This window comes from Arvicanthis niloticus, chromosome 29 (genome assembly GCF_011762505.2).
Source record: "Arvicanthis niloticus isolate mArvNil1 chromosome 29, mArvNil1.pat.X, whole genome shotgun sequence".
NCBI classification, from domain to species: Eukaryota; Metazoa; Chordata; class Mammalia; order Rodentia; family Muridae; genus Arvicanthis; species Arvicanthis niloticus.
The window spans coordinates 24,185,012-24,295,223 of record NC_133437.1 but is presented as its reverse complement, the minus strand read 5'-3'; the positions used below and the strand labels follow the sequence as shown (position 1 = coordinate 24,295,223).

The 110,212-nt window shown below is 39.4% G+C and overlaps 2 protein-coding genes across 5 annotated transcripts; one reads left to right on the top strand and one right to left on the bottom strand.

Moving 5' to 3' along the window:
- Positions 1 to 3,055: 3,055 nt before the first annotated feature.
- LOC143440250 (uncharacterized) lies at positions 3,056 to 10,333 on the bottom strand. The gene is made up of 5 exons (XM_076926952.1): positions 10,326 to 10,333; positions 9,966 to 10,021; positions 9,433 to 9,771; positions 8,533 to 8,641; positions 3,056 to 3,330 (listed from the first exon to the last, which is right to left on the bottom strand). The coding sequence occupies exons 1-5, from the start codon at positions 10,331 to 10,333 to the stop codon at positions 3,258 to 3,260; spliced, it is 585 nt and encodes a 194-aa protein (XP_076783067.1). The 3' UTR covers positions 3,056 to 3,257.
- A 4,258-nt stretch (positions 10,334 to 14,591) lies between these two features.
- Positions 14,592 to 107,408, top strand: Bdp1 (BDP1 general transcription factor IIIB subunit). 4 transcript variants are annotated; one of them, XM_076927281.1, is made up of 39 exons: positions 14,592 to 15,046; positions 18,839 to 19,112; positions 20,692 to 20,801; positions 21,720 to 21,779; positions 24,881 to 25,009; positions 26,935 to 27,068; positions 30,206 to 30,300; positions 34,895 to 34,949; positions 40,561 to 40,698; positions 41,290 to 41,571; positions 45,055 to 45,193; positions 46,335 to 46,493; positions 49,212 to 49,371; positions 51,898 to 51,989; positions 53,383 to 53,569; positions 55,061 to 55,191; positions 59,767 to 60,970; positions 61,625 to 61,806; positions 62,362 to 62,584; positions 64,583 to 64,761; positions 65,654 to 65,861; positions 67,717 to 67,862; positions 69,560 to 69,767; positions 69,986 to 70,173; positions 70,999 to 71,386; positions 74,417 to 74,518; positions 76,690 to 76,726; positions 77,144 to 77,236; positions 78,548 to 78,773; positions 79,271 to 79,419; positions 81,635 to 81,785; positions 81,966 to 82,137; positions 84,810 to 84,867; positions 85,344 to 85,530; positions 89,720 to 89,924; positions 98,423 to 98,459; positions 99,414 to 99,678; positions 101,238 to 101,493; positions 104,579 to 107,408. In XM_076927281.1, exons 1-39 carry the CDS (start codon positions 14,835 to 14,837, stop codon positions 104,708 to 104,710), a joined length of 7,353 nt encoding a protein of 2,450 aa, XP_076783396.1. In that variant the 5' UTR covers positions 14,592 to 14,834; the 3' UTR covers positions 104,711 to 107,408. The 4 variants fall into 4 exon arrangements, with proteins under 4 accessions (XP_076783396.1, XP_076783394.1, XP_076783395.1 ...); XM_076927279.1 differs by having other exon boundaries at positions 49,212 to 49,386; XM_076927280.1 differs by having other exon boundaries at positions 24,878 to 25,009.
- The last annotated feature ends 2,804 nt before the right edge of the window (positions 107,409 to 110,212 follow it).

Below are 110,212 nucleotides of genomic sequence, written 5' to 3'. Positions count from 1 at the left end.
TGAGAGGGTCTCTGGTGGGGACCAGAGGAGTTAGATGGAGAGTCACCATGAGGATACTGATGGAGAAGGTGCAGCCAGGGCGAGACTAAGATGGCAAGTAATGGGGCATGGCTGGGTAGTAGGCAGCCATAGACAGGTTAGAATAGAGTTAGAATAAGTGTCTGCCCAGCTATAGTGCTAGAAGCTTTTCAATAAATATAAGGTTTTCGTGTCCTTATTTGGAAGCTAGAAGAGATGTAGAAAAAGCCAGACTTACTTCTATATGAATGCAAGTGCCCACAGAGGCCAGAAGTGTCAGATTACCCTGGAGTTGGGAGTTACTGGTAGTTTGAGCTGCCTGACATGGGTGCTGGGAACTGAACTCCAGGTGCAGGAAACTGAGCTCAAATCCCGTGCAAGTGCAATACATGCTTTTAACTGCTGAGCCATCTGTCCTACCCCAGTTTGTTTGAAACAGTGTCCCACTCTCTGTCCCCAAACTGTCCGTCATCCAGTGGAGGCCTCCTGAGTCTGAGATTACAGGTATAAGACACTATACCTGGCTTTTTTTTTAAAAAAATATGTCATTATCATCTAAGGAAATCATGTATTTAATTAAACAAGTTAACATCTTCCATATTTAGGACACCTCTAGAAAACCCTGACAGAAATGGTATGTACAAATTTGATAATCTGGTGAAGTCTACATTAGGGGTATATTGCTCAGGAATATGTTTGTTTTCATTTTATTTGTAAGTATGCAAGTGTGTCTGTCTGTGTGCTCCACCATTGGGCGGGTGTCCATGGAGGTCAGAAGAGTGTTACAGTCCCTGAAGCTGGCGATACAGTTCTGTGGGAGCCACCTGATGTGGCTGTAGGACATGAGGAACCTGGAAGGGAAGGAAGCACTCCTAACCACTGACCCATCTCCACCTTCCCATGTTTCAAACCCTTGACTGCTCCAAGTTTATGTAGTTTCTAATGTACTTATTTTTCTGAGACAACCCTGGCATTAACAGTGGAAGGCACTCATTACTCTTTACATAGCTGTAGCAGTGCATCCCATGGGCTTGCATCTGTGTCATCTAGTCTTTTGAGTTCAACCCACACAACTGTCAGGAACTAAACAGCTACCTAAGGGTGAGTTTAATTTTCATTTTTTATTGGATATTTTATTTATTTACATTTCAGATGTTATCCCCTTTCCCCACTGCCCCCCAACTCTCCCTTTCTGCTGCTCCCATGAGGGTGTGACCCCACCCATCCACTCACTCCCCCCTCCCCACCCACAAATTCCCCCACACTGGGGCATCCAGCCTTCATGGGACCAAGGACCTCCTCTCCCACCAACGCCCAACAAGGCCATCCTCCACTACATATACAGCTAGAGCCATGGGTCCCTCCTTACCTGTTCTCAGTGCAGCGGTTTGGACTCTGGGAGCTCCAGTTGGTTGGTATTGTAGCTCTCCCCATGGGACCGAAAGCCCCTTCAGTTTCTTCAGTCAGTTTCTAATTTATAACAACCATTGAATCATGCTAAACTTTTATTTAAACATTATATTTATGTATTTGCTTATGTGAGTAGGTGTCAATCAGTAGAGGTCACAGGACAGCTTGAGGAAGTCAGTCCTCTCCTTCTCCCATGTGGCTTCCAGGTATCTGACTCAGGTCATCAGGCTTGGGGAGCAGGTCTTTTGCCTGCTGAGCCATCCCTCCTGCCCCAAATCATGTTTTGGGTGTGTGGTTTTTTGGTGTGTGTGTGTGTGTGTGTGTGTGTGTGCATGTGTAAAGGTCAAGAGGTCCATCTGAGGAGTCAGTTCTTACCTTCTGCCTCCCTCATGGCAGAGCCTCTTTCTGCTGCTGCTGCACCACTGTCCTCCCTGCAGCTCTAATGTCCACCTCCCAGTGCAGCACGAGTGCTCAGAGAACAGATGCGTGAGTCCAGCTTCTTCACATGGGCTCTGGATGATGAACTCAGGTTGTCACACTTGTGTTTTCATCTTTACCAGGGAGCCCTTATCTTTAGTCTTCTCTGATAAGGCTGGGGCACAGAAACATTAGATTGCCCGATCTAGTTCAATTTCCAACACCACAGCAAACCGAAGTTCCGTTTATATAATTGTTGCTTTGTAACCAGCTGCTTTACAAGAACTAAATGAGAGGACTCAGCAAGAGTAGAATTGAGTGGAGTAAACAATTTCTTAAGTAGACTTAAGACTATGAAGTTTTTTAAGTGAATGTTATATTCTGAGTGTCTTGATATGAGTCTCGCTCAATTGTTAAGGGTGGGCAGTGAGACGGCCTAGTTGATAGAGGCACTTGGCACCAGGCTCTGCTGGAGTTCAATTCCCAGAAGCCACATGGGAAAAGGTGAGCAATGACGCCCCTAAGTATAAGAAAATTTATAACAGAAACCTAAAGATCTTTAAGGCTAGCACTGACCCTGTCTCGAAAAACAAACAAACAAAAATAAGGCTAGCACTGTGGTCTTATGATCTTAGAACTCACAAGTCCAAGGCAGGAGGATTGTTGGTGTTTTAAGACTAGTCTGGGCTACAGAATGAGATTGTTTCAGAAAACAACAAAAACAAAATCAATTACTTAAGGAAGTATATGGACCAAAATTCCTGATTTATAAAAGAGATCCTATTTCTGAATCACATTTCCTCATTGTCACTTGCATCTCTAGTATCTCACAGAGTTCATAGTTTGAATGCTTGTTCCTCAGCTGGCGGTCTTGTTTTGGGAGGCTGTAGTACCTTTAGGAGATGGGCCCTACTGGAAGAAGTAGTTCATTAGGGATAGGACTTTGAATGTTAACCGGGTTCCTGTCCAAGTGTGAATTCCTGATGCGATGTGAACAGGAGGATGTGCTCCTACTACCATGAACCAAGCTGCTCTGCTCCTCTCCTTTCTATGAAGGAGTGAAATCCTCTAAAACCATGAGACTATTTACTCCTCCCTCAACTTATCCTTGTTAAGAACTGTGGTCCTAGCAATGCAAATGTAAGTACTATATTACCTATTTAATAAATTACATACATGTTCTCTTTGATAAAAATAATATTCACCAATGTTACATGCATGGTCAGTTCTTTATTCTTTGATGAATGGTCTTAAAACATCACATTAAGCAAGGCTGAAAAGTAAAGTTTAAAATAGTTTTATAAGGACAACTTATAACACATGTAATGATTAGTCACTCTGTGAAATTTTGTTCTTAGAGTGTATGATGCACCCATTGGCAATAGCACCCAGGTTTTCCATAGAGCCAGTCATCATTTTTCTCTTGTCTGCATAGACTTCTTCTCATTGGCTACCTTCTGCTTTTGTTGCATGATCTCTGAATCCCTGAAATAAAGAAAGGGTATCAAGTTTTTACAGGAAAACTGACTTAATGCTCTTGCTGTTTCCTATATATAACCCTTTGGTACATTCAAAGAAGACAAACATTCATGCCTTTCCATTTTTATGGATGTAGACAAATAGAAAAACAAAGACTGAAAAAGCATTCCAATCAGACCTTTGAACATCATGCTATTGTTATGATGGCCTTGGGCACATAATCTCAAAGCTCTTTCATTTGGTGAAATGAAAGGGAGTCTGTGTAGCCGTGGCTGCCCTTGCATTCACTATGTAGACCAGACTAGCCTTCAACTCACGGAAATCCACCTGCCAGTGCCTCTGTGCATACAGGAAGTTTCCTATACACCTAGGACTACGATATCAGTATTATAAGTCATGTAGCCAGGGATGGTCTTTAAGCTGACACACAGCCCAGACTTTGAGCTCTTGATCCTCTTGCCTCCATTTCCTGAGTACTGGAACTTCAACAATCCAGGTTTTTAAAAGCCCCAAATCAAATAATCAAAGCTTAAAATATGCAGTATTTGAAGAACTTTCTTTACCCTAGTTGAATCTTCATGTGTCATGTAATTATGAACTACAGCCAAACTACCCAAGCTAGGTGATCCATGACTAAGTTAGTACAACCCATACTTACACATACACTTTTAAATGCTTTTTAAATATTTAGTGGTTGCTGAGTGTGGTGGTGCACTCCCATAACCCAAGCACTTAGGAGGCAGAAGCAGGATGATCAGAAGTTTAAGGTCTGACTACTACACAGGAAGTTCCGGGCTAACGTGGGACACATGAGTACTTATACATCCTCTTCCTTTAAAAGACCCACAAAACAGAAAAAATAATAGTTAATGACACTAGACATCAAATCCAGGGCTTCATTCATAGATGGACTCCTTATTTTTAAAATATACTGCATAGGTATGTACTCAGCATCCTCAGTTGAGTGTGGTTGTTCCCCCAGGAGTACTACCAATTCTAGGTAGCGACTATTTTGAACTGTTCAGAATATTGTTACTTCAAGTCAAAAGTCTTTATTGTTTTTATCATCTTTATATGTCTATTTCTCTCCAAAATATCAACTTCCAACCCCATTATCTGATTTGGGGTTTTCTGTGCCTTTGTCTTCCTCTGTTGTTCCTTTCAGGACATTGCAGTAGTTTCTGATCCTTTTATTCATATGAGGACTGTGGAAAACAAAACAAAACAAAACAAAACAAAAACCCCAGTGGCTTTTGTGTTCGCAAGCTGGGTGTTGTTCTTTGTCTCCTATTGTGACCTTTTTTCTTTTCTTTTCTTTTTTTTTTTTTTTTTTTTTTTTTGGTTTTTCGAGACAGGGTTTCTCTGTGTAGCCATGGCTGTCCTGGAACTCACTCTGTAGACCAGGCTGGCCTCGAACTCAGAAATCCACCTGCCTCTGCCTCCCAAGTGCTGGGATTAAAGGCATGCGCCACCACCGCCTGGCGACCTTTTTTCTATTGGAAAAAATTGCATGAGTCCAGCTCCAAGCCCCTGGTGTGGCTGGCTCAGGTCATGGGCCGGAACTGCAACCAGCAGCCTGTGTACCAATTCTAAGCTTCAACCGCTGCAGTGTAGGTAACTAGGAGAGTGGAGCTTGGCTGCTCAGTGTCCTGCCTAGATAGGTGGGGTCAAACCAGGCTCTATGTTTAGAGCTGTGTCCCAGCATGCAACTGTGCCTTGTGCCTTGAGCTGGGAAGCAGCTTCCTGGAAGCTCTCAGTAGAGTGGGCTTTGATGTACTGGATTATGTAGCCTTAGGGAGTACCACACCTTTCCCGGTGCTGTACTGGGCTGGTCCCAAGTAGTGTCTGGTTTTGGCTCTGCTGGAGCTTCAAAGCTGTGTTTTGGGGGAGACCTCTGCCTCTCTATCTGGTAATTTATCTCAGATAGCTTGGTTCTATGTCCCATGTTAGGCACCATAATATAGTTTAACCAATTTAAACTTATTCCCGACTAGCTTACAAATAAGTGAGACTCAGACTATGTTATTTTACTTGGCTTTGACAATTACTGGGGATGTCACCCCTAATCACTTTTCTTTTTCTTATTTTGGTTTTTCGAGGCAGGGTTTCTCTGTATAGCCCTGGCTGTCCTGGAACTCACTGTGTAGACCAGGCTGGCCTCGAACTCAGAAATCCGCCTGCCTCTGCCTCTCAAGTGCTGGGATTAAAGGCGTGCACCACCACTGCACTTTTTCTACTTTTCTAACTGCTGTCCTGGCTACCTCCTCAGCAGTGTACCCTAGGTACTCGCTCTTTCTCCTGGCCATGTGCTAATGGTACATCTCCTCTCTCCTCATTCTTCCTCTTGTCCAACTTCTGACAACCTTAACCATCGAGCTGAAAACCCACTTACCTCTACTCCTTCCAACAATTGGCTGTAGCTATTTTATTTAACAAATAGTTTTAAATCAATGAGCAAAATTTGCATAACAAAAGCTGGTAAACATGAGAATTCACTCATAGGCCCAGACCTTCTGGTCTACATACTGAGTTCCAGTCAAGCTTGAGATACAGTGAGAGGCCTTGTCTCAAAAATCAAAGAGAAATCAAACCAAACCAAAGCTACCCTCTATGTGCAAAGCCCTGCTGGTTTTGTTTTTTGTTTTTGCTTAAATTCTTCAGCTATTATTATTGTGTTTCATATTAAAAAACAAAAAGAAACAAAAAGGGACAAGATGGCTCAGCAGTTAAGAGCACTTCTTGTTCTTGCAGCAGATCTGAGTTCAATTCCCAGAAACCACATAGTGGTTCACAACTGTCTGTAACTTGAGTTCCAGTGGACCTAATAACACATAAAATAAAAACAATTTTAAAATTTTTACATAAAAACAGATACAAAAGTAAATAATTTGCCTTAAGTCTCACAAATACCAAGGTAGGTCTGGCCATTTCAAAATCAGGGGTCTTTCCTATGCTAACACCTAAATTTATAATTAGATTTTAGTTCAGTATTGGCCACTTCCATAATAAGATAGTTCTATAAACACAATAGAAAAAAATGAAGAAAAAATCTACAGAGGAAAATCAAGTTCTGCAGTATTTGCTGTATGACATCAGTAATAGTACCCAAGTTCAGAGCTACAAGACAGATGTGGTGACTAATGGCTAAGTGGCCTCTATATTCACTCACACATGTGTGTGCACTCATAATTACTTGAAGCACACACACACACACACACACACACACACACACACACACACACAGTAACTATCATCAGGGAAAAGAAAGTGAGACTTAAGGTGTGGAGGTTTCTGTGACCACCAAAGTGAGCAAAGTAACAACTCTGTGAGATAAAGAAGCCAGTGTTGGTTCCAACTGAGAATCTACAGCTGGGTAGTTCATTTTAGGCATATTTAAGTAAGCGCAATCTGGAAAAAAGTTTCCTGGTGATAATTAACTCAGTCCTGTGTACACAACAAAGCTTAAGAGCTGAGTACATTAAAACTCTTAGGAAAGTGCAAATGACATTTCCCATAAAGATAGGTTAATATAGATTAACCTAGGAAACTGGCTCAAGACAAACAAGCTCGTGATAAGGGTCTGAGGGAGGCACTGTGTCCTGGCCACACAGATAGCATAAAGGTCACCAGTCCAATCTCAGCCTTGTGAGTGCAAAATTATTTATGCATCTCTTCCTTTGACAAGACAACCCTGTGTGTTTAACATTCCCAGTTTCCCCGTTGCTCATCTGTGAGCACAAGGACCTGCATGCCTCCTATATTCAGGATTTGATCTCATTGATGAAGATGTCTCAACTATGGTTTAACATACACAGATAGTTATAATTTATTTAGTATGCTTTGTAGGAGAGAGAGAGAGAGACAGAAGGGACCAAGTTCAGAGCCTATGTATGTTAGACGAAGGCTGTACCAAATGATGTGTTTCACCTTCACCCCTAGCATGCTCCTATAAGCACAGAAGTTATCCCGAGGTCGGTTGTCCTTAAACTTGAACTTGATATGGACTGAGCATGACTTCTGATTCTTCTGCTTCCATCTCTCAAGTTCCGAGATTACAAGCTTGTGTTGCTCCCGATCTTTTTGCAGTGCTGGGATTGAAACCAGGTCAATGTGTTTGTATTTTCAATGCCAAGTCTCATCTCAAAACAATTAAATTACAACAGGATTTAGAGTACTGGCTTTAGTAGTCATCAGAGATTCTAAGGTGATGCCCATGTAAAGGATTGAGAGCAGTAACAAGCCACACTGAAGCACACCAAACCTCCAAGTCCTGTATGAACAATGAAATCTCACTTTAGGATATGGAGTATGTGTAGGTCAGTGGTTGATAGGGTTAAAAGTCCTGTGTAGATCCGTGATAGGGTTAAAAGGTCCTTGGTTAAAACCCCAGAATGTGAGGTATAGATACACAGATACACACACTGAATGTAAAAAAAAAATGTTAAAGCATTTATCTTTCTTTGAGACAGTATCTTGTCATGTAGTCCAGGCTGGCCTCAAACTCCTGATTCTCTTGCACCTGCCCTGAGTCCCATGATGACAACAGATTAACACTGCCCAGGGCATTAAGGTATGTCTGTGGCAGTTACTTGCCATACAAAGTCTTCTGAAGTGCTAGGAATAAACCTCAAGGCCCTACAGACGTTAGGGAAGTGTTCTCTACTGCTGAGCTACATCCTCAGGGCGCATCTCCCCGCTTTTTAAAGACAAGCTGTGTCTGTAGTTCTCTTTAGCCTATGCTGGCCTCTGAGTAGCATAAAGTCTTATATGAATCCAGTGTCCAAACATTTTCTCCATCCCCAATAGACTACAGAAGCCCACACTTTATTTTTGACACTGATCTCTTTAATTAAGACGTTGGGGGCAAGCTGTCAGTTTTGGAAACATTGTATCCCATTCACAAAACAGTGTTAACATAATGGTGGTTGCTTGTTATTTTCTACAAAGACGATCTCATGGTTTATAGTTGCTGTAAGAGATTCTCTGCAAACATGATAACTCCAGGGCTTGACATTCTTCATCCACAGGTTGGGACAATAACTACAGTGCATGGTTTCAGTGTACTTAGAGCTACACAGACACACAGTGTTAACCCTTAACTGTAGGCGAGGCTCAGTTCTAGGAAGGGTTTAAACATGTTCTTCATTCATTCTGAAAATAAGGCAGTCACTCTGCCACTCACTTGAACATTCTATTAGCACTACTCACCTCTGCTTTCTCTGAGAGGCAGTCAAGCTATCCTCTTTTCTTTTTCCTTTGCTAATTTCCTGGGTCTTTTTCATATTTTTCTGTCGGGCAATTTCTCTTTGATTTCCACCTACAATGATAAACAGGCATGCTCTTTTCCCATCCTCAAAATTATGAGTAATTAATATTAGAGAGTCCTTATTTATATGAGCCTTAAAGTTTTATTTTTATCAGTAAGAAAGCAGAGTATCTTTTAGTTATTCCCAGATTGACAAGGGGGAAGCTTAGGCAGAAACACTCAAGAACTTAAGTATATTATCACATCAGCATGGGTGTTAACTAGCCGCCTTTAAGCCTAGCACTAGGGAGGCAGAGGCAGGCAGATCTCGAAATTTGAGGCCAGCCTGGTCTACAGACTGAGTTCCAGGACAGCCAGGGGTACACAACAAAATCTTTCTCGAAAACCAAAATTAAAATTAGATTTTATACATATACATCATCTCCATCCCAGTGGTTATGTACACAGGCCCCACTCAAAAATAAGTTCTGGCTTTCCTAGGTGTGTGAAGATCCAGCCCCCATCAGTTTGCCTGTTAAAGCCAGTGGAGGCTGAGCTCAGTCACCTTCGAGGACAAAAGAGCTGGAGGGCACCCTGGGCTTTCAGACCTCAGGCGCCCGCTACCACTAGGCGGACTGGTCCCGCTGGGCAGCCGCACACGCTCCCGGTGGGTGCGGTCCTCACGCACACCCGCACCAGGGAGGCGGGCACGGGTCCCACCCGGAGTCGGCGTCCCGCCCTCTGCACCGCCGAGTGGCGTGTGTGTCCCTCCGTCCTCCCCAGCCAGCTCCCGATCCTCCCCGGCCGCTCCGCGCCGTCCCTCCCTAAGACCCCCGCGTCTTTCCAACGGCCCGCACACTCACGGGCCATGCTGACCACCGGCCAGAGACTGGAAGACAGCGACCTGGAGAAGCAACGGCGGCTTGCACGCTCGGCAGCCGTCGCCGCCCGGCGCTGAGGAAGGCTGAGCCCCGCGAGGGCCCTCGGTGTGCCGACGCCTCGCTCTGTCAACCAGCCGCCCCGCCCACCGACCCACAACAGCCGCGGCGTGGCCGGTGAGCCTCTGCGCGTGCGCGCCCCTGACCGCTCAAGGAGGAGCGACCGCGCCCTGCCGCCCCGAGGCTCCGAGCGCCGTTGGCTGCGGCGGAAAAGCGCGTCCGGTGTCAGCGAGGCGTCCGCGCGTGCGCGCGCGCTCCTGGACGCTGAGCCACGCGGTTTTAGTAACAAGCAGGGAACACTATGCTTAACTTTCACAGACACACAGACATACGCACGCACAGACAAACACACACACACACACCCCACCCCTGCCCCACAGCATCTCTGTTACTCCCTCCTCCCAAGAAAAAGTATCCCAGAGACGGACAGGATAGGAAGGTGACTGAACCCTCCTTACCTAGCAACCAACCACCCTGAAGGTGGGCTTTACATTCCTTATCTGGCAGAAATGACCTAACAAGGAAGGAAGAGTGGGTTTTACGCGGGCTCCAAGCCTGTTCATTGCACTTTTCTCCCGGTGCCCTCTGGATGGGCAGAACTTTAGTTTTAAACTCAGGCTCTGTGGTTGGATAGGATCCACAATAGCCCAGAATGGCTTTATAACCTACACAAGAGCTGAAACAATTGAAAATGCTTGCATAAGGCTGAGGGGTGTGGCTCATGGGGTAGGGGGACTCTTGCCTATCATGAGAGGTGACACCCTGAGTTCCATCCCCTCCCTGGATTCCATTTCTTGAGCTGAGACTTACTTTCTTACCTGTCCATTATTACAAACTGAGATAGTCTGTGTTAGACGTACAGTCTGGACACCGAATTTGCCTGGGTATTTTTTTCAAGTTTTATTGTGGACTATTTTTAAAACATGCAAAAGTATAGATGATGCTATGATGTACCCCAACTGTACGTGTTAACGTGACCTTTACAATTCTTAATGTATAGAGTCAACTAGTTTAGAGAAAAAGCATCAAGAGACGGAATGACTGGATTGAAAGTGCAGTCCTACAAGAAGAGGAAAGGGAGATTGGAAAGAAGGAAAAAAAGAAAAAAGCCTAGTTTTACCACTTAGTCTTGTTAACTAGAATACATTATTTCATCATATAAATTCTGTTTGCCTTTAAAATGAAGAGGCCATTTTTTTTTTCTTCGCAACGAATTAATGTGAGTCTGGTGACAGTGAGAGGAATGAGCTTGACGCAGAGCCCACGTTAAAAGATGAATATGGTAGCTGCCAGCACTGGGGAGGCGGAGTCAGGTGGATCCCTGGGGCTCTGGACCCAGCCATCCTAGCCTGCTAGGTGTGGTCTGGGCCAGTGAGAGCCCTTATCTAATAAAATGTGGACAGCTCCTAAGAGTGACACCTAAGGTGGTTCTCATACCTCCAAATGCTCTCTTGCACACATGAAGTTACACACAAGCGTGTATATGTGCACACAAGAGAGAAATGCTTGGTCAAGTGCAGTACACAGTAGCACTCAGTATGTTATTATTTATTGCTCTTTATTCCTCAGAGAGCCTTGCACACTTACCCTCCTCACCTCATACCCTACCCTGCTCAGAACTGTGGCTATTCCGTGAGCCCTTTCTTGAGTACCCAAGGAGGAAGAAAGATTCTCTGGCCCAGTTGTACATAGAGGTGAATGATCAGGTATGGATCAGGAATACAGCCCAGTGGTAATACTTGTTTAGAGTATGCAAAGCCCGGGATTTGAATCTCAACACCTAAAAAAAATATTCAGAAGAAAGAGGAACCCAGTGTGGTGGAGAATGACTGCAATCCTAGCACTTGGGACACTGAGGCAACAGGACTGCACATTTGAAGCTAACTTGTGCTGCACAGTGAGACTCTCTTTCCCGTGCTTAAAGAAAGCAACAACATACATATTAAATTTTATATGTATAAAAGCTATGTTTACATGTATAGGTGTTCTGACTGAATGTAGGTCTGAAATTATATATTTTTTGAGTTATCAAGTTACAAGGACGTACACCATGCACACAGAATACATTGAGAGTTTCTGCCAGAGGACCAGGAGTGCGCCTTTCATTTTAGAGGAAGAGGCAGATAGATCCTGGTGAATTCCTAGTCTACACATCAAGCAGAGTTCCAGGACAGCCAAGACTACGTAACGAGATCCTGACTCTGTTTTCAGAGACCCTGAAGGACATGGCAAACACTAGAGAAAACTAGACTATTGTTTGCTTGTTTATCGTGTGTGTATGTGTGTGTGTGTGTGTGTGTGTGTGTGTGTGTGTGTCTCCCCTGGAGCTGGACTTAGAGGCATTTGTGAACTACCTGGCATGGATACTGGGATGCAAACTCTGGTCCTCATGGTGGAGTAGCAAGTGCTTAACTGCTGAACCATCTCTCCAGCCTCCAAATTGTAGAATTTTAAAATTACCGATGACACTAACAACTTACTCCACAAACTTGTGTAACACCTGTCTTGTGATATCTTTAAGTAAAAGTAAAAGTAAAAGTTACTTTGTTGGAAGAGCTGGAGAAACAACTCTGCAGTAAAGAGCAATTGCTATCATTCAGCACCTACAGAGTGGCCCACAACCACCCATAACTTCAGTACCAGGGAATCTGATGCTGCCTTCTCACCATCCTAAGGCCTCCACCCCCAGGCACGTACATGATTGGCACACATGCATACATGGAAGCAAACTTACTCATACATATAAAACTAAACACATCTATAAAACATAATAAAATGTTTATAAAATCAACTTTTGCTTTATGCCTTTACTAATAGGGAACTAAATCTAAATCATTTCGATTTTCTTATCTACAAAGTTGTGACATTTTGGATTCTTAGGTGGAACACAGGATTATGAAAAGGCCTTGCATAAGAACTTGCTGTAGAAAGCTATATGTCCCAGCAGTGACTACAAGATTCTTCAGGTATCTTTAGCATGGTATTATTTCTCAAGTACTTATTTATTAATGAAGTCTTGATCTGTAAGTTTAGCTGGCTTGGAACAGGCTATTTAACAGGCTGTTTTCAAACTCATGTAATTCCCCTGCCTCGGCCTTGGCCTCGGGCTCTGGAATGATGAGATTACAAGCATCTGCTGTTACTCCTGGTATTTTTAGATTTCTTGAGCATCTTCATCTATTTTATGCTCAGTACTGAACTGCACTCCCACCCCCTCAGATTTCCTGCCCTTGTGTGTTCTCTCTCTCTCTCTCTCCTTACCTCCTGTCGTCCTCCCTCTTTCATCTGTGTGTGTGTGTGTGTGTGTGTGTGTGTGTGTGTGTGTGTGTGTGTTTGAGACAGGGTCTCATATAGGCCAATCTGCCTTTAACTTTCTATTTTCAAAAGGATTTATGAAGCCTTTATGATAACTCATTCTCTTAATCCCAGCACTAAGAAGGAAAAGACAGGTGGATTTCTTTATGGCAGAGACAATCTGTCTCTGTGTCTGTCTGTCTGTCTCTGTGTCTGTCTGTGTCTGTCTGTGTCTGTCTGTCTGTCTGTCTGTCTGTCTGTCTGTCTCTCTCTCTCTCTCTCTCTCTCTCTCTCTCTGTGTGTGTGTGTGTGTGTGTGTGTGTGTGTGTGTGAGCCTCTCTGAAAAGATTTCATGTAGCGCAGGCTGGTTTGGAATTTGATACCTATTTTTCTTTTCAAGTTGCCAGTACCACAAGACTCTTACATCACCCTTGAAATCTCATCATATTTAATATCTTCTTAATGATCTTGTTCATTTATTTTATATTTCTCCTCTGTAACATACAACGTCTTATTTATTGCTCCATTGCTATCTCTGGAAGCAGATTAAGAATACTCACATTAGTGTGCGAAATTTAGAGTAGAATCATTTTTGACAAAGCAATATGGTTTTTATTTTAAAGTGTACAAAAGCCCATATCGTGGTGGATATCTTTTTCCTATAAAGACGCTTTCATAGATTTCAGAAGGTTTCACAGCTTCTCTTTGTAATTTCTTCATACAGAATTTCAACTTTTCTCTTTTTACTCAATTTAAAATTTATTGGCGGAGGTTGGGGTTGGACAGATGGCTCAATAGATACATTTCCTGCTCTTCCAGTGGGCCCTAGTTTGATTTCCAGCACCTACATCAGCAGTCTGACAATTACCTGTAACTTTTCGGCCTCCTTGACACCCGCACAAACTCAATCCCTTCATACTCATAGTTAAAACTTTTTTTTCCTAGTAGGGTATTGTAGCCCATAAATGACTGTAATCTCAACAGTGAGCCTGTGGAGGCAGGAGGATCAAGAGTTGAAGGCCAGCCTTAGCTATAAGAGACCCTGTCTCAAAAACCTAAAACAAACAGGCTGTATGCTCTGGGGATGCACTGGTGCTAAGGTACTACTCTCATACCATTTTATCTTATTGTATTTTTTGAGGTAAGTCTTGCTAGATAGTTCAGGACAGCCTGGAACTTGTGACCTCTGTATTTCAGTCTCTCCCAGTGCTGGGATTGCAGGCACGCACCACCATGCTCTGTATTCTTTCTTTTCTTTTCTTTTTTTTTTTTTTTGTTTTTCGAGACAGGGTTTCTCTGTGTAGCCCTGGCTGTCCTGGAACTCAGTCTGTAGACCAGGCTGGCCTCGAACTCAGAAATCCACCTGCCTCTGCCTCCCAAGTGCTGGGATTAAAGGCGTGCGCCACCACTGCCCGGCCATGTTCTGTATTCTTGCACACTTTGACTCTTCTAGAGAACTCCTTAATGGTTCATAGAAGATTCAGTTAAGTAGGTTGGGGATGACAGTTCAGTGGCAGCATGCATGCTGGGTATGCAGGGTATGCCAGGGGTCCTGAGTTCAAACCCTAGCACCACGGGGAAAAATTAAAAGTTTGAGTCGGAGGATTCAGCTGCTTCTGCTCTCTCTTTTCAACAACTCCGAGGTCTTACAGAAGAAAGAATTATCTGTCTTCCAGTCAAGTATCTGCTTCACAGGTAACCGAAGCTACAGAGCGTTGCAGTTGCTATGGCTCCCGGCGCCCGGAGTCTGACGTCAGTCACCGGCGCCGAGTGATTACGCAATGGCTTCCGGCGCCTTTCGCGAGCCGGGACGCGGGGAGGAGAAACTTAGCTTTTAGTGTGGCAGGGTCATGAAGAGGAGGCGGTGGCGGGAGAGCGGAGGCGGCGGAGGGGGCCCGAAACTGCGGTAGCCAGCGCTGGGCTGGTGGTTGTGGCCGTGTGGGAAGGACGAGAGTGCCAGCCCTCGGGCAGCGGCCGGGGCTCTGGGCTGAGCGCGGCCGTGGAGCCGCCGCTCTCGGCCCCCTGGCTCCGCCATGTTCCGCAGGGCACGCCTTAGCGTGAAGCCGAATGTCAGGCCTGGTGTAGGCACCAGGGGCTCCGCCGCTCCCAATCCCCAGCGTGTACCGGAGGCTCCCAGGCCTCCCGAGCCTGCCACCGAGTCTGCTCCGAAGCCAGCGGAGCACACAGATGTGCCTGCGGTGGATTCCGGGAGAGCGGAACCCGAGAAACAGACTCCCGGGAGCAGGTAAGGTCTTGGATGAAGCCGAGCTGTTGGGTTTTACCACGGAGTACCTCTCCTGCAACAAACCACTTCCAGCTGTAGTTTTATTCCGTGACCAGAGATTGCGACTGCTATGACTCTGTCACGATCTTAAGATTCTCGAGGAGACAGTGTCTTACAGGGATGGAAACCCAGGCTTAACAATTTTGAAGTCAAGAATATAGACGCACCATCACTTGGAGATTTAATTAATTGCCCCGGAGTACTTTGCACTGAAAGCACTTTGGGATTTTCATTTTGTGAATATTATTAAAAGGAGAGCACCAATGTTGACTGAATTTTTCCTCCATCCACGCGGTGATGCGGTTGAACCCAGGGCCTCACGAGTGCTAGGCAAGCGCCCCGCCACCGAGCCACACCTGCAGCATTTGTCAAACGGAAGAAGCTTAGGTTACTTATTTTGGTTTTTGTGTGTACTTCTTTATTGTTACTATGCTTCCCGAATCAAGACGCCTGGCATTAGCGATAAATATCACATTTGAATTTAGAACTCTCCTACTTAAGTAGGTTGTCCTCAGGGAAAATTTATTCCTCTGTTAGATGAAGTTAGTACCTCCTTTGGGACAATATTGTGAGATCAGATATGATTATATAAACTGCCTTGCACATGACATGGCAGAATAGTTACCTCAAAGTTACTAGTTTTAAAAAAGCGATGGCAGGTGTAGTGTCACAACTTTAGTCCTAGCAGTAGGGAGGCAGAGCACAGCCTGGTCTACATACTGAATTCTAGGACAGCCAGAGCTTCATAGTGAGACCTTGTCTCGGATCCCATTACAGATGGTTGTGAGCCGCCATGTGGTTGCTGGGAATTGAACTCAGGACCTCTGGAAGAGCAGTCAGTGCTCTTAACCACTAAGCCATCTCTCCTGCCGAGACCCTGTCTTAAAAACAAAACAATGGAGAAAAGGTGATGGTGCACATTAAAGATGTGATGGGTTAATATGATGATTGTAGTGTTTTATTATATACAGAGGAAGAAGCCAGTAAATCCAGTAAGTAATTACATTAAGTGACAGGGAGGTGGTACAAATTATGTTTGCATTGTAACAACGTTTCTTCTGTTAAGAGTTGGTGCTGTGTGTTACTTTGACATTCCAACAATGCACCATGATCTCAACATTTTTTAATTTGGATCTGTTTGAAAATTTCTGATTAGAATAAGAATATTAACATTGGTGACTGCTCCAAAGAGTTTGGAAATTTTTATTAACTACGTAGGAATGCATAATGATTGGTATTTTATAAACTGCCATAGGCCATAGACCTGAGACATGCTCTAGAATATTTTAGTTGACAATTAGAGTACATCATATGTGTGAGTACGTACATACATACATACATACATATAATTTGTTTGTCTGTTGGGATGTGGGGAGACAAGATTTAACTATGTAGCTCTGTCTTGCCTGGAAGTCTCTACCAGCACTTAATGAGTGCTGGCATTAAAAGTTGAGCCACCAGGCCCAGCAAGTTTTTTTTTTTTGTTTGTTTGTTTGTTTTGTTTTGTTTAAATTAGAGTTTCATCTAGTTCAGGTTGGCTTAGAACTCACTATGCATGAAAAGACACCTTTAAGTTTCTAATCCTCCTGCTTTACCTTCTGAATGCTGAGATCACAGGTGTGTGCCATTATGCCTGGATTATGGAGTGCTGGGGATGAATGTCAGGGCTCTGCATGCTGTCCAGGCTCTACCAGCTTGACTGGATCCCTGGTCCTTCTTCCTTATTTGATGAAAGCATTTGTTTCCCTAGTTGTGGAAACAGAGTATACATTTAACATAAAATGCCAGTGATTAATGTGTTATAGTCTAAGAGCTACAATGGAGTGAGTGCTAGGGTCTGAACCTCAAGGCCTCGAGCATGGTAGACTGAGTTTTATCTATCTTTAGCTTTAGGGAAAGAATTTAGAAGAGATCATTTTATATGTTAAAGCAGCTTCTATTTTTTTATATGGAACTAATGATAAAATATGATAAAAGTAGACTTAAATTATTGATTTATTTTCCTTTTAAAATAATCTATTATTATTATCATTATTTTTACTACTTTATGGGCATTGGTGTTTTGCCTATATTTATGTCTGTGTGAGCGAATTGGGTCCCTGGAAGTGAAATTATAAACAGTTGTGAGCTGCTATGTTGGTGCTGGGAATTGAACCTGGGCCCTCAGGAAGAGCAGCCAGCACTCTTAACCACTGAATCATCTCTCTAGCCCCTTGTACTTCCTTTTAACATTAAATTTTCAACTGATACAAAGTAATTGTACATATTTATGGAGTAAAATGTGTTATTTCAATATGTATTTACTATGTGTCACAGTAATGGTGTATCACTTTAAAAGTTTATTATTTCTTTGTGTAAAGAGCATTCTAGATCTTTTTTATAATTATCTTGTGATTAAAAAAATGTTGTCAACCAAGTTATCCTACCACGGTATAGTGCATTATTAGAATTAGATGTTAATATATTCAGCTACATTCCTGTTCTTTCTCTTTTCTTGTCTGTTTGTTTTCTTTCCTTTTTTTAGACAGGGTTTCTCTGTTTAACTCTGGCTGTTCTGGAACTCTCTTTGTAGTCCACGCTGGGCTCAGAGTCCTGCCTCTTCGTCCCTCGTGCTGTGACTAGAGGAGTGCATCACTACCCTGGGCTTGTTCTTAACACTTTTTAACTAGAAGACTTTGGATCCCCTGGAACTAGAGTTATAGACAGTTGTGAGCTGTTATCTGGGTGCTGGGAATTGAACCCAAGTTTTCTGATAGATCAGCCAGTGCTCCTAACCTTGAGTCATGGCTCCAGCTCCATTTCTGAGCAATTTATATCTAATCTGTACCATAGCCAATGTTTGATTCAAAGGGACTGGGTGGTTTGTTTGTTTGTTTGTTTGTACTAGGGTCTCATGTAGCCTAAGCTAGCTTCAAACTCACTGTGTTGCTGAGGATGGTCTTGAACTTCTGATCCTTCTGCCTCCACTTCCTGAGTATTGAGTGTACAGACACTTAGCAAAACAACAACAAAAAATATCTAATCCTCTCAGCTATCTAGTTATTAAAACTTGGCTTATTAAGCTTTGTCCTGTGACTTAGTTTTGTTTTTTTTTGGGGTTTTTGGGTTTTTTTGGTACTTCAGAGAATTCAGCATATTTTGCTTAGGAACTAAAGTTTGAAAAAGAGTAACTTTTTGAAAAAGAAAAACAGTCTTCCTTAGAATTTACATATACTAAATTGATATTTTGTTTAGCTTTTTTAAAAAAAGGTGGTGTGTGTGTGACTGTGAATGCCACATGTGTGCAGGTGTCCATGGAAGCCAAAAGTGTCAGAGTGCCAGGTGTTTGGGAGCCACCTGATGCCAGTGCTGGGAAGTGACTGGTCATCTGGAAGAGTGGAAGCGCACTTAAGCCCTGAGCCATTTCTCTAGTCTCCTTTTGTTTGTTTTGAGACAGTCTTACCTGGTAGTAGGGTAGTAGCTTAAGCTGGTTAGAGTTCATTATGTAACCCAGACTGGCTTCAAACTCATGGCAATCTGTCTACCTCAGCCTCCAGAGTGCTAGGAATGGAAGTATGAGCTACCACTTAAAGCTGAGAAAGTTTTAAAGCAGTGTTTATTGCAGCTTTGTTATAATAAACCTAAATCTGAAAAGTTACTGGTTTTTTTTTTGTTTGTTTGTTTTTCTTTTTGTTCCATGAGACCTTACTGTCTTAACACAAGTATATAAGAAAGATGAGTCATGATGTCTCTTTTTCTTTTTAATTCCAATAGCGATGAAAAGACTGGTGATGAGAATAATGTTGCCGAGTCTAGCACATTGTCCTCTGCTTCACAGAGAAGAAAGCGAGTGTCAAGCACGTCTAGTCCTGTTCAGCCTCCTGGCAGCGCCCCCTCACAGAATCGCCCCTTATCTACAGTTAATCAAGATGTGCCACAGTCAGACCCTACTCCAGCTAAAGAGAAACAGCCATGTTCAGACAGGTACCGAATATATAAAGCCCGCAAACTGAGAGAGATGCTGAAAGAGGAGCTGAAAAAGGAGAAGGTGAGTGAGTAAACTCTAGTCCAGGCCATCCTCCTGACCCAGTCTTCCTATAGTCCAGGCTATCCTCCTGACCCAGCCTTCCTATAGTCCAGGCTATCCTCCTGACCCAGCCTTCCTATAGTCCAGGCTATCCTCCTGACCCAGCCTTCCTATAGTCCAGACCATCCTCCTGACCCAGCCTTCCTGTTTTTCAGGCTATCCTCCTGACCCAGCCTTCCTATAGTCCAGGCATTCTCCTGACCCAGCCTTCCTATAGTCCTGGCTATCCTCCTGACCCAGCCTTCCTATAGTCCAGGCATTCTCCTGACCCAGCCTTCCAAATCTTGTGCCACATTTGTTTTGATAGTCATTTAAAAATATTTTATTCAGCCGGGCAGTGGTGGCACACACTTTTAATCCCAGCACTTGGGAGGCAGAGGCAGGCGGATTTCTGAGTTCAAGGCCAGCATGTTCTACAGAGTTGGTAATGTTTTAAATTGAACTGTGACAAAAATCTTACAGAATACATGTAGTGGAGTGTGTGTTCTTTTTAATTAATGACAGTGTACAGTGGAACAGTAGTAAGGCTGGCTTTAGAGTTAGAGACTTAAGCTTCATTCCTTATTAACAGTGTGATGGGCAGCTCAGTCCTTTTGTATCTCTGTCTTTCCTTACTTGTAAAATATTACCAGTAATATCAGTACCTCACTGGAGGGCTTTGAAGATTATTCATACATTTGAACTAACGTGTCTTACTATTTAGAAAACAGTGTACAACAAATGCGAGCTATTTAAGCCAATTGTAGAATGCATTGTCTTGGTAGTGTTGGGGATGGGCCTGAGGACCTCATACATGTGAGGCGTGTGCTCTGGTCCTGAGCTACATTCCTAGCGCCAGTAAACAGAATTGGAATATAGTGAGATTTTTGTCTAGTATTAGTTTCCTGGGTTTTAAAAAACCACTAGGAGTGACTCATTTTTCTGAAAAACATACCTGTGCTCTCTTAGGTATGTCTTACCATCTTCAGAGTGTCTCCTCCTCTCTTAGCTCTTGTTGTGAAGCCCATATTATATTTCTTTCATTAAAGTAAGGGACTGGAGAGGTGCTTCAGTGGTTGAAGTGCTTGCTTGGCATCTGGAGTACTGGAGTTGGTATCTTAGCACCTGTGTGACAAGTGCTTTCTTTCCATTGATGGCCAGAAGCTCAGCTCTAGAGAGGGCCTGGGTCACAGAGATTCCTGGCTTTCACTCGAGCCAATGCAAGCCTCTGCCTCAAAGGAGGAAGTAGAGAATTAGAAGATGACACTCGGTGACCTTTTCTGGCCTCCATGGGGCAGTACACAGGCACACGTATCGATGCCCACACATGTTTTCATACACACAAATAAAAATACATTACATGAAAATATCTTTAATAAAGTCTCTAGTTCTCCTTTATTAAAAAAAGCTACTAAGATCATTGCATAATACAATATTAAAGTTATAAAAGGTTTCTTAAAATTAGCCATAATGATAATGTTAAAGCACTTGAGGACATTGGGTTGTATGTTTGAGTTTAGTGTGTCTGAAAGTATTCTGTTTATAAAATCTCTGTATATAGAAACAATGGAAAAACAAATTTGCTGCAAATGAAAGCCAGAGACCACCAGATCGTTCAAAAATGACTATGAGAGACTTCATATATTACCTTCCAGATAACAATCCCATGACGTAAGTAACATTCATTTATGCTTTGTTTCATTGGGTATGTAATGGTATGTCACTTTTAGAGTACAGTTTCATGTTGTTCAGAAGCTTGTTGAATTAAGTCATAGCATTTGTATTATCCTTTAAAGATAAAGTTTCTAACAAAATGAGTGTGAGTGCATTTGGGTCTAAGCCTGCGCCCTTCTTGTTTGCGGTTCTCACAGCCATGCTATGTCAAGTAACTGCTCTCTGGGATGATAATGATGTCCTTTATCTGCAAGAGTTAAAGGGGCTTCTTTTTGTTGTAGTTATTGGGCTGTAGTGTAATTTCTATTTCTTATGTTCTATAATGTATATAAAGGAATATAGTTTTTATGCCCTATTTCATTGGTAATAGTGTAGTTTGAATATCAAGTTCTTCATGAACAGAGCTTTAATTCTTTAATTAAAGTCACCCTGAGGTGGAAGGTAGAAATCTTACAAATCTGTTTTTGGTGGCGCAGTGGGGGCCTTAGCATATTCTTCAGGATGGGCCTCTTTTGCATTCATCAGGTCTTTGGCCACGTTGAAGGCCTGGAGATGAGCCACCTGACTTGCTTCATGTCCCAGGGCCGACAGTCTCTTCACTAAGGAGTTGGGGGTGGGGGATATTTCTTACTTAGGGCCCAGCAGGTTATTGGTACTTGATGAGTTTTTGACTGAAAAATTCTCCCTATTGTTTTTGGCTGGTCTGTGCTGGGAATTGATCTCATTCATGGCCTTCACTGAGCTGATTTTCACTGGCTGGGCATGAATGAAAAAAATGATTATTGAACATTATTAATGAAATGCCATAGTATATTGTATTAAAAATGGAAGCTAAGAGAATTTTTTTTCTAGCTATGAAAAGAATTACTAAAATACTAATTTATTAAAAAGGATTCTTTTATTTGTACTTAACAGTTCTTCAGTGGAACAAGAAAAGAAAACTGAAAAATCCTTGACTCCCACCCCAACAAGAGAGTGAGCATCTTGTCATTCTCTTACCAGTGTGTGCTTTCCTGTTGTTGCTGGGCACCAAATCGGGCCCACAAAGGTGCCCACTACTGACTGACACCCAGCCCTGGACACACGTACAAAATGAAGTCTAATGGTTCTTTCCTTTACCCTTTCTTTCTGTTCTGTTCTCTGTGCATGTTTGTGTATTTGGTGTGCATGTGTGTGTTGTAAGGATATATGTTTGTCTTCCTCAGTTGTGTTCCACTTTATGTAATAATGCAAGGTCTCCTGTTGATTTTGTCTTGTGTGTCTAGTCAGCTTGCCTCTGAAATCCCTTGTCTATGCTTTTCAAGTGCTGGCTGCTAGGCCTGTCCATCTTTTACATGAGTTTTGAGGATTCACACTCCATTCCTCACACTTGGTGGGTGAGCAGTATCCACTGAACACCCTCCTACACCCAACCCTCAAATGGAGCTTTCTGTACATTTGATTGCTTCTTAAAAATAGAATAGAAAGCCAGGCAGTGGTGGCGCACCAGCACTTGGGAGGCAGAGGCAGGTGGATTTCTGAGTTCAAGGCCAGCCTGGTCTACCGAGTGAGTTCCAGGACAGCCAAGGCTATACAGAAAAACCCTGTTTCAAAAAGAAAAGAAAAGAAAAGAAAAGAAAAGAAAAGAATAGAAATCCTTGGGACGGCCAGGGCTACATAAGAAAACCTGTCTTTTAAAATGAAGAGAAGCGTTAGCTGGGCATAGTAACTCATGTGTTTAATCTCAGCGCTCAGAAGCTGAAGCAAGAGGATCCCAAGTTCAAGGTCAATCTTGACTACTGAGGTGTAACATGATTCTTAGAGAGATGTGAATAAATGTCTCCTTCCCCCAGATAGAGGACTGGTGACAAACCACCAGTAATGATACCACCAAAGTCCAACTCGCACTTTTTAATTTTTAAGAGAGGGTTTTTTTTCTGTGTAGCCCTGGTTGTCCTGTATCTTGCTAGGTCCAGGCTAGCATTAAACTCATAGGACTGACCTGCCTCTGCTCCTGAGTGCTGGGATTAAAGGTGTGCACCATCACTATCTGGTGAAGCAATGAGTTTTGTGGGTGTTAATTATCAAGAATATGAGTGAGGTGTTTCTTATAAGATAACTTGTCTAAAAGACAGCTGAATCACCAAAGCCACTCCAGCATGGACGATGGCTCAGGAAAGCTGGGAAGCTAACACTCTTTAGAACGTGGAGGCAGTTCATCAGGCTGGAGATTGCCTTTCAGTAGTAGTCTTTACTGCTTGGGGTGGAAAGATTTAATTTATCTGGTCAGTTTCAGGGACTTCATGAAGTCTTTGAGTTGTTGGTTCCTGAGCTTTACAGACTTCTCTGTAGGAATATTCAATAAGCTTCTCACTCAGAAAAGTTATATTTTGAGGAAACTGTCACACGAAAGCGATATAAGGACAATTTGTCTCAGAAACACATACATAGGTCTATAATATTTGTGTTAATATATATATATGTAATATATATATATATAATTGACTAATACTAAGACTTAGATTTACATATATACATGTCTCATGCCTGGGTGTACATGGGAGTATCATAGCTTTTGGGGGGTCATAAAACAGACAGCCTGAAAGTCAGTTCTCTTCCAATATGTGGGTTTCATGTATTGAACACAGATGTCAGGCTTGACAACAAATGCCTTTCTTTACCAGTTGATCCGTCTCACTAATGAGTTTTAAATTAAAGATATCAAATTGAGGTTTTCTTTTATTTTGAGACATGTGGCTGACTGACTACCCGAGAGCATCTGGGTGTGCATCTGTGTAATCCCAATAATTGAGAAGCTGAGTTATGAGTACCAGGCTGTTTTGAGCTTCATAGCAAGAGCCTGCCTCATAGATCAAAGAAAATAAGACAAAACTAAAAAAAGATATGCTAGTATACATATTTCAGAAAGCTAGAAAAGTAGATATTGTATGTTTTTATCATAAAGCATTGAGAAAAGACTGACAAGATAGAAATGTTTACCTAAGTTAAACATCATACTATGTTTTCATCAATTGAAATATCATACAGTATTATTGCACTCTACAGTTTTCATGTGTTCCTATATGAGTTAAGAGATGGTTCAGCGGTTAAGAGGACCTGGGTTGGATTGCTAGTACTATGTGGTAACTCACAGCCATCTGAAACTTCAGTTTTTCTAGACATTCATACTGTGCACAGTTACACATACAGGCAAAAAGCCATACACATAAAATAATAAAAATAAAATAGCTTCCAAAAAGATAGACAAAAATTTTGCTTGGCTGTTCTTTCTGTTCCGCAGTCCAGGGGGAAGGTTCTCTTGTTTCAGGTAAGCAAAACACTATTAACCCATAGGACTGTTCTGAAATAAGGTTGGGAAGGAAGTGTTAAGGGTTTTGTTGACTCTGCTGTAACTGTGGCTCACTGATACTTTACTAAGGTAGAAAGGTAGCATATGTTTATTTTCTGTTACTATTGGCCTCAAACCCAAGGTGCACTGTAAACCACTGAGTTACATGACTGGTACCGTTGGTTCATTTTAAAAGAGAGTGAACATTTCATGTTGTTATTTTGTAAGATTCCTTATTAAATGTTATCAAATTGGCCAGGTGGTGGTAGTGCATGCCTTTAATCCCAGCACTCAAGATGCTGAGGCAGGAGGAAGGCAGAAAGGTCTCAGTGAGTTTGAGATTAGCCTGGTCTACAGAAAGAGTTCCAGGACAGCCAGGGCTACAACAGTGAATCCCTGTCTCGAAAAAAAAAAAAGTTACCAAATAAAATGAGATAGAAATCTTATCCCCTCTGCCGCCCCAATGTATTTATCCATCCATCCATCCATTTATTTTGAGTCAGGGTCTTAAGGTAAAGTTCACAGTGACCTAGAACTCTTGGTTCTCTTCACTGGTCTTTTTAGTGCCAAGATTACCTTGTGTTTTACCATGCCTGGCAGAGTAACTGTGTCATGTGGCATTTTCAGTCAAGTTATAGAGAAATTTTGAAATAGTGGATGTTTGTTTTCTTTAATAACTTGTTTTGAGTTCATACTATTCAGGAAATACTGTTTTGTTGCTAAGGTAACTATGTTTCCATTTTAGCAGGCAAGAAAATCAGAGCACTCAAGATGCTAATGATAATGAGGAAGGGGAAGAGGAGGTGGATGATGGGCCACTTCTGGTTCCTCGAGTAAAAGTGGCAGAAGATGGTTCTATTATTTTAGATGAAGAAAGGTGAGTGAAAGAGATGGGAGAGGAAGGAGGGAGGGAGGAGGTGATGGTGAAGAACAGAGATTCATAACTTTAGCCAACCGCCACTGTATATATTGACATCATGAATATTTTAAGCAGAAAAATGGACTAAATTTGTAATTTTAGCATGTTTTGCATGAGATGCTACCCTTCTCCTCTTGTCTGTCAGCCTAACTTTGTTTACTCATCATCTTGCTGCTAAGCCAGTCCAGCTGCTGGACAGCAGTGTGCTGTTACCCACTGAGGATGGATTTCTAGGCTTGATTCAGTCTTGAAGTTGGTATTTAGATTGTATTATTCATTAGTTTTACTTTGATTTTTTTTTTTTTTTAATTTTTGAAACAGGGTCTCTCGTGTAGCTCTGGCTGGCCTGAGACTTGCTTTGTAAACCAGGTTGGCCTTGAACTTACAGGGATCCATCCACCTTTCTCTGCCTCCCAGTACTACTTAAGGTGTGTGTTATCATACCTTGTTCTAATTTCGACTTTTGGTGTATGGTTGATCTCCAGGAACTCGAGTTATATGTGGTTGTAAGCTATCTGATGTGGTTGCTGGGAACTTAATTTGGGTCCTCTGGAAGAGCTTTAAGCACTGTTTTTGGTTTTTGTTCCTTTTTTGGGGGGTGTGTGTATTTTTATTTTGTAATTTCTTAAGAGTTTCAAATTTTGTATGTCATATTTTTAGATCAACTTCCTTCCTTTTTTAAATTTAAACCCTTCAAGACGAATGCGTGTTACCCAGATACTTTTGGATGTATGACATTTGAGCATTTGAGTTAACTTACTAGGTGATACTCTTAGGAAAACTCAGCCTCCCTTTCCCAACACCTATCAGTTATTTGCTGCACATGTATGGGTCAGATTTCATGTTCATCTTCCCTCTGCATGCTGGGATTTGGTCTAGCTTGGGCTTTTAAAGGTTGTATGCATGCTGTAACAGTCACTGTGAGTGCATATGTGCAGTTGCTACCTTGCTATATATGTCCAGGAGAGGTTTCCTTGTGGTCATTCTAGCTCTTACACTCTTTCCAGCCTTTCTTCTAGTGTGATTCTTGAGCTGTGACAGGGGAATGTGTTATATATGTTCCACTAATGGCTGGGTAGTGTGTCTTTTATTCTCTGCACTGTGGCCTTGTAGGTCTGTGTTACTCTTTATCTACTGCAAATAGAAGTTGAGGGTTGAGAGTTGCATTGAGGTATAAATCAAATAGTGATCGCTGTAACACTAAGTCTGTAGGAACACCCAGCAGTTCTTAACTGCTGACCAGTCTCTCTAGCTCTAACGTGTACATTTTCTATGGGATCGGGAAACAGAGAAATGAAAGGATTTTGGAGTTTAATTAGTAAAAATGTATATAAATTTAAATTTGACTATAGTAGATGTAAATGCAGTGTTGATAAGTATTTCTGTGTGATGGTGATTTTACATGTCAATAATAGTTAGATAGTAGCCCAGGAGGCATTTAGAAAGCCACTAAAGGAAACCAGGTGTGGTGGTACATGCCTGCAGTCTTAGCACTTGGGAAGTGGAGACAGGTGAATAGGAATTCAAGACCGTCCTCAGCTAGATAGCAAGTTCCAGGCAAGCCTGGACAACATAAAGCCTGGTCTGAAAAACAGACAGGCAGATAGACAGACAGACAAGAAAGACAATAGAACAGTTCTTTTAGGTAGCCCAAAAGTATTTTGAAAATGCTATGACTGAAAACAGGTTGGCATTCATTTCTGTACCTTAGAAATTATATTTGGAAAATAGATATTTCAAATTTATTATCTTTTTTCAAATATATATTATATTCTCTATATTAACTGCTGTGTAAACTTTAGAATATAGTAATTAAACTTCATTTATCATTTTTTTCATACTTGCTTTTTTAGTGTGTGACTATATTTGAAAATGTCTTTCAGTTTAACTGTAGAAGTTTTGAGAACAAAAGGCCCCTGTGTTGTTGAGGAGAATGATCCTATATTTGAGCGTGGCTCCACAACTACTTACTCCAGCTTTAGGAAAAACTACTACTCAAAACCATGGTCCAATAAAGGTAACTAATTCTCATGAAAAGTTCTTTGCTGTTCTTTTGGAATGAGAGGAACCTTTTTATTACTTTTTTTTAAATTGGATATTATATTTACATTTCAGATTTTATCCCCTTACCCCATTCCCCCCTCCACCCAGGAACCCTTTATCCCATCCCCCCTCCTCATGCTTCTATGAAGGTGTGTCCCCACCTGCCCCCCACTCCCACCTCCTCACCCTCGAATTCCTCCCTGGGGAGGAACTTTTATTTAAGCTTCTGACTTCTTGTAAATAAAATGTAAACTGTCGCCGGGGCGGTGGTGGCGGTGGTGGCCCACGCCTTTAATCCCAGCACTTGGGAGGCAGAGGCAGGCGGATTTCTGAGTTCGAGGCTAGCCTGGTCTACAGAGTGAGTTCCAGGACAGCCAGGACTACACAGAGAAACCCTGTCTCAAAAAACCAAAAAAAAAAAAAAAAAATGTAAACTGTCATGTTGGTTTCCGTTCACTTAATTTTATTGGTCCCCCTTCCCCTACTGTATATCTTTGACTTTCCTCCAGAAATCATTAGCATTTTTATCTTTTTGCCTGGAATCTTTTTCAGACTATACAAAGAAACCTCATTTTCTGTGTGAGCACTAACCATTTGTGCCAGTGGATATTGGGTTTGTAGGATCTCTAATCACCATAGTACTCGCCTTGCAGATGTGCAGGGTTTCCCCAGCAGTCATGGTGCACGCCTATAATGCAACAGTGAGGAGGCTTAGGCAGGGGAGCGAGGGAGTGGGAGGCCAGTCTGGGGTAAACACGAGAACAACAGAGCTCACAGTACTGCTTACTTTTTAGCATTAGTTTTTAAGCATGGCAGGATCTAGGGCAAAGGGAATTTTTCAGTATTTCCCTCCTGTGACTATTACCAATCTGTTTTTTCTTTTTTTAATTTTTTTAAATTTTTATTTAAGGTAAATTCTGTTAGGATTGTTACATTTTCCCTCACTTCCTACTTCCCCTTCCCAATGTTTAAAACACCACGGCCCCTTTAGTCCAGTGAACATTTTTCCAAGTGTCTGTCTTGTCTGTCTGTCTGTCTGTCTGTCTCTTTCTCTCTTTCTCCTTCTCTCATTCTTTCTGCTACTCACTGAGTTATTTCTTACAGGTGTCCAACACAAAAGCCCAATCCATTCATATTTTACCAATTGTCTATAAAGTGTTATTTTCTTATAGTTTTGTCTATAATATTGTAAGTTTTACTAGCTTATAGAAATCTAACATTCCAAAGTAATTCTTTATATTACTATACATTTGCTTGTTAGCAATAAGATCCAGCATCTAGTATTTTCAGTTTTAAAATTTGCCTTAATATTTAAAACAATTTTAAATTTACATGTATTTCGATCATAGTTTTTTCCCCAAATTTGTACAGATCTCTGCCTCCCTACTTACCCAACTCTTAGGTTCTTTTTTTTAAAGAAACAAAACAAAACAAAAATCCAATACAACAAAACTCCCAAAACCTACAAAGAAAATACAGCATCATCCAGAAAGAAAAAGAGCCCTCTAAGACCCACCAAAATGCAACCAAGTAAAAGCACACATACATACAAACTGTGGGTCCGTCACTTGTTGGTCAGTTACTCCTGAACATGAGACCTTGGAATGGTGGTTGTACCCAATGTCGTTCCAGTGGAGAGAACTGGCTCCCTCTCCTAGGAAGTGTGAAGGACAGTTCTCTTGTTAGAATGGTTGTTGTACCCAGTGTCATTGCAGTGGAGAGAACTGGCTCCCTCTCCTAAGAAGTGTAAAGGACAGTTCTCTGTTCTCTTGTTAACCTTTGCCCGAGTAGCTATGGTTACATTCATTCACTTTTTAAATATAATAAGAAAAAGCAAAAACTTTCACATCAAAATTGAACAGGACAAACCAACACAAGGAAAAGAGACCAAGGGAGGGCACAAAAGTGAGAAACCCAGGCATCCCTTCAGACCACTAGAGTCAGAGCTGTAAGTGCTGAGAACCTGGTGCAGACCTGTGCAGGCCCTGGCCACGCTGCTTCAATATCTGTGAATTCATATGAGCCTTGCTTAAGCTGATTTAGAGGACCTTGTTTTCTTGCTGTCCTCCAACCCTTCTGGCTCTTACATTCTTTCTTCTTCCTCTTCCAAGGGGCTCCCTGAGCCCTGAGGGGAGATTTGATGGAGGCAGCCCTTTTAGGGCTGAGTGTTCCAGGTCTCTGACTCTGAGTAATGTCTGGCTGTGAGTCGCTGTATTTGTTCCCATCTGCTGCTGCTGCCGCTGGCAGAGCAAGGAAGTGATCAATGAGTATAGTAGAATATCATTGGGAATCATTTGAGTACTATTTTATACCAGTATTTGATTTTGCTCCAGGTCCCTGGGCTGTCTGTTCTCAGGTTCATGGTCATACAGACAGCGTCAGGTATGGATTCCATCTCATGGAGTGGGCCTTAAGTCAGATCAGTTATTGTTTTGTTACTCTCTTCAAGTGTTTTTCACTGTGCTGCTAGTAGCTGTGTGAAGTTCTTCCAGCACTGGTCCTTCATTCCTGGCTAGCATTTACATGGTTTCGTAAACTCTTTATTTTCAGAGACCTCTTTGTCTCGTTTGGTTTAATGCCTGATTGGGTGCACCTCTGTCCCAGCAGGCACACATGATGATCAAGCTTGTGGGGCCACTTTGGAATGGGAGTGCAAACTTTTTAGTTGTCTCCTTTGCTTGCTTCGTTGTCCCTGTGACATGCAGAGCAAGAGTCAGGGGTGATCAGTCCAGACTACATCAGATGTACTACATGGATCGAGGAGGCACTACGAGGAAATCTGGTCCTGTCAGGTGGAGCTCACAAACTATGGCTCATATTCCATGTCTGAGGCAGAACTCAGGCCTAGAAACTTGTACCACACACGTCAGGAGTCCCGGAACTCTTAGCAGTTCTTGTTACTATAGCCTCCTGAGTTCTGAGATTGTGGAATGCACCGCTGCAATTACCTGTGGAGATGGTTTTATGTTTTACTATGTCTGAGTTTCTTTTCAATGAAATTAAGTACTCTATAACTTATTTTAACTAAGTTTTTATATATAATTGTATATAACTGAGTTATTTTTGTCTGAATGAAAAAATTAACTTTGAGTTAATCTTTTATTTTTACAGAAACAGATATGTTTTTTTTAGCCATCAGCATGGTAGGAACTGACTTTTCCATGATTGGACAACTTTTTCCTCACAGAGCAAGGATAGAAATTAAGGTAAAGTATACCTATAACATTTATTGGTTAGAAAGACTAAAAACAATTACTAAGTTTTTTCTTTTAACTTAATTTATAGTCATTTGTTCTCTATTGTATTTGTGTTTATGTGTGACACTGATTTTTTGTATGGTTTCTCAATTTTAGTATAGTTATATCTCCTGAACTTTTATATGACTTTTAAAATGCATTTGAGAAATATTGATAAAGATACTGAAATTTAAGAGTTAATGAAAATAGAAGGAAGATGTATCAGAATACTTAGAGGTAGAGTGGCTTTATGACTATAAAGTCTCTGAGGTTTTCTGGGCTGATATGGAAAGTGCTGAGTGTATGTTACTGAGCTGAGTATTGCTGTCTTAGTTCACCGCTAACGTTGTGAACAGTGGAAGTGCTGTCAGGTATAAATGTACTGCGCCTGGGAGGATGAGCTTTGTGTGGTTGCTGAGAAACTGTATATACGCTTGCCTGTAGGAATGTGTCTGGGTTCCCTCATACTGTGTTGCCATAGTGTATTTCCAGTTAACAGAGATTCTCCCAACCATATAAGAGATTCTCCCAACCATATGGCTTTCCCTTAATTCCCCATCTCATCATGTTTGCCACATTAGTGAAAACAACCAATCAGGAAGATAAGAATTTGGTTGCCCTTAAAGTAGACTAGACTTGATTGCCCGGGAACATTATGTAGTGGCATCCTGTAGTGTGGTGTCACAGCCTCACTGGATTTCTGCAAGAGGTGAGGAACCTGCTTGCTTTCTTTGTTTGTATGTCTGTCTGTCTGTCTGTCTGTCTGTCTGTCTGTCTTTATTTTTGTTTTGAGACAGAATTTCTCATCACTCTGGGTGTCTTCAAATTCATAGATTCACCTGCCTCTGAGTGCTGGGATTGAAGGCATGCTCCACCAGGCCTGGCTCCTGCTTGTATTCTTTATGTTCTAATGTTGATCTTGGTTAAAAAGATCACAATATTAAAGTTTTATGAAGGTGAAAATTTGATTAGAAGTAGAGCTTTTCCAATAATCTGATTAATTAATAGTGTTTGCCACTTGCTTATTTCATTCAGAAAACATTTAGGTTCTTCCCTTAAAAGATTATTGTAATTCCAGCAGGTCTTTGGGCAATGTGTACAAAAGTGAAAATGCTGTTTCTAAGACTAGTAAAGTACATCTTGTTGATTCCTCCATGTTGAACTAACCTTAATATCCATGAAACCAATTCCATGTGGTTATACTGTATTCCACTTATGTACTGCAGAGGTTTGCTACATTTTCTTTCTTTTTAAAAAAACCTTTAAAAGTTATTATAATTTTAAAAATCTACTTATGTATGTCATTGTCTTCAGACACACCAGGAAAGGGCATTGAAACCCATTACAAATGGTTATGAACCACCATGTGGTTGCTGGGAATTGAACTCAGGACCTCTGGAAGAGCACTTAGTGCTGTTAACCGCTGAGCCATCTTTCCAGCCCTAAAAATTGTTTTTATTTTATGTGTATGGGTATTTGCCTGCATGTATATCTGTGTGCCTAGTATCTATGGAAACCAACTAGGACTGGAGTAAAGAGACACCATGTGGGTGGTGGAAATTGAATCCATGTCCTCTGGAAGTAGCCAGTGCTGTTAATCCTTTGGCCATCTCCCAAGCCTCCATATTACATTGTTTTGAAAAATTTTTACCACTTCATTCATGAGCCATATTGGTTTGCATTTTTCTTTTTTTTTTTTTTTTTCTTCTTGAGTGGTACTGAGTTTGTGTTTTATCACAAAGCTATATCCCTGGTCCCTGTAATAGTCTTTCAGAGTTCTTGTGCTGTTTGATAGTGTTTGCTGCAATGAACAGGGACGTGCACCTCTTGCTTATTCTGGAACAATTTAAGATTAGCACTGTTTTTCCTTCAATGTTTGATGGGACTTAATAGTGAAACCAGAATCTGATTTTTTTTTTAATGATGAAAGTGTTTAGACTATAAATTTTTTTCATACATGCAGGTTTTTAGTTTTAGTTAAGCCTGCAGTCCCTGCTTCTGAGGAGGCTGAAGCTGGAGGATCACTGCAGCCTAAGAATTTAAGCCAGGCTGAACAACACAGACCCTACACAGACCCATTTCCTCCACAAATAAAGATGCTTGTGTTCCTGGGCAGTGGTGACACACACCTTTAATCCCAGCACTTGGGAAGTTAGAGGCAGGGAATCTGAGTTTGAGGCTGGCCTGGTCTATGGAGTATAGAGAGACTAGGACAGCTAGGGCTGTTACATAGAGAAACCATGGTTTGTTTTGGTGGAGAGGGGAAGGTAAAGGATTCTTGTGTCAATTTTGATGCTGAATTGTAGAGGTCTATAAAAACTTTCTTATTGTTGTCATTTAACATTTGTAGGATTGGTAGTGATAACCCTCTTTGATTTATTTTCTATTTCCTCTGCCACTGATTTATCCTCTTTAAATTTGTCTTTGTTTAGGATGTTTTGAGACAGAGTTTCATTTTGTAGCCCAGGTTGGCTTCCAAATTTGATCCGTCTCACTTAGCTGATAATCCTTCTCTAAGGGATTATAATTTTTAAAATGTCCTTTGTAATAAGATGGATGTGGTGGTACATGCCTCTCATTCTAGTATTCAAGAGTAGACAGGAGAATAGTGAGCTTAAGACCTGCTTTGGGTGCATGAAATCCTGCCCTAAAAGACCACAAATAAATAAACAAACAAAACTTACAAAACATGTCTGGGGCTAGTAAAACTCATGTCTTGCAAGCATGAAGATCTGAGTTTGAGTCCTGAGCATCCATGTAGAATGTGGGGCATGGTGATACATGCCTGTAATCCCAAAACTCAAGAGGTATAGACAGAAAGATTAGAAACTCATGGTTATTTTTGAGTTGAATAGTGTACTTGAGGCCACACTAGAGCACATTAGTCCTTGTCTCAAAAAAAAAAAAAAAAAATTCTGTCTTACATGTGTATAGGTTTTTTAAATCTACTTTAGCTAGGGATCTTCAGTACTCCAGCCTCTGTTCTAGCCCACTGAGGAGAGAAAGATGGTTAATAAGAACAAGGGAGATGTGGACCTGTTTAGAAGTGGTTCTTCGGGGCAATTCCAGTCTTTGTTGTCAGGATACTAGCAGTCCAGTCTAAAATACCAAACATGGATCCGTAGCAGTGGCTTAATCCAAAGGAAACCGAGAGGCTTGGCCAAAAGGGTCAAGAGGCTGCTGGAATACCACAAAAAGGTCTTTGGCACATTTCTCTCTCTGAAGTCACAACAAGCAAAGGTTAGTGAAGACCAGCGGAGGTCTTCATTGGTACATTGCAAGGTGTACCAATGCCAGCGCATGGTTCACTGTCTGTTGGGTTCTATTTATATACTCTTTCCAAACATCACGCGTATGTTTAAGCAAAATATCCTCTTGTGTGTCTGCTTTAGGAAAACATCTTCTTGCATGTCTCCTTCAGCAAAACATCTTCCCGTGTGACATCTTCCAGAAAAATATTACATGACACAACTGAGTCTCTAAAGAAACCAGAAATTTCTGCTTTCTATTTGCAACTATATAGAAATGAGATAAACTTGGGTTTAACATTTTTCCTAATTATAGACTCTCCTCTGTTACACTAAAAACATCTTGGAATAGTAATGTAAAATGTTTAATGTTAGGAGTATTTTAGGTTGTATAAAGTTAGTGTTGGCTTAATTGATTAGATTTATCAGTTTTTGTGGTAGTCAACTGTTGTTTTTAATTAAAATCTATTTAGCATGTGTGCATGTATGTTTTGAGTATGTGTATAGTCCCACTTATTCCTAGTGAGTATATGCAGGTAATAGGTTTCTCATGGGAGTTGGTTCTTTTCATCTTAATATCAGTTCTGGATATTGACATGAAACTATCAAGCTTGGCCCATGGTTACTTTCTGTGTGCCATAAATCTAGCTTTATTGTTTTATTTCTGTTGTTGATAATAAAGATAAGATTAGGAAAATTTGTATGAATCTTTCATCTTTATTACAAAAAAGTTTATAACTTATGTTTATTTAGAGTATATGTCTGTGTTTGAGTCTGTATGTTTGTCTGGGGGGTGCACATGTTCATTTGAAGGTCAGAAAACAGCTTCTGGGTATGTTAGCTCCTCCTTCTCCCATGTGGGTTCTGAGGATCAGATGAAGGTTGTCCTTTACTTGCTTACCAGTCTCACTAGCTCCTCAATCCTCATTACATTTTTTTAAAAATTATTTTATCTGTAGTGGTGTTTTCTCTGTGTCTATGTATATGTCACATGTGTGCAGTACCTGAGGAGTCCAGAAGAGGGCATTACTTCTCTGAATTGGAGTTCTAGGTGGTTGTGAGCCACTAAGTGGCTGCTAGATATTGAACATCGGTCCTTGGAAGAGCAGCCAGCGCTCTTACCCATTGAGCCCTTTCTCTAGCCCTCAGTCCTCATTGTTAAGTAACTAAAGCTTTAAAAACTTAGTCTGGTGGCTAGGATATACCATTTGATAGGGAACAGTATGTTTCGTAGAGTGTCACATTAATGCTTACTAATTAGAAATAATCCTTGTGTAATGGCAGAACGTTACTATAGATCTTTTTGTTGTTAACAGAATAAATTTAAGCGTGAAGAAAAGACAAATGGATGGAGAATAGACAAAGCATTCCGTAAGTATCAAAGCATTCCTTCACAAAGTATGATTCACAGAGTTTGAAAAATGACCAATACTTTGTCTTTGGCTCTAGTATGTTTCAGATTCATTCTCATATTGTCATTAAAAATAAGAATGAGCCTTTTCTATTTTGCTTTTTTAAGATAAGGTCTTGTTATAATTAATTCTAGGCCAGTCAGGAACTTTTGATCCTTTTGTCTTGGCCTCCAAGGGCTAGCATTACACGTGTGCACCATTGTGTCTGAGGTTTTTTGTTTGTTTGTTTTGTTTTGTTTTGTTTTGTTTGAGACAGTGACACACTGTGTATCTCTGCTGTTCTGGAACTCACTGTGTAGACCAGGCTGGCTCAAACTCACAGATCAGTCTACCTTCCATGTGCTGGGTGTTTGTTTCTGAGTTCTTTATTTAACAGTATGAGTTTGGTAGTTGCTACAAATCTTTAAGCAAAGAATTTGCCCAAATATCCAGAAGCTAGTAAGCTCCTGAATCTATATGGTAATTGATGATGATTACTTTGTGTCCATGCATATATGAATGTGCATGAGTGTGTGGCTCAGAGGACAGCTTGCAGAAGTCGGCCTTCTTCCCCCATGTGGGTCTGGGCTAAATTTGGGCTGCCAGGCTTGCTAGTAAGTACCTTTATGAACTGAGCCAGCTCACTGGCCCCTGAGTGGTAGTTTTTATTGGGAAGGAACTATGTTCATGAGACAGTTTATGGAAAGTAGATCGCCATAGCTGATTCCTTTTGTTGGCAGCCAGTCATTGAGTCAACAGCACCTATCACCTGTGCACTCTGGTTGCTCTTGAGGATGTGTTGGTGAATAAGGCAGGTGAGAAATCTGCTTGGACAGGCCTGAATTTAAATGGATGAGGTATATTGATAAGCAAATTTCAGGTAGTGATTGAGTTCTTAGGAGGAAGAAAAAGGAATTGGGCCTCATTGCTTATACTGATCCTCAGTGAAGTTCTTTATGAACAGGTAACATTCTAATTTCGGTCTGATTTAAAAGAATAGTAGGAAACTTCTAGCTTCTAGAAAATACCTTCATTACAATTAATTTTTTTTGTAAGTCTACAGAAAGATTACAAAAGATCTGTAAATAAAAACAGAATTTATTTAAAATAGCTTAAAATAGTTTTTTCTTTTGGTTTTAGAAGGTTTTTATGAACAAATAATTATTAGCTTTTCATAATTAATAGCTTTTCATAATTAATGTATCTGTTTAGTTATGAAATTAGCTGAAGTGCAAAATTTTTTTATTTCTTTTTTTTGTTGTTGTTTTGTTTTGTTTTTTCGAGACAGGGTTTCTCTGTGTAGCCATGGCTGTCCTGGAACTCACTCTGTAGACCAGGCTGGCCTCGAACTCAGAAATCCGCCTGCCTCTGCCTCCCAAGTGCTGGGATTAAAGGCGTGCGCCACCACCGCCCGGCAATTTTTTTATTTCTAAATAAAATTTGATATAAATTTCCTTTGGAGTCAGGGTCTCGCCCTTTATCCCTTGGCTGTCCTGGAACTCTACTTAGACTAGGTTGGGCTCACACTCATAGAGATCCGCCTGCTTCTGCGTCTCAGATGCTAGGATTAAAGGTGTGCATCACTATGCTTGTCTGAAAATGTTTTTAAGGTTGTGTGTACATGTTGAGTACCTGCATATACATGTGTCTGCCTGGTACCACAGAGGACGGGAGAGTATTGGATCCTCTGGAACGGAAGTTGTGAGCTGCTGTGTGGGTTCTGGGAATTTAACCCATTTCTCACCAAGGGCAGCAAGTACTCTTAACTGCCAAGCCATTTCTTCAGCTCCAAAATAAAAAATTTCCCACCTTTCTATTCTCTTTATGTAGCGCTGGCTTGCTTGGAACTCAGTGAGTAGACTGGACTGGCCTCAAACTCACAGAGATTCATTTGCCTCTGTCTCCTGAGTTCTGGGGTTAAAGGTGTACACCCCATACCCTGCTCAAAATAAAGTTTCTTAATTAAAGTTAGACCCAGGGCTGATTTTAGGGGGAACTGATTCATGTGTGGTTCAGGAATATCCACTGTATAGCCCATGGGCTTATTTTCTGAGTAGACACTGTGGTAGATGAGTATGGGTCTGATGCCCTGTGTTGCTTTGTGTCTTCAGGGAAAGTGTTCCAAGTTCCTGAAAGATCTGGAATATTGCAGATAGGGGAGCATTTCCATTTTAAAATTGGAGAAACTTTCCACTGGACTTAATAATATATAAAGCTCATTATTTTGTTTTTCTTTCTGTATTTTATCATTTGAAGTAGGAAATTAAAGACTTAAAGAAAAGCTTTGGTGGCTTTTAAAAAAGATTTATGTGTATGAATGTACAAATACATGTATATTCACTACATACGTGTATTGTATCCTTGAAGGTCAGAAGTGAGCATTGTGTTCTTTGAAACTGGAGTTATGGATGGTTGTGATCCACCTTTGAGTGCTGGACCTTGAACCTGCATCCTCTGCAAGAGCACAAATACTCGAAACCTCTGAGCCATCTTTCCAGCTTCCCTCCGGTCCTATATTTTTAAGTCCTCTAGAACCACTTAAAGATTGTTTGTTGGTTCTCTAAGTACTAGTTTATCGTTGTATAGAATCAGAACAGATTACTATTTACTATGTACCTCTTTCTGAGGCATTTTTGTCATCTTTTTGTACGTTCACCAGAGTTTAAATGTAATGTTTAAGGAAGAATTACTTTGTAGGTTTGTTCCTGATTGGTTTACTAATTGTTCTCTCTGATGTTATATAGTTGACAGTGGCAGTATTTTTAATTTCATTGAACTGTTTTACATTTTATATTTACTACCTATTTTATTGATGTTTAGAATACATAGTGAAGTGTTTGTAGGGCTGGAGAGATGGCTCAGTGGTTAAGAGCACTGTCTAGTCTTCCAGAGGTCATGAGTTCAATTCCCCACAACCACATGGTGGCCCATACACATCTGTAATGTTGAAGCAGTTGGAATAAAAAGAGTTCATGTTGTAATTATAAGGCATTTGGAAGATGTGTTAGTTTTCTTCAGTTATATTTGGGGCTGAAAATTGAACCCAGGTTCTTGTGCCATTTAGTCATGTGCGCTATTGTTGAATTACCTCCTGGCCCTATCTTTGCCATTTAATGTAATTGATACACATAGTGCAAAGTGTAATTTGAATATTAACAAAAAATATATCCTAATAACCAGCACCCTGTTATACATAGACTATTTTCATCAGTCGAGAAGCCCCTTTGTTCCCTTCCTTTGGTGGCCCAAGGAAACTGCTATTTCCATTCGAGTTACCATGGACTAGTTTAGTATGTATTAAATCATGTAACTCATTGAATAGATGAAAGAATAATGTAATACTTGGTGTCTGGTTTCTTTTACTTTTATTTTTACATTTTATTTTTCATTTTATTGCTTATTTCAGTAGTTTGATCCATTTGTTAGGTTGGTTCAAAAGTAATTTTAGTTTTTTGCATTGTAGAAATTATCATTTTATTTTGATTACATTCTTAAATAAGGTTATATTATGTTATTTTAATGCACATTTCTCACTTTATGATTTTGTACTAATGACTTACTACCTGTTTATAATGGAAATCACATTAGACAAAAAGCAAATTCAAGAGACTCTTTTAAATTTTTTTCAAGATTTTATTTTTATATTCCTGAATGTATATCTGTGCAGTCTGTACAGAGAACGGAAGTGGATGTCAGATTCCCTGAAACTAGAGTTACACTTGGTTGTGAGCTACTCTGTGGATGTTGGATTTAACCTTCAAGGATCAGTGTCTTGGTTAGGGTTACCGTTGCTGTGATGAAACACCATGCCCAAAGCTACTTTGGGAGGAAAGAAGGGGTTTATTGGCTATGCTTCCAGATTACTGCTCATCACTGAAGGAAGTCAGGATGGGTACTCAGAGGGCAGGAACTTGGAGGCGAGAGCTGATGCAGACGTCTTGGAGGGGTGCTGCTTACTGGCTTGCTCCTCACGGTTTGCTCATACTGCTTTCTTGTAGAACCCAGAACCGCCAGCCCATGGGTGTGCTCACCCACAGTGGGCTGGACCCTCCCTCATCACTCACTAGTTAAGAACACAGGCTTGCCTACAGCCTGATCTTATGGAGGCAGCTTATTAGTCATGTGTCTCTCCTTTTTGATGACCATAGCTTATGTCAAGTTGATGCAAAACTAGCCAGCTCAAGTGCTCTTAATTGCTGAGCCAGCTCTCCTGCCTCTTCAGTGTTTTCTTGCTTGATTTCAAAATGGGTCATGTATATGGGGAAATTTGCAACAGTAACAGTGCATTTGGTCCAGGAACTGTTAAGGAATATGCCATTCCAATAATGGTTGAAAAAGGTTTGTGAAGAAGAGGAGCCTTGAAGGTGAGGAATGTAGCGAAAACTGAGCAGTTAGCGAATCTGATCTTTTTACAACTAAAATGTTGCTGTAGAACTCAATGTGGGTTTTTGCCATTTGAAGCAAATTGGAAACATGAGAAAGCCCAATAAAAAAGTCATCATTTTGAACTGCCGTTCTAACTCTGCACTCAGTGTACCATTTCTTTATGGGGTTATGACATCAGTGAAAAGTGCTGTGACATATAATAAAATGTGAAGAGTGTAAGACAACAGCTGTGACTAACAGTGCTGGACTGAGATGAAGCGTCAAAGTAGCCACTTCCCAAAGTCAAACCTGAGCCCCCCAAAAAGGTGAGGGTCATGGTTGACTGTTTGGTGGTCTCTCACTAGTCTAATCCACAACTTTCTGAAGCCTAATGGAACTGTTACATTTGAGAAATTTGACTAACAAATCTGTGAGCTGTGCAACCAGCATTGCTCAACAGAAAGGGCCTGATTCTCCACAATGCCCAGCCTTCTATCACACAACTGATAATTTAGATAGAAGTTGGAACTTGAATGAATTAGGCTATAAATTTGTTATTTTGAGTCTCATTGTAGAACCCTGCCTGATCTGGAGCTTGCTATGCAAGCCCAGGTAGCCTTAAACTTACATAGAGATCTACCTGCCTTTGGAATAAAAACTGTGTGCCATCACGCCTGGCTCAGTCTACAGAGTAATGCTTTATCTACCATGTTCACTGACCCTTTTCCAGTTGATAACTACTTCTTCAAGTGTCTCAACACTGTTTTTATAAGGAAATTATTTTATATCAGAAAATGCTTTTCATTAGTTCATTGAATCTCTCACATGGAGTTTACATTACAGTATTCAAAACACCTTTATTTTTAATTAGCAAAGATGTGTTGCTTGGAATGGTTTTTATCTTGATTAAGAAAGATGTATTTGAAACTATTTATGACATAAAACTCACTGTCAAAACCAGCACTTCATTTTGCACCAACCTGATGACTTATTTTTTTGATGGTAGGGCTTGAACCCAGGGCATGCTATATAAGTCTAAGCTTTTATAGGCCCAGCCCTCATTTGTTAAATTACCTTTTTCTTTTATTACTCGATAATGTTACATATTTTTCATCCATACTCTGTTTAATAAATAAATCCATTTGATGTTGTAATACTTTAAAAACTAGGAAAAGCCTTTTTTTAAAAAATAAAAAACTTAACATTTTCCCCCTTTCTTTAAACAGAGGAAAAACGCCCTTTTGACTTCGATTTTTTTGCTCATTTGCTTCAGAAAGTTCTTGCTGAAGAGGAAAAAAGAAAAAAATCTACTAAATGTCAGAGTTTAAAGGAAAAGGCCTCCAAACCACGGAAAAACATAAAAGGTACTGATTGTGGGGTTTCATTTAGTGGTGAATTACACTATTGTTTATTATTAATTGAGAGTTCAAGTGTTAATTAGGTAGTGGACATTTACCTGAGTGCACAGTAGGAGGGAATCAAAAATCATAATAAATTATTACTTAGTAATAATAATAATAATAATAATAATAATAATAATAATAATAATAGCTTTGCCAGTTATCTGGGGAAAAGCAGCAGCTCCCTTTTAATGATTTATACTTTTGTTTGTCTGTTACATGTATGAGTGTGTGCACGCATTAATTGGTGCTTTGCAGTGAGGCCTGAAATGGCTGGAGAGATGGCTCAGAGGTTAAGAATGCTTTGTTACTCTTATATCTGACTAGCATTCAATTCCTAGTGCCCCTGTTGGTGTGGCTTACAACTGCCTATGTGACTGTTATAACTGATTTTCTCATTTCCTATTTTAGTGTGTCCTCAAGGTTTTTTTTTTTTTTTTTTTTTTTACACAAAAGTAACATGACAGAATATACTTTTGAGTATTTATCATCTTCCTTTTCAATAAGTTTTCTATAAGTAGTTCATGTAGTTATAACAATTTCTCTTATTTTTAGCAAAAACAGTAACCAGTGAAGAAGTGAATGACGATCCAGATGAGTCTGTAAATAGTAACATTTCAGATCCAGAAAGATCTCAAAAGGATGCTCAGACAGTCAATGAAGAGGAATCACCGAGTTCATCAGGACAGCACTTAGAACAAGCTATGTTAGAGCAAGACCAAAATCAAGAGAAAAAGAGGAAGAGGAACCAAGGTGAAGCTAGTACACAGGAAGCAGCAAATCTTTTAGAGAGGGTTCTTGTTCACTCGAGCCCTCCTGAAGCAGAGATATGCAAGAGTAAGTTTCAGGCTCATCCTAAGAACCTCTGTTTCACTTGAAAAGACATGTATAGTAATGAGTATGACAGGTGCTCTCCGTGTGGACAAGAGCAATCGCTAATGCCTACTAAGTGTTGTGTGCTCAGTACTATGTTACAGTTTGCCATTTCACTTTTAGTTGGGGATGGGGAGACAACTGGAGAAAACAAGGAAAGTGAAGCGGAGAATTTTCTCCAGATTGAACCTAAGATGTATTATTTCCCTTGACTCCCATGAACAGTCTTTGGTAGTCACTGTGTCTGTTAATGAAGCTCAGGTTTTTATGCTCTGTCTTTATAGGACACCTCTGTAAGCCTACACTAAGTTGTTTAATTTTGAAAAGAGCTAACAGAATTTGCATTTCTTTTTTTCTTCTTCTCATACTTTTAGTTTGCAAACGTACTGAAATTTGGGAGTTGCTTGGAGAAGAAGACTAAAACTTTAGAGGAGACTTGGGTCTTTCTTAAGAGCTTGATTTACAAATATTTAAACAAATACTAAGTTTGGAGATACTGCTCAGTAGTAGAACATGCACTTAGCATATGCAAACCCCTGGGTTTACTTTGCCTACCCTCCTTCCCCGCAAAAGCCAGATAGTCAAGAAAAGACCGAAGCAAAGTTAGTAGCAAACTGGAACAACCTTTTTGTAATGTATCTAGCTTCCTTTTACCAATATACTTTTATTCATGTACAGAATGCAGTTTGAGCGTATCTAACCCTCATTTCCCCTCCCTCCCCCCCCCCCCCAGCATATCTTTCTCTCAGTTTCCTGCCCTTTTTTATTTTATCATTATTTTTTGTTTTTTTGAGACAGGGTTTCTCTGTGTAGCCCTGGCTGTCCTAGAACTCGCTCTGTAGACCAGGCTGGCCTCAAGTTCAGAGATCCTCATGCCTCTGCCTCCTCAGTGCTGGGATTAAAGGCATGAGCCATCATGCCCAGTCAACGATTGTCTGATTTATAAGCATTAGAACATTATACTCTTGTTTACCATTATTAGAAATATTACATGTACAGGCCATGAGATAACTCAGTGCGTAAAGGCACTGAAGTTTGATCTCAGGGACCCACAGAGGAGAAAACCAACTCCTGGTAGTCCATTTCTGACCTCCACATGGGCACTGTGGTAAAACACAGAATCTCTCTCTCTCTCTCTCTCTCTCTCTCTCTCTCTCTCTCTCTCTCACACACACACACACACACACACACACACACACACACTCAGAGTAAATGAAAAAATAGATTATATACCAAAGAAAACTGGGTAAAGGGGCAGCTGCCTGTGATCCCACCATATAGGTGGTAGACGTAGGTAGATTGGCAGATTTTAGAAGTTCAAGATTATCCTTGGCTACCTAGTGAGTTTGAGGCCAGCCTATTACATTAGCTCCTGTCTCAACCAAAAGAAAGAGTTCTTATACACAAAGCAGAATAGCTTAACTGTCAGATTTCACTCTTTTACCATCTTAAGTATTGGTAAGTCATTTGAGATACTGAAATTTGGATGATTCTTCTTTATTATAGGATTAATATTAATGCTTTTCATTACATGTATTTATTTTGCATCTGTTTGTGTGCTTGAGATGGCTCAGCAGGGAAAAGACACTTGCCTTGCAATCCTGACAACTTGAATTTAGTCCCCCAAGCCCTCAAAGGTGAAAGGAGAGAACCAGCTCCACAGAGCTGTCTTCTGTGCTCCATATGCATATGATAGATAGAACATGTGGGCACTCATGCACCTGTACATGCATGCACACATGATAACAATAAGTGCAATAAAAATTTAAAAATGAAAGAGGGTGGAGAGGTGGCTCAGTTGTTAAAGGCTAAGACTCAACAACAGCAGCAAACAGCAGCAAAACGTCCTAAGTCTCACATGGTGAGTAAATTAATATTTTGTAAGAAAAGACAGTGGTCTAGTGTTGGGGTCTATCCTCGACACAGGAGCAGAGTTCTCAACTGGAAGCAGGGATATCTGGAAGGCACATAATAAATAAACACAGACTACAAGCTGACAGGCAATTTTTCAAGGCTTAAAGTTACTCTCTTTTCTCTCTCATTCTCTGCTTTCTCCCTCGCTTGTTTGTTCACAGCTTGAGGCTGCACACACTCTGCATTCTCCTGCGCGGAACTTCCACGCTCTTACACCTCTGTGCATTCCCCTTTCACTCACACACTACATGTACTCTCCTTTCACTCACACACACTCTCCATGCACACCTCACATTCTCTCTTCACGCACTCTGTACATGCTCTCTTCATGCTCACTCACCTTTTTCTTGTCCCAGTCTTTTATTGATGCTCCAAAAGCAGGTAGAAAAAAAGACACTGTACAATCATTGACAAATCAAATTCAAAAGAATAATCACATCCCACGAAGAATCAAGAATTACAATTATTCCCCAAAGTTTTAAGCTTCCTCATTCCCAGGCCTGTAGCCAAAATAATAGTAATTGCAAACTTATCATTATTTAAATTTTAACTTCTGACTCATTATACTTTAGAGCTCAGTGCTCTGAGGTCAGCTGCTTGCATTTTCCTGTGAAACTCTAATGATAAATGACATGGGCAAAGCTGCCAGGCAGGGGCCAGAAAGAATCAAGTTAACCCTTAACTCAGTAGTTCCCCTAGCTTTCTACTTCTGTACATTGCACACAATGACTCTCCTAAGAGTCCCAGTGTTTGACTTAATTTTACTAGTATAAGATTTTACATGCTTTATACTTGCTTATCGAGGGACCACTCTTAAATGTTGTATAAAACTTATTTCATAACTTTAATAGTTTTTTCCTTTCTCAGGGTCCCAATGTTGGCTCAATTTTATTTTCTAATAATTTCTTCAACCTTTATTTGCAAGTCAAGTATTAATCTGGAACTACCATTGTGCAGTTATTGCACTGTCTCCAAGATGAGAACACACAGCATGCACCTGGGCCATTAGGACTGTGCTGTGCTGTGCTGTGCCCCGTGCCTCAATTTTTAATTGTTTAAGAATCATTACATCAAGGAACACCTAATTTCACAGAATTCACCAGAGCAGAAGGAGAAGGGAAGTAGGAAAGTCAGATATAATAGAATAATTGTGCACACCAAGGCCAACTGAAAAGCAGTCACACACAAATGAAATCTGTACAGCTTTGTCCAGGGCTAAGGTCAGGAGAATTGAGAACAACTGTTTTTAACAAGGAGCTGCTGAGATGTCTCCATCCCAGCCTGCTGTGGCAGTCCCTTATTTCAGATGGCGGGTCCCCTGGAGGGTGTGCCTCCTGCTTCTCTGGGTCCCAGATGCCATCCTCTTTACAGGGAGTTGCTGTGGGCTTGTGCTTCTGAGATGTCTCCATCCCAGGCTACTTTAGACAGTCCCTGTCATTGTATGCTGTCTCCAGCATACATGGAAATTCTTTATGCTTTAAAATATAGATATCTTTGCTATGTTTTGGAATAACGTGTATTTTATATTCTTAGATACATGTCATTCTGAAGAAAATGAAAGTGAATGCAATAAAGAACAGATACCTTCCTTTGCACAAAACATAGATGACACTGCAGGTTTAACTTCCAGTGAAGAGATGGAGATGAGAGTGGACCCCATCCCTTCCACATGGTAGGAACCTGTTTACTGGCTTTATTTGCATCTTCTGTTGATTCCTGAGAGAGGAATGTTGAAGTCTCCAACTATCATTGTGGGTTTACACTTCTTTTTCTGTTTGTTTTGTTTCATTTATTTATTTATTTTCAAACCTTTTAAAATTAGGGTCTTAAATAACTTGGATTGTTGTATCTTGATTCATTTTTTTTAAAGATTTATTTTTATTTTTTTTAATTATTTATGCATGTGTATATGTCTTTGTGGGTATGTGCACATCAGTGCAGGGCCCACAGAGGCATTGAATTCCTCTGAACTGATATTATAGGTGATTGTGATTGCCTGATAGAGGTGCTAGGAACTGAACATGTGACCTCTGCAAGAGTAGCATGCACTCCTAACTGCTAAGCTGTTTGTCCTGCCTCTTGGTTAATTTTCTTATTTCAGTCATTGTGTATTATGTTCAAGCTTGGTGTGTTGGTGCACATCAGTGCAGGGCCCACAGAGGCATTGAATTCCTCTGAACTGATATTATAGGTGATTGTGATTGCCTGATAGAGGTGCTAGGAACTGAACATGTGACCTCTGCAAGAGTAGCATGCACTCCTAACTGCTAAGCTGTTTGTCCTGCCTCTTGGTTAATTTTCTTATTTCAGTCATTGTGTATTATGTTCAAGCTTGGTGTGTTGGTGCACACCTAAAAACCCAGCACTCAGGATCCTCAGGCAGGGAAATTATAAGTTCAAGGTTAGCTTGGGCTACCTGGCAAATTCAGGTTTCCTTGGACTACTCAGTAGTTCCTGCCACCAAGACAAAAAGCAGACAGACAAATCCTCCTGTTGTAGACTCCTAGATGCTGGGTTTACAGGCATGGACCACCACAATCAAGTTTAGTTCCTATCACCCATATAAAAAACTAGTGTAGTGGCACATACTGATAATCCCAGTGTGTACAGGCAGAGATGAGGTAATTCCTTGGGCTTCTCACCAGCAATGCTGAGCCTCAGGTCAATGAAAGACTCTGTCTTAAAAGCAAAGTGGCTAGTTCCTGAGCAGTGAAAAGAGGTTTTACACCATACCAGAATACACACAGTATCTTTTGGTATGAACATTTATTTCTAGGAATTCTTTTCCTCCTGATACATTTTCCCTTCCTTAGTAACCAAGAAGACATCATGCCACTAGCAAGTGAGTCCTCAGAGTCATGCGCTGTGGATTTATCTGTGTCAGAACCTGGAAGCGCTGTCTCTGGTGACATGAATAATGCTGAAAGTACCTGTTCAGAAGGAAACAGTGTTGACCTGAAGACCAAATCACCGTAAGTGTTTATTCAGTAGGACTTATTTGTAAAAAATTGATAATATTATTAAACATTTTTATTTTTTGATTCTGGGATTAAACTCAGGACTTATTAAAATGACTTACAGGCTGTGGTCCATCTAGTCTAATGATGGCTGTCTGTCAATGGAAGGTTCAAGAATTCAGTAATTGTTCAGTCCATGTGGCTGGATGTCTTAGCTGGGTTTTGGTATACACTAGGATTCCAAAGAAGTAGGCTCTAATGTTAGTGAAGGAGTAGACTTGCCAGTGCAAGCAAGCAGGCCAAGGGCAAGTGCTTCCTTCTTCCATGTTCTTTATATAGGCTGCCACAAAAAAGCTGTGGCCCCAATTAAAGGTGGCACCTTCCAATCTCTAAAGATCTGGATTAACAATGTAGCTTCCTACATCAGAGACCCAGATTAGATGTGGGTCTTCCCACTTCAAATTGTTTAAGAAAGAAAAAAATCTCTCACAGGTGTATGTAGTCGTTTGGATTTTAGTTAATTCTAGACAAACAAATTGACAACAAGGAATAGTCACCATAGAGCTCCATAGCCACCCTTGTCCACACATGAGCATGAATGCACAGAAGGAAGAGGAGCCTGTTGAGCTCAGGAATGCTGACTCTCAGGAAAGCGTGCCACAAGGGAATCAGATTTTTTAACTCAATTTTTGGGATGAACTATATTTGTTTGGTTAAACATGAAAAAGTATAAAAACACAGCAAAGTTGTCTGTGCCTTTCTTTATGTGTATGGTGAACAAATGCCAGTGACTCTAAGATGATCTCAGAGTTAATTGTAATGTACTCATACAGAACAGTTTGCAGTGTCTCCCCGTACATTTATGTAAAATTATCTTTTTTTCTTCTTTCCTTCTTTGAGACAGGGTTTCTCTGTGTAGCCCTGGCTGTCCTGTAACTCACTCTGTAGACCAGGCTGGCCTCCTCAAACTCAGATCTGCCTGTCTCTGCCTTTGAGTGCTGGGAATAAAGGCGTGCCACAACTTTCTGGCTGTAAAAAGTATCTCTATTTTTCTAACTTAATAGTGTTTCCCTGTGTGTCTGTGTTGTTTGTTCTCTGCTCATGGCCACTGAGGTTGTTTCTACAAATGCTTTTACTTCTATGCTAGATTGCAAGGGGGTTTTCTTTCATTATTTAATCAATTAGTTTGTTCACTTTACATACCAGTTGCAGCCCCATCCCCTCTTCCTAGTCCCACCCTCACAGGTCCCTTCCCTATTAACTCCTCCCCTTCTCAGAGAAGGGGGAACTGCCCCCCCCTTAGGTACCACCCTGCTCTCCTGGGGACATCAAGTTGCAGCAGGACTTAGTGCATCCTGTCCCACTTTGGCCCTACCATGATGTCCAGCTAGGGGAAGGGATCCAACGGCAGGCAACAGAGTCTGAGACAGCCCCGATCCAATTGTTAGGGCACCCACATATAGACCAAGCTGCACATCTGCTACAAATGTGTAGGGGGCCTAGGTCCAGCCTCTGCATGCTCTTTGGTTGGGTGGTTCATTCAGTCTCTGTGAGCGCCTATTGTCCCAGGTTAGTTGACTTTGTAGATCTTCCTTTGGTGTCCTTAAACAACGTGGTCTCCCCTCAGCCCCCACCCCAACACCACCTTGCTCATTCATGTCCCCCACTCTTCAAGACTCCTTGAGCTGATGTTTGGCTACGGGTCTTTGTATCTGTTCCCATCAGCTGCTGAAAGAAGCCTCTCAGGAGAGTTATGCTAGGCTCCTGTCTTTGCTGGCTGTGCCCCAGGTAGACCCCTCTGGTGGGGGATTGGTGAGGGGAGGGATCTTACAAGTATGTTTTTAAGTGAAGATTTTAAAATTGGAACTGTTTCTGTAAAAGATACACATCCATGTTTCTGTCTCTGTCTCTGTGTTCCTGCACATGCAAAGATCAGAGGACAGCTTTTGGGAGTTGGTGCTCTCCTATCATGTGGGTTCCAGGAATCAGTCTCTTGATGGCCAATGCCTTCATCTACGAGCCATCTCTCTAGCCTCCAGGTTTACATTAGCCTTCGGTTTTACATTATCAGATTTCTAAATAGTTTTCACTTTCTATGAAATCTTAGATTTACTTCTGCTCAAGTTCATAAAGTAATTTTTCTTGTTTTCTGAGTCTTCAGTTAAATGTTTGATCTACTAGGAACATATTATCAGCATAGACAAGAGATGGAGCCGGCTCTATTTTATTTGTTAGTCTTTTCTAATGTTTATTTTATTTTATTTGTTTTTGTGTTTTGAGAAAGGGTCTTGCTGTGTAGTGCTGACTGTCCTGGAACTTGCTGCGTATTTCAGTCTGCTCTCAAAATTAGAGAGGTCTTACCTCTTCCTCCTGAGAGCTGAGTTTAAAGTACTACCAAACATGCATTTTTAAATTCTGTTTATGCATTTCAACTTTTCTGTTTGAGAGACGATCTCTATTGTGTTCTAAAATCCTAACTGTTTTGGAGTAACTTTCTATTATGTTTATTTACGTGTTTATAAGTCTATTGGTATTTAATTACTGATGTTGATGGTGTATTTTTAACATCTGATAGAATAAATCTATTTTTCAGTTTTCTTTGTTATTCTAATCCTCAGTAAGCTTTAAGGAACTCTTTTAAGTTCCAGCTGTCTTTTTTTCTAGCTTTTTAGAAAAGCTTTATTTGATTATGACTGTATGTTGGTTGTAATTCAAAAAAAATTTTTTTTTAAGAGAGACTGAACAGACAGAAACTGTCAAACCAAAATCAAGAAGTCGACTCCAGAGACCTAAGCCTAATCTATCAAGGGCAATTGGGAAGAGATCAGCTGTTTCACAAGACAGACAAGATGAAAGGAACAAGAACTCACCTTCAGAACCTGCAGCTGAGAAGGTGTGGCTTAAGAGAGTATGTGGAAATTCAAAGTATAAAATACTTTCTAAGTAATTACAAATAAAATTTTTAGCTTGTAATTCAAGTCACTGATACTGATAGGAAAATATTAAAACCTAAAATTATATTTGTTTTTATTAGTCTGTTTCATATGTTTTCTTTAGAATATAGGCTATAACATTTGAAAAGAAATCTCAAATATGATAAATTAAATGTTTTCTTTTTTCTTTTTTGCTTTTTTGTTTGTGGTGCTAGAGATTAAACCGAGCTCATGCTGGGCAGACATTTACCACAGACCTACATCTCCCAGCTCTCTTTTAATTGTGTAAAACTTTTGTTCAAAATATTTCTCGTGTATGTGATTGCACGTTTGTGTTTCCTGCATCTTTGTGGGCACATATATGTGCACATGTATGTAGAAGTCAGAGGTCAGCATCAGTGTTATCTCTCAGGAGCCGTCTGCCTTGTTCCTTCAGATAAGGTTTCTTTCCTTTCTGTTGGTGAGTTCTAGGGCTCTGCTGGTCTCCGTCCTCCCAGCGCTGGGCTGATGAGCACCCTTCTTATGGAGTCATCTCTCTGGGCCCAGAGGTTTTCGTTTTTTGTGTTTTAACATTAGTAAATAATTTTGTAAGTAGGGTTTTATTGTTTTTGAGTCAGGGTCTCACTCTGTAGCCCTGGTTGGCCTATAAATCAAATCATGTAGACCAGGCTTGCCTAGAACTTGCAAAGATCCCCAGAGTGTTGGAATTAAGGGGATGGATACCATGTGTGGCAAACAGCTTTCTTATGAAAAAAATTGTTAGTTTTGTGATGATGGTTTCAAAGTATTGTTCAAAATGTTTTTATGGCTGGTGCTATGTAGTGCTAAAAGAAAGTTTCTAGCTTGTGATTTGCATTAAACACATGATCTTAGGTTGGGGAGATGGCCCAGCAGTTAAAAGCATGTGCTGTTCTTTGAATGGGCCTGAATTTTGTTCCTAGCCCTCACATCAGGTAGTTCACAACCTTCTGTAATCCCAGCTTAGGGGGACCTGCCTCCTCCTCCTGACTCTGAGTTCCCTCTACATAGTCATCCATAGGCATGCTAGTAGGCATAGGTAATTAACAAAATGAGTCTTTTAAAAATAGGTCTTATGTTTATATCTCTGTGAGCTATAGCCTTAAAATTATTTTAAATGTTTTCTAAAACACTTAAAATGCTATTTAGGTTTTTTCTTTTATCCTTATTTTAATTGTCATATATGGGACTCAGAGTCTCACAGGTACCGGTAAGTACTCTACCATTGACTTTCATCTTGATCGTGCTGAAATATTTATTATATGCTTTTTTTTTGACAGTTCTGGGACTCAAACCTAGGCAAGTGCCTTTCCACTGAGCTATGTCTTTATTTCTTATAATCCTTTTAATGTTAAATCCTTACAATCTGGTACAATAGAAACTTACGTAAACATTTAGTTATTTGTGGAGGAGGCAACAGCATACACATGGAGGTCACAGGACAGCTTACAGTACTTGATTCTCTCTCTGTGGTTTGGGGGATTAAACTCATGTCATCAGGTTTGGTGTTTAGTTCTTTGACCCACTGAGCCATTATGCTAGCCCAGATTTTATATAGAGTTTTATTATCTAAATGCAACTGCTCTAGTTGCATCTTTTCAAGTTTCTGTTTTTCTTCCTTTGGTGTGGAGGATAAAAGCCAAGGTTAACGCTATAGACTGTGAGACACAAGCATTTCCACACTGAACCATATATATTCAGGACCTCTCAGGTTTTATTCATTTTGTTCTTTCGGCATTTAAAATTTCATAAACTTCTTTTCAGTGCTATTTAAATATCTTTAGAAAACATGTTTATTAACTTTAGCAATGTAATATCACTGCATTTATTTAATTATTCCTCCATTATTGGAAAACGTAAGCCAACAATGTAGGCTGTGTTTTATAATATTGTGGTAAATATTTTAATACTTACATGTTTTTACATTACTTTAGGTAATTTTTTTTTTTTAATTCCATAGTTTGTGTGTGGGTGGAACCACAGGACATCTTGCTAGGCAGTTGGTTTTCTCTTTCCAGTATGGTTTCTTAGAGATAAAGTCAGGTGGTGAGGCTTTGGCAAGGATCTTTCCCTTTGGACCTCTCAGTTGTTTTGCTTTTTTTTTTTGAGGCAAGCTCTGGCTTGCCTGAGTAGACCAAGCTGGTTCTTAAACCCAGAGAGATCTGTCTGTCTCAGCCTCCCAACTGCTGAGATTAAAGATACCTGATCTCTTCAGTTACTTTCTTAAAATAGTTTTAGATGATATTCATGGTCAAAGAATATCAATATTTTAATTACTCTTGATGTTGGCAAGTGTCTTCTAACAATTTGTAAGATTATGTGTTTTCTAATATTTCCATCAGTATTTAGAATTTTTAGAAAATTGCCTTGTTATAAATATAAAGCATTCAAGATTAGTTTGTTTTTAATTCCCATTCAGTGGAACATTTTATTGTAATTAGCTTAAATGTAAAAAATTACATTTACAGACTCACATGGAAAAGGAAAGAGTGAATGAATCTGAAAATTTTGTCACAGAGAATACAGACAGAGAGAGTCCAGGTGCTGAAACTGCGTCTGAGTGAGTACTTGGGAAGAAATGACCTTCAGGAATGGTTGTAATTATCATTTTTTTGTTTGTTTTTGTTTTTAATAACGTCGGAATTTTCAACTGTTGTTCATTAAGTCTATTTTCATTATAGGTATTAGGAATTTTTACTAATGTTCTTTGTGCTTGGTGTTATAGATAGAAATGAGGGTGTGTGTAGAGCTAGGGCTTTATCTGATTGCCTGACATGTAGGTACACAGCTCTGGGTTCTGTCAGGAGCCACACACAAACCAGGCGTGGTGGCGTATGCTTGTGATGTCAGCACTTGAGAGATAGAGGTGAGAGAATCAAAGGTTCAAGGTTATCCTCATCCACAGGGTGGTTTTGAGGCTACTGCCTCATACAGGAGACTAGTCTCAAAAATAAGTAAATAAAGTTTTTAAGTGATCATACCATTGAATTAGCAGTTTTGTGCTTCCTTCAATTTACTAATAAGTCTTGTCAAATAAATGAATAAGATATGTTTGTGGGTGATTTGACTTGTAAAGGACTATTTAATTCAGTAGGACAGTTGATCTTCAAATATGGCTGTGATAGTAGATTCTGGGCTGTTCAGTGGGTGCCAGTCTGTCAGTCAGTACTAACTCTCTGGCATTAAACGGTGATGTCCTGAAAGAAGTAGTAGTATCACATGTTTGCCAGATACAGGTTTTTCCATTTTTAAAGTGAAATTTTGATGCTTTTTAAGGACGGCTTTACTGTGCAAAATTAATGAATACACCAAATTGCATTTTCTCAGATGGGAATTGAGGCACAGGATAGCATTTCTCTTTGATTCTCCTGAGAACCTTAATATCACCTGTCATTCAGATGTCTATAACAATTATGTCTGTAAGAGTCAACAGCACTGCTTACTGCACAACATTTTGCTAAGGTGTTTATCAGGGTCTTTCCTCAAGGTTTTCACCTATTTTTTCTCAAAGGATTTTTTGCACGTATCCAGGTGTTTCTTCATTTTTATGCACAGGGTCTGGCTGGGGGGGTGGGTATGATTTATATATTTATATGGAATGTACAGAAAAGGGTGGTGATAGTGCTTGATTTTCTTACCAGCTGCTGTCAGAGCAAGTTCTACTTTTCACTTAGATATTCAGAGAGGTTTCAGTTCATCATCGATGATAGGGAAGGCATATTGGCATAAGCAGATTGGTCTGTTGGGAGGGGATGAGGTGGTATCTGTTCATGGTTTCTGTAGCTAGGCTTCCAGGACTGTCTGTAGAGTGTAGATGTATGGTGAATATCTGTCAAGATGTTCTTGAGGATAGTTGGAAAGTATTTTGTATTTAACACGATTTGCTTATTTATGTAACCACGCAATGTTGTGACTTTGCTGTAATTGTTATTTTCACTTCTTTGTGATTATAGTTTGAGTAAAAACTCCTGTGTCCAGGAGGAGAGTCAGGCAAAGGTCTTAAGACCTACCCGACTACTGAGGAGTCGAATGCAAAGACCAAAGCCAAATGTAGTGAAAGCTGCAGAAAAAGAAAATCTCACCTCACAGGACAAAGGTGGGGATCATGCAGAGAAGAGTGAAGATGAATCCTGTGTTGTGGTGAGTAGATTGACTCTGATAACATTTATTGAGCAAGTATATAAGCCTTACTTTAAGCCTTTTCTTCTTTTAAAATAAGCTCGTGTATGAAATCTCATAGTGAGGAGTTTTGTTTATGTTACTTACATTGTTTTAGATATTTGAGCACTGTACACGACTCTTTTATATTTCTTTTTAATATTTCAGTCAGAGTCTCTCATCGTACTCCATATTTGGACTTTGTTTTTCCCTGTGCCTGAGATTTCACCCTGGTTCTTAAGCAAGCACTGTGCTCTTGAGCCACATTCTCAGCCTCCTTGTCAAAAGATAGTCTTATATGTGAACTTTAACGTTGGCTTAAACAAAATACTGGCAGTGTTTCAAGTATAATTCCAAAAACAGAGATAGCGAATTGTCTGTGTGCATGCACCGTCGTGGGTGCTTGTGGTATGTAAAACACCAAACCTAAGATCTCTTTCCTGCTAAGAAGGTATTCTCACTACTGAACTCTACCCCTGGCTCATGGAATTATAGATTATTATATACGTCATTGAAGAAAGCATCGCACTCGACTCTTTTATATATATATATATTTTATATTTCAGTCAGAGTCTAAATATTGGTATACTCTCATTGTACTCTATATTTGGACTTGGTTTTTCCCTGTTAACATGTTTTCCCTGTTATCAAAGTTATGACTTAAGATTTGGTTTCTTTCTGCTATAATTTTCTTTTTAATATTTCAGTCAGAATCTAAATCATTTATTTCACTAAATATATATAATGTAATATATAATATATAATTACATAATAAATTATATATTTAGACAGGCCCCTGGCTGGCTTCCAGCTTATTGTGTAAATGAGGATTACCTTGAACTCTGATCCTCTTCCCTCCACCCAAATGCTAAGAATGTAGGCTTAGGCCACCATGCCTGTTTTTTTCTGTGATGCTGTGGATTGAACCAAGGGCTTTGTGCATGCTAGGCAAGCACTCTTACCAACTGAGCTACATCACTATCCTTGTCTTTTGTTATATTTCTTATATTTTCTAATGTACTTATAATAATAAGTATTTAGAAATGTAAACACTGGAGGATTCTGATTAATAAGATGGAAACAGACTGAAATAGAGGAGAAGGAAGAGGAGGAGTCTGAAACATTGCTTTATGAGTGGACAGACAAGAATAGGACTCTGAGACATGGTAAAGGGGTAGCTTAGGGAATTTTTCTAAGATAGCTTAAAGAAAAACATTAAACTGTGTTTTCAACTTACTTTATAATTTTGTCACTTTTAAAAAACATTTTACTTTTACTCAAATGAGATGGGATCTTTTGTAGTTGGGTTGTTCTTAAATTCTCTTTGTAGCCTCCTGCATTTACCTTCCAAGTGTTGTAATGCAGGAAGTGTTATGTGCCTCTAACCCTGGCTGAGATGTATTTTTCAGTAAAATTTTTAAAAGGTTTGCATTTTATTTTGAAATGTAAAATATGATGAACTTTGTTATTCAGATTCCTCCACAAATGGGAAATGAGTCACATAAAAACTTGCAATGTGAAGATACTGTGTCACAGCCTGAAAAAAAGGACCCTTTTGAAAATATGCAGTCTGATCAGCCCAAGGTTCTTAATGAATGCCCAAGGTAAGCATTGTTTTATCAGTTACATATTTTGAAGTTTTCAGTATGGCTTTAGAGTTCAGTAAGTTTTAAACTAATCAGGCTATTACTTACTATGTTTGAGGAGAGGCGGAGTGCATGCATGCCTAGCATGCATGTGGAGGGCAGAACAACGTTGGCAGTCAGTTCTCTCCTCTCATCCCCATTTCCTGGGGATGGAACTCAGGTCATTAGGCTTGGAAGGAAGCACATCACCTGAGCCATCTCACTGACTCTACAAAAACTACCTTGCCTCTGTGCGTCTCAGTTTATATTGTGTATAAAAATATTTAAGGTGCTAGAGAGAAGGCTCAGCTGTTAAGATTGCTTACTGCTCTTGGCAGGGGAGCCAGCTTCCATGCTAAGCACCACACCACCCAGCATAACTGATGCATTTCCAGTTCTAAGGCATATAATGCCCTCTGGCCTCTGTGGGCCCTAGAATGCATGTGGTATATGTAAACACACAGACATATAAATTAATAATAAAGCTTTTTTACAAAAGGGGGATAAGGGTTGGCCAGGTTGGCAAGATTATTCGCTGGATAAAGATGTACTTGCTGTCAAGTCTGATGACCTGATTTCTATCTCTGGGTCTCATGGGACAAAACAAGAGAACTGATGACTGTAAGTTGTCCTCTGAGCTCCATGTGCATTCATGCACATTCATATCAAATAATGTAATTGCAAGTTGTCATTATATATGACTTTATTTAAAAAGTGTTTGAGAATAATTCTTTTCAGGCTGGTGAGATGGTTCAGCAGTTAAGAACACTGGCTGCTTGCTCTTCCAGAGGTTCTGAGTTCTATTCCCAGCAACCACATGGCGGCTCACGACTGTCTATAAAGGAATCTGGTGCCCTATGCTGGATTGTAGGTGTACATGCAGATAGAGCTCTCCTACATTAAAAAATATATAAATAACTTAATTAATTAAAAATAACTTTTCAAAGATGATTATGTCATAGCTTTCATATAAGTTCTTAAGTTATAGGTGGCTTGAAGAAAGCTATTTAATATAAACTAGGATCTTTGTTAATAGGAATATCGTTTTCACTTACTGTGTATGTTAATTAGGTGTCTATTTCCAAATAAGAATGTTACTTCTTGGTAGTGTTTGATTTTCTAAAATTAGGTCAATAGATGTAGAATTCACCCTTCTCATAGACAGAGTTTCTGTTTATTATTTTACTTGTGATTTTACCAAACTAGATTGATGGAATTATTAGGATGCGTATAGTATGGTAATATTTGAAGTACGTAGATGCAGAGGTAACAACATGGGCTTCCATGTATCTAACGTTTACATTTAACATTAACATTTAACATTTACATTTCAAGTCTGGCCTACAATGTACTTTTTAGAGCTATTTAAATAGCTTCTAACTTGAACTAAAGGCTAGCTAGGTTTTCTTCACTTTAAGAATTCCTTCCATTATCTATTTTTTTCTTCGTAGTCGTCCTTTAGCTATTTAACTACCAATGTGCCCTGTACAGTTCTAGTTCTAGTCCATGTTACACATCTCAGATAATAGATTTTATTTATCTGACTGACTGATTTTGTGTTTATATTATCTAGATTTAAATGGGACTCCTTTAATTTTGGTGTCTTAGAAGAAAACTAAGTTTTTAAGTGTTTATTGAGTTTTAGCACTCTGGCTAATGTTTTTAATTTACTTATTTATTTACTTGTTTTATTTTTTGAGAGGGTTTTGTGTAACCCAGAGTGGCTTTGCATTCACTCTATACACGAGGGTGACCTTGAACTTCCTCCTCCTGCCACCACTTCCCAATGTAGCTGGATTCGTACACCATATGCCTCCCTTTGTTTTTTTTTGTTCTTGGGGGTTTTTTGTTTGTTTGTTTTCTGAGGCAGGGTCTCTCTGTATATCCTTGGCTGACCTGCTACTCCCTCTGTAGACCAGGCTGGCTTCAAACTCAAAGATCCTGGCTCTGCCTCCCAAGTACTAGGTTTAAAGGTTTGGTCCAGCACCACTCCAAAACTTCCCTCTGTAAAGGCAACGTGTTTACTGATTTACCATGTGGTACTTCTGACCTTTACACACCCAGGAACCCTGGAAACAGTTTTATTTAATTTTGTGACTGTGTATAGATAATAGGCAGTTTCACATTTTCTCAACTCAACACTGTTCTGTTGAAGATTCTCTTAGAGAAGGGAAGGAGTCTCAGAAGGAAGAGTACATTAAAGATTCTTAGATCAAGTCATGTTTTTTTGAAACTTACTCTAGGATATTTAAAATCCTTTTTACTTCAAGGGAATATATGTTTGTATTTGGACGTGATTTGAAACGGTTTGATGTAGTTCAGGTTGGCTTCAAGCTTATGTAACCGAGGATGGCCAAAAACTTCCTGTTCCTATACTCCTTTCCTTTCTGGTACTGGAATTACAGATGTATGCACACCTCTTGGCTTATTCTTGTCTGTCAGTTTGTCCACTTTCATGATAAATGTAGGGCCAGGGCATTAGGCCTGGTGGCAGGGGCCTTTACCTGCTGAGCTTTCTTGGGGCCCAGTATTCTTTGTCATTCATGTATGTAATATACGTGATTGTATCTGCTCCAGAGAGCCTCCTCCCGAGCTGTACACCCCTGTGTTTCTATCCTCATGTATATCCCAGTTCTGTTTACTTATTTTTGGTAACCTAATGAGTCTCGTTAGTGCTGCCTATTGGAAATGCTAACTGGTCTTGTGAGCTTAGTCTTGTGCAGTTGGCCATAGCTGTGCTGACGGCCATGCCATGTCCAGGAGACAGTACTTTACAGCACTTTTCCTCATCCTCTGACTCGCCCATTCTTTCTACCCCCTCTTCCATAATGTCCCCAAGTCTTAAGGGGGTTCATACATATGTCACATTTTCGGTGTAGCACTCAACAGTCTTATTTTGAACACTTTGACTAGATATGAGTCTCTGAATTACCTGTTAACCAATACAGAAAGAAACTTCTCTGCCCAAGGTTGAGAGTAGCCCTAATACCAAGTCTCAGCACAAATACTCAAAAGATAGTCAGATTCCATATCTGTTTAGGGAAACAACAGTATAAGGTTCCTAGCTGGGCCATAACCTCCTCAGGGAGGGGCTTTTGAACAGGTTTATAGTACAAAGCATCAATTCCCTCCTGTTATGGAGGCCTCAGATCCAGTCAGAAAGAGATTATTTCCCACACATGCTTGGTGTATGAACATATCCACATGCATGCGAACGCACACACATATATCTTTATGACACTATTGTACCAGTGGACACACCTTGCCTGGTAGGTCAATATTGTAGCTTCAGGGTTCCCTGGGTTAGACCATTGATGACTTTCTTCTCCGGTGTTTGCATAGCATCTTGCCACACTATGAAAAGTAGGCAGCAGGGAGGAGGTTTTCTGCTTAGTTCCAGTTTGATTTTTCTATGTCCTGCAACCAAGAGTGTATTGTGTCTTCAGCAATAGGATCTTACCATCGAGTTATGGTGAACAAGCAAGAGCAATGGTGATAGCGTCTGTTGTTTGAGCGGCCGCAGAAGCCTTCCTGCCCAGTAACTCAAAGTATCTCATATCTGGCACTGAGACTTTTCATTTAATAAGCCTTGTCCTCAGGAAAGCATTGTCTGCCCATAGAAGGTGTCTATATTAAAAGTGTGTGTGTGTGTGTGTGTGTGTGTGTGTGTGTGTAAAAATTAGCTCACAAAGTAGTGGATTTCTGTAATTTTTTTTATACTTTCTTAGTTTTGGTTAATCTAGTCATTTCATTTTCCTCAAACCCAACCCAAACTTAACCCTTTAACTCTCAGTATTGCACTCCCCACCATCATAGCACACATGTTCTGTCTTACCTGTTACTTTGTAGAAGTGAAAAGAATCATAAACAAAAGTCTTCCATCACTAGTATTAAATTTTTACTTAATATTATCAGCTATTAAAGTTCATGTTAGCTATAAATACCTCAATTAAATATAGTTTGAAAGCGTGTCTTATTCTGAAGGATCTGTCATATGTGATTGTATAGGCTGGTTTTATGTATCAACTTGACACAAGCTAGAGTCATCAGAAAGAAAGGATCTTCATTTGAGACAAATACCTTTATGAGATTCAGCTGCAAGGCATTTTCTCAATTAGTGATCAGTGGGGGAGGGCCCAGCCCATTGTGGGTGGTGCCATCTCTAGGCTGTAGCCCTGGGTTCTATAAGCCAGGGGAAGCAAGCCAGTAAATTTCACCTAGCATGTGCTGGGATCAAGTGTGTGTGCTGGTTCTTATATGTCCTTTAAAGTTTTATCTGTCTTTTGAGACAGAGTTTCTTTATATAAGCTTGCCTGTCCTGGAAATCACTTTGTAGACTAGTTGGCCTCAAAGTCACAGAAATTGTCCTGCTCCTATGTCCTGAGTTCTAGAATTAAAGGCAAGTGCCACTTTGCCTGGCAAATCTGTCTTTTTTAAAATTTGAGAGTTTTTAGTGTTTCTATAGGTATTTCATACCTGTAATCTGTTCAGCTGGCAATCTGGATTAAAATTTGTATCTTTTCATCTTTGTTTTTTTCTCTCTCTTTTTTAAAGTATTCAAGAAGGTAATAAAGGAAATAAACTGAAACAAGCCCCAGTTGTAAGGACGAGATTTCAGAAACCAAAACCAAATGCAGGAAGAAGAAGAAGAATATCCTCTAAAGAAGGGATACCAGAGGAGACGCCTATTTCTGGAGAAATAACGGCAACTTGGGAAGACATTCCAAGAGCAGACCCTTCCCCGAGGGAGGAGGTACCAAGTGTACCTGCTGCCCCTCTTACTGCTGCTTCCACCAAGGACTCAGAGTCAGATGTGAAAGACAGTGGCAGAAATGACACAGCTTCTAATGTGAAGATGTCAGAAATGACGGATGTCACTATGGAAATGGAGACAGGTTTGGAAACAATTGGAAGAGATACTTGCCCAGGGGAGATGGGAGCAGAAATGATTGACATCCCTATGGAAACGGAGGCAGGTTTGAAAGCATCTTTAAATGAGACTTCTTCTATGGAGAAGGTGCCAGAGCTGATTGATATCACTGGAGAAATTTGCACAAATTTGGGTGAAACTGGAAGAAAAGAAATATTTTTACAGGAAAATGGCCCCAAGGAGGTCAGTCCAGTTAGTGAATCAGAGACAGGTTTGCAAGAAACTGGAAAAGAGTTGGCCATGAAAGAGAGCACACCAGATATGACAGATAGCATTGAAGAAAGGGAGGCATATTCAGAGGAAGCTGAAAGACAAGAAATATCTGCACCAATAAAGGATGCAGAGGAGGCCAAAGCCAAGGGTGAAATGGAAACACCCCTGGAAGAGATTGGAGGAGAAACTTTCCAGAGAGAAGAGGCAGCAGGCACTCCTGTGGAACAGTTGGCCAGCAAGGAGGATCCATGTGGCAGTGTGTGCAGAGAGGAGGTGGAAGTAGAGTCGAGCACTGTAGAAGGAAAGGAGCTTAGCCTGAAGCACACTGGAGAAGGAGACGGCTCCTCCATGGTCCTGGTCTCAGGAGAGAAGACTGCCATTGAGGAAACGAATGGAGATTCGAAAGAAACAGAAAGAGAGAGTTCTGTCTCTTGGGAGGGTGCATCTGGAGAGATCCATGTGGGGGAGGAAATGGTGGCAGACTTAGAAAAAACAGAAAATATAGATGTTTCCTCAAGAGAATGTGAACCAGAAGAACATACTTCAGGGCGGCCTGAGGCAGATGTAATTCCGAGCAAGAGTGACAGCAGCACTGGCCCTCCCCAGGATAGAAAAGTATGTATTTCCCTCAGTAATTCTATCATTACCCATACATCCAAATATTCTTAAAATCTCTAAGAAAAATCTAAAGTCTTTTCCAGTCCTAAATTTTTTTTTTTTGTTTTAAGTTCTTGAAGCACCTGTTTATTCTCTTAAAAAATTCAAAAGATTGTTTTTCTAATTTTGAGAAGGTTACTAATTTTAATAGCAGTTTGAAGTTACTCATTTAGATAAAATGTATTTAGGAAATTAGCGTAAATTTGTACCAACCTTAGTATAAATATAGGCTAAAATTATTTACTATAGTTCTATTTACTATATGTTTTTATTCTCCCTGTCACATTAATGCCTCTACTTTTAAACCTTTTAGTAAGAAATTCCTCTTGTCTGTAGTTCATACTCAACAGCATTTTTGAGGATTTCTTTTTAATGTGTGTATATAGGTAATTGCATCTGTGGTTTAGAATAGTTATAATATACAATTGGCATTTCTGAAGGGAAGGCATTCCTGAGGTCTAAATTTTAATATATGTGGGTTTTATATTTAACAGTTAAAAACAAGCTTCTGTATTTTTAAATCACTGTTTTAGAAATAAGCCTTTCTTTAAAATGTGTGAAATGTTTCTAGAATTTCTGTTTATGATGATATATTATGATTCTTTTCTCTAGAATATTAGCAGTAAAATATCAGTGATTCCTACACTTTTGGAAGAAAAAGAAACTAGTGACCAGGATGTATCTAGTCATTTACCTCATGTGGACTCCTCTTCACAGAATTCTGGACATCATGAAACAGACCAAGGGATACAGCTTTCAGATGTTCTAGAGCAGTTTTCACATCCTAATTTAAGGTACAAGTATGTAGGTCTTTGTGCCTTTAAAGAAAAAGAATGTAAAGTTCTATTTGCAGATTATGTTAAAGTAGGTGAGCTTTCAAGCCATAATATGTATAGGATAGTGTTAAAAGTTTTAAGATAGTTTATGGAAGATGAGGGGAGAGGATTAAGTCCACTTTGATAGCCAGTGGTGAGATTTATTAACAAATTATATGTAACACATATTCAGAAATGAATATGGCCTGGATTATACAGTACAATGTTTTTCAGAATTTAATGAATAGCTCCATTTTTTGTCTCCTTAAAAATTAGAATGCAGCAGATATGATGGTGCATATCCACAGTCCTCATACTTGTTAGGTAGAGACAAAAGAATGAAGGAGAATTGAAGGCCAGCCTGGCTTAAGAGAGCATATTGTATGCCAGCCTACGTTGCATAGGAAGACCCTGAGTAAAAACAAAACCAAAGCAATTTGAAGCTTACTGCCAGTCTCTAACGCTGTCCTAAGTTCCACTCACGTTCATACTTCAGTACATTCTAATCATGTTTATTAATGCTTGTTCCCGAAGTAAACCTCTTCCTCGAGAACAGAAGCCACTTCAAGTTAAACCAGCTCCTTTTCTGAGAAGTCGATTCAAAAAACCAAAACCAAACTTGTCAAGAGCAGCTTTAAAGAGAGCAACCATAGAAGCAGAGCATTGTGTACCTGGGAAGAAATCAGAAGCATACAGAATGGAGACTGACATGTTGCAAGAGAACAGTGACCAAGCTGATTCTCTCTCTTCTCAACATGTGAGTGATGAATAAGGTGGAAGTTATGTTTGTGGAATTTTTTTGTTGTTACCATGGTTATTAAACTATTGCAAGTTTATATAATTTTTACTGTGTATGGTGTTGTCCTATGCTTACTGTCATCATTCCATATAGTTGATGTTAAATATCTGTTGTCTGGTAGGCAGGTGTGGGTGTGTGTTTAGGAATGAATCTAAGGTATTCTAGACTCTATTTGGTGACGTTCTGGTTATGTCCCATAGCCAGATGATGTAACAAGTTCCTCTTAAGGAAAAATGGGAATAATGCTGCTTTATTTCATTCTGTTGTTAAGGTAACATGAAAAATGAAATGCTAGGTATGAGTTAAAGGAGACATTTTACTTACTTCATTAACTTGGTTTATAACAAGTTCAGATTGTATGTCAGAATTTAAACAGAATTAAAATTGAAATGTTAATATTAAAATCAGTGGTTCTTTGTTTTTGTTTTGTCCTTGTAGTCCTAGGAACCTTCAGATGTTAGGACAGCTTTCTATCATTGAGATAGATCTCAGCCTTCTTAACTTTTATTTTGAGATAGGTTCTCATGAAGTTTGCCCATGCTGGCCTTGAACTTGTACTATGAAATCCTGAACTTGTCATCTTTCTGTCTCGAAAGTAGCCTGGCTAAATTGAATACATTTAGTTTTTTGTTTATGTGTATGAATGCTCTGCCTGCATGTTTGTCTGAACACCAGAAGAGGGCGTTAGATTTTATTACTATAGATGGTTGTGAACCATCATGTGGTTGCTGGGGATGAACTGGAAGGTTTCTAGCAGAGCACCCAGTGCTCTTAACTGCTGAGCCCATCTCTACAGCCCCAAATTGAATTTTATTTTAAAGTACCGTTTACAATTAAAATTCATATTTGGCATTTTAGAATAATTTTCTATGTTTGTACTCTCCAACTTTATAAAAGTTAAGCTACTTTTCCTGTTTTATTTTATGTGTATGGGTGTTTCACCATGCACACAGTGCCCGCAGAAGCTAAGAAAGCCTCATATCTCCTGGGGTTGGACTTTTACCGATGGTTGTGAGCCACCATGGGTTTGTTGGGAGTAGATCCTGCATCTTCTGGAAGAGTAGCCAGTGCACTTAATGCCTGAGCCATCTCATCTGTCTGATAGAAAAACTACTTTTTATGTAATATTTTTCATTACAAAATCTTTAATTCAGAGAATTATGTCTGTATTCTAAAACATGAGATCCCTATATCCCATTTCTTTCTCCTCCCTAATTAATGTGGCAGTTGTGAATGTATCCATGTAGATATATAAGTATTACATGCCATAATGCCATCATCCCTTAGCATCTGATATTTCCATTTCACATAATATTTTAAACCTCTTTTGGGCTTAGTACAAAGAAGAAGCTTTTTAAAGTGGTTGTATACTGGAATATATAAGGCTAAGCTTGGGCGTGCTGCAGTGTGCACTTTATAGTTCTAGCTATTTAAGAGGATAAGGCAAGAGAGCTGCAGTTCAAGGCAAGTTTAGCAAATAGACAGAAGAGTGAGAACCTGTCTCCATCGTGGTGGCACTTAGGGAGGTAGAAGGAGGTCAGTCTCTTGAATTCCAGGCCAGCCAGAACTATACAATCTATCTCAAATAAAAGGAAGGAAGAAAGAAAAAGAAATTCAGATTTAGTTCAGTGGGTAGAGTATTTCTCTTGCATGTATGAGGACCTGTTATCAATATCCAACAATGTCCTCCCAAAACAATAAAAGGAAAATTCAATTTTCTATTGATAAACTGTCTTACTATCTTATTTCCAGTGTTTTGTTCATCTTTTATATTTGGAAGATAGTCATAGCTTTATTCATGCACATTTGTATACTTGTTTAAATAGTTTTGTAAGATGAGTCTGTAGAAGTAGAAGTTCTGCGAGGTAGATAGCACACCGTGTTATCTACAAAGCATGGGATGCTTTATTCTTAAATTAATGCTCTGTGATTTTTTTTTTCTTTTTAAACTTCTAGAATGTACCTTCCCTAATGGCATCAAGAAAAAATGATAAATCAGGTCATGAGGAGGAGGAAGCTGTGATACTACCATGTACACAGACTGAAAAGGATCCTTCGCCGCCAAACTCGTGTGAACATAAAGAGGATTCTCAGTTAACCCAAAACCAGGAAAATGGCTTAGTTGTTTCTATTGGGTAAACAGTGATATTTCCTTAAAAATCTAAAATAAGAGAGGCTTTTCCTTGAAATACCGTTTTATTTAAAAAAAAAATAAAAAGTAGATAGAGAATAATTGGTCTAATTGATAGGGCAGGCCACCTAAAATGGAAAATTAGATGGAATTGAATACCTTTTAATGCTATATTTATTTATTGTTAACTTTAAGATTTATGAAAAGTAGTACACCAAAAATATATATGCATATGTATTATAAATTCTTTGACTTTTAAAAAGTTGACAAAATATATACATAAAATAAAATTTACCATTTTTAACCATTTTTAGTTGTACAAACACAGTGAAATAAACCATAAATCATTGTCTTACTGTTTTACGAGCAACACCACCATCCATCCATCCATCCATCCATCCATCCATCCCAGAACACTGTTTTCTTTTTCATAAGCCTTTAAACGGAACTTTGTATTCACTAAACAGCAACTTCAGCTCCTCTTCTTTCTTCTGTTCTTGGCCTCTGCCATTCTGTCATCTGACTCTTACACATTTGGTTATTAGGCACATCACATACGTTTATTAATATTTGAGAATTGAAATGAGCTTCCTCTGCCCAACTCCCTCACCCCTTTCTTTCCCCCTTTTTCCTGTGCTAGGTTTAACCTGGGGCTCTACACTAGCACGGCCTCTCCTTCCATTTGACTACATCCCCAATCTCGAAGTAACTTTTTTTCTTTTCCTATGGTTTTCCCACCTTTGATAATATATATCTGTAGTGAGAAGATATTTTTCTTGAATAATTTGAAGAAATATTTTATGGGAATTTATTAGAGGAAATTAAAGGTACATGTTCTTGTAGCTGCCAACTTTTTGTAGTAAAACTTCCTCTGTTCCTCCTTGTTCTTTTTTTAGGACACAGATGATGAATACAGTCACACAAGAAACAAAGCAAAATGTTGTCCAAAATACTCTCCCAGTGAGGGGTCGACTTCAGAGACCAAGACCAAATGTGCAAAAGGCCAGACAGAGGCAAATAGTAGAAAAAGGTGACGTGGAAGGCACAGCTGAGAATGAAGGACCAGAGCTGCAGAAAGACAAGATTACAATATGCCCAACGGTGGTGAGAGAATTGATCTGTAACTAATTGATCCTTAGTGCATTCTGAGACAGCAAATGATAGCTCAGCCTCATGTTGTCCTGTCACATTCTATTCAGTTAATATGTGATGAATCCAACTTCTGTTTCATATTTCTTATTTAGTATGCTCTGAAGAGTTTATAACTTTCTAACTCCTCTATCAGGAAACAGCAGATATATCATTTTTACTGTGTAAATAACAGTGTATACTGTTTTGTTTGGCAGTTTAACCCTTTTAAGAATCTTTTACCCATTTAAATAGTGTCTCATTATTTAGCTGAGACTAGCCTTTACTTCGGCCTCACCTTCCTGAGTGGTTCAAGGACAGAAATACACTGTCATTCCATTCTGCTTAACTATAATTTCTTGCTCTTTCTTTTGCGATCAGTGTGTGGCTGAGGCTGCCTTTCAATTTCTTATCTGCCTGCTCTTGCCTCCTGCCTGCTGTGATTGTAGGGCTGTGCCGCTGTGCCCAGCTTTATGTAGGCTTTTAGTTTTCTTTTTTAACATTCACCTATACGCTTGCGTGGTCAGAGGACAGTTTGTGAGAGTCCGTCCTTCCCTTTTATCATGTAAGTTCTGAGGATTGGAGTCAGGCTGTCAGACCTACTGCTTTGAATTTCTGAGTCATTTTGCTGGCCCTTAATGAATTTCTTAGTAAGTCCTTTAGAATTAGAAAAAAAGATTAAGTTATCAAAATGTTATTTTTTTAACTAGTCATTGTTTGTGTTCTTTTTTCTGGGTGTTAAGGTAAAACCTAGGGACAGGTTGACACAGAGTGGGCCTTTCTCTTCTCAAAAGATGGGGGATAGGAGGAAGACTTGTGTGAGGGGGTATTGGTAGGAGAGGAAGGGCTGATAATGCGTTGTAAAGTGAATAAATAAATTTTTTTAAAAAGTTGAAACCTAGATTAAAAGTGATTGTGATCCCCATTTGAACAAAATATACTACGAAAGCTATTAAACTTTTGGTGTTGGGGATCAAACCGAACTTTGTGCACACTGGGCATGTGGTATGAAATTGAACTACATCTCCAGTACTAATCAGTACAAATTAGATTATTTTATAACTGGTGACTCTTAGAGCAGGTGTATGCGGATGTGATGAGTGTACATATTTATTTTCTTGTGTTCACATGTGCATATAGGTGTGGATCAAAGGATAGTATATGGTATATTCCTTTATGTTTTGAGACAGGGTCTTCCACTGAACCTGGATGCTATGCTTTAGCTTTGCAGGCTCCTCATGAGCCCCAGGGATCCACGGTCCGCCTTTCTCCAGTGCTGGGGTTACAGGTGTGCTCCGCTACACTTGCCTCATGTAGGAGCTGGGGATCCAAACTCAGGTCCTCTGTCCTAATGAGTCCTTATCCCACTTTTATAGTATTATACCTACATCGGACTGTAATGAATCATTGTATTTCTTGATTTGAACTAGGCCACCTTGTTTTGGCTGTAAACTGTGAATACTGGATGCCCAGTTCAGGTCATCATTTTTAAAAGCTAAGTGGTGTCGGCATATGGCACAATGACAGTGCATGCAGATCTTCCAGGTCCAGTTCCTAGCATCCCAAAGAGGAGAAATAGAAATGGAATACATGTTTTTTAATTAGGATGTTTGATGACATTTTATGGTTAAATATTAAGTCACATGCCACGGGGTGGTGGTTAACACCTTCAATTTCAACTCTCTAGGGGCAGAGGCAGGTGGCTCTCTGAGTTTGAGGCTAGCCTGGTCTACAGAGTGAATTCCAGGACAGCCAGGACTATAGAGAAACCGTGACTCAAAAAACAAAACAAAATTTAAAAAATCTCACTAACTCAGTTTTGTCTTTTCAGGCACCCTCTTCTCACATTGAAAGTGAAGTTGCAGTTGAAGTGTCCTCCAGAGTTTCAGAGTGCAAAGTGAATGACAGTCAAGGCCATGTGGTTCCTGTAGAAAACTTAAGTATTAACAAAACTAGTGTTTTACATGAACAGATAAGGTGAGTCTAGTTTTCATGAGAAAAACATGAACCATGTCAAACACAGTCTTCTGATTGTTACATACTTGGTTTTATTCAAAGACATTGTAGCTTGCTGTTGTGTTTTCTGGTGCTATGGATTGAACCCAGGCTCTTTTTTTTTTATGCCAGGCAAGTGTTATACTATTTTTTTGTTCTCTGGAGAGAATTTTGCCAAGTTGTCTAGGCTAGCATTAAACTTGCCTATAGGCCAGGCAAACCAGAGTTTGTAATTCAGCTGTTTTAGCTGTAGTCCTTCGATGAAGCTTATTCCAGCAGTGGTTTAAAATTACCTCATTCTGTACAGGGTGTGGTGGCTTCTGCTTTTAATTTTAGCACTTGGGATGCAGGATCTCTCTGAGTTCAGGTGCAGCTATGACTATGCAGAGAAACCCTGTCTCAAAAAAACAAACAACCCAAACACAACTTGTTCCTCATCTTTAGGCTCATAATTTTGTTACATCCTTTGAATTTAGTAATATTTTATTCTTATCTATGTTTTAATCTTTATTTCATTATTTTGTGGTTAGGGGTGTGTGATCAGAAGACAGCTTTCAGGAGTTGGTTCTCTTCCTTCACCTTATGGGAATTGAACTTAGTGGCAAGTGCCTTTACCCACCTGGGCCACTGGGCCACCAGCCCTTACACTTAAATATGTTTTCAGAGTCACTTATAATGACATTTTTCCTTGTAGGTGAACCCTAATGGGTCTACTATTGAGCTACATCCTCAGCCCTGGGGGGGGGGGGGGGGGGCCCCAGAAAAGCTTTTCATTCTCTTGTTTCTAAAGATACTCTTTCTGATGCTGAAAAAGTGCGCGTGAACACACACAAACACACACTTATACATAATCTCTGTCTTTTTCCCTCCCCCCTCTCTCTCACTCACACTCACACACACACACAAACACACACACACACACACAAACACACACACACACATTTATATTTTAGATTGAACCCAGTGACTTACAGTGTTAGCTAGTTACCTGCTCCTGAGCTACATTCCTATCCCTGTATTTATTTTTGAGCATCCTAATTCAGATCCTAGCCAATTTCTGAGACATTTCCAGAGCTCCTTAGGTATTCCAGCTACCTTGGTAGCTTTGGCTTTCTTTGAATCTTTAAACCATGGGGGTTTTTTGTTTGTTTGTTTGTTTGTTTGTTTGTTTGTTTGTTTTTTGGGTTTTTTTTTTCTCCCTGAATTGGTTTATGTTCATCTTAAGACACTGCAAGATCTTCCCAAGAGCTGTCAGGAATGTGGTATGATAGACTGTCAAACAAGAGCATTGTGTATTTATTTGTTCATATGTTGGAGCCTATTTGAGGCTTTTATTTAAAGTGCTGTTACAAATGTTCAGCTGCTGTGACAAGTATGTTGTATCTGATTTTTTTCTCTGTAAATTAAAGTTATATGAAACCAGGCTAGAACTAGTGAATGAAAGTAAAGAAAGATTAATACTATAATTGTTTCCCAGACTATACAGAAAATCTAAGTTATAAAAGCTTTTATGTTGTGTTTCAGGTATAAAATAACAATGTTTCATTTTGCATGCTTTGTTTTATTTCCAATTTATATATAATCCTTTGAACTTAACATAAGTTTGACTCCAGAATTGTTTAATATTGTTACATTGAAGGAGAGTTTTGGTTTTCACAGTAATTTGTACTTCATTCTAGGCATGGAAATAAGCCGTATGTTCCTAGTCCAGCACTGCTGATGAGAAGACGGCTTCAAAAGCCAAAACCACATTTAGGAGGAGCACGCCATAAAGATGAGCAGCCAGGTGTAGAAAAAGGCCTGATAGCTGAGAGCACAGCACTAACAGCAGAAGGTCACCTGCTGCAGAAGGAAGACTGTGACACCCAGCTTTCTCTGCAAGCAAAGGTGAGTCTGCTGTGTCAGGTCATGCAGGAGAGCGATGGTGAAAACTCACTTCTGTGCTGCACATACTTCCCAGAAAAGGGAGTGTCATCACAGTTTATACAAGTTTGAAAATTGACCACCTGTGGCTTTTCATGTTTAGGAGACTGGGCCAGACTGCTAACCCATATTGATATACATTGTGTCCATGGTAATACTATCTTTTTTTTCTTTAATTTAAGAAAAAGACAGAGATGCCTCTGGAGTTCTCAGTGAGAAAAGACTGTGTACCTTCTGAAGCGTCCAGTTCTGATAGAAACGATGCTCGGCTAACATCCGAACCGTCAGGAGGTGCCAGGGCTGAGACCGCCGAGGAGCAGCCCACGTCCTCTTCAGGGCTTGAAGAGCAGAGTCTCAGTAATCACATTAGGTAATTTTTTATTTTAGAGACTCAGAGTAGAAATAAGAGCACTTATTTGTTAAAGAAGTTCTAACTTAATGCACTGTTTTTTATTTACAAGTCTAAAATTTATAACAATGTATATTTTTTTCTGATCAGAAGATAGTGTGCCTTGCCTTGGTAATTAGACTGCTAGTGCTAGTTTGGCTGTAAACAGTAGCAAAGGATACTTTGATAATTGCTAAGAAAGTAGGAAGGAACCGAAGTTCTTGAAAAGCATTACTTTCCTAATCTAGGTACTGGACAAGATAAACCAGCACCACTGTTGGATCTCATAGTCATTATTGATTGGTTCCATGCATTTTCATTGTTTTTCTTTTAGTTAATTTCCAATTTTGTGATTTTATCTCAGTCATCATATCATGGTTAGGCCAGGACTAAAAATTTATTTTGCAGAAAAAACCTTACTCTGGAATATTTCTAGATATATAAGTAAGAATTCACTCTAAATAAGATGCTAAATAGTAGTCAGTTCCTTTCTTATTTTCATGGCATCTATTTTTAAAAGAATGGGTTGGGCTAGGCATACAGTTCATAAACACATTTGGGTATGACTTTTGAGGCTCTGGGTTCAATTCTAATGTCATAAAATGACATGGTGTAACATCATGATTTTCCTTGCTGGGAGTTGAACTTACGACTTTCCATGCTGGGTAAGCGCCCTACCTACCACTCAGCTATATCCTTAGCTCAGGTAGTGGCTGGAACTGTAATTTTACTTTTAACAGTCTGGCTTTCATTGAGATTATCCTGGTACTTACATGATGATAACTGTTATTTTGGTTAAACATCCAGCCGTCCACAACTTTTGAAAGAATCAAGCTATCCCAAGACTGTTCCACATCGAAGAACAACTCTCTCTTCTGCCTCTGAGTGTGAGATAGATCACAATGCGAAAAGAACACATAGGAAGATGAAACCAAATGTGACCAAAGGGCGTGGATCAAAACGATTTCGAGGTAAGACTGCTAAGAAGGAACCTAGAGCTTCCAAGTCCATGTTGGTGACTCTTCGGGCTTCTCAGAAAGAGGATGAAGATGATGCTGAGGATTTTGATTCTGACTATGAGGAAGAAACCTATCATCTTGCCCCAGAAGAATTAAACAAAGCACCAGTGTTTGTACCTGTTGGTCTCAGATCCCCTGAACCAGTTTCTGCTCAGATCGAGGAAACAATGGAAGAGGTAGTTTGTGTTTTGTTTTTTCAATTTTCGGCACTTCACCCCTTTAGTAGATGATTATTTATTCTTTTAGTGATTTATTAGAGTCTGAAGAGTTCTTTCTCTAAATATCCACTGTCAGAAGTAATTTAGTTGGCACTTAGTGAATATCTTAAGGAACACAGCAGAAGTGGCCTGTCTGCCACCACTCAGTTGTCATAGTCCTTACTCCACAAAAGACTCAGTTAACTATGATAGAAAATGGCTTATCCATGTATCTGTAAACTACTTAATCTAGCTTTTGACTAATTTGAAAAAAGTCTTAGCAGGTGTTTTCTATTAACACTTTGATAGGTTTTCTATGTGTGGTTGGTAAAGAAGATAGAATCAATCTCTTTCCTCTTTTCTTCTTTTTTTTTTTTTTTGTTTTTGTTTTTGAGGCAGGGTCTTATGTGTCTCACATTACACATTGACCTTAAACAACCGTGCTGTGTAGTCCAGGATGACCTTGAACTTGTGACCCTCCTGTGTCCACCTTTCAGTGCTGGGATTACAGTCATGTGCTACTACAACTGGTTTACAAAATGTTGGAGATAGAACCTACAGCTTCGTGTATGTGAGGCAAGGACTTTACACCAGCTGTATCCTCAGCCTCTCCCCTCCCTTTAGGACTTTACACCAGCTGTATCCTCAGCCTCTCCCCTCCCTTTAGGACTTTATACCAGCTGTATCCTCAGCCTCTCCCCCTCCCTTTAGGACTTTACACCAGCTGTATCCTCAGCCTCTCCCCCTCCCTTTAGGACTTTACACCAGCTGTATCCTCAGCCTCTCCCCCTCCCCTCTTCTTTCTTACTTTTAGCACCACCCTTCACAAGAGAACTCATCTTTTAAAACTGGACTCTTATTTCTAATACAGCCTAAGATGGCCATGAATTTCTATCCTACATCTGCCTCCCAAATGCTGGCATTACAGGTGTGTGGTGCTGGAGGTGGAACCCACAGCCTAGGATGGCCATGAATTTCTATCCTACATCTGCCTCCCAAATGCTGGCATTACAGGTGTGTGGTGCTGGAGGTGGAACCCAGGGCTTTTACAGAGTTGGCATGGTCACTACCAGCTGAGCCATGTCCTCAGTCCCTGCTTCTCTGCTCTTAGTTCTTTTGGAGATAAGAAATGGATTTGCTAGAATATTTGGTAATTCTGTATTTAAGGGTTTTCTTTTGTTGTTGTTATTGGTTTTTTTAAGCAAAAAACCATGATTTATATAATTTCCCTTTGTCAAAGGTTTTAATTTCTATCTTTACCACTATCCATTTCTCCTCTCTTCATCTGTTCTCACTTCTGTCTTTTTTCTCCTTTTCACTCCTGGCCTCTTGTGATAAGTAGTCATACTACAGCTACAGTATGCCCGTTCTTGGCTTTGTTTTGTTTTGTTTGGTGATGGCACATGCCTTTAGTCCCAGCACTCGGGAAGCAGAGGCAGGTGGGTCTTTATGAGTTTGAGACCAACCTGATCTACAGAGCAAGTTTAAGGACAGCCAGTGATGCACAGAGAAACCCTGTTTCATTCTAACGAAGCGGGTGTCAAGTAGAGGAACACGCTTTGCCTCCTTGTCTTACCTGTGGTCTCATGCTCCCACTGAGCTTTACAGTTTCCTGTTCTCATTCAGTTCCTAGTCATTTAGCTGGTCATTGAGCAGAGTTTCTGGATCAGTTTTGTATAGGAATTTAGAATACTTGGAGTCATTTGAGACAAACTCAGGATTTCCATAGACTGCAGTGATGGTGTAGGAGACGGTTCAAGTCATGTTACGGCACATCAGCCAAGAAGAGGTGCCATTACTGAATCTGTAATGTTGTACTTGTGAATGGAAAGGAGCGTCTACCTTTAATTTATTCAGGATTAATAATAGCATGTCAAATGTCTAAAGGTAAATGAGTTAGTAGAATTCTTGATATTAACTAAATAATATTGAAAGTTCAAAGTAAGTATACTGAATGTAGGCTTCAGTATCCACCAAGAAAATACCAGAGGAGAGTTCGCTTGTAAAGGACAGGTGGCAATGCTGCATGGGCTTCATCTCTGTGTCCTCTCCCACAGCACTTGGGGTAAAGGCAAGTTGATAATGAGGTCACTTCCAGTAACTAGGCTGCAGGCTGTGTCTCTACAGAATATCTTCTTTAGTGGCACTGTTTTGTCCCCTCTTCTGGTGATAAAAGTTTGGGCCCTGTAGACATGAACTCTGGGCTATACTCAGCCTACTCAGCAGTTGAACAGAAAATTTAAATTGTATTTCCTTTGGCCTAGAGAGATGGCTCAGCAGTTAAGAGTTCTTGTTGCTGGATCATGAGGACCACAGATCCCAACACTAACTCCAGCTCAAATGGACCCAGCAACCTCTCCTGGCCTCTGGAGGCTCACAGATGTGTTCATCTTCCCTGACCCATACATATACTTAAAATAAATCTTTAAAAGAAAAGCATTCCTTTTAACCAGCTGTCAAATAATGTGTGGGCCCATTACTGGGTGAGGAGAGAGGGCTGTTACATTAGGAGTAATACGGTGATCAATGTTTTTAAGCACATCAAGTCATCTCTACTGTAATATTTATGGTAGTATACAGGTAGTTTTATGTATAGTTAACATGTTTTTCTTTAATCATGAGTTTGTCGAGGACAGGGACCAAGTATATTTAATTTGAATTTGTATTCCTATACTTACATGATTGTGTTTTTGAAAACATTACATAAATATTAGGCAAATGGAAGACATTGGGACCCAGTGAGAGGAATGTGAAATAACATGCCAGCTACTCAAAGGTTAGCTATAGAAAATTTGATAACTGGTTGTAAAGCCCAGACCCGTCAGAAGTGTAATGTTTTACTTTTGCTAAGTTGTTAGTCACTAAAAATTAATGTAATTCAGTTTTTAAGTTTTGTAACTGTGGTATATTTCTGCATTTTGATGTTTAATTTTGTTTGTTAATATAGAAAATGAGGTGTTTTAATGTTTGTAATTTGTCAAATTGAAATGCTGATCTTTCTTATGGCAGCTTGAGATAACCATGGACGCTGCAGACGTAAGATGTGTAGCTGTTGTTGAACATCAGCTTTCACACGTGGACATGACAACTCGGGATGTGCAACCAGCAAAGGTCTGTGTATGCGTCATCATTTGTGAGTGTCTGTGTTTGCATACTGCCTTCCATCTGTGTACCTCCCGAACAGTGCAGGGTTATTTTCATAACATTTAGGTTTTTTTCTCATGTGGGGAACTGTTTTTATGAAGAGTTGAAACTTGCAGATTATCAAGAGTTTTACTTTTGACTGTAAAACTTATTTTTGTATTTGTTTGGTAAAGCTCAACATCATCATAGACTTTTACCTCACAGTTCTGAGGCGTACGTCTATATTAAATAAATTACAGTAAGTATCAATAAGTATCAGTAAGTATCAATATCATCATAGACTTTTACCTCACAGTTCTGAGGCCTACATCTATATTAAATAAATTACAGTAAGTATCAATAAGTATCAGTAAGTATCAATATCATCATAGACTTTTACCTCACAGTTCTGAGGCGTACGTCTGTATTAAATAAATTACAGTAAGTATGCAAAACTAAGTGCATTATCATAAATACTATAGTAGAGATGGACTTTAAAAACCAATAAAAGTTACATTTGTTTTTATTTTGTGTGTGTGAGTGTTTTGCCTGCATATATGTATGCACACCTCTTCTAATGGTTTTTCTAGTGGCTCTGAGGAGGAAACCATCCCTTCCTAATTTTATGGAATTTGGTAATGCTTTGTCATTTCTTGACATTCCAGCCTTGGCTTCTGCTGGCTTATGACATCTTCCTATGTTTTTATCTTAATTATTGACACATTGAATTAGAGGCATTGTCATATTGAATTTGTGGCAATCCTATGGTTTTGTTTTAAACTGAGTACATTTATATAGACCTTTTCTAAGGAAGATATTATAGTATCAGAAATTTGAAATTCAGTTTATAATACTTTCCAGTTTGAGTGTGATTTATTTCCTTTTCTTACATGATTGCCTTGGCTAGATCCTCTGTTGTAAATCAATTCTTACACATAGTACAAGTGAACATTTTTTTTTCTTTTGTGTAACTCTGGCAGTTGTGGAACGCACTCTGTAGACCAAGCTGGTCTCAAACTCAGAGATACACCTGCCATTGCCTTCTGAGTGCTGGAATTAAAGGCATGTGCCACCAGTGCCCAGATTACAAGTGAACATTCTTGATTTGGTCATAGTCTTAGGGGGAAAGCAGTTGATCTTGTGTTGTTAAGTATAGTGGTAACTGTTGGGATTTTTAGGATATCTCTCTCAGGCTAAGGAAACCCTTCTGTGCTGATTTGTTGTGTGTTTCTCAGAAAAGGGTTTTAGACTTTGTGATGTGTAGTTTTGAGTTTTTTATTTTTTGCATTGCTACAGATGTATACATTTTTTAGTTACCATATTGAGAAGTTGTGTTAACAATGGTTTTGTGTGTTGAAGGAAACCTACTTCCCTGAGGATGGCTTATATGTTTCTGTGTTGTTTACTAGTATTTCAAATGTGTTTATGTTCATATTTATAATAGCTATTATCCATGGGTTTTTGTTGTTGATGATCATGATGGTGTTAGGTGTTGAAGTCTTGTTTTTCTGACACTTGTGGCAGGGAGAGCCCACAATAGCTTAGGTAAAGTCTTAGATTCTCTGAGTTGAAGGAAGGCTGCATTGAGCATCTGTGTCTCACAAATGCTGTTTTAGCTACCAGTTTTATACAGATCTTGCTGAATAGCTGTTTCTTATTCGTTTTTGCTCAAACAACCAATTCTAGGGCTATAAAAGTTTGCTAATTTTTATGTCATGTTTGACAGTTGTACTGGGCAGCAGGTCAGCGAAGCTCCTTGTGTTCCTCTCTGGACAGCTGTCTCCTGTCCACCCATCATTTACTAACATTTGTTAAATTTTGACCACGCAGTGGAGAAAGTTTGTGTCTTCTCTAGACTTTAGTTTTTATTAGATTAAATATTGGTAGCAGATTTGACCAAAGATGAAGGATTATGACTATGAAGATCTAAGAATAGGAGACCAATAAATCAGGAGTGAGATACAAAAGAATTTGGTCTGTAAGTTACTATTTCTGTTCTTGTGAACCTTTATGGATAAACGTAAATTAAGAAAAGATTTACTATCATAACTAAAAACACAGAAAGACTTGTAAGAAAAGACTTGTTAATGTTTAAAAACAACAACAAAACCAGAATATTTGTTTGGGGGAAACACTTAACATGTTTTTCCTTCTTTTAGGAAATGGTCATAGGTGAACAGAGCCAAGAAGAACCAGGTAACTGTTAGCAAAGAATTGATTAAGACTGTTTGGTTAGCTGTATAGTAATGATTAGCAGTGATGATAGGTAAATGGGACAGTCTGCTAAAATGTACAACAAGGAAATAGCCTGTCATGTTGGCAGGAGCCTGAGCTTCTCAGAACCTAACTCAGAAGGTGAGCCTAGAGTCAGTGTTAAGTAATGAAGCACTGATGCTTTCTCTGGAGCTGTACAGAGTTAATGTGAGTAAACGTCAGCATTGATGAGCTATAAATACATAGTGTACGACATAAGCAGACTGTGACTTGAGTACTGGGATAGTGGTGTGAAGGCTGTCACAAATGCTTACTAGAAGACAGGTATCTGAGCATAAAGTTTTCCTAAGAGACATCTAGATTCATGTTGATGTTTTAATGTTGGTCTCTCTCCTCAAGGTCCCAGTGATGGAAGCACTGAAGCTGCCATAACTTTACTTACAATGGGAGATATAGTATTGCAGTCAGAGATCATTCCTGGACAGGGTGATGGTAAGTCTGGTAGATAAATCCTACCCAGAGAAAAAAACCTTTAAAAATGTGTTAATAATGTGTTAATAAGGTGACCTACATGCTGAGTAACCTCCATCTTTAGTTAGAAATGTTAGAAATGGTCGGTGTTGTTTTTCATAAAAAGAGATTGTATTATCATTCATTCATTATTTTACTTAGTCTCTTTAGGTGTAGTGGCAGCAATTTTGAAAGGCTGCAGTTGGCTTATTGAGAATAGTTTGGGGCTGGAGAGCTGCTTCAGCTGTTAAAAAGTAGCTAAGCTCATAACTAAAAATACAATAATTTGGCTAGGCTAGATGGCCTTTAATCTCCTGCCATTGGGAAGCAGAAGTAGGCAGATCTCTGTTGAGTTTGCATCAGCCTGGTCTATGTAGTGAGTTCCAGACCAGCCAAGCTTGCCTGATGTAAAAGAGATGCGGAGTGGGGGGTAATTTGTATTCACAGAATAGTTAATTGGTAAAATAGTTAACTGGTAAAACCTCAATCTATGGTAGCATCAAAAACATAGATATTTCTTTAGCAAAAGGATTCCTGCTTGAGATGGTGTTATAAATCTATAAAGGGGCAAATAGTTACTGAGATGATTTATTCTATAGTAGTGGAAGAAGCCAAAGGAAATGTCAACTTAAATCTTAAATCCAACATAAAACTATATATATGTATATATATATATATATAATTTTAATTTTTATTTTTGTAGTATAAGGTATTGAACCCAGAGCATTGCTTGCTAGGCAAGTGCTCTATAACTGAGCTAAATCTCCTATCCCCAAAGCTGAAGCCTTCATTCACTATCTTTAACTATAGCTAATTGTATTACAGGCAGTTGTTTTGGCTGGTAATGGTTGATCTGGCATTCACTTTCATTGGATGACTTGTACATTCATAACCGTGCATATTTCAGAGGAGTGTCTAATTTGTGTTCCAGGCAGGGCTTCATTCTCAGGAGGAATATGTCAGTGGTGCTGGTACAAATATCTAGTATTTTTAAAAAGTACAATTTTCAAAAACAAGTAAATGAAGATACCCTGTTTTGAAATTGTTTAGTTACTGAAAATAACAAAGACTATTTTTTTACTTAGAGTACCCCAAAAATTTAGTGACAAGAATAATTAAGCTTATTACAAGTCAGATTCTTGAATGAAATGTAAAATAATGAAATTAAATTTGGATCCTACTAAAACAAACTTTAATACTGAAATTAAATTAGACAGTTATTGAATGCTGAGGAATTTTATTCCGATAGCTATTGATATTGGGTCAATTTTAATTTCCTGTTTTCTTCTGCAGTAGGAGTTTGTGTATTTCCTGATGTTCATTCAAAGGATAAAAGTCATGGTCCTTTTAGTCCAGATAATGTAAATCAAAAAATTGTTCATGACTATCAGGAAGTTTGTTCACCTGTCATTAGTATGTCACATGCATTGTTTGAAGAAAACAAGATTGCATCGAAGGAACAAAGCGACGGAGAAGCTGCTGTGATGGAAGAGGCGACCGAGGAGACGCTGCCAACCAGGTTATCTTAACATCGATTAACAAAGACTCAGACAGCACCACTTTAGTTATTAGCTTCTTGTATTGCCTGTATAGAAACAGTGCTAATTCTTCACGGGTTAAATTAATGATCATCTGACACTCATTTGTTTGCATGTAAAGCCCAGCAGTATGTTTTCTGTGTCTTTGAAGCTTAAGTGAAATAGGTTTATATAAATATTTTCTTCTTGGGGCTCTTAGCAAACTTAACCACTTTTTAATTTTAGCATTTAGAAATGACCTTTTGCCAGTTGTGGTGGACCATATCTGTAATTTCAGCCTTCTGGAGGCTGAAGCAAGAGGTGGTTTGAGTTTTAGGGGAGTCTCATGTCATGTTGATACTTTGTCAAAACAGACAGATAAGCAAACAATTACATATAATGTGATATCTGAATGGTGGTGTATTAACTGTATCAGTACTAGACATACACACCAAAGGGGCTCTTACACACTGATAACTTGGTGTCTTTTTCCTTCTAGGAATACAGCTTCACATTTGAGCGTGGAGAGTATGGTTGTTACACCCAAACCAAACTCTGAGAAGATTTTAGATATCAGTGAGCTTGATGGTCAGCAGGAAGTTGCCAGTGTTTGCATAACTAAAGGGACAGAAGTAGAAATTCAAAGAGGTGAGTTTAATTTTTCTCTTAGAAAATTACATTGACAAAAGATACTTTTCTGGGGCCCATGGGATGGCTTGATGGGTAAAGGCACTTGCCTACAAGTCTATACACCCGAGTTTGATCTCTGAAACGTGTATAAAGGTAGAAGAGAGAGCTGACTCCACCATGTTGTTCTCTGACCTTCACATGCTCACAGTGGTAATGCGACTTTTGTAATGATAAATCATTCTAAGTTTAATTTGTGTGTGCCAGTATTTTGTTTACATGTATGTTCTAAGGGGTGGTGAGAACACGCCTGCGTTACAGCACTCTGGAGGTAGCGGCTGTCTGAACAAAAGGATTGTGTTTGTTTATTGAGACATGATTCACATGCAGTACATTTTACCTATGTAAAGTTTACAGTTCAGTGGTGTTCTGTTCACCAAACTGTATAACTATCACAGCCAGCAGCTACTTTCCAACCCTAAGCAACCACCAATCTCAATTTGTCTTAGTACATTTGCTTATTCTAGACATGCCATGTAAATAGAAGCATACGATATGTAGTTCAGCCTGCTGTTTTCACTTAGCATTGTGTCTCAGGATTCATTTATATGGTGACATGTATAAAGTAGTTTTAAAAACTTACTGTCGTGTGTATAGCGTGGGACTGCGGAATCAGAGGTCAGAAGACAGCCGTGTGGAGTTGTTCCTCTCCCTCGACCATACAGGATGCCACATTTTCTTGGTCAGATCCTTTAGTCACTGGACCTTGTTTCTTTTTATTGCCAAATAATACTTCTCCACATAACTATGCCATGTTTTGTTTATTATCTGTTGGTGAACATGTGGGATGTATCCACCCTTTTCTATAATGAACAATGCTGCTATGAACATTTATAGATGTTCTTATTTCCCTTGGGTTTATACATACAACGTAGAATTTCTGGGTCCTGCAGTATTTTTATTTTGCCCATCCTCCCCCCATGCTCGGGTTGAATTGAGGCCTTGACACGTGCTAAGCATACACTGTCACTGAGCTTCAGCTGTGGAGTAACTGTTACATGATTTTCAAGAAGATATCAGTTATTTACCTGGCAACTTTTATATGTTATGTGGCAGTTAAACTAAAAATAGAATAGTTGCGTGACTTTATATTTTCAACTAGCAATCTATGAGAGTTTGTCTGATGTTTGTATGTCTATCTCATGCACATAAGACAGGATTTCACTATGCATTCAAAGCTGACTAGGAACCACTGTGTAGTTTAGGCTGGCCTTGAACTTAGAATCTTCCTATTTTAGTCTCCCCTCCTAGACATCTAACTTTTTTAGTGGTGCTGGAATTTAAACTCAGGGACTCAAACTGGTAAACAAACATTAAAGGTATATTACAGCCACAGCGCTCCAAGACAGTGTGTGACGATACAGGGTAACTTGCTGAAGTCAGTTCTTTCACAGTGTGAGAACCAGAGATTGACAGACTTGATGGCAACTGCCATTATCCACTGAGCCACCTCACCTGCCACACAAATGACACCTCTCTGGGACATCCAGTGTAGTGGAATTATTAGGCAGACCCTTTTGTGCTTATTTCTAATCCTCTTTTGGGTATGGGTTTGTAATTAGTTTTTAAATTATGTATTATTACATGTGTATGTATGAGTGTGTGTGTGTGCATATGTGTATGTGCGTGTGTATGAGTGTATGTCTGTGTGTGCATCTGTGTCTATGTGTGTGTGTAGGTATGTGCATATGCCACAGAGGATGTGAGGCTATCAGATGACCACTTGTGGGAGTCAGTTTTCTCCTTTTCATGTGTGGGTCCTGAGGATTGAACTCAGTCTTGGTAGTGGTCACTGTTAGCTAGCTGATGCCATCTTGCCAGCCTTTAATTATATGTGCTGCTGAAGCCAGCACAACCAGCCCTTAATTATAGTACTACTTTTAATGATGATGCTATAGAACTGTTAGCACAGATAGGGATGCAATTGCTTTGTCACCCAAGAATGAAATCTATGCAGTGCAGGCTTCAGTAATCATGTTTTACTTTTCAAAAGTCTTGGCAAACCCATTCTTCTGCCATGTGAATTAGCTGATTGTTGAGTATGAGGATCTTGGAGGGGTCACCAAATCTATTTTTTGTAAGAGAGAATATATTTCTAATATAGAGATTTAGCTGTATTTTGAACTATATATTAAGTGTGTTTTCCTTCTCTCTCTCTCTCCTTTTTTTTTTAAAGAAACTGAGGAAAATTATTCCAAAGCAGTAGAATTAGAAGATAAAAGCCTTGCTCCAGTTCCAACAGCAGAGCCTAAGGAACAGGAGCGGATGCTATGTGTGCATGATATTGAAGGGGCCAGTGTTTCTCAAGAAGAAATCCTGCCTGTGAGGTAAAGGAGGGAAGGGATGCTGGCATTCATTTTATGTTGCGCCTTAGCTTTTGCCACAGAAGTCCATTTTAGTTAACATTTTTTAAGTTGAAAACATTACATTAAATGATAATACTTAGTATTAAAAATAATTTTGTGCTTGGTTGACCGATTTAAAATAATGTACTGAAACTATTTCAGAATTGAAGATCATGAGGAGAACTTGCAAGAGGTTCAAATGTCAGGCACTGCAGTTGCTTCATCTGAGATAGGGCAGCACACACTTGATTCAGATCAGGGACTTGGTGCTGCTGAAGAAGCCCTCAAAGAAAGCCCTGATGACAGCGGCGTGCCCATGCTTCATGTGTCAGAGGTAAAGTGATGCAGAGTGCAGTACCTCTGCTGTTGTTGTCCTATCTCCATTTACGCCTGTGTGGAGGCTCACACTTGTAATCCCACCTCTCAGGAGTTAGAGACAAGAGACTCAAGTTTAGGTCAACCTGGGTTATATAACAAGAACTAGGTTAGCCTGAGTTACATAGCAAGACCCCATCTCAAAAAACAAAACACACATTTGATCCTAGCACTCGAGAAGGAGACGTAGACATGTCTCTGTGAATGCCAAGCCTCCTTGCTCCACATAGTAAGACCTTGTGTTTAAAACAAACAAAACCCTCCCAAATACATGTAAGTTCATTTAATCAGTTTCATCACTGACTCCCAAATGCTCTTTGGTCAGCCCCCTTTCTGCTTCTTGCCAGCTCCTAAGCCAGCTCCTCACATCTGTAATTCTAGTTTTACCTTGGCAGGAGTGGACTGTGGACAGGGTGTGATGACCCTTGCCTGTGCTGAGGGAAGATCATCTCTGGAGCCCAGGAGCTTGAGGCCAGCTTTGGCTCTGTAAAAACTAGTCTCAAAAACAAAAACAGCAGCATGATAGAACGTTTGTTGTGTCTTTGGACTTTGACCTCTCCAAGGCCACAGAACAACGGTTCTCAGCCTTCCTAATGCAGTCCCCTTTAATACACTTCTTCATGGTGACCCCATAATTTTTTTGCTACTTCATAACTAATTTTGCTACTTCTATGAATCATAATGTAAATATCTAGGGTCAGGATATCTAATATACATCCTCTGTGAAAGTGGTTTTAAATGACAGGTTGAGAAACACTGTCATAGAAATACAAGTGTTATCCAGCTTTGTTACAAAAGCTTAAGAAATTACTTTCTTACATCTTAGCTCTGAATCTTTTTATTTCATTCACAGAATAAATGTTTACTGAGATATTATTATTACATGCTGGACACTGAAGCACTGGGGTACAAAGCTTTGGGAAACATAAATAATTGAATGGTTTGATATTCAATTGATACCTGGTGTGATAGGTCCTGTGTTAGAGATTGGAACCAGACCTGGGTGGTGTCCTCACCACCAATTTAGTCTCTGGAAAGGAGAGGCATTAATATTGTTTTTAAAAAGTTCCTTGGCTAGGAAAGTACTTGAGCTTTAAAGTACAGAATAAAGTAGCTTATTAAAAGAGAAGCAACATATTTTAAAATTAGGTGTGACACCATTTTACACCTATTGTTAAAGTAGAAAGTAGGGATTTTATCTGCATCCAGTGTCAGCATTTGTTTCTATGTCATCTCCACTTTTTGCTTTTTAACTTTTACTTTGAAATAATTTCAGACTTAGAATAAAGTTACAAAAATAAGAGCTTTCCCATACTTTGTTTTTTTTTGATTCATTGTTAATTTTGTTTTCTTTGTCTGGCTCTTCATCATTATAGATACTTTGTGTGTGTGTGTGTGTGTGTGTGTGTGTGTGTGTGTGTGTGTCTACATGTCAACATGCATGCACATACCATTTGCCTATGGAGGTCCTGGCAGTGAACTCAGATGGCCTGATGAGCCATCACACCAGTCCTAGTTGCATTCTTTAAAAACTTAATGGCAGCTGCTCGGTGGGTAAGGTGATTTTCACCAATCAAGACCCACAGAGAGAATGGCCTCCCTCAAGTCTTCCTCTGACCTTTACAAAAGGATCACAACACATAGACCATAAATAAGTTAATAGAGGGCTAGAGAGATGTCTCAGCAGTTAGGAATATGTATTCCTAAGCGTCCAAATTTGGTTCCTGGCACTCATATCAGTTGGCTCTGGCTTCTAAGGGCACCCACATATATGGCATATATGCATACAAACACATAGGTAAAAATAAAAATCTTTTTCAAAAGCAGAGAGTAATGAATACTTATATACTCAGCTAGCTTTCTCCTTAAAAATTAATAACTATAATAAAACTTGATGTGTTTAAAAGTAATATATATATATATATATATATATATATATATATATATATATATATATGAGTTGTAGTCATAAGCAATATCTTTACTCAGAAAAAGATGTCTTACAAAGAAGTAGCAGTGAGTGTTGTTTTAGGTCTACATTGCTACAGAGGCATTGCAATGTCTGTCATTCCTTTTGTGTGGCATAATGTGACTTTGACATATAGTGGAGATACTTCCTAATTACTTGGCTAGGATGGTATCTGTGAGATTTATAGGTTATAAGGACATTTTTTTTTTTTCCTCTTAAGGTATATGTCCAGTGAGACCCAGCACTCCTTATCAGTAGCTTTGGTGTCCCTTGACAAGACTTGCTTGAGTCAGTTGTTGGCAGTGTGTGTTTCAAAAAAAAGCCTCAAGAGTCTATGCATTAGAAAGTTACAATCTGTTTATTGGTAGTTTGTGGAAAACAGGAACAACCCACAGTGGAGGCAGAGAGAGCAGTGTGTCTCCCCTGAGATGTTACCTACTCAAGCGTCTGCTGCACTGGAAACATGGACAAAGTTGAGTTTGATCTCTACCCTGACACTGAAAAATTATGGAATAATCACATCTGACAATTTAATCAGGCTATTTTAAGTTTGTTTAAGATAAGCCTGTAAGCTTGGAGACACTGTCTCTTTACTGTATGTCAAACTCTCAGAAACTTTCTCAAGTTTCAGTTTCTTTTCAATTTTTTTTTTTTAATGGCAGAGTGTACCATCTAATACAGAAGCCCAACGAGAAAACATGAATCCTCGAGATGTTACAGGTATGAAGGGCTGCTTGCAGCGAAGTGTCATAGACAATGCGTAGTAGAGTTCTTCATTTTAGCCTTTTTTTCTTTTTACATAGGGTTTTTCTTTGTAGTCCTGGGTGTCCTAGATCTTGCTAAGTAGACTAGGTTGTCCTCAAACTCACAGAAATCCTCCTGCCTCTGTCTCCCTAGTGCTAGCATTACAGGCACATTCCACCACACCTGGCTTTCATGTAACTATGGGGGAAAAGCAGAAATTTAAAATAAGCCAATGGCAGTTATAAAATATAAATGTAAAGTTTATCAGTTTTACTCAAAATTATAAAAGCTTCCCACAAAATAACCTGTGTAGGCTTTTGGGTTCGGGGGTGTGTTTTATTTTTTGACTTAGTTTTGGCATTGTAAGTTATGAGAATCATTTGAGAGATGAAATAATGATTTTGTACTATTTCTTAGTTTAGCTTTTCATTGCTAACTTTTAACTTTGACAGTGAATCTATTTGCTAACGTACAGCAAGATGGAGAAGACGAACAAGCATTCATTTTAACTTTGGTGGAAATCCCAACTAATGTAACAGAAGGATTTACTGATGCCTCCATGCAGTTAATACCAAGCTCTCTGCTGCCAGCACCTATATTGGTCAGATCTGGGAATACAGCAGAAAGAGATGACCTGAGGTAAAACAGTTAAACCTTCTACCAGTTAGAAAGGTGCTGCACGAGTCAAGTATTAACTCAACTCTACACTAACGGTTTTTGTTTGTGTTAATAGTACAAGTGAATGCTGCTCGTTGTGATGTTTGTATGTGTGAAGGTGGCGCTTGACCTTGTCTGGTCTCTCTTCTGCCCTCTGTCATCTGCCCTAAAGTCCTTCTGCTTTTGCAGGATTTGTTTCTATTTTTAATGTCTACATATGAGAAAAAAATGTGATTGTTTTTCTATGTATATGTTATTTCACATAACACAACATTCCAGGTCTGCTCATATTTTGGTATCACAAATTTTATTTTTCCTTTTGGTTGAGTAACAAATACCTATATGTGTGTATGTACATGTAAACGTGTATGCGTGTGTATGTACATGTACACATGTGTGTGTGTTTGTGTGTGTGTACATGCACACATGTGTGTACATGCCCATAACAGTTTCTATATCTACTCATCTGTTGATGGGTACTCGGCCTGATGTCATAGTTTCTATAATTTGACTGGTACTAATAGTATTGCAGTAAACATGGGTATTTGGGTATTTTCTTTTGCATGTTGATTTGATTTCCTTCAGACCGCCATGTATGTAGCTCATGAGGTAGGTCCACCTTTAGATTTCTGAGGATCTCCCATCGTGTTTATGTAAAGGGTGTGCTGACTTCTACTCCCACTAGTAGGGTGTAAGTCTGTTCACATCATTGCCAGCATTTATTTGTTTTGCCTTTTATTTGATTTTGTTCAATCTATTTAGACTGGGATAAGATAGTTTGATGTAGTTTTGATATTGCATTTTTTCATAATTTTGTTGAACCATTGTGCTTTTGAGAAGTTAAAACCTATTGTGATCAGTTGTTTACTTTTAATTTAGTTGTTAAGTTAATGCATATTGGTTGTACAGAGACAGGTGTTATGTTATGACACTGGGTACATACAGCTATATGAGTCTGGCTGTGTAGCCTGGTTTGGGTTTATTTAGTCTTTCTGCCTCAGCCTCCTGAGTAGTGGGATTATAGGTATGATTACATAACTACCTTTTAAACAATTCTGTATATGGGCTGGCAAGGTAGCACAACAGGTAAAGCCACTTGTTTGCAAGCCCAATGATCTGGTGTGATCCCCAGAACCCACATGGTGAAAGAAAACTCTTGCAAGATGTCCTCTGAACTCAAACATGCTTTGGTACATATGCTTTCTTCCTCCTGGCGCACAGACAAATCAGAAAACATTGTTTGTGTATTTCACTATTAATCATACTGTGATACATAGCTGCAAACAATTTCCTGTACTTCTGTAGTTTGTTCTACTTTATTTCTTTCATTTCAGAAGCTCTATAATTTGGTTTAATTCCATTTGTTCATTGGTACATTTGTTTCCTGAGCTCATGGAGCCACATGTTTCTGTGTTCCCCTCTTGTATTTTCTCTCTCTCTCTCTCTCTCTCTCTCTCTCTTTCTCTCCTTCCTTCCTTCCTTCCTTCCTTCCTTCCTTCCTTCCTTCCTTCCTTCCTTAAAGCCTTGCGTGCACACTATAATTTAGTGGGGGATTTTGTTTGTTTGTTTGTTTTTTGGTGTGTGTGTGTGTGTGTGTGTTTATGCCAGAATACAACTTTGCTTTTGAGACAGTCTATCACTGGCCTGGACTTCACCAAATAGACCAGTCTTGTTGGTCAACAAGCCCTAGCCATTAGCTTTTGTCCACCTCTAACCCTGGGAACCCATGCATGCCACCATACCCAGCCTTTTTTATGTGAATTCCTAACATTGACTTCATGCTTTCGGGGCAGCTGCTTTGCCGGTTGTGCTATGCCTCCAGCCTTATTTTCTTTTTAATATTAATTTAACTGTCTTTTTTTTCCCCCCATGGACCTTCCTTCTGGTTTATTTTTTTTTTTTTTAATTTTTAAAAATCTTTTTTTATTGGGTATTTTATTTACATTTCAGAAGCCATCCCCTTTCCCCATTTTCTCTCCCTAGAAAACTCCTATTCCATGCCCCCTTCTCCTTTTTGCTTTCATACAATATTTTTAAGTATCAATCAAAGGCTTTTTAAGTTTGGTAATGCTCAATATCAATCAGAAGTGTAACCCAATACCCAACCTAGATATATCAACTATCTTTGACTGGCGGAGACACACAAACATCTGCCTTCATCTTTCTCTCTCTCTCTCTCTCTCTCTCTCTCTCTCTCTCTCTCTCTCTCTCTCTCTCTCCCTCACCTGGCTCCTCCTCTCCTCTTCCTCCTCCTCTGCTCCTCCTCCTCTCCTTACTGCTCCTCTTTCTCTCCTTACTCCTCCCACCCTAGTTCCTCCTACATATCACCCTTCCTGTTAAAATAAAACTTTTCTCTCAAAATACAATTAGATCATGACTATACCAATTTGTGTCAGTAAGAGATAGACCTAATACCCAGTCCATCATTTTGTTGACTATCCAGAACCTCTGTCATCTCTCCTAACTAAAAGACTTGGTTCTGAACCTGGCTTTTTTTCTTGGCTTTAGAATGAATGTCAGCTGAAAACCATCCTCTCAAATCTTTTCTCTCAAAGTAAATAGCCAGGATTGGCTATGAGACTGTAAGTTTTCAACCCCGTCAGAAATCCAGAATGACTGAGTTAACTGAAATTATGGGATAATTTAACTGTCTTAACTATAAACTTTCTACATGATATAGCTTTTTCTTTATAGGAACTGGAATCACAGATGGTTGTCAACTACCATGTGCATGCCAAAAAATAAACTCAGGTCTTTAAAAACAGTGTTCTCGACTTCTTTCCTTCTTTCTTTCTTTCCCTCCCTCCCTCCTTCCCTCCCTCCCTCCCTCTTTCTTTCTCTCTTTCTTTCTCTCTCTTTCTTTCTTTCTTCTCCTCTTTTTTTTTTTTTTTTAAATTTTAGACAGAGTTTCCCTACGTACTCTTAGCAGTTCCGGAACTCTATAAAGTTCATTCCAGCCTCAGACTCAACAGAGATGCCTCTGCCCCTCTGCCCCTCTGCCCCTCTGCCCCTCTGCCCCTCTGCCCCTCTGCCCCTCTGCCCCTCTGCCCCTCTGCCCCTCTGCCCCTCTGCCCCTCTGCCCCTCTGCCTCTTTGCCTCCCTGCCTCTGCCTCTGCATGTTGCTGTTAAAGGAGTGCATTATAACCCAGACAAGAAACAAGTACTCTTGACTGCTGAGCCGTCTCTTCAGCCCTTTACCCTGCATGTTTTCAGATAGGGATCTCCCTGATTTAGACTGACAGGCCAGTGTCTCACTGCTCCTTCCCGCCACAGGAATCAAAGCTCTAAGGTCACAGACTGGAGCTCTTCAGACCTTCATTCTTGTGGTAGGCACCTTGTTCCACAAATTCCAAAGTTTCTTGATTCTAGGAATTTTTTATTTTCCCTTCTGATTTCTTTAATTAAATCTTTGTGCATATGTGGTATTACATTTCCATGTATATATCCACTTGGTCTTAGTGTAACTTAGCGTATTTCTTTGAAGGTTTTTTGTCTGTCTGGTTGATCTATGTTCTTAAGAGTTGGGTATGGAAAGACATTATTGCTCTATCAGGGCCTGTTTTTTTCTTTACCTCAATGTTGTCTTATACAAGTGAGTACTATGACAGTCGCTGACATTGTTGGTGATTGTTGTGGAGATCTTACTTAGTAATTATGTAGTAATAAGAAGACAAAATGCTTTTATATTTGATGACAATGTCATTTAAATGTGTACTTGAGACATGTATGGTGGCATATGCCTTTCTTTAATCCTAGCACACAAGAGGCAGAGGCCAACCTGGTCTATTTGTAGAGTTCAGGATATCCAGAGCTAAATGAAAGATCCTGACTTAAAACAAGGAAAAGCCAAAACCAACCAAACAATCAAAAAACAAGCTAAAAGTGTATCTGTGATACAGTTATATCTGTTTTGTTGCTTTTGAGGCGTGAGCTAATGTACTGCTTTTCACCATGTGACACTTATTTGATGTGTTATTGGAGAATTAAAGCTTTTAGACAAGGAAAATGCTTTATGTGTTCTTTAAACTTAATTCAATGTTGTTGAATTTAAGTTGTGAGCCTTTAAGTGTGAATGCACACCCCAAACTATTTATCAGCTTGTATTTCTGGTACTCATGAGGACTTTCATTGGAATAGTGACTGGTTTTGCATGTATTTGTTTTCTATGCAGTGGGAGTTTACAAGCCTCTTCAGTTGTTCAAGATGCTACGTGCTTATCTCCATCTAAAAGTGGCGATTCTGAAAAGCCTCCTGCTAATTTGGATCTTACATCTAGGAAGAGATTTTGTTGTAGTCCTGATGAAAGTTTTCATGTTCCTCCTGCTAAAAAGTCCTCAATTGCTCCAGGAATTGATTATCAAGAATGTACCTCTGAGGTAAGATCAAGTTATTAACTAAGTACCTTGGCCACATTGCCAAGGATCTGTTTTATTTTTCCCATCTATCTCTAAGCCTTTATACATACATGCATAATACGTCATACATACATACATACATATATACATACTGATGTATAGACATATGAAAAAATATTTCTGACACTTATCATTATATATAACCCAGGTCAAGGTAGTTTGAAATGATCATTTTTAACCAGTTCAAAAATGTAATTGAACATTGAAAAGTAATCAGGAAACCTACAGTGGCTGAAAATAGAGCCAATACCTTTCTGTCAGCCTAGATCTTCACTCTCCCGCCTACCTAGAAAATAGAGCTAATACCTTTCTGTCAGTCCAGACCTTCACTCTCCCACCTACCTAGAAAATAGAGCCAATACCTTTCTGTCAGCCTAGATCTTCACTCTCCCGCCCACCTAGAAAATAGAGCTAATACCTTTCTGTCAGTCCAGATCTTCACTCTCCCACCTACCTAGAAAATAGAGCCAATACCTTTCTGTCAGTCCAGATCTTCACTCTCCCGCCTACCTAGAAAATAGAGCCAATACCTTTCTGTCAGTCCAGACCTTCACTCTCCCACCTACCTAGAAAATAGAGCTAATACCTTTCTGTCAGTCCAGATCTTCACTCTCCCACCTACCTAGAAAATAGAGCTAATACCTTTCTGTCAGTCCAGACCTTCACTCTCCCACCTACCTAGAAAATAGAGCTAATACCTTTCTGTCAGTCCAGATCTTCACTCTCCCACCTACCTAGAAAATAGAGCTAATACCTTTCTGTCAGTCCAGATCTTCACTCTCCCACCTACCTAGAAAATAGAGCTAATACCTTTCTGTCAGTCCAGATCTTCACTCTCCCACCTACCTAGAAAATAGAGCCAATACCTTTCTGTCAGTCCAGATCTTCACTCTCCCGCCTACCTAGAAAATAGAGCCAATACCTTTCTGTCAGTCCAGACCTTCACTCTCCCACCTACCTAGAAAATAGAGCTAATACCTTTCTGTCAGTCCAGATCTTCACTCTCCCACCTACCTAGCAACTGTGGGCTGTACAGTAACAACTTCAGGACTCTGAGGGAACTTTCTAACATGTGAAAGTAATAGTAATACTCCACTCCTCATCATACATTAGCATTTTTTTCTCTCTCTCAGGAATAAAACCACATCCTCCAAAGCCTCATGTTGTTTGGTTCGTGTGCATCTCCATTCCACTCTCCAGCCTCATGGGCCCTTTCTCGCCTCCTCGACTGCTCTGTAAATCCATCATGTCCTGAGGTGGCTCATCTGCTCCCCTTAGCTCAGTCAGCATTGACACCAAAAGTAAAAAAGACGGGGAGGAGGAACTTTTCCTACATAATATTTTATTGTTAGAGTTCAAACAAAGCTTATCAAATAAAATCTCAAATAAACCCAGCTGATTTATCTTATTTAAATCTTATTAATTTTATGTATAATACCTTGTCTGCATGTATATCTATTTATGCATGAGTATCAGATGTACCTGTGGATACCACAGGAAGTCCAATCAGACTACATCTATGTCCCTGTTTACTGTACAAGTTTCCTGGTATCCTTTTGGTTTTGTTATTTTTTTTTATTCAATATCAATATTATGGTATTGCTCCTAATCTGTAACTTCACTATAAAAATTGCATTTAAACTTATGTTCTGAAAGGAGAAGTTGAAGATAACAGTTTTCAGTAGTAGATAAAACAAGTGCCACTGTTATTTATTTGGTAGGAAAAATTTGGTATTTGAAATTCTTAATATTTTTTGTGTTTATTAGTAAAATTAGACATCTTCCCATGTGATTAAGTACTACTTATTTCTGTCTGATTCTTTCTCTGAAAATGACTTCTATATTTTTAACTTGTTTCTAAAATGTATTACTGATCTTGTTCTTTTTTTATTTTATTTTTTAAGACAGGGTTTCTCTGAGTAGCCCTGTACACCAGGCTGGCCTTGAACTCAGAGGCCTGTCTCTGCCTCCAGGATTAAAAGTGTATGCCACCACACCTGGCATTACTTTTTTTTTTTTTTTAATGACTTTAATAAAAGACTTCTGTGTTTTACTTTTTTAATTTTTTGTTTTAAATATGTGAATGTTAATGAGATTTAAATATTTAGGTTTTTTTAAGTCTACCTTTTTCATACAGATTTTTTAAAGTAACTTTTTCTGTTTTGCTTTATTCTTTTATAAGTTACCTGGCCCATACTGGGCTTCCAGTTAGAAAATAGAAAGCCAGTATAGAGAGAAAGACTCTTCTATGTGTCATTGTTTACTTGTGCATTGCTGGGAACTAATCTAGGAACTGGCTTGTGCAAAACAGATGCTTTAGCATTGAACTATACCCAGGTCTGTTGGCGGACTTTGTTGTTGTTTTATTTTTCTAGGGCAGTGTCTAGCTGTGGAACTCAGATTGGCCTGGAACTTGGAGTAGCCCAGGCTGTCCTCAAACTTATGATTGTCTTGCCTCAGCCTTGCTGATGGTGAGATTATAGTCATTTACTATCTTCCTGGGTCTTATCAGAAGTGAGACAAAGTTCTCTGATGTGCGTGTGTGTTTGTGCGTGCCTGCCTGCCTGTCTGCTTATCTGCCTGTCTGCCTGTCTGTCTGTCTGTCTGTCTAAAAGTCATGAACCTTCTGGTTTAGTGACTAGAGCAGTGGTTTTCAGCATTCCTAATGCTGTAATCCTTTAATACATGTTCACATGTTGTGGTGACCCCAACCATAAAATTAATTCATTGCTATGTCATAACTGTAATTTTGCTATCGTTATGAATCATAATCTAAATATCTGATATGCAGGATACCTGCTATGTGACCCCCAAAGAAGTCAAGACCCATACGTTGATAACCTATGTTTTAAAGTATTTAGATTATAGTTATATATCATCATTTGTGATCCATAAATTTTGATTTGCTATAGAAAAAAAGTTTTAATTAGTACACTGTGTACTGTGAGGGGATGGTGACATAAGCAGTAATGTTTAATAGTGCTCACTATAACTTTTTTTTTTTAAGATTTTTATTTTTATTTATTTGTGTAAGTACACGGTCACTCTCTTCAGACATACCAGAAGAGGGCATAAGATTCCATTACAGATGGTTGTGAGCCACCATGTGGTTGCTGGGAATTGAACTCAAGACCTCTGAGAGAGCAGTCAGTGCTCTTAACCACTGAGCCATCTCTCCAGCCCCTTTGTTTTTAATTTTTAAGGAATACACGTGGAGGCAGGGTAAAGACTCAGTGGATAATGAATGTACTTGAGTTCAAGTGTGAGAACTGTGTTTATTTTTTTATTGGATATTTTATTTACATTTCAGATGCCATCCCCTTTCCCCATTTCCTCTCCCTAGAAAACCCCTATCTCATCCTCCCTTCTTTTTGCTTTTATACAATTTTTTTTAATGTTAATCAAAGGCTTTATAAGTTTTGTAATGCTCAATAACAAGATGCCCATACAATCAGAAGTGTAAACCAATACCCAACCTAGATATATCAACTATCTTTGACTGGCAGAGACACTCGAACATCTGCCTTCATGTTCCCCTGCCTTCTCTCTCTCTTGTCATCTAGCTCCTCCTCTCCTCCTCTCCTTACTCTTCCTCTTCCTCTCCTTACTCCTCCCACCCTAGTTCCTCCTACATATCACCCTTCCTGTTAAAATAAAACTTTTCTCTCAAAATACAGTTAGAGCATAACTATACCAATTTGTGTCAGTAAGGTACAAGATAGACCTAATACCCAGTCCATCATTTTGTTGACTAACCAGAACCTCTGTCATCTCTCCTAATTAAAAGACTTAGTTCTATACCTAGCTTTTTTCTTGGCTTTAGAATGAATGTCAGCTGAAAACCATTCTCTCAAATCTTTTCTCTCAAAGTAAATAACCGGGATTGGCTATGAGACAAGTCTTCAACCTCATCAGAAATCCAGAATGACTGAGTTAACTAAAATTATGGGAAGCACAAAGCATAGCTTCTAAAACTTAGCCAATTTATAGAGACTGCTGAACACCTGAACAGTCCCTATACTACAAAACGTTGGAGTATCTGGTCTTTAGCCTTCTGGCCCAGAATCATCTGACAGACCTAGTGATGCAGAATTATTAAGGACTGATTACTCTGTATTGGCAGATAGAATCAGTTGACTATTCCACAAGTGTGTTCTTTTCTGGACAGTAATTTGTCTGTAGATGAAAAGAGGCAATTCTTGCCTGGTGTCTGTCTCACCACAACTGGAGTAACTCCAAAGATGCTCAATTTCTTCTTAGAATCCACGACAGGAAGCTCTCGGGAGCAGAGAGGTCACTAATCAAAATGAACATTAATACAGAAATGTTTGTAACGTCAATTCTGTGGACTTCTGACGTTTTGAAAACCAACTATCTATGTAAGGCAATCTGTACTGTTGTCTGTTAAGTCCTCTCAGCTATTCCTAAATAAAATATAGAAAACACCCTAACAATAAACTCAGAGCCATGAATTTGCTATAGTCCCTCAACTCACAGGCTAACCAGCTCAAATCAGTTAGAAAAGTTAAAGAAGGATTGGGTCTAAGCCTTGTATTCCTAAATGTGTTATATAGGCACAATGCCTATGAGAGTAACAATATTCATCTCACTTTTATATCAGTAAGAAGCTTGTACCAATGAAAAACTTAAATTTTAAATCAAAGTAAATTTTTTACCATTTAAGAAATTATAACTTCATCTTAATAACAGTTATACATATTTCTACCAATAGGTTATGGCTATGCAATGAGTCCTAGCTAATCCTCCCTGTTCCAACAAAACCACTACTTTCCCCTAGAAAGACAGCCCAATATTAATCACCTCAGTCCCCAAGCCCAGGGAATAGGAGCGCCGACTCTTCATTAACTTCTTCAAGCTGATTATTGGCGTTGAAATATTAGAAGAGGAGTGGGGGGAAGAGTAAATTGATAAGCCTCTGACACTGTGTCTTCACTGCATCCAGATGGAATTCTAGGACATCAGAGGTTCGAGCAGGTCTGCTCAGCTTGCCTGATGAGTAGATACACAAGGCTGTGTATTCTGCAATATACAATTCTCAAAACAAATTTTAGTATCAAGATAATTTTTTGTTTGAATTCTGGAATCTAGTCTTCTGGCGGCCTGCCTCTGTCATGTCTAATCCATATAATTTTGGGAGTTTCTATGAGGGTGTGCTCCCACCATCCTTCCATTCCCACCTCCCTGCTCTCGAATTCCCCAATACTAGGGAATCCAAACTTTCAGGCACCAAGGCCCTCCACTTCCACTGATGCCTAACCCCTTACCCCATCCCCTCTCTTCCAATTACTATGAGGATATGCTCCTACTATCCTCTCATTCCTGCCTCCCTGCTCTTGCAATTCCCCAACACTAGGGAATCCAAACTTTCAAAGCTCTCCACTTCCACTGGTGCCTGGCAAGGCCACCCTCAACTACCTATACAGGTGGGGCCATGAGTCCCTCCCTTTGTGTTCTCGGGCTGGAGATTTTAGAATGGCTACTCCAGCTTGTTTCTTACGACCATTTGCTTTAAAAATTGTTTTCCAGCCTTTTACTCTAAGGTAGAGTCTGTCTTTGTCACTGAGGTGGGTTTCCTGTATGCAGCAAAATGCTGGGTCCTGTTTATGTATCCAGTTTATTAACCTGTGTCTTTTAATTGGGGGAATTGAGTCCATTGATGTTAAGAGATATTAAGGAACTGTGATTGCTGCTTCCTGTTATTTTTGTTATTAGAGGTGAAGTTATCTTTGTGTGGCTATCTTCTTTTGGATTTGTTGGAAGAGGGTTACTTTCTTGCTCTTTCTAGGGTATAATTTCCCTCCTTGTATTGGAGCTTTCCTGCTATTATCCTTTACAATGCTGGGTTTGTGGAGAGATATTGTATAAATTTGGTTTTGTTGTGGAATATCTTGGTTTCTCCATCTATGGTAATTGAGAGTTTTGCTAGGTATAGTAGCCTGGGCTGGCATTTGTGATCTTTTAGGGTTTGTATGACGTCTGTCCAGCATCTTCTAGCTTTTATAGTATCTGGTGAGAAGTCTGGTGTAATTCTGACAGGTCTGCCTTTATGTGTTACTTGGCCTTTTTCCCTTACTGCATTTAATATTCTTTCTTTGTTTTGTGCACTTGGTGTTTTGATTATTATGTGACAGGAGGTATTTCTTTTCTGGTCTAGTCTATATGGCACTCTATAGGCTTCTTGTATGTTTATGGGCATCTTGTTCTTTAGATTAGGGAAGTTTTCTTCTATAATTTTGTTGAAGATATTTATGGCCCTTTAAGTTGGGAATCTTCACTCTCATCTATACCTATTATCCTTAGGTTTGGTCTTCTCATTGTGTCCTGGATTTCCTGGATGTTTTGTGTTAAGAACTTTTTGCATTTTGCGTTTTCTTTGACAGTTGTGTCAATATTTTCTATGGTATCTTCTGCACCTGAGATTCTCTCTTCTATCTCTTGTATTCTGTTGGTGATGTTTGTGTCTATGATTCCTGATTTTTTTTTTTTTCCCTATGTTTTCTATCTCCAGGGTAGACTCCCTTTGTGATTTCTTTATTTCTACTTTCATTTTTATGTCCTGGATGGTTTTGTTCAATTCCTTCACCTGTTTGGTTTTGTTCTCTTGTAATTATTTAAGGGATTTTTGTACTTCCTCCTTAAGGGCTTTTACCTGTTTACCTGTGTTCTCAAATTCTTTGAGAGTGTTATTTATGTCCTTCTTAAAGTCTCCTGTTATCATCATTAGAAGTAATTTTAAATCTGAATCTTGCTTTCCTAGTGAAATGGGGAATTCAGGACTTTCTTCTGTGGGAGACCTAGGTTCTAATGATGCCAAGAACCCTGGGTTGCTGATGCTTATATTCTTGCGCTTGCCTTTCACCATCTGGATCTCCTTAGTGGTACCTGCCCTGTCTCTGCCTGGAGCCTATCTCTCCTATTATCTTGGTTGTATCAGAACTTTGTGGGGTGGGTGTTACTACTAGGGTTAGAGCTGGAGCCTAAGATCTCAGTGTTCAGGCGCAGACAGGAAGGAACCAGTGCTCCAGGACAGGAGTGACTTCCTGAGTCCTAGTGGGTCCCAGTTAATTTCTGTTTGGGGCGGGTGTTGCTATCTCTTTACCTAAGATACTGCCCAGGTTAGAGCTCCTTGGAGGCCCACTTCCTCTAGGTTCTGTGAGATTGGGGGCAGAGCTGCCACCCAGAATCTGCTCAGTGCTCAGGCCCAGACTGGAAGGATGAGAACTGTGTTTAGTGTCCTGCCCTCTCCTAGAAATGGCAGGTATAGTGGCATTTGCTTTTAATCCTCGTGCTGGGCAGGCAGACACAGGAGGATCCCTGCGGTCAGGCAGTCTAGGCTGATGTTCAAAGAGGTGACAGTGTTTCTGAGGCTGATCTGTGGACGGTCCCAGAGGCAGTCCTCTGACTCCACCCATATTCACCTTACTCCCCACTCATAGAAAATGTAAAGTACAAATGAAAAATGCATATTGTTATCAATATGTTAAAATATGCATAGGGCTGAAGAGTTGTTCTTGCACTTGTTCTTGCAGAAGACCTGGGTTCAATTTCCAGCACCCAATGGTAGTTCACAACTATAGGTAACTCCTGCTCAATGGAGCTAATGCCTCATCTGATCTCCAAGGGCATCTGACACTCACTTCATGCACAGACATAAATGCAAACAAGATACTAGACATAAAAATAATAAGATTTAAGAAAAAGAAAAAATGTGCTGGGTTAGTGATTTTATTTTGTAAACTTTGTTTTAACTTTAACAATAAAACATTTTGTATAAAATATTTCTCTCTGTCTTTTTTCTTTCTTTTGAAACAAGTAGAATCTGGTTATATAGTCCAGGCTGGACTCACAACTCTAGATTCTTCTGCCTCTGTCTTCCAGGATGGGATTATGGATAAATGCTAGAACAGCCAGCTTCCTCCTACAAAGTAGCATGCTTGCAGAAACCCTTTTTTTTTTTTTTTTTTTAAAGAATGGATAATTCTGTAAATGTGATTTTTCTCCTTCTGAGTTATATTTGACTTGGTGACGTCATTTTATGTTGGAGCAGCTTTGCATTATTCGAATGACCATGACGTATTGGTTTGAGTTGAGGGGTCAGGGATGTACGTCAGCGGTAGAGCACTTGCTCAGTCTGTGTGAGACTCCATAAATGTGAAAAATGTGTTTCAGTTGATGTCCTTTGAGAGTTGGTGGTTGGTATCATTATTACACCTGAGATAAATGACATGTGACAGCTTTCTCTTTCCCAGTGTGTTCTAGAGCTGTTTAAATAGCAGCAGTATATTTTTTCACAGATAAGTTGATTTGAGGTATGATTCTACATCTAACTCTAGAGCTTTCTCAGAAGTGCTCTTTTTCTCTGTAGCATGATGAAGGGGATGGGATTGTAATTTACATAATTGGATTTCTAAAACTTTTTGTATATTTTTTTGAAACAGGTATATTCAGAGGAATTAAATGTTTTTGAGAAAACAGGTGAGTGAAGTAAATTTAAATAAGACTATATTTTCTTAAGTACCCTTGATATTTATTTATTTATTTATTTATTTATTTATTTATTTTAATAAGAGCCATCACCATGGGTAAAACAGATATCCGACAAACTTTAGATATACTAAATTTTATCCTTATCTCTGCATTTAGAAGCTTTTGGTTTTGGTTTTGGTTTGTTTTTTTTTTGTTTATTTGTTTGTTTGTTTGTTTTGTTTTTCCAGACAGATTTTCTCTGTGTAGCCCTGGCTGTCCTGGAACTCACTCTGTAGACCAGGCTGGCCTCGAACTCAGAAATCCGCCTGCCTCTGCCTCCCAAGTGCTGGGATTAAAGGCATGCGCCACTACCGCCCGGCTAGAAGCTTTTTTTAATGTTTTACTCTAAGGATTAGAGTAAGACCTTTGATACATTTTAAATTGAGTTTATACAGGATAAGAGATAACTAACTAGCTTCATTCTGTATGACAGTAACTATCAGCGCTTTTTGTTGAAGAAACTAGGCTATCTTCCATCTGTCTGTCTCTCTGTCTCTGTCTCTCTCTCTCTCCCTCCCTCTCTCCTTCCCTCCCTCCTTCTCCCCTTCCCTCTCCTCCCCTTCCTCTGTTTATTTATTTCTTCCTTCTTGAGATAGGGTCTCACTCTATCTCTGTGTAGCCCAGGCTGGCCTCCTCAAACTCATAAAGCAGTCTTTCTGTTTAGCCTTTCGGGTGCTAGGATTACAGGCTTACACCATTGTTCCCTGCTCTAATCGATAGTTCCTAATAGTCGACCCCACCCACTGACTATAATATATTGTTTTTTCTGAGCTGGGTTTACTAAAGAACATCATGGGTTTTTCCTTCAGACACTCCAATTTATTTGACTCTTTTTTTTTTTTTTTTTTTTTTTTTTTAATATTTCAACTCTCTCTCCTCTCTATTTTTTCTCTTTGAAAAAAGATTCTTGCATGGGACAAGGCATTTTTCCTACCTCTGAGAGCACATATGCAACTTCAAAAACTCAAAAAGAACACAATGAAACAACTTTTCAGAATACAGAATCATCTGGATCTCTTGAAGAAATAAAAGATGCATGTATAGAAAACACCGTGACTCAATTGCCTCAGAGTGAGATAGTATCTGATAAAGAAGAGAAAACTGATCCTGCTTCCAATTCTGAACAGAGGGACAACATGAAGTCATCTTCAAAACCCCCTCTGACCAGGTATTATTAGAGACTCTGTACTGACTATCTCTCTGCCCCCAGGTGAGGAGAAACAATGTGCAGTAGGCATAATAGAGGATGAAACCCAGGACTAAGTTGTTTTGTAGATGTAGCTTCCATCAGTTACGTAAAGGGAAGACAGTGTAGCCCAAGACCTACATAAATAGTCCAGGTATACATTCTATATGACTGGAGCTTAGCACTACTGAAACTGACTATGTCAAACAACAAATCCTTAGACATTTGCACTTCTTTTCCAGTCTGTGGTCTTTGTTTTGATAAATAAACATTGTAGTGTATGAAACAAACATGTTGCTGAGATGAGACAACATAGAGTTGGTATCATGTTACTCTGGAAGTTCTTGTATTCAATTTCCAAATAGTGTGTCATTTTGTTATGGCTTTTAGTATGGTTTCTCTTATGGTCCATGCTGCCACATCGCTTTCACATATACACTAGAGAGAAGTCTGTAGGGTAATTAGTAATTACTGTTGTTGCCTCATCAGAAACTTTAACTTGGTAAGTCGAGGATAGCAGCCACTAGCTTTCACTAAAGAGAAAAAGACACGTATGTCTTTAAAAGGCTTATTTTCAAGGTGAGCATGGTGAAACTTACCTTTAATCCCAGCACTAAGTAGGTAGATCTCTGTGAGTTTGAGGCCAGCCTTGGACTGGTTACATAGTTCTAGGACAGCAAGAGCCTACATAATGAGACCTGGTCCTGAAAAAACAAACAAATAAACAAATATTGGCTGGATACTGGTGCAGGCCTTTCAATTCCAGCACCTGGGAGGCAGAGGCAGGTGGATCTCTGAGTTCAAGGCCAGCCTGGGCTACAGAGTGAGTTTCAGGACAGCCAGGGCTACACAGAAAAACCCTGCCTTGAAAAACCAAAACCACAACCAAACCCCAGACAATACAAAAGCTCATACAGACGGTTCGTAGGCTTCAGGCTAAGTGAGTTCTGTTGTGGCACAGAAGCAGCTGTGCCAAGGACTGACTCAGTATGTTTCCTAAAAGGTAGTCATAGTGCATATGACTCAGGCCTTACCTGTTTCAAATTCAGAATTCCATTTTGATAATACTCCCCATGTAATTCATGTGCACTTCTAAGCTTAAACAACCCTGCCTGTGTCACAGATATACATCATAGTGTAGTGTCATCAGTACTTGGTAAAGTATACCACTTTAGCATTAATAGAAATTAAGAATGTGTCTTTTTCTTTGCTGTAGTCTGATGAGGCATAGTCTTCACTATGTATTGGCTTGGAACGAAGAGACTCTCTTGGAATGAAAGGTGTTGTCACCGTGCCTGACAAAAGAATGTGCCTTGCTGATTGGTAACACGTGCCTGTTACCACAGCATAGCAGTACTTAAGAGGCTGAGTCAGGGAGACCTTAGCTATATATAGAAAGGCCTCCTATCAAATCAGCAGCAAAAGCGGTGTGTGTGTGTGTGTGTGTGTGTGTGTGTGTGTGTGTGTGTGTGTGTGTGTGAAGCAGGGTGTGTGTGTGTACCTTTGTATATTTGTCTGAATCTTTGTGTATTCATTTCTAGACCTGGCAGAAGGCCTTTGGGATTTTTATCATTAATATGTCCAAAAAATAGTTTGGAATCTGATGAAGTGGCCCAAAACCACAGTAAGAAGCGCCTAAAGCCTCAAATACCTGTATCACGACGAAATTTGAAAAAACCTAATCCACTTAATGCAAGCCAGAAAAAAAATCAAGAATCTTCAGATCCACTCCCATCACCAAGTGTTACTGATACTCAGTCTGATAATACTGGAAGCTCTGAAAGTTCGGCAACTCAGGTATGTAAGAACTGTTGTATTTTGTTGTGTATAAGATACATCTGTCATCTGAATGAGGGAAGAAAAAGCAAGTTTAATTTTAGTTGTATGTCAGAAATTATTTTAGTAAGACTGACCTGTAACTTACTGTGTAGACCCGGCTGTCCTTGAACTAAGTTCTGCCTGCCTGCTGGAATTAAACTCTCAGTTTCTTTTACTCACTTATTACCTGCAAAAGGACCTCTCCGTTCTTTTAAGTTCTTTACCATTTTGAGCAGAGGTGATGTGAACATTCATGTATGTCTACATCGAAACATATATTTTTATTTTTTTAGTGATAGATGTCTAAAAGTATTCTCATGATTGGTTTTTATTTTTAATCTGACCCAAAAAATCTCAATAATAAAGCTTAATCGTCTTGACTGAGTTATCTGAATATGGGGATTACAGGCTTCTGCCACCATTAGTCGGCCTGTCTGTAATAAGTGCATGGCGTTCCATTATTGAGTCGTGCTGATTCGTAATACTGATTTTATATAAGCAAGTTCCTAATTATGTGCCATGTCAAAAAGCACAGTAATAGTTGTCTTATAAATAGATCACTTTACCTGTTTATCTTTAGACTTGATAGATATAGAACAGTATAGAATACAAACGTTTGTTCTGTTAGTAGATAGAATTAGAAGTGCTTGGTCAACGGAAGGAGGAATGCTTGTTCTTCTGACAGAACCTGCCTGCTCTGTCTTCATGACAGTTACTGTGTCGTAATAGCTGTACTAGCACTGCGCCCTCTGCTCCTAACCCAGCACACACACTCTCCTCTTAGATCATGATGTTAAGCCCAGCTGATTTTAGCTGGAATCCAAGGGTAAGATGGTAGAAATGTCCCCCTGTGACCACTCATTCTCTAGCCTTTGTGAGCACAGACTTGTATTGTGTGCAGTTGGACTTGTATGTGAGTCAGTCATTCTCTTTTCTGGATATTTGACTTAAGAAAAACTTGTCTTTTATTTTCACAGTGATTTGTAGAATATCTTAAAAATATTAAAGGAAAAATGCATTTTATAATATAGGTTGAAATATTTTTCTGTATGCTATGTATATTTTTATTTTGTTTGGTTTTACCATGCAGATATTTTTTTAGTTTTGTATAGGTAAATTTGTCAAAAGCATTTTGCCTTCAGATTTTGTAATCATTTCAAAAGATATTCCTTTCCATAATCTAAGAGATAAAAATATCTTTCTGTGGTTTGTTACAATAAATTTTTGTTGTTTTGTTTGGTTTTTGTTTTGTTTTTTTTGAGACAGGGTTTCTCTCTGTGACAGCTCTCAAACTCACAGAGATCCATCTGCCCCCGCCCCCGCCCCCGCCTCCGGAGTGCCAGGAATAAAGGGCGCCCCACCACTGCCTGGCTGCGGTTTTACAGCCCCACCACTGCCTGGCTGCGGTTTTACATTTAAGCCTTTGCATCATTAGAGTTGTTTTGTGTAAGGTCTAGGTCTAACTTTCCAGCACATGGGTGTATAGTCAGTATTTCTTGAATACCCCAACTTCTCTCATTTTTATAAAACTTTTAATTTTTTTTGGAGACAGGCTCTCACTATGTAGCCTTGACTAGCCTGGAGCTCACCGTGTAGACTAGGCTGGCCTCAGACTCATAGAAATTCACCTGCCTCTGCCTCCCAAGTGCTGGAATTAAAGATCTGCACCGTATTTTTTAAGTCATATTTTAATTCTTGTGTTCCCTCTTGTCCCTGAGAGCCCTCAACAGATCTTCCTCCCAATTCTATGTCATTATTTTATTTTACTTCAATAACTCCCTGAGTCCAGTTAAGTCTGGCCAGGTAAAGAACTGACTTTTGGAGACTGGAAAGAGCTTACAGCTCTTGCAGAGGGCCCAGGTTGGTCCCCAGCACCCACAAGGTGACTCACAACTGTCTAACTCCAGTTCTAACTATGGTGCACATAAAATGGTGCAGGGATACATACATATGCATGGATTATTTAAGAAATTAATTCACACAACACATAAACATCTATTTGATTGGTATTTGTTTATGTTCATATGTTACTATTATACTGTTTTCTGTGTTTTATTTTTTAAAATATAAATGCTAATCTAATTTTTGAGCATCAATTCTTTAGCAATTAAAATGTTTTATTTGCATAGACTTAACAGTGATTTAGTTCTGTATATTTAAATTTGTTTTTCTGAGAATCAGGATGAGGTAATCACACTGTCATTTACTTAATAATGGGTATTTGTAGGGGTGCTATTTAGAGAATGGTACCCAGTTCAGCTTGTTCCTGGGCAGCCACAATGTTTCCACTGCTTCTTGGCTCTTACAGGGGCTCTGGCTAGCTAGATGCGCAGGTCCTGGCAGTCCCGAGATGCCAGCGTGGGGGATGGCTCTGCCCAGTATCTGCCATCCTCCCAGTATCCAGTAGAAATGAGACTCTTAAAGCTTAATGATTATCTAAAGAATTTATATATTTAGAAATGCTCAATCAACAAGATGCTCACACAATTAGAGTTGCTACCCAATAGCTAACCTTTTGATAGAAGTTGCTACCCAGGACAGCTTTTGACCCATCCGTGGTTCTCCATGGCTGATAGCCTCCTTCTTCTCCTCCCCTTCCTCTCTTTCTCTCCCAGCTCCACCTCCTCTTCTACCGCCTAATCACTGAGCTCCACTGAGAATACAATGTAGCAGAATAAGTATCCTGCTACAGGTATTAAAAATTTAGTTTATTTTATTACTTCTATTTTTTTTTCTCCTGTGTCTATGTTTTCACCTATATGTGGGCACATGTGTGTGGAGGCCTGAGGTTGACCTCTGGCTGTCATGCCTGCCTAGTATTTATGTGGGTTCTGAGTAGCCAAACTGTCTGCAAGTGTTGTAATCACTGAGCATTCTCTGGGTGTCCTCTCCCCTTGTGATTATGTTACAGAAGTTACCTATTATTAAGTATTAAAGCTCTTCCTTGCCTAGGGATTGGTTCACTTGTTTTTTCCTTTTTGCTAGGGATTGAGCCCAAGACCTCATTGCCCCAGTAGCAATATATAAACAGTATATTACATTTTCAGTTTTATTATCTTCCTAGGTTTCTTCTGATCAGCCATTGCTAGAAGAAAAATGTAAAAATGGGCCAAAAGGAGCATCTGAAGAAGAGGTAACCACAGTCTCAGAGTTCGTCTTCAGTGACATCTTCATTGAAGTGGATGAAATAGAATAAAGCACTCTTCTGGGTTTCCCCTTCTTTTTACTTCCTATTTTTGTAATGAGTTTGAAATTTCCAGTGACCCTGACTTTAACAAAGCAGTGTTTAGAAGAGCACCACTACCTGTTTTTATTTAGCTCAATTTTGAATATTTATTGAGCTTCATTTGAAGCTCTTAGAATCAGTGGGAAACATTTCATTCTGATTGACTCTGCATTTTAGAAATAGCAAGCAGTTAAGACTGGTCTCACTGACAGGCATTGCAGTCATTTGTTTACATTTGATGCACCCTGTGCTGAGGTCCCCTGGGCTTGAGAACTGTTGCATACACATCTGTATAAATCATAGTGCTGACGTACTGGGAGCTTGATTGTATTTAACGTTTTTGTTTAGTGACCTTCTTTATAAAAGTGGCTGTGTTTTGTGTTTTGTTTCTGTGGCTTTGTTTTTTTTTTTTGTTGTTGGTTTTTGTTTGTTTGTTTGTTTGTTTTTTTCCTTGAGTGATCAGTTGCCTGTAAGTATATGAAAGCAAATTGTGAAACTCCACTTTGGTATGGCAAAGTTAAAACTTTTCTATTATCATCTATTTGACTGAAAAAAATGTATTTTTCTAATTCATGGTGATGTAACATTAGTCCTGATTCAAGATCTAGTATTTAAACTTGCTATTTATAAAGATGGCGCATCAAAGAGATTATTTATTTTTAAATTTTTTATTTAAATATATCCCAATTTAATTATTTTCACTTATCAGATTTGGGTAAAGAAAGCATTAACAAATAATTTGTCTCTTTTTTCACTTTACTTTAAAAGCTATTTTAAAATGTCATAATTAAAAATGTTTAGTGTCGATGTTTTGAATATTTTTCTCATACTTTAGCATATTGAATTTGTACTGTGAATATTTTTGATTTTCTTATTGTAATCTCAGGATTTTCATTGGAAGAAAAAATTAACATAAAAGACAAATTGTCCTATATAACTGAATTTTACACACACACACACACACACACACACACACACACACACACACACGTCCTTAAAAAAAATTTAGTGATAGCATTTCCCCTACTAAATTCTGTTCACAGGATATGTGGGCCTTTAACCGCAGAACATGATTCTGCCGTTAAAGTAGAAAATAATGCTGGAAGACTTAGCAAAGCCAGTGATGTCCTCATTATGAACTTAGATGTTTTTGAGTCTTGTGATTTATGGTCTTGTTTCCCTAACAGTTTTTACCCTGGTTCAAATTAAACTCTTCAAAGAGCAAATGTATTCATTTTTATTATAAAACTTCATAGATTGATACGATTGATCCATTAGCTCCATAGTTAGAAGTTTTTTCACAAAACATTCTTTCGGAACTGTAGTTCCTGTGGTCCTGGCAGCAGCTGCTTGGCAGATGCTGAGTGGAGGAGTGAGGTTGGCAGACTAGCCCATTACACAGTAGTTTTCTTTTTCCTACAGGGCTTCCGGTGTGGAAGACTAGCCTTGCACTCTATGTGTGTGAAAGTGTTCTTCAGCTTGTAATCCTCCACTCTGGGAGTACAGGAGCGTACCACCACGCCCATTTTTATGCTGTGCTGGGAGTAGAAGCCCCAGCTTCCCACATGCTAGGCAAACACTACCACGTGAGTTTTCCCAGCCCTAGATCCCAGTGGATAAGAATCCGAAGGTGCTGCTGTCTCTGTGTAGGAGAGCTGTTTGCAGAAAGTGCCTAAGATTCAAAAACTCTGAGTGTATTATGAAATGAGCAATACTTGAGTTGGAAAATATTTTTACATCTAGATAATTTTCATTTTTCATAGTGATAAAATGGTGACCAATTTTTAAGTTTCTAAGCAAAAGAGAATAGAAATGAGTGAGTCTAGAGTGCTGATTCATTGAACTTAGTGTGAGCATGTTTCTTTTCTGTGGCTTAGAGTAAAACGTATAGTTTAATGTCTGTTATAAAGGAAGATCTATACATTAGATGGAAATTCTCGAAAGTATGCATCTATTCATGTGATTAATCAATGTCACAAAATCATGGACATAATTCACATCGCTATTTCAATACCTTTTTGTTAGTTTTAAAAATGTCATGTTCTGTAAAGTTTTTCTTTCAAGTGTTACTTGGGTTAGATTACCGAGACTAAACTATTATTTATCCCTGTGTAATATTTATTTTTTAACCTCTGTCTCATTCATCTGTAATAAACTGATTTTATGGAAAACATAATTTATTGTATAAAGACTAAAGGGGGCATTTGTTGTATAGAGAATCAAGTCAGTGAACAAACTGTCCTTCTGTCACAGCCTCAAACTGGTGTTGGAAAGAGAAACAGAATCAGTGTGCTTAGCTTTAAGGCAGGAAGATTTGTGATGGTGGAAAGATGTTGGAAGGAATTTATTGTAGAAATCTTCAAGGAGACATGATGAAAGGGCTTTGCCTTCTCTTGACTGTTTTCTTCCTGTCAGTTCCATCTTAGCAGGTGGCCCAGTCATGGTTTAAAAGTCTAATTGTTGGTAAACAATTAAGGCAAAACATAGATGAAAATCTTAATATCCAGTGTTCACCGTATTATTCAAATGCAAGTGACCATGTATAATGCCGTGCTTGAAGAAGGTTTTGACAAAAGAAGCAATATCTTATTTGTAAATTTTCTTGTTCTAAAGAAAGCAGTTATGTTCTGTAGATACAAATTATGTAAATAAAAGTTATTTTATACCATTTTTGTTTTGTCTTTTTCAAACAACAAAGACATTAATGATATTAATACTCAGTTAATTGGTTTCTGTTTTCAATTATTGTCTATACTTCCTTATAAAAATATAGTATTGCCAGATATGGTGGCTCAAGCCTGTAATCAATCCCTGAATGGATAGGCAGGAGGAGTGTTAATTTGAGGCTAGTGAACCCCTCTCCAAAACAAACAAACAAAACAAACAAAAACCCAAAAAAAAAGAGAGAGAAAAGGGGTGGGGGTTGGGGGGAAGAGAGAAAAGAAAACCATGCATAGTATAGTATAGCATAGCCAGAAGAATTATTGATACTTCTTATGAAGGTTTTTTGGTTTATTTGGGTTTTTTTTTTTTGAAGTTTTGTTTGCTTTCATTCTTCAATGAATTTTTATATATAACAACTCAAGATATTTTGTTCTTTCCTACACACAAGCTTTGTTTTCTATATAAGGAAAGAAATTGGAACTTTAGTCCCAGAGTTAATTTAAAAAAAAAAAAAAAAAACAGATTTTTTTGAAGTGTTTATTGGCAAATAATCAGTTACCCAAAAGTTTTTTTATTGAGAGAATTATCTGTGGAAACTTGGTTAAGCGTGGCCATTTCTTCAGATACATGTGTGTGTGTGTGTGTGTGTGTGTGTGTGTGTGTGTGTAGCTATACTGTTTTGTCTGTTTAAGAAACAGTGAAACAGAAAATTTATTTCTTAGGAAGCTATAGTCATTAACTATATCATCCAGTATCCAACTGATGAAAACTTAGCTAGGCGTATGCTGTTATTTATTTTTGTCAATTTGGCACAAGCTTTGGTGGTTGCTTCTCAACTGAGAAAAATGCCTTGCAAAGACAGGCCTGTAGACAAGTCTAGGGGTGTGTTTTCCTGATTGATTATTGCTGTAGGGGGACAAACTGTTGTTTATGGTGCCTCCCCTGGGTGGGCCTGAGTTAATAGGAGAATGCAAACTGAGCAAGCCCGCGTACTGTGTTCCTCCATGGCCTCTGCTTCAGTTCCTACCTCGAGTTCCAGCTGACTTTCCTCAGTGATGGACTGTGATCAGGACAAGTAAGAAACTAGAATACTGTCTGAAAATAAAGCCAGGACAGGAGATTGCTCAGTGCTTAAGGGCAGAGAACCCAAGTCTGGTTCCCAGCACTCAGGCTGGCAAAATCACAACTGCAGGTCGAAGGGTTCGATGGCCTTTTTCTGGCCTTCAGGCAACTGTGCATACTTGTATACAGTGGCTCACGCATACATAGAGTTAAAAGCATAGCGTAAAACCCTAACACCTCAACCCCAAGTATTCAGCCCTACCTGCAAACATGTGACATTGCACAGATTCAACAGCTTGCATTATTTATTTATTCACACACATGTATGTATTTAAGAATAAGCCATGAATTTGAGAGGCAGATGGATAGGAGTGGAACTCTCAGGAGAGGTATGAGGGAAAGTCAAAGGTAAACAATTTTAATTAAGTGAAAAGTAAATAAAACATTTTTGGATACTTTTGTATAGTCCAAGCTGCCTGCAAACACTGTGTTTACAGTTTACCTCTTGAGTGGCTGGAGTTGCTAGGAAAGAATTTTCTTTTAGCCTCAATACCAGGAATAAATGTTTCATTCAGTTCAAATGCTCTGGTTTGGTTTGTCTTCTTTTACATGGCTTGGATACTGTGTGAATCTTTAAGTTGTTGTCCACATTACACGACCTTATTTGGGGTCAGCTTGTAGCAAGGTAGAATGCTTATGTCCTATTTTACATGATGAAGTCACTTCGATTTGACTTAGGCCTGCATTTCTCTTAGATTTTAAAAAGCTTGCTATCTCTGGGGCTAGGGAGGGCTCAATGGGTAAGAGCATTTGGTGCACATGTATGATGACCTGAGTTTGGGTCCAGTATCCACATAAAAGCTGGGAATTGCTGCATCTCCCTGTTAATTCCAGGGCTGGGCAGGGGCGGAAGGATCACAGTTTTCTACCTGCAAACTTTGCTTGGTCTCAAAGGAATAAGGCAGGATATCCGACATTCTCCGGCTTCCATGTGTGCTCCTGTACACACCATACACATGTATGTACATACAGAAAGTGCCACTCCTTCAAAATAAGCACCATTTAATATAGTAGGCATGTTTCGTCTATTCTTTTTTCTCTCGTGTGTGTGTGTGTGTGTGTGTGTGTGTGTGTGTGTGTGTGTGTTTTGCATTCTAGGCAAGCATTCTACCACTTAGCTATCCTCTCAGCCCAAAACTATTTGTATGATAACAGTGTCTTCAAAATTCATGTTAAGGGCTAGAGTGATGGCTCTGTGGTTAAGAGCACTGCCTCTGCTTCCAGAGGTCCCAAGTTCAATTCCCAGCAACCACATAGTGCTCACAACCATCTGCAATGGAGTCTGATGCCCTCTTCTGGTGTGTCTAAAGAAAGCAATGGTGAATACATAAAATAAATAAATAAATTTTAAAAAGAAAAGAAAAATCGAAATTCATGTTAAAACATTTTGTTTCAGACAATGTTTTTTTCATTCTGTTGCCCACACTGTCCTCTAAAGTTTTCACTTAGGAAGCTATGGACTCTCCTTAAGTTTTCACTTAGTAAGCTACAGAAATGTTGACAAGCCTTCTATCAATTGGCTTGCCATAGTTTTCTATGGACCAGACTTCTTTCTTGAAGCTGCCAAGTCCATGGTCCCTAAGGCAGAAAGAGCCGACCAAGCCTGGTTCCTCTCTTAGTTATCTGTGTTTCTATCCAATCTGGCTTTTATTCGGGTGCTATTCTCCACAGCACTTTTAAGTCTGA

Bases quoted from the DNA above. Each gene is read 5' to 3' on its own strand.
- LOC143440250 (XM_076926952.1), bottom strand. The intron at 8,642-9,432 runs GTGAGTGTGCGG...TTATCATTGTAG, and splicing joins GCCGGTGGTCAGCATGGCCC to GTGGAAATCAAAGAGAAATT. The intron at 3,331-8,532 runs GTGAGTAGTGCT...TCTTTATTTCAG, and splicing joins GCCTCTCAGAGAAAGCAGAG to GGATTCAGAGATCATGCAAC.
- Bdp1 (XM_076927278.1), top strand. From the start codon at position 14,835: ATGTTCCGCAGGGCACGCCTTAGCGTGAAGCCGAATGTCAGGCCTGGT. The intron at 34,950-40,560 runs GTAAGTATCAAA...TTCTTTAAACAG, and splicing joins GAGAATAGACAAAGCATTCC to AGGAAAAACGCCCTTTTGAC. The intron at 51,990-53,382 runs GTGAGTACTTGG...TTGTGATTATAG, and splicing joins GGTGCTGAAACTGCGTCTGA to TTTGAGTAAAAACTCCTGTG.